General features: G+C 38.0%; 4 protein-coding genes and 2 pseudogenes across 4 annotated transcripts; 1 reads left to right on the forward strand and 5 right to left on the reverse strand.

The window, feature by feature from the left end:
• Positions 1 to 4,576: 4,576 nt before the first annotated feature.
• LOC138869609 (uncharacterized) lies at positions 4,577 to 5,265 on the forward strand. The gene is made up of 2 exons (XM_070147239.1): positions 4,577 to 4,651; positions 4,849 to 5,265. The coding sequence occupies exons 1-2, from the start codon at positions 4,577 to 4,579 to the stop codon at positions 5,263 to 5,265; spliced, it is 492 nt and encodes a 163-aa protein (XP_070003340.1).
• Positions 5,266 to 44,765: 39,500 nt separating this feature from the next.
• On the reverse strand, positions 44,766 to 71,154 carry LOC104212064 (5-epi-aristolochene synthase 3-like; annotated as a pseudogene).
• A 914-nt stretch (positions 71,155 to 72,068) lies between these two features.
• Positions 72,069 to 78,317, reverse strand: LOC104212075 (5-epi-aristolochene synthase 3-like; annotated as a pseudogene).
• Positions 78,318 to 98,058: 19,741 nt separating this feature from the next.
• On the reverse strand, positions 98,059 to 100,665 carry LOC138868200 (5-epi-aristolochene synthase 3-like). The gene is made up of 7 exons (XM_070145618.1): positions 100,461 to 100,665; positions 100,121 to 100,379; positions 99,642 to 100,017; positions 99,347 to 99,565; positions 99,070 to 99,208; positions 98,672 to 98,917; positions 98,059 to 98,553 (listed from the first exon to the last, which is right to left on the reverse strand). The coding sequence occupies exons 1-7, from the start codon at positions 100,569 to 100,571 to the stop codon at positions 98,257 to 98,259; spliced, it is 1,647 nt and encodes a 548-aa protein (XP_070001719.1). The 5' UTR covers positions 100,572 to 100,665; the 3' UTR covers positions 98,059 to 98,256.
• A 14,933-nt stretch (positions 100,666 to 115,598) lies between these two features.
• LOC138868201 (5-epi-aristolochene synthase 3-like) lies at positions 115,599 to 118,205 on the reverse strand. The gene is made up of 7 exons (XM_070145619.1): positions 118,001 to 118,205; positions 117,661 to 117,919; positions 117,182 to 117,557; positions 116,887 to 117,105; positions 116,610 to 116,748; positions 116,212 to 116,457; positions 115,599 to 116,093 (listed from the first exon to the last, which is right to left on the reverse strand). Exons 1-7 carry the CDS (start codon positions 118,109 to 118,111, stop codon positions 115,797 to 115,799), a joined length of 1,647 nt encoding a protein of 548 aa, XP_070001720.1. The 5' UTR covers positions 118,112 to 118,205; the 3' UTR covers positions 115,599 to 115,796.
• Positions 118,206 to 126,303: 8,098 nt separating this feature from the next.
• On the reverse strand, positions 126,304 to 128,910 carry LOC104232974 (5-epi-aristolochene synthase 3). Its single transcript, XM_009786253.2, has 7 exons — positions 128,706 to 128,910; positions 128,366 to 128,624; positions 127,887 to 128,262; positions 127,592 to 127,810; positions 127,315 to 127,453; positions 126,917 to 127,162; positions 126,304 to 126,798 (listed from the first exon to the last, which is right to left on the reverse strand). Exons 1-7 carry the CDS (start codon positions 128,814 to 128,816, stop codon positions 126,502 to 126,504), a joined length of 1,647 nt encoding a protein of 548 aa, XP_009784555.1. The 5' UTR covers positions 128,817 to 128,910; the 3' UTR covers positions 126,304 to 126,501.
• Positions 128,911 to 144,179: the final 15,269 nt, after the last annotated feature.

The raw sequence follows: 144,179 nt of genomic DNA on the forward strand, positions 1-144,179 counted from the left end.
ACTTGCTTGATGGATAATTTTATATTATTAATAGTTTCATTTTATGATGTATTTAAATTTTAGTGTTATTATAATTTATTATATGTATAAATTTAATTTATAACAGGTGCTATATTTTGGTTTTAATTGAACTTATACAATAGCCTACCTGAACCGTTGCAATAGGATACAAATGGTGTTCCAGTAGACAATGTAAACCGTTGCAATAGGTCCCATAAACTGTTCCAAAATGATCTACAAAATCGTTCCAAATACAAATATAACCGTTACGATAGCTTAAAGAAACCGTTGCTATATCCAACATATATGTAGCAATGGCTTACATAAGTATTGCTTTAAATAATATGGCAATGGTTAAGAACCGGTGTATAAACAATATAGTAACGGTTTTAAACCGTTCCAATTGAAAAAAATAATCATTCCAACAGAGAAGGGGAAAACCATTGCGATAGACATATCTATTGTCACGGCGATGCAAACCATTGCAAGAATTGTTCCAGTAGACTTATGGGTACGCCGGCTGATGTAACGGACGGTAAACCATTCAAAAATCCCTACAGCAACGGTTTGGCAGTCTATGGGGACGGTTTTCCAACTGTTACCGTAGACCAATTTTTTAGTAATGTGGGATTGGGTTGCATGCCTGCAACGGTATTACATATGTACTTGTTCTTCTTATTTCCTTATCTTTTGCTGGAAATTGATTTATGGCGTTCCTTACATTTGTCTACTATTATTCTGTTGTTATCTGTTACTCCCCACAACATGTTTCCCCCGCCCAACTTTAATTGTAATTATCTAATTTTATTTCCGCTGTATATGATTTAACTGCACAGATTTATTTGGTAGTCTGGTCCTAGCCTCGTCACTACTTTGTCGAGGTTAGGCTAGACACTTACCAGCATATGGGGTCAGTTGTACTGATAATACACTCTGCACTGTGTGCAGATACTGATACCGAAGCGTTTGGACCGTAGTGAGGGTGTTGTCTTCAGTCCATTCAGGCGACCCGAGGTAGTCCTACAGACGTCCGCGGGCCTTGGAATCTCCTCATATCTTTTCTTTTTCTATTTTTACTTATTCAGAAACAGACTTATGTATTTCCATTCAGACCTTATTTGTAGTATTCTTAGATAATCTGTGACTTGTGACACCAAATTCTGAGTAGTATTGTACTTCAGATTATGTAGCAGTATTTGGTTGAATTATTAAGTTTTTCGTCTTCCGCATTCTGGTTACCTAATTTATTCCGCTGTTTAATCACTTATTATTTTAAATTGTTGAACATGTTTAAAAAAAGGAAGGTAATGATTTTACAATATTTGGCTTGCCTAACTTCCACGAGTAGGTGCCATCATGACTCCCGAGGGTGGAAAATCCGGTCATGACAAGTTGGTATAAGAGCTCTAGGTTACATAGGTCTCACAATTCACGGACAAGCTTAGTAGAGTCTGAGGGATCGGTACGGAGATGTTTGTATTTATCCCCCAGAGGCTACAGAGTTAAGAAAAATATCACATTTATTCTTTTCTATCTTGCGGTTTGGTTTCTCAATGCTAATTGAATTTCTACTCTGTTCTTTCGCAGATGGCAAGAACACGTGCTTCCTCATCCACCGATCAGCAGCCCGAGCCCCTAGTAGCAGCTCTCACGATGGGGAGAGGGCGAGGCCGAGGCCGTGCTAGAGGCCGAGGCAGGGGCAGAGCTCAGCCCAGAGTAGCAGCACCAGCGGTAGAGCCTCAAGTTGAGTATGATGATGAGGTTCCAGCCCAGGTAGTTCCGGTGGGCCCAACTCAGCTCCTAGAGGGGTTCATTGCTTCCCTAGTACTCCAGGATGCTCTGGTCCATCTAGTGGGTTTTATGGAGAGTGTCACTCGGGCATGCTTGCTTCCTGTAGCACCACCAGTCTCTCAGGCTGGAGGAGGAGCTCAAACTCCTGCTACTCGCACTCCGGAGCAGATGGCTCCCTAGTTTCAGACACCAGCAGCTCAGCCAGTTGGAGCAGTTCAGCCGGGTATGGTAGCTCAGACCGATGATAGAGCAGCTATGTCTGTTGATGCCTTGTGGAGATTGGACAAGTTCACCAAGCTCTTCACTACCACTTTCAGCGGTGCATCTTCTGAAGATCCCCAGGATTATTTAGACAGCTGTCCTGAGGTTCTTAGGAACATGGGGATAGTGGAGACCAATGGGGTCGACTTTGCTACTTTTCACTTATTTGGATCCGCCAAGACTTGATGGAGGGACTATTGTTTGGCTAGACCAGTTAGGTCACCAGCTTTGACTTGGGACTAGTTTTCTCAGCTATTTATGGAGAAGTTTCTTCCTATCACTCAGAAAGAGATCTATCTGAGGTAGTTTAAGCGTCTCCAGCAGGGTTCTATGACTGTTACTCAGTACGAGACCAGATTTATTGACTTGGCCCATCTTGATTTTCTTATACTTCCCACTAAGAGAGAGAGAGAGAGGAGGTTCATTGAGGGACTCATTCAGACTATTCGACTTCAGATGGCTAAGGAGACGGGGAGTGAGATTTTCTTTTAGGATGCGGCCAATGTGGCCAGGAGGGTTGTGATGGTTCTATCACAAGGAGGTGGTTAGGAGTCTGACAAGAGGCCTCATCATTCAGGCAAATTCAGTGGTGCCTCGTCTGAAGGTAGGGATTCTTTTAGTAGAGGCCATCCTCCTAGGCCTTTTCAGTCAGCACTTCAAGATTCTCACAGTGCCCCAGGTGGCCGTAGTTCTCATATGCAGTATTTCGATCATCAGTCCTACAGTGCATCACCAGCTCCTATAAGTGCACCTCCACTTCAGAGTTTTCAGGGTCGTCAGCCCCAGCAGGCAAGGGCTTGTTTTACTTGTGGCGACACGAGGCACATTGCTAAATATTGCCCTCGAGCACCTAGCAGTTCTCAGCACCAGGGTTCTCGTGCCATGGTTCAGGCACCGACTGTTCCACCTCCTGCTTAGCTAGCTAGATGTAGAGGTAGAGGTATTAGAGGTGGAACTTAGGCCGCTAGAGGTAGAGGCCAGCCAGCAGCAGGTCATCCCACAAATATAGTTCAGAGTGGTGAGGCCCAGCCCCGATGTTATGCTCTTCCAGCTAGGCCTGAGGTTGATGCTTCCAATTAAGTTATCATAGGTATTGTTCTGGTTTGTAGTAGGGATGCTTCAATTCTATTTGATCCAGGGTCTGCATACTCCTATGTGTCATCTTATTTTGCACCGTATTTGATCATGCCTAGTGATTTTTTGAGTGCTCATGTATATATGTCTACACTGGTGCGTGATTCTATTATGGTAGATCGTGTCCATTGTTCTTGTATAGTTGTGATTGGGGGTCTTGATACCCGAGTAAACTTGTTATTTCTGGACATGGTTGATTTTGATGTCATATTGGGGATGATTTGGTTATCACCTTACCACGCGATTTTAGACTGTCATGCCAAGACTGTGACCTTAGACTTGTCGGGGTTTCCTCATTTATAGTAGATAGGGACTCCTGGTAATTATACCCGTAATGTTATCTCATATATGAAGGCTCGGCGTATGGTCGAAAAGGGGTGTTTGGCCTATTTGGCATATGTTCGTGATTCTAGTGCTGAGGTTCCTTCTATTGATTCTGTGCATGTTGTTCTTGAGTTTCCTGAGGTATTTCCTTCAGACCTGCCGGGTATGCCACCCGGTAGGGATATTGACTTCTGCATTGATTTGGCTCCGGGAACTCAACCCATTTTTATCCCGCTATATCATATGCCCCACCTGAGTTGAAAGAGTTGAAGGAGTAGTTGCAAGACTTTCTTGAGAAAGACTTCATTAGACCTAGTGTCTCGCCTTGGGGTATGCCGGTGTTGTTTGTTAAGAAGAAGGACGGATCGATGCGAATGTGTATAGATTATCGGCAGTTGAACAAGGTTATAATCAAGAATAAGTATCCATTACCGAGAATTGATGATTTGTTTGATCAGCTTCAAGGTGCCAAGGTATTTTCGAAGATTGACTTGATATCTGGCTACCATCAGTTTAGGATTAGGGCATCCGATGTCCCTAAGACAAATTTCTACACTCGGTACGGGCATTATGAGTTCTTGGTGATGTCATTTGGGTTGACCAATATCCCAGCAACTTTTATGGATTTGATGAACCGAGTGTTCAGGCCTTACTTGGATTTATTCGTGATAGTCTTCCTTGATGATATTTTGATTTATTCGCGCAGCCTGGAGGAGCATAAGCAGCATCTGAGAGTTGTTCTTCGGACTTTGAGAGATAGTCAGTTGTATGCTAAGTTTTCGAAGTGCGAGTTTTGGTTGGGGTTAGTTCCTTTCTTGGGTCATGTTGTTTCAGTAGAGGGTATTCATGTAGATCCAAATAAAATAGAGGCAGTCAAGGACTGGTCCAGACCCGCAACAGCTACAAAGATCCGGAGTTTTTTGGGTTTGGCAAGCTATTATCGTCAGTTGTGGAGGGGTTTTCATCTATTGCAGCCCCGATGACCAGGTTGACCTAGAAGGGTGCCCAGTTCAGGTGGCCGGACGAGTGCGAGGCGAGCTTTCAGAAGCTCAAGACAGCTTTGACGATGGCGTCGGTGTTGGTTTTACTCATAGATTCAGGGTCATATACAGTTTATTGTGATGCATCTAGTATTGGACTTGTGCAGTGTTGATGTAGGATGACAAGGTCATTCCTTATGCTTCGCGTCAGTTAAAGATTCATGAGAAGAACTATCCGGTCCATGATTTGGAGTTAGCAGCCATTGTTCACGCGTTGAAGATTTGGAGGCATTATCTGTATGGCATAGCATGTGAGGTGTTCACGGATCACAAGAGTTTGCAATACTTGTTCAAGCAGAAGAAGTTGAATTTGAGGCAGAGGAGGTGGTTGGAGCAATTGAAAGAATATGATATCACCATCTTATATCATCCGGGGAAGTCCAATGTGGTGGCCAATGCTTTGAGTAGGAAGTCAGTCAGTATGGGCAGTCTTGCGTATATTCTGGTTGGTGAGAGGCTGCTTGCTTTGGATGTTCAGGCTTTGGCCAATCAGTTCATGAGATTGGATGTTTCTCAGCCCAGCCGTGTATTAGCTTGCACAACCGCTCATTCTTCTTTATTGGAGCGCATCCGAGATCGGCAGTATGATGATCCTCATTTGTGTGTTCTCAAAGACATGGTGCAACACGTTGGTGCCAAGCAGGTTATATTAGGAGATGATGGAGTTTTGAGGCTTCAGGGTCGAGTTTCTGTGCCTAATGTGGATGGACTCTAAGAATTGATTTTAGAGGAGGCCTATAGTTCCCGGTATTCTATTCATCTGGGCGCAACTAAATTGTATCAGGATTTGCGGTAGCACTATTGGTGGAGGAGGATGAAGAAGGATATTGTTGCGTATGTGACTCGGTGTTTGAATTGTCAGCAGGTAAAGTACGAACATTAGAGACCTGGTGGTTTGTTTCAGAGGATTGAGCTTCCCGAGTGGAAGTGGGCGCGTATCACTATGGACTTTGTTGTTGGACTCTCACGGACTCAAAAGAAGTTTGATGCAGTGTGGGTTATTGTTGATAGGCTGACTAAGTCAATGCATTTCATTCCTGTGGCATTCTCATATTCTTCCGAGAGGTTAGCTGAGATCTATATCCGGGAGATTATTTGTCTTCATGGTGTGCCCGTGTCTATCATTTCTGATTGAGGTACGCAGTTTACCTCGCATTTCTGGAGAGTAGTTCAGCGAGAATTGGGCACACGGGTCGAGTTAAGCACAGTATTTCATCCTCAGATGGATGGGTAGTCCGAGCGTACCATTCAGATTTGGAGGATATGCTCTGAGCTTGTGTCATTGACTTTGGAGGCTCGTGGGATCAGTTTTTGCCTTTAGCGGAGTTTGCCTATAACAGTTACTAGTCAAGTATCCAGATGGCTCCTTATGAGGCTTTGCATGGTAGACGGTGTCGGTCGCCGTTTGAATGGTTTGAGCTGGGAGAGGCTCAGTTGTTGGGTACGGATCTAGTACAGGATGCCTTGGACAAGGTCAGGATCATTCAGGATAGGCTTCGTACAACTCAGTCCAGGCAAAAGAGTTATGCCGACCATAAGGTTTGTGATATGGCATTCATGGTTGGCGAACGGGTGTTGCTTCGAGTGTCGCCTATGAAGGGCGTGATGAAATTTTGAAAGAAGGGCAAGCTTAGCCCTAGGTTCATTGGCCCGTTTGAGATTCTTGATTGAGTGGGAGAGGTGGCTTACAGACTTGCGTTACCGCCGAGTTTATCATCCGTGCATCCAGTGTTTCATGTATCCATGCTTCGGAAGTATCACGGTGATCCAACCTATGTGTTAGACTTCAGCACTCTCCAGTTAGACAAGGACTTGTCCTATGAGGAGGAGCCAGTAGCTATCCTAGACCAGCAGATTCGTCAGTTGAGATCGAAGAGTTTTCCTTCTGTTCGTGTTCAGTGGAGAGGCCAGCCTGCTGAGGCATCGACCTGGGAGTCTTAGTCCGATATGCGGAGCCATTATCCCCATCTTTTCCCCGACTCAGGTACTTCCTTCTTATGTCCGTTCGAGGACGAACGGTTGTTTTAGAGGTGGAAGATGTAATGACCCAAAAGGTCATAACTTGATTTACGAGTAAATTGTATGTTCTGAAGCCTTAGAAGCCTCCTTTTTCCTCACCTCGATTTTTGTGTGCAGTCCGGGCGCATATTCGGAATACATTTTTTTGGAAATGTGATGAAAATGTTAATTTGGCCTTTAAAATTAAATTTAAGTTGACTTCCGTCAACATTTTGGGTAAACGGACCCGGACTTGTGAGTTAACAGTCCCGGATGGTCCGTAGGAAAATATGGGACTTGGCCGTATGCCCGGAATCGAATTCCGAGGTCCCAATCTCGAGAAATGAATTTTTGAAAGAAATTGTTTTACTAAAAACATAAGAGTTTTTGGAAATTTGATTATATTTGAAATTTATGGTATCGGGACGGTATTTTTGTTCCGGAGCCCGGTACAGGTTCAATATGACATTTAAGATGCATATGTGAAATTTGGTAAGAAACGAAAGTCGTTTGATGTGATTCGGACCCGTAGTTATGAAATTTGATACTTTGAAAATTTTGAGATTTTTCTTAGATTTCTAGGCCTAAATCATGATTCTTTATGGTAGAAATTAGGGATTTGGGTAGAGTTAGGGCGTTTTGAATAATTGGAGTTTAGACCTCTTTTTGGGGTCGGATTCCAAAACTAATTGCATATTCGGGCTCGTGGGTGAATGGGTGATCGGGTTTTGGTCTGAACCTCATGTTTTGACCAAGGGGGCCCGGGGTCCATTTTTTACTTTTTGGGAAAAATGATAGAAAACCTATAATTAAGTGTTGGGTATGAATTCTTTAGTATATATTGATGTTGCTAAATTAATTTGGACTAGATACAAGTAATTTGGAGGCAAATTCTAAAGGAAAAGCGGTGTTTGAGGCTTGAGTTGGCCGTGGAAGTTGGAGGTAAGTGTTTGGTCTAACCTTAGCTTGAGGGATTAGGATTCGTGTCTTATTTGCTACGTATTAACTGTGGAGTACGACGTATAGGCATGGAGACGAGTATCTATACGTCGGTGTCAAGCATGCCCGTGAGTCTTGTATTGTAATTTTTATGACTCCGTTGTGGTTTATTCGTGCTTCATATGAGAATTTTATTATTGTTCCCTTGCCTGGATGTTGTTGTGATATTGTTGTTCCCTTGCCGGGATGTTGTTGTGATATTATTGTTCCCTTGCCGAGATGTTGTTGTAATATTATTGTTCCCTTGCCGGGATGTTGTTATTATGCTATTGTTCCCTTGCCGGGATTCTTTTATGATTGGTGTTGATAAATGAAATGGGAGCGAGTTACACGCCTACAACGGTAATAAATAAAATGGGAGCGGGTTGCACGCCTGCAACGGTAATACATGAAATGGGAGCGGGTTGCATGCCTACAACGGTAATATATGAAATGGGAACGGGTTACACGTCTGCAACGGTACTATATGAAATGGGATCGGGTTGCATGCCTGCAATGGTATTGCATGTGTACTTGTTCTTCTTATTTCCTTATCTTTTGCTGGAAATTGATTTATGGCATTCCTTACATTTCTCTATTGTTATTCTGTTGTTATGTGTTTCTCCCCGCAGCATGTTTCCCCCACCCAACTTTAGTTGTAATTATCTGCTTCTATTTCCGCTGTATATGATTTAACTGCACATGTTTATTGGTAGTCTGGTCCTAGCCTCGTCACTACTTTGCCGAGGTTAGGTTATGCACTTACCAACACATGGGGTCGGTTGTGCTGATACTACACTCTACACTGTGTGCAGATACTGATACCGGAGCGTTTGGACTGCACTGAGGTTGTTGTCATCAGTCCATTCAGGCGACCCGAGGTAGTCCTGCAGACGTCCGCGGGCCTTGGCGTCTCCTCCTATCTTTCCTCTTTCTGTTTTTTTACTTATTCAGAGACAGACTTATGTATTTCCATTCAGACCTTATTAGTAGTATTCTTAGATAGTCTGTGACTTATGACACCAAATTCTGGGTAGTATTGTACTTCAGATTATGTAGCAGTGTTTGGTTGAATTATTAAGTTTTTCGTCTTCCGCATTCTGGTTACTTAATTTATTCCGTTGTTTAATCACTTATTATTTTAAATTGTTGAACATGTTTAAAAAAAGGAAGGTAATGATTTTATAATATTTGGCTTGCCTAGCTTACACGAGTAGGCACCATCATGACTCCCGAGGGTGGAAAATCCGGGTCGTGACACGGAGTTTACCTACAACAAAAGCTATCAATCCAGCATTCAGATGGCACCGTATGAGGCTTTATATGGTAGGCGGTGTAGATCCCCGGTGGGTTGGTTTGAGCCGGGTAAGGCTAAATTATTGGGCACACTCTTGGTTCAGGATGCTTTGGAGAAGGTTAAGGTGATTCAGAATAGACTCCATATAGTCACTCCAGACATAAGAGTTATGCGGACCGGAAGGTTCGTGATGTTTCCTGTGTGATTGGAGAGCGAGTTCTGCTTTGGGTTTCGCCTATAAATGGCGTTATGAGATTCGGGAAGAAAGGGAAGTTGAGTCCGAGGTTTATTGGCCCTTTTGAGATATTGAGACGTGTTGGGGAGGTTGCTTATGAGCTTGCCTTACCTCCCAGCTTGGCAGGAGTTCATTCGATATTTCATGTTTCGATGCTCTGGAGCTATCACGGGGATCCGTCGCACGTGTTGGATTTCAGTTCAGTTCAGTTGGACACGGATCTATCTTATGGTAGGAGCCAGTGGCAATATTGGACAAGCAGGTTCGAAAGTTGAGATCAAAGGACATTACATCAGTGAAGGTTCAGTGGCAGGGTCAGCCGGTCGAGGAGGCAACTTGGGAGACCGAGCAGGATATGCGCAGTCGTTACCCTCATCTTTTCACCACTTCAGGTATGTCTCTATGCTCATTCGAGGACGAACTAATGTTTAAGTGTGGGAGGATGTAACGACCCGGCCCGTCGTTTTAAGAATTTACGACCCGATCCCCTATTAACTGCATTCCCCGTGTTTGTTTCAACTATTGTGAGTTGTCGGGAGGATTTATTTGGAGTTTCGGAGAGTTTTGGGACACTTAGTCCCTAAATGAGAGCTTAGGTTTTAGAATTTGGACCGTAGTCGGAGCAGTGTTAAGATGGTCTCGGAATGGAATTCCATTGGTTCTGTTAGCTCAATTGAGTGATTTCGAGCTTAGGGGCCTGTTCGGATTGTTTTTTGGAGGTCCGTAGCTAATTTAGGCTTGAAATACCGAAAGTTGAAATTTTGATGTTTCCGATTAGATAGTGAGATTTTGATCTAAGGGTCAGAATTGGAGTAGCTCCGTAGAGTTGAATGTGACGTGTGTGCAAAATTTCAGGTCATTCGGACGAGGTTTGATAGACTTTTTGATCGAAAGCGTATTTTGAGAGTTTTTGAAGTTCTTAGGTTTGAATCCGATGCTAATTTATTGATTCGATGTTGTTTGAGGTATTTTGGAGATTTGTATAAGTTTGGATAGTGGTATATGACTTGTTTGTGCTTTTGGTTGAGGTCCCGGGAGCCTCGAGATGATTTCGGATGGTTAACGAGAAGTTGGAAATTTGGAATTTACAGCTGAAGTTCTTTAGGCTGTTGTCATAATCGCATCTGCGGTAGAGAGGTTGCAGATACGACTCCCTCAGATACGGAGTCAAGCCGCAAAAGCGGCCAAGAGGAAATAGAGCAGGGACCGCAGAAGCGATGGATTACCGCACCGGTGGGACCGCAGATGTGGCATCTGGGTCGCAGGTGCGGAGATGGAATTTTAAGTGAGAACCGCAGAAGCAGTATCATAGAAGTTGAGTACTCATGGAAGGTTTAGTTTAAAAGGTTAGAAATTGATTTGGAGCTCGGGGAGGGCGATTTTGGAAGGATTTTGAAGAAGAAATCAGTGGATTTGGGCCATTTGGAGTCGAGTACTCGTGGCAAGAACGTGATTTCGAGTTAATTATTGAGCCGGTTCGAGGTAAGTGGATTGTCTAACCTTGTGTGGGGGATCTCCCCTTAGGATTTGGTATTGTTGATATTTGAAATGCCTTGTACTCGGTGACGAGTGCGTACTTGTGCTAATCGTTGAAAATTCTGGTTTTCATTAATTAATTACAATTATGTTTTTTTCCTGTTTATGCTACTTGCAATTTAAGCCTGTTATTAGCTTAGGGAGGCATGTCTAAATTGACTTAATTGCCTTACTTGCTCAAACTGCCTTTTTTGGATTTCGTGTAGCATGCTAGGCTAGAAATACTTGTTTTACCTTGGTATGGAATTTGAATTGAACTGTGTATTCTTCTTGTTATTTCTGTGTATTTACTTTGGGACTACAGAACGGTATCCCGAGAGATCCCTCCTGTATGTTTACTTTGGGACTACGAAATAGTATTCCGGGAAATCTCCCTGCACATTTACATTGGAACTACGGGACTGCACCCGGTAGATTCCCCCTTGTACTGAGTATTTACATTTGGGACTACGGATCGGTATATCGGGAGATCCCCTCGCATTATGAGTTGGACTATGGGACGGTATCCCGGGAGATTCATTGGATATTTATATTTGGGACTACAGGACGGTATCCTGGGAGATCCCCGGTTGTTATTTCTGTGTTGAGTTGTATTTCTCTCGGTGTTTACTTTGCCTATGTAGTAGTTGTTGTTGTTCTTTCTATTCGGTGTTACTCGTTACTGTTGCACTTATTATACTGTCTTATTTTTACACTGTTATATCTTGCATTTTATTTAACCTCAGTAGGTCCCTGACTTTCCTCTTCACTACCCGACCGAGGTTAGGCTTGGCACTTACTGAGTACCGTTGTGGTGTACTCATGCCCTTTCTGTGCATGTTTTTCATGTGCAGATCCAGGTACTTCAACTCAGTCCTATCACCCTTGAGACGAGGCGACTATCCCAGAGATTTTGAGGTATATTTGTCGTGTCCACAGACCGAGGAGTCCCTTTCTGTTCTCTCTTTAGGTATTAGCCCTTCTGTACTTTCTTTTGTTAGACATTCTGGAGTGAGATACTTGTAGACATTCAAAGGCTTGTGGTTTCATGAGATTCCGGGTTTTGGAAAATGTTGTTAGTTTGAGAGTTGTATTGTATATGCCGAGCGACATCTTAAATGCTGTTTCATCTGGTTATTTTGGTTTTTAATTATTTCTTCCGCAAATTATTTATTTTCCGCATTTCCGCATTTGTTATGCATTCGCGAGAAGAACTCTATTTAAAACATGTTTTACATTAAGTACTTATTCAAATATCATTTGGTGATTGAGTCAGGCATATTATCAAACATCTTGGGTGCATAGTCCACTTCAATGATTATCATTAAGACTACTCAATAAACACACGATTAAAAGAAAGAGGGAGAGAAAGTAGGGAACTTAACTGAAAAAATAGGTGCATCTTCGTTCATTTTCTGCTTTCTCTTCTGAAGAAAAAAGATTGTCACACAAGCAGTTGTGCATATCATCTATCCTCATCTTTCCTTGTTTGTCTCTTCCTTTTTGGAACTGAATCTATAGATAAAGTTATTCTTATAGGAACAAATAATAATAGAGCACAAATTAAAAGACCTAATCTTACATCAACAATTTTGATACCCTGCAATTAGGTACGATCACTCAAGAACTTATTCAAAACAATCGTGATACCTTGCAATTAGATATGATCACTCAAGAACTAATTCAAAACAATTGAAAACTAACACCTAAGAAATTACCAACAGAAGAAGTTCAAGTTTTGCATATCAACAAACATCTTGGGTGCATCGTCCACTTCAATAAGAATGTAGAAATTACCAACAGAAGAAGTTTGAGTTTGGCATGTAAAGCAGACTACATTGAGAATAAATGAAGTGCTCCATAAATAGAAAATTCCATTATACTTTGAAATCTATGTTGGTAGAACGGTTAGAATTATATAAAAAGTTATGGAAATGTTACAACTGCAAAAATAATTTCACAACCGATACATAATGGATCGATGCTTCCGATATTGAGTCCACGTTTCCAGAGGTTCTCCCTAAAACTTCTTGACGGTTCTGATAAGTTAGGATTTTAACGTGATATTGCCCCAACTTGCCTATGCTTTTAATATAAATTGCTACAAATTAGTTCTTAAATCCTCACAAGTTGTGCTTGATTGCAGGTTTGATCGATAAAGTGACGAAATTGTCAAAGATTCGCTCAAAAAGGAGTGAAACCTGCTCAAGTACCAAAGACCAAGAGAATTGAAGAAGAAAGGGCATAGTGCGGACTGCACAACAGTGACCGCGGCCGCACTAGGAGGTTCAGAGACTTGACATATTCAGGCTCAAAGGCACGCGGCCGCGATAGGTTCTTCGCGGTGGAGCTTTGCGGCCGCACTCCTGCACTGTGTGGTCCGCGTTCATAAGGTTCAGGGAAGGGCATTTTTTATCACGCGATCTGCGGTCACGACTGCGCGGACCGCGCCAGTTGCCATCGCGGCCGCGGTACACTTCCACGCGGTCCGCGTCCCCCAGCTCAAGTCATCAAACAGTTGAAGTTCAAGAGCCAGTGCGGTCGCGGTCTATTTTGTGCGGCCCGAACTGACCCCACAGGGGTATTTTTGTCCAGTTTTTCCAACCTAGTATAAATAGAACATTTTACTATTTTTTTAGGGATCGATTTATCTGGGAACTAGAGACAAAAGCTGCGCTTGGTGTTGTAGCCATTTTTGGCATATTTTGCTTTCCATTAAATATAGATTACTGTAGTTTCTTCTTAGTAATTAATTAATATGTTTAGTTCTTCATCTATTTCTTCAATTTCTGTATCTAGCATGAGTAGCTAAACCCATTAGCTAGGGTTGTGGTTCAACCCTAGTGTGGGTAATTGATGGGTGTTGTCATCTAAGGTTAGATTGACTATTGGTGTTTGTTATTTGGGTTGAATTTATTATTTAATTTAGAATTGGTAGTTGCAAACACTGATTCAAGCTTTGTGGGTTTAACTCTTCTTGAGAAAGAGAGTCTATGACCCCAAAATTTACCCAACAAGGAATTGGGATGGACTCATGAGAAATGATAGTCCCAATTAACGGGTTAAATCTCGAGACAGTAATCACTCTACTTGAACCCCAGTTGCTTGGTCTAATTTGCCTACCCATTTGGTCTCGAGAGTGTCAATTGGGCAAAAATCACTCTCTCTACCGAGAGGTGTGAGAGTGGGTAAGATTGTGCAACGGTTATAGCATAAGCCCCAAATATGTCAATCGAACCTAAGTAACATCTACCCGTCAATTAGCCACCTAGGTAGTGTCACGACCCTAGTGCCCTTCTTCCCATTAGATACAACTTAGCAATATTCTTGTAGTATAATTTAGTGTTAATCAATAGTCTTATAAAAATAGTTATAAATCAAAAACCCAAAAATGTTTGAAGTGACATTAGAAGCACAACCGCAACTCTAGGCTAAACAGAAAATACAACTCCATGACTAGCTCCCTGTGAAAATTCAATCCCGGACCTCTATTCGGGTAAAAACTATTGCGACCCGCTCTTCCTACCACAGTGTAGTGTCGAGTCGGCAGCGATCAGGTTCCACCGGCTTTGTTACAGTTTCTTTTTAACATATCTCAACCACAATGCACAAGAAAGGCTATATCTATATATTATTAATTAAACTAAATATTTAATTTAATTATTTTAAATAAAATGTGCTCTATGAAGACCAATAATTAAAAACTAATTGTTCAGTTTTATTATTGCGTAAACACTACAACCACTTACCAAAAAATGTGATTTTTAATTTGCAAGCGGTAAGGACACCACTACTTATAAACTGTTAAATTTTAAACATTAACTAATAACTACTTTTTGTCCTAAAAACTAACACGTGTCATTTTCTTATTTCGCCACTTGTCACAATTTTATGTCAAACTTCCTTCCTTTTAATAATATATAGATGTATCCTTTTTTCATGTAAGGGGAATGGACGATAAAATTTAGGATAATCTCATTATTGGAAAATGGCAGAATTTCGACCGCCAAACGGTCGGAATTCGGTCGGAAATCACAAAATTTGTACTACTTTCCGACCAAATCCGTCGAAGATTTCCGACCAAAGTGGTCGCAAAGTTCAAAAGGTCAGACGACCAAATATTTCACATTTCCGACCAAAGTGGTCGGAATTTACCGACTGAATCAGTCGTAATAATACAAATAAAATAATAATTTATTTAAAATTAAATGATATAATTATATCACCGACCGAATCGATTGGAATTAATAACTAAAAATTAAATTTTATTTAACTTCCGACGTAATCCGTCGAAACTATTAAATATTAATTTTTTTCTAAAAATTTCCGACCGAATCGGTCGGAAATCTGGGAATTTATAGGTAAATCTTGGTTTTTTTTCAACTGTTTCCGTCGGAGTTTTCTTGCCCAATTTTGAGCTATACCACGTGTCAAACTATTACAATATAATAATACCAACCAACAATACATTAACAGAATCTAAACCAACAATACATTAACACAATCTAAACAAACAATATATTAACACAATCTAAACCAACAATGTCAACTATTAACACAACTTGAACCAACACTACCAACCATTAAATCTAACAATTTTGGGCATAAAAACATCCAAATAGTAGCCCACATTCAAGTTTAAAAACAAAACACAAAGTTGTCTCTCACAATCAAGTTCACCAGTCAACCAAAATATCACAACTATACTACTACACATCAGATTCAGTTTGTTCATCCTCATCATCAAATAAATTATGCCCATATTTTCTTATGAATTTCTGTATCTTAACAAATATTCTGTATTGGGAGTCCAATTGTTGCTTCAAATCACGAATTTCATTTCTCATATCTTCCATTTGTTCTTGATTTTGAGAAGACAAATTGGCAAAGAGTAGGTTTGGATGACCTGTAGGTTAACGTACTCCTAGTCCGTGGACTCTGCCTTTGTTTACTCCATCCACTTTCTCTATCGACAATGAAGTCATATCATCGGGTGTTGGTTGAGTTGAAGGAGGCTGAGTTTGTTTCCATTCTTCCACCCTTTTATGATATCATCCTGAAATGAAAACATAACTATTATGTAAATAAACTAATATTAATAAACCATAAATAATTATGAAGTTAGTATTTTACATATGTGTCTGACGCACGTGTCTCCACCCTTTGTTCTCTGGTACCATCCTTCTTGTTCTTATGCATCTCCTCGAAGATCTCAACATGACTCATATCTCACTCTCTTTCCTTTTCCTTCATAACAAAAAGTATGAGTTAGACATTACAAATGTAAAATTCTATATGTAAAAGTAAGAAAAATTTTATAAGTAATTACCAATCTTAGTTTATGGGTCGTTAAAGTAATTGAACCTCCTGTGTGCAATGAGCCACCTTTACTGGAGGCACGGTTTGCCTTTTCTTGTTCACTCTTCGCCTTCCATTCTGTGATATTCCGTTTCTCAAGAAGTTTATCCCAAATATTTTTTCTTAACCAGTCCGGCATTTTAGCGGAATTTTGAGAAGCGAACATAGTATCTTTAATCCTTATAGCAGCTTTCTTCTGGAAAATACTATTTATTTTATTTTGATGTTGAGGATGCCATGTACACTTTGTTTGCAATATAAAAAAGTAACATTATATGAAGACGATAATTATTAATTAAATATAATTAAGTTTTACCCTAAATTGATTCCACATTTGCTCTCTAATGTTGTACGGTATCTGTCTCCAAGAAGTCCACGACTCATGATAAAATGGCTTCATAGAATCCACAACCAAATACGTAGACTGAAAGGATGGCAAAAACTTGCATTAAAGTTAACATATATATAATTACTAAATGTAACGACTCGGTCAGTCGTCTCATGAGTTACAGCTCTGTTTTCCCCCATTTCAGCTTCTTTACGCTTTGTTATCCGTATTTTATGTGATCGGGTTGATTAGTTTGAGTTCGAAGAGGATTTGGTAAGAAATGAGACACTTAGTCTCTTTTAAGAAGGCTTAAGTTGGAAAAGTCAACCGGATGTTGACTTATGTGTTAGAGGGGTCGAATGTGAGTTCCAATGGTTCGTTTAGCTTCGGTAGGTGATTTGTGACTTAGGAGCGCGATCGGAATGGGTTTTAGAGTTGTAGAGAAGATTTAGGCTTGAATTGGCGAAGTTGATAGTTTGGAGATTTTCGATTGATAGACGAGATTTTGATATAGGGATCGGAAAGGAATTCCGAGAGTTGCAGTAGCTTTGTTGTGTTATTTGGGATGTGTGTACAAAATTTCAGGTCATTTGGGTGAGATTTGATAGACTTTTGATCGAAAACATAATTTAAGAGTTCTTGGAGTTCTTAGGCTTGAATCCCATGTTAAATTGGTGATTTTATGTTGTTATGAGCGTTTTGAGGTTTTGAACAAGTTTGAACGATGTCATGGTATGTGTTGGTACAATTGGTTTGTAGTCCCGGGGATTCGGGCGAGTTCCGGGAAGGTTCCGGGATGTTTTAGGCCAAAAATCATAGTTGTAGCAGGTCCAGAAGGGTTGCAGGCCTCGGAACTCACCAGCGCGGTCTGCACAAAATGAAGTGCGTCCGCGTGAGTGTGGTTGCGGTAGGTGTCGTGCGGACCGCACAAAATGGTGTGCGGCCGCGGTGAAGAACATTCCACTGGTCCTACTTCAGAAGCTCATATCTTTTGATCTACAAAGAATTTTGAGATGATTTAAAAACGAAAGTTGTAGCCCTTCGTGTCTAGTTTCCAGAAAGGTAAAGATATTGCAATTTGGACATATGTACAGAAAGTTATTGCCAAAATATTAAAGTCTATCACTGCAGAGAAAAGCTTGTGCGACCGCGGTCGATTTTGTACGGCCCGCGGAGGTGGAAATCTGTGGGGAACTATAAATATGAGGTTTTGGGTTTTATTGATATTTTGACCTAGAGAGCTCGGATTTTGGTGATTTTTCAAAGGTTTTTCAAGAAATTCATCGGGGTAAGTGATTCTAACTCAGATTTGGCTAGAGTACATGAATCTATCATTGAATTCATCATTTAATTCGTGATTTGTGATGGAACTTGGGAGAAAAATTGTGAAATCTTTCAAAAATGTAAAATGATGATTTGAAGGACCAAAGGGTATCAGAATTGGATAATTTTCGTATGGATAGACTCGTGAGAGTATAAGGATTCTAGTTTTGTGAATTTTGTCAAATTTCGAGATGTGGGCTCGGGGGTCGGGTTTGACCAATTTCTGAAATTTTGTGGTAATTCGATTGTTTTCGCTTGGGATTTGTTCCCTTAGCATATTGTGACATATTCGTTCTGATTTTGGATAGATTTGGCGCGCGTGGAGGCCAATTCAAGGGGCAAAGGCATTGCGAGCTAGAGAATTAGCCGGTTCGAGGTGAGTAATGATTGTAAATGATGTCCTGAGGGTTTGAAACCCCGGATTGCACATCGTAGTGCTATATTGATGTGAGACACGCGCTTGATGATGAGCGTAGGGTTGTTTACTATTGGGGATTGTGATTTGGTCCGCCCCAATTGATGTTTTTACCGCGTATTTGACTGAAACTTGTTTCTTATCATAATGGTTTGGGTTGATTGCCATATTTGGGCTTTGTGCCAACTATTTGAATCCTCCAGGGATTTTTAACATTATTTCCTCACTATTTTGATTTATTACTTGAACTTAGTCCTGTGGTTTCCTACTGTTTTACAACTCAACTACTTTTACTCAGTTTTGAGACTTAAATGATATTATTAAATGATGTTTTGGGCTGAGAACTACTATTTTACAACTGCCCGAGGGGCTTGTGATGATTTTTGGACTGAGTGCGGCCGAGGGCCAGATGTGAGGATTCACTGAGTGATATGAGGCCGAGGGCCTGAGATACATTTACACGCCACGAGATGGCTTGAGTGATGTGAGGCCGAGAGCTGAGAGATGATGCCATGAGATGGCTTGATATTGCGCTTGGGACATAAGGGGCTCCTCTGGAGTCTGCACACCCCCAGTGAGCGCGGGTACCCATTGTGATCTGAGAGTGAGCCCAAGGGGCTGATACTGTTCTGAGAGTGAGCCCGAGGGGCTGATATTGTTCTGAGAGTGAGCCCGAGGGGCTAGTACTGTTCTGAATTGTTGCCCGAGGGGCGGATTTCTATTTGTTAATTACCTACCAAATTACTTGTTTACTGGTTGAAAAAGGAAGTTTACTTGATATTTCACTGATTTACTGTTTTAAGTGATTTTACTGCTTCGGTATAGATTGCTTTGTGTTTTCACGTATTTTCTTGCTTTCAGCCATTATTTATATTTATTACTCACTGAGTTGGAGTACTCACTTTACTCCCTGCACCCCTGTGTGCAGATTCAAGCGCAGCAGGTCCCACTCCTGAGTGTTGATCCCTCCAGTCCAGCGGTGTTTCGGAGACTACGAGGTAGTTGTTGGCATCCACAGACCCCGTGTCTCCCTTATCTTATTACTTTTATGTTCTTCAAACAGTTGTACCAGATATTGTATTTAGTAGACTCGTATCAGGATCCTTAGTTGCTCATGACTTGTGACACCCCGATTAGGGCTGTGTCGGGTTGAATTTCCGCTTTGTTATCTCTATTTCCGCTAATTGTGCTATTAAATCATGTTTGAATTATTCTTATGTTGTTTAACTGCTTAAAAGGACGAATTGGGTTAGACTGGCTGGCCTTGTCTTCACGAGAGGCGCCATCACGATCGGGTTCGGGGTTAGGGTCGTGACAATAAACATCTTAAAATGGTCAAAGTAGTCAACCCTCATTTTACTAAAAAATTCCGACCGAATCGGTCGCTGCTTTTTTATTTTTTTATTTTTTTAATTGTTTCCGATGGAATTGGTTGTTAACAGTGACGCGGAATTTTTCGCCAAAATTTACGACGGATATAGACAGAATATTAGTCATAACTATTATTACAAATTGAAAAATATATTTTTATGCATTTTCCGACCGATTTCGTCGGAAATTTCCGACTACTTTCTTCCGTTGGAATATTTCGGTCAGAAATGGGCCGTTTTTAGTAGTGTCTACGCAGTATGTCCGTTGAAATATCAGTTAATATTATATACAATTAAAATATTTATGTTATTTTGTATACCTACTTCATAAATTTATTTTACCATGTATACCTACTTCATAAATTTATTTTACCATGTATACCTACTGCATTCCAAAATAGAATACTATATATTCCAAATTAGAATATTGTGGATATTTATTGTATTCCAAATTAAAATATTATGACATGTTTGGTTTGAATACTATTTTATAAATTAGAATATTATGGTATATTCTGTTAGGATACTGTACTCCAAATTAGAATATTGTGAATGTTTAATTTGAATAATATATTCCAAATTAGAATAGTTTAGTATATTTTATTTAAATATGATATTCTTCATTACAATAATGTGGTATGTTTGGTTTGGATATTATATTGTTCATTACAATATTGTGGTAAGATACGTTTGGATAGTTGTCACGACCCTAAATCCGGACCCTATCGTGATGGTGCCTCTCGTGAAGACAAGGCCAGCCAACACTTCCCATTTCAATTTTTAGCAATTAAACCACAAGAAATAAGTCTAAAGCATAATAAATAGAATCTCAAAGTAGCAGATAATAACATAATTTGCAGAATACAACCCCACACATCCCGATACCGGGGTGTCACTAGTCATGAGCATCTATCAATCCTAATACAATTCTGAAAAGTCTATAAGCTATTATAAAATGTCTGATAAAGAGATAGAAATGATAAAGGGGAAGAAATACGGGACTGTGAACGCCAAACAGCTACTTCGTGGTCTCCGAAATTTGCCGGGAGCTCTCAACTCGCACTGACAGGATCAGCAACGCCTGAATCTGCATACGAGGTACAAGGAGTAAAGTGAGTACTCTAACTCAGTGAGTAATAATCATAAATAAAGACTGAAAGCATGAAATCACGTAAGGCACATTATAGTCTATAATGAAGCAGTAAAACAGGTAAGAACAGTGATTCAGTAGAGGTATATAAATCATATAAGTTCAGTTTAAACTTCGAGAAATGTCTATTTAACAATTAAACAGGTAAATGACAGGCAAATATGACAGATAAGCATATAGAGAATTGCCCCTCGGGCACAACGTCAACAATACTAGCCCCTCGGGCTATATCTCACATCACAATGGGTACCCGCGCTCACTGGGGGCGTGCAAACCCCTGGAGGGGTCCCTTTCGGCCCAAGCGCAATAGCAAGTCATCTCGTGGCATCATCATTAGGCCATCAGCCTCATATCAACAAGCTACCTTGTGGCGTACTTATCTCAGGTCGTTGGCCTCATAGTCATAATCAGTGTTTTCTCACAACATAGGCCTTCGGCCTTACTCAGTCAGAATCTCATAGCCACTCGGGCAACAGTAAAACATAGTGCTCAGCCCAAAATATCATTTAAAAATATCATTTAAGTGTTAAAGCAGAGTAAACATGGCTGAGTTATGAAAACAGTAGAATATAGCATGGCTGAGTTCAAGTATAAAGACAAATAGTGAAAAAATATCAATAAAAATCCCCTAAGGGTTCAAATAGTTGGCACGAAGCCTAAATATGGCATTCAGCCCAAAACATGATGATAGCAAATAGTTTTCAGTTAAATACGCGGTAAAACAGTCATTCGGGACGGACTAAGTCACAATCCCCAATAGTGCACGACCCCACGCTCATCATCTAACGTGTGTGTCACCTCAATATGGCACTACGATGTGCAATCTGGGGTTTCATACCCTCAAGACATCATTTACAATCATTACTCACCTCAATCCGGTCAAATCTCTAGCCCGCGATGCATTTCCCCTCGAATCGTCCTCCAGTCGTGTCGAATCTATCCAAAAATCAGAATCACGGCGTCAAAATATGCTAAAGGAACGAAGCCCAATCGAAAATATGCAATTTACAACATAAATCCCGAAATTACCAAAACCCGACCCCCGAGCTCACGTCTTGGAATTCGATAATTTTTACATCAATAGATCCCTTATCTTCCCACGAGTTCATACATATCAAAATTTCCGAAATCCGATCTCAAATGGTCTTTCAAATCCTCAATCAAAGGTCTAAGTTTCCAAGTCCTAGTTTCCCCAAACTTTGATCCTTAAATTCCATAAATTACAAGCCTAATCCGTGAAATAATACCATAGAAATAAATTTTTTGGTCCAAAATCCTTACCTCAATGAAGTTCTCTTGAAATCCCTCTTCAAAATCGTCCAAAGATTTCCAAAGCCGACTCAAAAATGGTGAAATGGCTCAAAATCGCGAAGGACACAATTTATACCATCTCGCCCAGGCATTTTCGCATCTGCGGCCATATACCTGCTTCTGCGCTACCGTATTTGCGGTCCTTGAACCACTTCTGCGAAAATCACTTAAAATGCCCACTCCGCATCTGCGATAAAATATCCGCACCTGCGCCATCGCAGGTGCGTTTTCTAGACCGCTTCTGCGGTTCCTGCTTTCCTAGCCCTTTTCCGCTTCTGCGACCAATCGTCTGCATATGCGGTGTCGCGCCTGCGATCCCTAATCCGCAGGTGCGGAAATACTAGAAGTAGAAAATCTGCAACTTCTTCAAAAATCCCAAACTCTCTGTCAACCATCCGAAATCACCCCGAGGCCTCCGGGACCTCAACCAAAAGCACAAACATATTCCAAAACTTTATTCAAACTTGTACCAATTCCGATCACGCTCCTAAGTCCCAAATCACCTCCCGAAGCTATCCAAACCATCGGAACTCACATCCGAGCCCTCTAACACATAAGTCAACATCCCGTTGACTTTTCCAACTTAAACTTTCTCAAAAGAGACTAAGTGTCTCAAACCTTACCAAATCATTTTCGAACCCGAGCCAACCAACCCGATCACATATAGAACCGATAAACAAAGCAATAAGAAGAAGAAATGGGGGAAACGAAGAGGTAACTCATGAGACGACTGGTCGGGTCGTCACAATAGTATTCTGAAGTAGAATATTGTGATATGTTTCTGAATGCATGGAAAAATTTAGAGGTATAGTGTATAATATTTTAGGATATTTGATGTAATTTAAAACTTAAATATTTTATGAAAGTGAGTTTTACAAATAGGTATATTATGTAACTTCCCGGGATATTTTCACGGTATACCTATCTCTCAAAATAATACCTAAAAATTATATATATATGTATGTATATGTATGTATGTATTTTGTTTATATTAATATTTAATATTTATTTTAAACATAGTTTTTTTGGTAATTAAACTTTTATGTATATCAGAGAAAATATTTACAATCAAGGCAGAACCTTTATAAAGTTTCCTATATTTTCCTCCCTCCCCTATACACTCTTTTTACTATTCTTCTACTATTCTAGCTATTACTATGGATAGTAGTCCAATCTACTTAGAATTTTCTCTATTTTTCTGTTGCTTCGACAATGCACTTCTTGTACAATTAGTTTGCTAAGTATCTCGCGGTTCCTCGATTTGGCTTGAAATAGTCTTGCATTTCTTTCCTGCCACACAAAATATACACAGTCTGCTAACACAATCTTGAACAGCTCTGCTTTTGCACTTCTGTTTCTCACCTGGTTTTTTGCCAAAGTAGTTCCTCATACCAGCCATAAATATTTCTGTTGATACCTTGCCAGTTGAGCATCCTTTTCCATAGCTCAGCAGCATATTGACATTCAAAGAATATATGTTGTATAGATTCATTTGCATGTGAACATAAAGGACATATTTGATCATTATGAATACCTCATTTTAGCAATCCATCCTTTGTGTATAACCTGCCATTAGCCGCCAATGTTAGCGTGAATATCCACCTAGGACATCTTGCATTGTTGCATACCAATTTCCTCCGGTTCACTTTGAAAAATTCTCCTCGCAGTATATATATATATATATATTTGACTAGGGTCTTTAATAATTTTGGCCAACATCGAATGTGTTAAAAGCACAAATGATTGTGCGTGAGAAGCTTGGGCCCGATTTTCAAAAAAGAATCCAAGTTGATGCAGGAAAAGGATTGAAAAGCTTGCGTCTTTAGGAAAACCTATTTTAACTTTCCTAAACCTTCTCAAACTATAACTATAGGTAGGTAGGAAAAAATAGGAAACAGGAAATCCAAGTCCAACTAGGTTTATGTTAAATAAATAAACAATAAATAACCTACTTCCCATCATTTAAAATTTATCAAAGCTTCTCTAAACTGCTTTTGATTTCCTTTTCCTAGTTTTCGTTTCTTTTCATTTCCATCTTAGTTTTAGTAGCCCAAGTCCGATTAGTCTCTGAATAGCCATGGCACTTTACTTGCCTTATTCTCAAGAACAAAGCATTCGTTTTCCTTTTATCGAAAACACTGCTCGAATTAGTCATGTACAATCATCAGTCAAACAACACAGTGCACCTATCTACATTAGTTGGTCTTTTCCTCCTCAGGGATATATCAAGATTAATACAGAAGGCAGTTTTATGCCTAATTCAGGACTAGCAGGGTTCGGAGGTATTGCACGAGATGACAAAGGAAGATGGATAGGCGGATTCTACGGCCGACTTAGCATGAAAGCGACATCAAGTATCACACCGGAGTTATGGGCCATACATGGCGGGCTGACTCTAGCAAAAAACTACAACTTGAAGAAGGTTCTGATCGAGGCCGACTCAAGCGATGCCTTAATGTTGCTAACCGTAGCGGATAATGTTACTGAAAGTCACCCCGATCGTGTTCTGATGGAAGAATGCAGGAATCTCATATCCAAACTTGGAATTACTCTAATCCATACTCTGAGACAAGGAAATAATTGTGCTGATCATTTGGCGAAGTTGGGAAGGACGCAGAATGAAGATTTGGTAATATTGCATCGCCCACCACATTCTATGCAGCAATTGCTACTTGCAGACATGGCTCACGTAGCATATGCTAGGTATCCGAAGCATGTAACCTAACGAGAGGGCTAGGGCAAAAATATTGTGAAGTTGTAACATTTGTAAAAATAAAAAAAATATAATAATTTGAAAGATAATTTTTTTGAATGTCTAAGATCACTACGAGTAATATTTATCTTCTCTATTTTTTTCTTATAGTTTGTTGCTATCGTTTTTGGTATCATTTCATTTATTTAGACTTCAAAAACAGTAAAACCTATTAACCAGCATTGCCTTGGATGTTAAAAAAGAGACATCGGTCTAAAGTGACACGGGTCTAAAAATGAATTTAAACTACTTTCTCTCATTAAAAGAATTTAATAAAGGAGAAAAAGATTTTATTACTTTTTTTGAGAAAAGAGGATAAAGGGAAAAATTGAAGATACGAAAAGGATGAACTTACGAAGTATCAAAAGATAAAACCAACGCAATATGGTAATAATGGTTCACATTCTCTTTGTTCTTTATATACACACATTGCAAATTCCATTTTTCATTTACCATTGTTCTTTTTTTTTTAGGCAAAAGGATAATATTATTATAAAACTAAGTACTGATATAGTTATTACAAGCCATATTGGCAGAACCAGAGATGCTTAACATTGCATCGATATTGCCTAGAGCTGCTAGTTTGCTACAAACGCCAAAAGACATATTACGAACTGTTCCATCACCACTTTTGTCCCCAGCATCCTGGAGTTGACAAAGTTGGGTGGATTATGATAACACACTAGATTATTCCTGATGAGTTGCTTTGATCCTTCTTTTGCTAGCAGATGTGCTGTTCCATTGCCTTCTCTGCAACTATGGCGGAGAGTTACTTGTCCCAGCTTGTCCATCAACCATCTGCAGTCATAGATAATGTTATTGTAGATTAGTGACCCCTGACCCCTTGTCAAGAGAATGTAAAACATCAGTGGAATCAATTTCCACTTCGAATGGAGTTAAGTTATTTGAAGCTGCATAGAGAGAAATTCTTGGTGTAAATTCTCTGTAATTCTATTCTTGTGAAATAGAGTTGTTTTTCCTCCCAAATAATCTTCATATTGATCCGAGAATCACAACAATAGATCAGTCCTTGGTGGAGGGCTAGGAGTTCAGCATGAATAGGGCAGTTTGCATGTAATGTACTGACTGTTTAACCAAAAATCTGAGTCTTTGGTCAAAGGTAAAAAGAAATTCGGGTTACTGATAATCAGGAGACAAAAATAAAATACTTTTGAGAACGATGGTAAAGAAGCAAATAGATGTGTATTTCAATAAATTCTCAATAGTATCCCGTGTCCTTACAAATGATGATACTTCTTCCTTTTATAGATCATTCTAGGTAAAGGAATAAAGCATTAGCTTTAATGATATAATCATGAGCAATAAATGACATTAAATAAGCCGTTATACAATCATTCCTATTAAATACCAACTTTATAACGTATCAGACATTTAATAATGAATTTGGACTCCTTTCTGTCATCTGATCCTTGCTTTCAATGCCTTCTAATCCGTTGGCTGTAAATAATTTAAATTGGTACGAGACTCGTATCTATACATCGTCTCGTGCCTATTTAAATTCTTCTTCCCGTGGCTGTTTTCACCGTGCCTCTTAGTCAATTGCTGTTCTTTGACCATTCAACTAATCCACGTGTCATGCCACATCATTTTTAATATAAATTTAGTTTTTTTCCAATACAGATAGTCCCCCCACTTTTCATTTTTTTTATCAATTAAATAATTGGGAAGTGGATCTTCATGTAAAAAGAACTTTTGCCACAATTAATGCTCATGACAGTACTAACGTCTCAGCAGTCTTTTCCATTTAATGTTCTGTCCATGTGTCATTTTATAATTGATTCCGCTATTCATACCCTTCTTCGAGACTTCTTCATTCTCACTATTTACGAAGTGATAGCTGCCTTTATTATAGGCTTTTCATCATTATACTTTAAAAGTTGACGGTTCCCATTTTACACATAACTTTGTCTTCCTTTGTCTTCTTCACAAATTTTCAGCACATACTTTCTTCTTAACAATGTCTTCTTCAAACCCTAACCGTAAAAAAGTTCCAACTCTAGATCAGTTTCCCAACGCCCCTGTTAGACACAGAAGAGGCGGAGGAAGTAGGCTTCGAACAGGGTTAGAATCTACGCGAGGCGGCTCCTCTGGTTCTTCTTCAAGGAGTTTTATCCCAAAAGCCCCTTCTTCTAAAAGTAGGGAAATTCTTGATACTTCTCAAGAACCCTCAGTTGATGATATAGTTCCCGGCGATTTGTCTTTTGAAAGTGACAAAACGTCTCTTCAAAAACAAATTAAAAATTTAGAAAGAGCCGATACTTACCCAACATTAGTAACCGAGCTTACAATCCCCACCATAAGAAGAGATTGTAACTGGAAGGATAGTCTCCGAATGTCAATTCCTTCCCCAAATCAAAGAATTTCCTCTTTTAGAAATGGGTATTCTTCTGTTTACACTTACCCCTTCACTTTAGGTTTTAATCCTCCGATTGACCCAGTTATTCTCGATTTTTGTCGTTTCTTTACAATTTGTTTGGCCCAAATTGGTCCATTGGTGTGGAGAACAGTGGCTTGTTTGAGATATTTATCATCCAAGGCCAATGTCAATTTCACCTTTTCTCATCTCATTCATCTATACCATCCCAACTTAATACGCCATGGGGTTTTCACCTTAACTGCAAGGAGCAAAAAAGTTTTGGTAAACCCTGAGGATGACAAAGATCGTGGATGGTATATCCGTTACGTTGCTGTCCGTACAGTGGATTTGATTGGCGAAACAAATATTCCCTTTCCTGAGAAGTGGAATTTTGAACGTAAGTTTCCTCTTATTTACCGTACCTACTTTTGAGAATTTCAAAAGAATGTTGTTTTTAACCTCGTCCCTTCTTGGTTTTTTGTAGCAACCATGGGAGATGTGGAACCTATTCCCAACTTTCGTGGTTGGGTAGACTCACTTTTGAAGATTGCTACTAGGGAGCAGAGAACTTGGAAATCAATTTCTTCTTTACATGGCTGGAAAGTCAAAACACATGGTATCCACCCTTTTTTTAAAAAAAAAAATTGTTTTACATGTTAAGCACTTTTTCCTCAACTTTAATCATGTATATCCATTCTTTAATCAGGATTTGGCATTAGAGGAATGACAACTGAAGTAGCTATGGCCATTCGCATGTCTGCGAAAGCTGCTCTGGATTTAGATAAGGCTCGAGCCTTGATGCCTAAAAGAAAAGCTACAAAGGAAAGTTCTGAAGAAGAAGAGGAGGGTACCTCCCTAATTACCAGGCCAAGGGCCAGGAGATGAATAATCATTGATAATGAAATTGAAAACATTCCTGCTCGTACCTCCGCCACCGAGCCTGTTTTGATTCAATCTGATGAGGATGCCGAACCAAGAGATAATAATGAGTCAATTCAGCACCTTTTTTACAGTGGTTTCGGGAGTGGCGAGCTCGGACCTGTTTTTGATGAAGCTCCTCTTTCCTCATTTGTTCCTATTTCCTCCATTCCTCTGCCAGCCGTAAGTGTTTCTTTACCAGCTTTAACAACTTCCGTTTGTTTGCCAATTTCTACTGCTCCTATATTTGTTCCCTTGGCTGCTTCAACCGCACCTGCTTCTGCTCCGGTGTTGGTTTCTACATCTTTTCCCTCCATTCCTTCCGCTGCTCCTCTTCCCTCTGTTCATCATACAGAGACAGGTTCTAGCAGCGGAAATATAACAATGAGAAGTGTTACTTTGGAGGTTCCTGCCAATCATAGCCTCCTGAGGAAAACCGGCAGAGCCGATGTTTGGCTCGAACCTCTTATTGGAGATATCGAGAAGAAGAAGATGGAGAGCCATAGCTGCTTAACTTTGATGAACGACGTAGTTCATTCTACTTTGAAGGTATTTCAACCAACAAGTTTTTTTTTTAAAATTATCTTCAATTTCTCATTTCCATGACTTACCTCTGTAGGCTAACCTTATTAGCACGGAATTAATGAGAAGAATTTCCTTACTGGAAAGAAAAGCTCGTGAGTCTGAAAAGTCTGTCCACGAGGCTGAGGAAATAGCTAGGGGAGCCCAACTTGAAGCAACCAACTGGAAGGAGCAGTTCGAAAATGCTCAAGGGACTATAGAAGAGTTGCAAGAAGATAAAAACCTCCTAGAGCAGCAAAACCGTGGTTTAACTTCTGAACTGGCAACAGTCAAAGCCTCTTCAAGCCAATTGAAAAGAGACAAAGAGCTTTTGGAATGCTCTTTGTCAGAACAATTATCCAGAGCTAGTGAAGAAGTTAGAGAGCTGAAGGCACTTTTGGCTAAAAAGGAAGAATATGCAGGAGAGTTAGTGCAAAGCTTGACTCAAGCTCAGGCTGACTTACAGACTTCTTCTGACGAGATTCAAGCCTTGAAGAGTTCTCATGCTTCTCTTGAAGCTTCCCTTGATTCCCATTTAGCTGAAAATCAAATTTTAAAAAACGATCTTGCTATGTGGGAAAAGGAATATGGACTTCTAGAGGAAAATTTTAACATAGAAGTGAGTTGGGCTTTTCTGAATTCTCGTCGTGATGCTTTGACGGAAGCTGCTCAAGAGGGTTTTGACTTGCAGTCTGAACTGGCCAAAGTCATAGATACCATCGAGAAAAGCCAACAGTCTACTGATACTCCTTCTCCTGCCCTTGAAGTTCCTGAAAATGTTGCTATTCCAGCTTCAGAGGGTGAAACTTCTACAACCCAGTCTGTGGAAGTTGAAGCTTCCGTGACAACCCCCTCAATTGAATGATGGTTTTATCCCTTAGTTTTTTTAAAAGGATTTTTTGGTGAAAGTCCCCAGTTATCATAATGGGGCAATTGTATAAACTTTTATTGACTAAGTTTCTACTTAGTCTTTTTAATTATATCAAGAAGTTTTATTAGTACTTCAATGTGTTCTACTCTTGCCTTTTCTTTACTTATTTAGGACTTATAGAATAGTTTAGCATTTTTATCCTTTGAAAATGCTTTATGATTCTTCCCATGACTTATTGACATGAGGCTTATAAAAGAGGGCCCTTTTATTTTATCGACACTTAATGAAGAAGACGTCTCAACTTCATAATGGTGTTAAAATACGATGAAAGTAATAGGAAAACACACGTTTTGTATGAAACAACTTTGGCAAGTTTTCATTCATAAACTTTTAACAAGTGTTTGACTGTTACATGTATTACAATACATCTACAACTTTTCTCGTAACTGTTTTTCTTGTAACAGATTTGTAAATAACATAAACTAAACAAGGTTTTTTTTATAACCTGTTTCAGTACATAGTCATGACCCTATCTTTACATGTTAAGAAGGGTTTGAGAGGTGACTTTGTTTATGAGTTTGAGAGATGACTCTGTTGTTCTCATGAATGCTGAAGACTTCGTAACTTCTTCTCAACACTTGCTTCTTTGTGGCCGATTTTTATTCGATACTCGTATCTGTTTCTTTGCACCTATCTGTGTATAATATGTAGTCCCCCAAGTGTTTGAGCGGTGAAGTATGAAGCCTCGAACACTTGTTTATTTCTTTTACTTTGGCCCTTTTCCTGAAACAGAAAGATATACGGGACTCGACGGTGTGATTATAGATGAAGACTGCCTAACTCGTGTGTATTTCCATCAGATTAATTGTAACCCTGGGCTAGGAATTTAAGCATACTCCATTTTGCCTTGCAGGTTGTGACTCATCATTTGGCACGAGTTAGGATATTTAGCCTAGCATCTAAAATCGTTAGTAAAATATTAATAAACCAAGAGAAGAATTTTTACATGATGATACCTGACCGTAGGTACGTTCTTAAAAGTAATATCTTTTTAAGTGGACAACATTCCAATGTGAGGGTAAAACTTTACCATCCATTGTTTCCAACTGGTATGCTCATTTTCCCGCAATGCCACGGACTTTGTATGGTCCTTCCCATGTTGGACTTAGCTTTCCTGAGTTAACAGCTTTTGTAGATTGGAACACCTTTTTAAGCACGAAGTCCCCAATTTTGAAAAATCTGAGGCGTGCTTTCCTGTTGTAATATCGTTCTATTACTTGCTTTTGTGCTGCCATCCTTATCAAAGCAGCTTCCCTTCTTCCTTCAAGTAAATCTAGGCTAACCCGCATCTCTTCATTATTGGATTCCTCCGTTGACTGATCGTATCGTGTGCTTGGCTCACCTATTTCAACTGGTATTAAGGCTTCCGTACCATAAACCATCGAAAATGGTGTTTCTCCAGTGCCCGTTTTGGTCGTTGTACGATAAGCCCATAGTACTCCGGGTAACACCTCAGGCCAATTACCTTTTGAATCTTGTAACCTCCTTTTCAAGTTATTGATAATAACTTTGTTAGTTGATTCCGCTTGTCCATTCCCCACTGGATGATATGGCGTAGAAGTTATTCTTTTGATCTGCCAACTTCGAAGAAATTCTGTAACTTGTGCTCCAATGAACTGTGGTCCATTGTCACATACGATCTCCTTTGGTACTCCAAAGCGGCATATTATATTTCGCCATATGAAGTCTTTAACTTCTTTTTCTCGTACCTGTTTAAATGCCCCTGATTCTACCCATTTAGTGAAATAATCTGTAAGTACAAGTAGAAATTTTACCTGACCTTTTGCTTGTTGAAGTGGACCTACGATATCCATTCCCCATTTCATAAAGGGCCAAGGAGCTAAAACAGGATGTAGTAACTCAGCTGGTCTGTGCATATTATTGCCGTACCTTTGACATTTATCATATTTGGACACGAAACTGGTTGCCTCTTCTTCCATCTTAGGCCAATAATATCCTGTGCAAATTAACGTTCTTACCAGTGACCGTCCTCCTGCGTGATTCCCACAATGTCCTTCATGTACTTCTCTCATGACATATTCGGTTTGAGAAGGGCCGAGACACCTTGCTAGTGGTCCGCCGAACATCTTTCGATAAAGATTACCTTGATATAAACAATATCGTGCAGCTTTTTTGCGAAGCGCGTAAGCCTTTCCTTTGTCATTAGGCACGGTTCCGTGCTGTAAAAAGGCAACAATTTCATTTCTCCAATCCCATGTTAGATGATTAAAATTTACCTCGTTTTTGTCAGGTTCAAGAACGGAATGAAATAGATGTATGACTGAAGCATCTGTATTGTTTGCCACGTCTGCTGCGGATGCAAGGTTTGCTAAAGCATCTGCCTCTACATTCTCATCTCTTGGGACTTGCACTACTTTCCAAGTTTGGAATTGCTTTATTAACTCCCGTACCTTTGCGAGGTATTCTTGCATTCGTGACTCTCTGGCTGTGTAAGTCCCCAGCATCTGATTAACCACGAGTTGTGAATCACTCTTGATTATAATCTGTGTTATGCCGAGTTCTCGTGCCAATTCTAAACCTGCAATTACAGCTTCATATTCTGCTTCATTGTTAGTTATAGAATGACATTTTATAGCCTGTCTAATGGTCTCACCCGCAGGTGGTACGAGGACTATTCCTAAGCCTGCCCCTTTTACATTAGATGAACCGTCAGTGTATAAAACCCAAGTCCCCGGGTTCGCACCATTAAAAACTAATAATTCTTTTTCTGCTTCTAAATGCATCCCCTGGCTAAAATCAGCCACGAAATCAGCTAGTACTTGAGACTTTATAGCGGTCCTGGGTTGATAAATAACTTCATATTCACTTAGTTCTATAGCCCATTTTGCTAATCTTCCTGAAAGTTCATGTTTATGCAAAATATTTCGAAGCGGAAAAGCAGTAACTACAACAATGGGATGACATTGAAAATAAGGTCTTAACTTTCTAGATGCCATGACCAAAGCTAATGCTAATTTTTCTAGCTGTGGGTATCGTGTCTCAGCTTCCAATAAGGACTTACTTACGTAATAAATAGGAGATTGTTTACCTTGGTCCTCGCGGACTAAAACAGCACTTACCGCGACTTCAGATACGGCCAGATAAATGAGAAGTTTTTCCCCTACCTTCGGTTTTGCCAACAACGGTGGTTTTGACAAATAAGTTTTCAAATTTCTAAGGGCTTGCTGACAATCTTCATTCCATTCAAAATGATCTTGCTTTTTAAGTGCAGAGAAAAACTTAAAACACCTTTCTGAGGATTTGGAAATAAATCTCCCCAAAGCTGCAATTCTTCCCGTTAATCGTTGTACTTCCTTTTTATTAGTAAGGATATCCGGGATTTCTTCTATTGCTTTGATCTGAGAAGGATTCACTTCAATACCACGGTTAGAAACAAGAAAACCCAAAAACTTACCTGATGCAACTCCAAATGCACATTTTTCTGGGTTGAGTTTCATATTAAATTTTCGCAAAATTTCAAAAGTAATAGATAGATGAGAAATATGATCATGAGATTGCTGGGTTTTGACGAGCATATCGTCTATATATACCTCCATTGTTTTCCCTAAATGTTCTTGGAACATTTTGGTGACCAACCTTTGATAGGTTGCCCCAGCATTTTTGAGACCAAAGGGCATTACTTTATAACAATAAGTCCCCCTGTCTGTGATGAAAGAAGTTTTTTCTTCATCACCAGGATCCATTTTGATTTGATTATATCCTGAGTATGCATCTAAAAAACTTAAAAGTTCATGACCTGCGGTCGCATCAATTAGTTGATCTATATGTGGTAAGGGAAAGGAATCTTTTGGACATGCTTTATTTAAATCAGTATAATCTACACAAACACGCCACTTACCATTTTTCTTGGGTACAACCACCGTATTAGCTAACCAAGTTGGATATTTTACCTCACGGATTGATCCGATTTTTAATAATTTTTGGACTTCATCCTGAATCACCTGGTTCTTGAAAGCACCTTGTTTCCGTTTCTTTTGCTTTATTGGTGTGAAAGAAGGGTCCTCGTTGAGTTTGTGAGTCATCACATTTGGTGGTATCCCTGTCATATCAGCGTGGGACCAAGCAAAGCAATCTAAGTTAGCTTTTAAAAATTCGATTATCATACCTCGCATGTTCGTGTTTAAATTAGCCCCGATATAAACCTTCCGTTCAGGCTGTTGATCAAATAACATCACTGCATCAAGCTCTTCAATCGTCGTTTTGATGCTTTCATTCTCTTCAGGTTCTTGAATTGTGTCAGGCCTTGAGTCCAAATCTGTTTTCTCTTGTTCAGTTGAAGTTTGATCTTTTTTACTTTCAACTGTTTCCTGTAATTGCTATTTTGCTTTATTTGCGGCGCTCGTACTTGTTACAGCGTTGACATTTCTGGCCATTTGCTGATCCCCACGAATTTGAAAAATTCCCCATGGTGATGGGAATTTGATAACCTGATGCAGGGTTGATGGGACAGTATCCATATCGTGTATCCATGGCCTTCCCATGATCATATTGTAGGCCATTTCCATATCAACTACCTGAAATTTAGTTTCCTTCACACCACCCATAGCAAAAGTTGTTAGTATTACCTCACCTTTTGTTACTACACTTGAATTGTCGAAGCCTGACAAGGTGTGCACCTTGGGTAACATTTTTTCTTCAGCTTGCATTTCCCGCAGTACCCTTAGTAATATAATATTTACAGAACTTCCTGGATCAATCAAAACTCGCTTTACATTAGTATCATATACAAGTAATGATATTACCAGTGCATCATTATGTGGAGTTGTCACTCCTTCGTTATCTGCGTCATCGAACGAAATGCTTTCATTGTCAAGGACCTGCCGCACCCGTTTCCCGTGTATAATCGTTACCTTAGAAACCTTGTTGGAAGATGTGTAAGTTATGCCATGAATATCTTCTCCCCCGCTTATGACATTCACTGTCCTCTTGGGTGAAGGAGGTTGTGGTGGTTCTTGTCTGTTTTTCATATAAGCTTGTTTTCCTTTCTCACTAAATAACTCAGTGAGGTATCCTTGCTTCAATAAATGATCTACTTCACTTTGCAGGAATCTGCATTCTGAAGTTTTGTGCCCGTGATCGTTGTGAAATTCGCACCAATGATCCGGATTGCGTCTACTTGGATTTGACCGCATTTCTTTCGGCCACCGTACCTTATCTCCCATGCTTCTTAAAACAGCTACGAGCTCGGAGGTAGAGACGTTAAAATTATATCCACCGAATCGTGCCTTTAAACTCCTGTCATCATCACGTGATTCTTGTCTATTCCGATCATTCCTGAACTTTGAAGAAGAGCCAGAATCCCGGTTCCTTGACTTTTGATCGTATTGCTGGTTATCTTGCTTCGATCGTGGGTCCTTTCCTGCGGGTCCCATATATGGATCGTACCTGTTTTTACCTGATCTTTTTTCGGAATCTGACCTTCGGGTACTGCCCCTTTCTTCATGATGGAGCTTAGGTACGGTATCTTCTTCGATTCGCAGCTTCGTGCTATACCTGTTGTAAACATCATTCCATGTGGTTGCAGGAAATTCTCGAAAACTTTCTTTGAGTCGTCTCGTGGCTTCAGAACTTTTGTCATTTAAATTACTTGCAAAAGCTATAGCAGCCCAATTGTCTGGCACACGAGGTAGAGTCATTCTTTCACGTTGGAATCTATCAACGAAGTTTCTAAGCAACTCCGAATCCCCTTGTTTGATTTTGAAAATATCTTCCATCCTTTTCTCAACTTTTTGTGCTCCCGAATGTGCTTTAATAAAAGAATCTGCAAGCTCAGCAAAAGAATTAATAGAATTTTCAGATAAAAGAGAATACCAGGTTAATGCACCCTTGGTGAGTGTTTCTCCAAATTTCTTGACCAATACTGATTCAATTTCTTGTTTGGTCAAGTCGTTGCCTTTCACGCCGGTTGTAAATGCAGTCACGTGGTCACGTGGGTCTGTAGTACCATCATATTTCGGGATGTCAGGCATTTTGAATTTTTTCGGAATTGGAAGGGGAGCAGCACTAGGCTTCCATGGTTGTTGTGAGTATTTGTCCATGTCTACTCCTTTTATTACAGGTGGAACTCCAGGGATTTGTTCTATTCGCTCATTTTGTTCCTTCAGCTGTTTCTGCAAGGTTAGTACTAAATTTTGCAAATATGAATTATTTAAATTACCTGGTCCCCCTTCTTGTGGTTCACTGGGGGTTGCTCCGTTTCCAGAATTATCAAGACCAGAACGGGGGTTCTCCAATGTATTATTATTAGGAGTCGGTGTAGGTGGCGCAGCAGGCAATCGACTAACAAGTGCCTGAAGAGCTTTGCCGACTTGTGCATCGATTAGCTTTTGCAAAGCTTCAGTTGTAACTCCTTCAAAATGTTCAGATTGCTCTTGTTGATCAGCACGGGATTCAGTAACAGGAGTGCCTTCACGAGATTGACGTGGTGAATTTAAAGGAGAGGGAACCACGGTATCTTGATTTTGATGTATTTGATTCTCATGGTTTCCCAATGTGTTGTTACTGTTGTTGTCGGCGTTATTGTTTGACATGGTGACGATAATAGATAAGATATAGCTTAAAAAGGAAAGATTATCAGATTCCCGGTAACGGAACCAATTTGTTTAACCAAAAATCTGAGTTTTTGGTCAAAGCTAAAAGGAAATTCGGGTTACTGATAATCAGGAGACAAAAATAAAATACTTTTGAGAACGATGGTAAAGAAGCAAATAGATGTGTATTTCAATAAATTCTCAATAGTATTCTGTGTCCTTACAAATGATGATACTTCTTCCTTTTATAGATCATTCTAGGTAAAGGAATAAAGCATCAGCTTTAATGATATAATCATGAGCAATAAATGACGTTAAATAAGCCGTTATACAATCATTCCTATTAAATACCAACTTTATAACGTATCAGACATTTAATAATGAATTTGGACTCCTTTCAGTCATCTGATCCTTGCTTTCAATGTCTTCTAATCCGTTGGCTGTAAATAATTTAAATTGGTACGAGACTCGTATCTATACATCGTCTCGTGCCTATTTAAATTCTTTTTCCCGTGGCTGTTTTCACCGTGCCTCTTAGTCAATTGGTGTTCTTTGACCATTCAACTAATCCACGTGTCATGCCACATTATTTTTAATATAAATTCAGTTTTTTCCCAATACACTGACTTCATGAATCTAAGGATCCAAGTTGAATCAGCATTCCTGAACAGTCCTCCAATACCTGGAGATGTAGCAGTACTATGAAAGGAGCCATCAGTATTTAGCTTATACCAACCTATTGGGGGTGCATGCCAAGAAATTCTAACCGGAAGAGTTCTAGTGATGTTTGAAGTTTTTTCTGTAAGGAACCTATAGAGTGTTGAAGCCTACAAGATCTACATCTTTAAGGTGCTCAAGCAAGTTCATCCAGATATCGGGATCTCAAGCAAGGCTATGGGAATTATATTATGAACAGTTTTATCAATGATATTTTTGAGAAATTGGCTTAGACTTGCGAGGTATAATAAGAAACCGACTATTACTTCCAGGGAAATTCAGACCGCGGTCAGATTGGTGCTACCCGGTGAATTGGCTAAGCATGCTGTTTCTGAAGGAACCAAGGCTGTGACTAAGTTTACCACTTCTTAAGTTTTTAGGTCATGTGGGAAATTTGGGAATTTAGGGTTATTAGGCTTATCTGGGAAATTTGGGAAACTAGTTTTCCTTCTTTCTTTGATTTCTGATTTTCTATATTGTAACTAAATTGCTGAACGAACAAATCATTTACCATTGTTCATTATCCGAAAAATACATATATTGCATGCAAGTTTTAGAAAACCTCCACCAACGGAAACTTAAACAATATGACATTTCATTTATTTTAATTTTTTAAGAATAAAAAGTAGTGTATTTAATTCCTGAATTATTATTTATTCAGTTCTAGTTCATGTTTTATTTGCCCTACAAAAATGGGCGATTAAAGAAAAAATTGCTGAAGTATGTCTCATTATTGATGCCTAAGTTATTTTACTATTGTGCCCAAACAAGTTCAATCATCAATTCATTCTGTAGAATACTTATCAAGCACACATGAAAATCAAAATACTCATTACAAGCATTGGAATATAATAAAAAGTAAGGTAATAAAAATTATAAGTGAACCCTATCGATTATTCTAAAAATTAAAAAATGAAATTTATGTATTTACTAGTACGTAACACGGGCTAAAGAAAACATGCTTAACCTATTCACCGATCTAGAAGAAACCTGGGTACATAGTGGAGGGGAAATATCAAAATCCCAATATTAGTTAAAATGCGTTATTTTAATTTCCTTTTTACACTAATGGTGTGTTTGGTACGAAGGAAAATATTTAGAAAATGAGTGATTTTATCACTTATTTTTCCTTATTTGGTAGGTGAGTAAAATATAAGTTATAGAACCACTCATTTTCCATAAAAATATTTTCTAGAAAAATATTTTCCTTCCTACCAAACACACTCTAAGTGGCTAACTAAAATCTAACGAGAATTCAGATAAAAATCTTCTTTTAGTTTCCTGCCTTTTTTCTTTTTACTATCTTAAATGGCTATATAGAATCCCACATTAATTAGGGTTAAACTCTTCGGTTAGTTCGGATTTGGATAAGGGTGTATTTGGAAGAGAATGCTTTCAGGCAGCCTAGAACAGGCCATGGGTGTGACCAGACAAGAGAGAAACACTACTTGTTGATATGACGGGTGATTATGAGTTTCTATAACCTTTTTTTTACCATTAGCATGAAAAAATTTATTTTGTGCCTCACACAACTGACGCTAGTCGTGTGAGGCTTCCTTTTTATCTCACAACTTTGTGGTCCCAGAATTTTGTGAGCCCAAATGTGTAAGATATGGGTCCACAAATGTGTGAGATAAAAAGAGATCCCACACAACTAATGTCAGTTATGTAAGGCACATCATAAAATCACTCTTAATGGTAAATAATATATTTGGGCAAAGGAACGCTTCTGTTGCTTACATGTAATCTCCAAAGAGGAGATGCTTAGTTGAAACTTGCCGATTTATAAAATTGTGCAGTACCATGATCGATGATACGAAGATCTGCACCGATGAAAGAAATGTTATTTTAGATTATTCAAGTAACCAACTGAATGATTAAGGGAATCCTCAAGTCCATAAGTGTTTGGCATAATTTAGATGTTACAATATGAGGGAAAATAAAAGATGCCATACTAATACTTCAACCCTTGCCTAAGTTTTAATAAAGTTATCCCGATAAATCTTGAAGTAGGGGGCATTTGTTGGCATGCAAAATTTATTGAATTTAAATGAAATAAAATATTTTGGACTATATTTTAAATTCAAGATATATTGGTCCAAATAACTATTATGGGCTAATATAATTGAACTAATTATATAAGTCCAATATATATGGATTAATATCTTTTACTGTTTATAGCAAAATATCTATTTTTGGTACCTCCTACCCGTAAGCCACTAAATATGCTATTCAGTTACACTATTTTCTTTCTCTCTCTAATTTGATACATATTATTCTCTCTTCCAAATAATACCGGATTCATTGACCGACCACCACTTCTCTTGGCTGGGATTTGGGAACCTCCTCCTCTCCGGCGAAATCCAGTTGTTCGGCTCTCTTTCTGTCTCATTTCATCTCCTAGATTTTCCGTCAGATTTGAACTTGGTTATCTCAATTCTCAAATTCAAAAATGGGGGAAAACAATTTCTTAACCCCAAAGGCTCAATTGTAAGTACTAAACAGTGAATTTGACCCTGGACAGTGAAGTAGCTGCTGAGGACGGAGATGAACGTCGATGTTAGAAGGGAAACGAGTCATGGCTTCCTGTTGTTGTTGCTGCTTCTGACGTTATTGTTGCATCTGCTGCAATAGGAGTAGCTGGAAATTAGGGTTTGTTCTTTGTTTTGAACAAAGACAATAGATTTTGGGGCTGAGCAATTTGATTTTCTGTTAATATATTTCAATGTATTTTCAACGTATCGCGCTGTATTTTTTATGTATTTCATTGTATTCATTGTCTTTTTTTCATTGTAATTCAATGTATCTCGTTGTATTCCATGTATTTCATTGTATTCACTGTCTTTTTTCTCATTGTATTTCAATGTATCCCGCTGTATTCAATGTATTTCATTGTATTCACTGTCTCGCTATAGGCCATGAATGTATTCATATGTATTTTTTTAATTAATATAATTTATGTATTCAGGTGTATTATATAATTTCTCTGAAGATTGCTATGTTTTTCGGGTATTTTTCGATTGAGAATCTTTTTTATAACTAAAAATACAAAATTTGTGTGTTATAATTGAGTTTGTTGAGTTATATTAGGCGTCTATTATGTTAATTGATTCACTTTCCGTTTTAAAAAAGTGTAATCCCCTATTTCACGTCGTGAATACAGTCGAATACAATAATCTATCTAGTTGTAATCCCCTATTTCACGTCGTGAATACAGTCGAATACAATAATCTATCTAGTTGTAATCCCATGTTTCACTCTATGAATACAGTCGAATACACTCGAATACAACAACTGATTAGCTGGACTTCCCTGATTCACGCTTATTTTTGCTATTGTATTCATGAATACAATAGCTTAAATACATCAAATACATCTTATAACTACAGAAAAGGTATCTATATTCCGTAATATAGAAAATGATATCTATAGATAGCTAATTACTACTAAAAGATAGTGCTTTATGAAAATTTCTCTTAAATAAGTAAGTCTTAATCCATTGGGCTACAAACGATGAGCCCACTTCATTAGGCCCAAGATATCATCTTTCTAGAGGCCCAGTTTGGTGTCACGCGTGAAATGACGTGGCACGCCAAGTCAAATAAAAGATCCAATAAGATCATGCCACGTGTCAAAATGACAAGGCATGCCAGGTCAAATTAAAGGGCCAATGAAATCGCGCCACGCGTGCAAGTGACATGTTCTGGCAATCAAATGTGGTCATGTCACACTTCAATTTGATTGGTCGGAAAGAGTTTGTTTTTATCATAACTCTTCCCTTCTACAATTATAAATAGGGGTCTTCATAACCTAGAAAAGATGCCACAAGTTATAACAAGAAGCAAGAGAGAGCTCGTGGATCAAACGCCGCAAATTTCTCTCCAAGTTTCAAGCTTCAAGCAATCAAGTTCAAGTTCAAGAAATCAAGTTCAAGCTCAAGAACGAAGAACAAATCAAGGTCTAGTTCAAGCAACCAAGCTCAAGCTCAAGAACAAGATCATCATTCGTGGCAACAAACATAGATTCAAGATCAAGCTCAAATGCCCTTGAATTTATTTAATATTGAAAAGAAGAATCAGAGGATTCATAGAGATTGTAACACTCAAATATTCGAAATGAAATACTACGATTGTTGCGATATTCATTGGCTTGATTTTATTTTCTTGACGCAATTTATTGTCTACAACACGATTATCTGATTTTTTTATTTTTAAATTATATGCAGGACAATTTTGAAAAAAAAAAGGATATGGAGGCTGAAATGGTAGATTCTTTCACAAATCCCACAAGGAACTATCAAGACAGCTTTGAGTACAATTGGCAAAGCCTTCAAAGCAATCTACAAGTATTAAATGGCATAGCATCAAAATATGAAGAACAGGTGAAGGAAGCAGAAAAAAAGAAAAGAAAAAGAGATGTTGAAAGCTGCTATGAAGAAGTTGGGAAATTAAAAATGAATTTCTGAAATTGCAGAAGATTTATTTATTAGCAGAAACACCACAAAAGTGTATATCAGAAATTGGAGATTATTTGCGTGTGATTAATGAAGGAGTAAGAGGACTTATTGAGCAAAGTCAAAATTTTAGCCAGCTTTTTGTTGATGTTCAGAAAACAGTTTTGGATAATGATCAGTCATTAACAGTGAACTCAAATAACTTGGTTGATCAAGAATTGCAAAGATATTGGGCTTGCTTATCGGTTGATTGCTAAGGGAAGTCATTTTATTTTCTTTCTTATGGTTTCTATACTACTAAAATTGCCTTGAATCTTGGTTGTTGGATCAAGTTGAAAACTTCTTCTTAGTCTTGGTTTTAAGATTTTTTGATAGTACAATTAGATGCATGTAGTCTTGAGCCGAGGGTCTATCGGAAACAATCTCTCTATTCTTTCGGAGTAGGGTAAGATCTGCGTACACACTATTCTCCTCAGACCCCACTAATGAAATTTTACGGGATTGTTGTTGTTGTACAATTAGATGCATGTACTTTTCTTGAACTGAGGATCTATCGGAAATAACCTCTATATTCTTTCGGAGTAGGGATAAGATCTGCGTACACACTATTCTCCTCAGACCCCACTTATGGGATTTTACGGGATTGTTGTTGTTGTTGTACAATTAGATGCATGTACTTTTCTTGAACTGAGGATCTATCGGAAACAACCTCTATATTCTTTCGGAGTAGGGGTAAGGCATGCGTACACACTATCCTCCTCAGACCCCACTTATGGAATTTTACGGGGTTATTATTGTTATTGTTGTTGTTGCTGTACAATTAGATGCATGTATGCCATGGCGGATTTAGATTGTATCCGGGTTACGTGAACCTAGTAACTACCTTCTACCCAAATCATATTTATATAATAAGAAACTTATAAAATATTTATCAATATTTGAATGGAAGTCTGATATCCTCGTAGGAACCTATAAATTTTAAATCTTAAATATACCTCTAGATGTACTTTCAACTTATGCATGTACTTGAACTTTCTCGAAGTATTGTTGTCATATGCTCCATGTCCTGTATCTCCATAATATTCTCAAGATATATATGCTGAAATCGATCGGGCAAGATGAATATGAAATTTTCTTGATTAATTACTTTTAGGGAGGTAAAATGTATAACTTGATACATTTTTAAAGAAATTATAATTTTTTAATTGCTTGACAGTTAAGACGTTATAGTTGTATCTCACAGTAACTTTAACACTATTGTATTATTTATACTTGTAAAAACATACAAGATATTTTATTTTTTATGAGTTTTTTTTTAATTTCTTAAACTCTAATATACTTTTTTTTGGTTTATTATGCGTCATTAATAAATTAAACAATTTAAAGGTATCGGGCTTACGCCTCGTCCCGTAGTAAAATAGCTTGCCTCACACCCTCCTTTAAAAATACTATTTGAACATAGAACACCTACTATAATAAAAATAAAGAAAATCTGCATGCTAATTCTTGCAATTATTTATATCCCTTTAAATTTTAAATTATCTCAAACAAAATAAAATAAAATCAAATGTTTTTGTAGATAATTACAACACTTGGATGTCTCTCCTGCATCTGTTGTTTATTGGATGTGCAGTCGTTACTTATGAATGCAGATATTATTTATGATTAATCTAAAGCATATTTTTCGTTTATATTAGACCTCGTCGACCATATTTGTTCAGTGAGATTCATTGAATACCTGATGCATTCAATTCTCTGTATTGTTGTCTTTTTCTTTGGAGACAAGTATCGCTTGTGACGGTGAGACCAAATTGAATCAACGGTCATTTCTTGCCTTTGTTGAGCCACATTTCAACTTTTGTGATGGCTCATTTTGCATTATTATTTTGTTACCTAATATTGTGGTCCAATGTTAGATAAATTTCTTTTTTTTTTGCACATAAAGATTCACGATACTCACGGGGTTATCAATTATATATGTTTCGTATTTATGGGTAGACATTTCGTATAAATCTAGAAATAAGAAACCTAAGAGGAAGAAATGAAATAGAAGTCATTGTTATTTTTTGCTAAATATAGAGAGATGAATTAAAGAAATTCACAAAGACAATCAAAGAAAAACTAGCGAGTAAGACATAGAGAAATAATGGAAACCTTTCTTTTTGTAGTTGAAGAAAATGTAGAGATAAAAATTACAAACTAGAAGGTATAGATATTGACGTAAATTGCATTAATTCGCAAAGTTTTAACTAAAATATGTATTTTGATTTAATTTTAAAGAAATAAGGTGGAAAAAATAACTGATTTTTTTTTAATAATAACAATTTCTCAAATACCTGGAATTGATATATTTGTGGAGGTTATCAAAACCTTCACAAAAAAACCGCCATAATAAGAAATTTTTTGAGGAGGTCGGAACAAACGCCACGAATTGAATGTATAGAGGGAGTCTTTTACGACCCCCACACTTAAACCGCCACAATAAGAATTATTTTGTGGGGGTTGGCTCAAACGCCACAAAACAAACGTATAGTGGGAGTTTTTTATGACCACCATAAATAAACCGCACAATTTACCAAATTTTTTGTAGTGTCACACATCCGGTGAATTGCATTTAATTTGCACCATGGCAAAACCACCCCATTGTCAAGAGTAATTTTTTCTTTCGTTTTGTTTATCTATCGAGTATTCAAATCTCACTTATTCGACTAAATAACTAATTCGATAAATTTGCGTTGTCATAAAGTTCACTAAGGGGGTAAATCCCTCTAATGCGCGACATGAAAATCTCTATGACCAGTGGAGGATCTAGAGACTAACATGCGACTTCCCGGGAATCCAGTAACAGCTTCAGCCCGAAATTTGATCATTGATAGAAGAAAGCTACAAAACTTAATTAGTAACCACTTTCTTGCGGACCTCATGTAAAAGAAAAGAAAAAAGCAGCGAAAAAAAACAAGATACTTAGTTTTTGTTCTAACTCGCTTGCTGCACTATGGCTTTTAGACGTCCTACAGGTCCGTTCATTCCCTCCAGCTTATATGGAATTAAAAGAGTGCTTAAGACGGACTAGTCGTTTATTTTCAAAAGGAAAATCAGTGATGACATTCACAGGATAACATAAATACAAAAATAGCTATTGTATGCCAACACATAGCACATAATGTAGCACTAGTGTTGATTCAATTATGCATGTCAACGCTTTCTTTCTTTTATATATATATATATATATAAGAAAGAAACGTTGACATGCATAATTGAATCAACAAAAGTGTTGATTCTTATATATATATATATAAAAGATTCACCCATACATGCGCTACAAGGAAAAACAAAGTGCCAAAAACCAATCTTCATGAGACCAAGTATGATTAAAAAAATACTAAAGCAATGACGGGGAAAAGGCTCAGATTTTTTCATACACTGAAAAATAGTTTCCAAGAGAATCTATTGTTATATGAAAAAAATTCTCAACAATGCAAGTGGCCATTCATGACACTTGTAGATTATTTCTTACAAAGATCTTAATTAAGGAGGTCTTAGTTAGGAAGTGTACTGCACAACCGCAGAAGCAGCTCCCTAACAACTTAATTATACAATAGATTAAAATAAAACAAATATGTAACTACTTTCTCAACATACGAGAATGAACCTTAAGATGAGCAACAAATGGCAGCTCAAATTTTGATGCAGTCCACAAGCAGGGCAATAATGTGAGGTTTCAAGACTTTCTTCCGATGAGTATATCCATCTAGATTGTGTATATCACTACTAGAAATCTGATAAAAAGTGATCACAAAAAGCGACCAAAGTTGGTCGCTTATAGGTTAAAAAGCGTCCAAACATGCCTGGTCGCTATATTGCTGGTCCCTTTATTTTAGGGACCAAAGTTGGTTGCTAATTAGCGACCAACTTTGGTCTCTAAGGTAAAAGGACCAAATATTCCGGGTAAAGACTATAGCGACCAACTTTGGTCGCTTTAATATTTTAATAATATAATTTTGGCGACCAAAGTTGATCTCTACATGTAAATTACGTTTTTTTTTATTTATTATTAATCAAAATATAGCGACCAACTTTGGTCTCTAATTGATTTTTTTTTTTAAATCTGGAAAATAGAGACCAAAGTTAGTCACTTTTTTATTAATTTTTTTAATTTTTTTTTTAAAAAAAGCGACCAAAGTTGGTCGTTAATTTCAAGAATTTTTTTTTTAAATATAAGCGACCAAAGTTAGTCGCTATATTTCCAGAAATTATTTTTTTTAATGGAATAACGACCAAAGTTGGTCGCTTTTGAGAAATCTGGTTAATTAGCGACCAACTTTGGTCTCTATTTCCCAGAAAATATTTTTTTTTAATAGAAAAGCGACCAAAGTTGATCTCTTTTCTGGGTATCATTTTGGCAGAAACTGCCTCTTTTGACAGCTACACCACCTGCTAGCATACCAAATCCCTATTACAAGCAACAACAACAACAATACCAACAATAACACAACAACAACAACAACAACAACAACAACACAAAAACAACATTAAAACCAACAAAGTATAAAGTTCAATAGAACCACCACATTAAGCTAACTAAACTAAGTTAACTCTTATTACAAGTCCATTCGAAAATCGATTGTATTGTCTAGTTCAAAGTGTATAAAAGTCAATGAGTGTTTTGTACATCATTATCATCACCGTTTGATGAACTTTCATCAGCAAGACGGTATCCAGAATGGTCTACTTGTCGAGGATGGGAAGAACGATCATAGGGAGGACAGGAGGAACGAGCACTTGGAGGACGGGAGGAACGAGCACGGGGAAGGCGAGCCTCTGGCGATGAGTCACGAGACCGGGGAATCGGAAAACCTCCAGAAGCTAGGAGAGATTTGAGCTGGTCTTGCATGCCCTGGCACTGAGCGACCACGCCAATGTACTGAGCATCTCTAAGCTTTTCTCTTTCCTTGGCCGCTTCTAGCTCGGATGTGAGCTTTGTCACAGTCTCCCGCATAGCGGAGAGGCTCTTGCCATAAAGTTGCTCGGCTTGCGAGGAAGTCCCTATTCCTTGCATTCCACACTTATAGCGATGGAATTTCTTAATAGGAAGCTTGTATACCTTCCCCCATTTTGGACCGCCAGCAGCCTCCGTCCACATTCTTTCAGCATCCTCGTCTGAAGGTTGGATTGACTCGCCCGACTCATTAGGTGGCTGACTGCGTATGAATTCCTCCACTTCAGCCGTGAAGCGATCCTATAAGAAAAATTACATTGAATTAGTATATCAAAATTTATATAAAAGTAAATCAAAATACTTAATGAAAAGTGTAAACTTACATGTACAGTCGAGGCTCGTCCCTCGACCCACCTTTCTTGATCCGTCTCTTTCTTCTTCTTCACAATATGAGTCTCCTTGAATAGCTCATCTTGGTTCATCAGACGCCCCAACTTCTTTTCCTGAAAACTCATAAATTTTAGTTAATAAATAGAATATATATACTTTGAAAATTAAAATAAATTAAGCAATTACGTACCATTCTTCTTTTTATTGTCCCTAGGCTGATCGCACCTCCAGTGTGCAAGGATCCTCCCTTCTCAGATGCGCGAGCTTTCTTTCCTTTTTCGCTCTTCTCTAAGAACTTTGCAGTAAGCCATTGCCTTTGCTAATCCTCCCATAAATAATGAAGCAACCAGTCAGGCTTCTAGTTCAATTTTCTAGCTTTGGAGAAAGTATGTGACAACTGCTTGCGAGATTTGAGATGAAAATTTGCAGCCACGTCCGTGCTATAGCGGTGTTCCCATACACACTTGCTCTATATTTCAAAAGTTAAATATTATATGGAAATATCATAAATATAAATAATTATACTGTTTAAAAGAACATTTATACCTTAAATTCATTGAAAATTTGCTCCTTCAGCGAGAATAAGAATTCACTCCAAGACGCATAAGGGCCATTATAAAGCTTTCTGGTTTCTTTTGTGATTATCCTCGTAGTAATATTACTCGGGATGAACCTACAATTTAATAAAAAAACACTTTAATATCTTAGTAAAAACTGTACAAAACAATAAACGTAAAAATAACAAATAACTCTTACCCATCACCCTTAGGGACTATGATGATCCTGCCATATTGATCATAATGCGCCTCCTCGTTAGCATCAGCATCACCGTCCGAAACATGTATATTAGAGGCATGTGTGGAAGGTGTAGGGGGGGGGGGTCAGAGCTAGTATCTTGCAGTCGAAGGCCTAGAATAGATGGAGTCCCTGATGAAGATGGATGCGATCCCCGTGACTGCGACATAGCAGTATGGACCGCTAGTGGATGTGATATTGATTGCTGTGACCCGAGTGGTTGTGATACTGATGGCTGTGATCTATGTGGATGTTATATGGATCGATGCGATCCATGTTATACTGATGGGTGTGATCCACGTGGTAGTGAGGCAGGTGGACTCTATGTCGTACGTATAGTCCTATGGCCCTATGACAAAAGACCTGGTGTCTGCTCGAAGGTGTGGGGAGTGTGATGTTGTGGCAACTCAGAATAGCCCTGGGATGGAGGCAAAGACATAGGCATAGGCATAGGTACATCAGAAGAGGGTGGAAAACATTGAGTATTATCTTCTACCCTCCTCTTTGGTTTCCTAGCCTTTTCTCGACCCCGAGAACCACTATGGCCATTGTTAGCTCGACCCTTTCCTGTCATCTACATAATATAATACATATTTAGATTGAAACATATAAAGAAACTAGCTATAAACGAGAGTTATTAAATAAACGAACTTTTTAAAGCTCATCGACGTATTGTTCCTCGTCAGAGAATTCTTCTTCCTCACTAGTTTGAGCTTCATCAGTTGATTCTTCTTCTTCGTTTTCTATAATTCTTACTTTATTTATATCAACTTCTTCCAATATGTGTTCAGGATGTTCCAAATTATTTTCTAAAAGTTGTCCACTATTTGGTGAACACTGGAGATATCATTTTGATATGCAACATCTAACACATTCTCGACTTCCACCCTACCTACAGGCTTAGTTTTGATTACAACCCACCAATCGGACTTATTGCGCCGCAATGGATAAGGAGCATAATACACTTGCCAAACATTATGTGTAACTACGAAAGAATCATAGCGATCATACTCCCTCGTATAGTTAACCTCAATTATGTTGTATTGATTGTGTACTCTTGTACCTCTTGTTGGTTTTGGGTCAAACCACTTGCATCTAAAGAGTATCAATTTCTTAAATGGCCAACTTGTATATTCTAGTTCTATTATTTCTTTGAGCACACCATAATAATCAATATCTCCAACTTGGTTGCCATCACCACCTTGAACCCACACCCCACTGTTGCTATTTTTATTTTTAGAGCATTCCTTTGTATGAAACTTATAACCATTCACAACGTACTTAGACATTGTTGTGACCTGAAGCCCAGGTCCCTAAGATATATCTTTCAAAAATTGATTTACACCATTATTTGGATCAGTTACCTACATATTGTTAAAAAAATTCATAAGTTGGCATAACTTCCAAACATTGTTTACCTACATAGTGTTAGAATATTTTAAAGATAAACTTACAAATTGTTTGAACCACGTATCAAATGTCGTATATACAACATTATGGCCAAATTGAGCCACAAAATGTCTGTGACACATCAAATTATTTTTTGTAGTTGTATTGAGATGTAATCACAGTAATTTTATATTTTGATAACTACTAAATCAATACTTACTTGAGAAATGGTACAATTTCGGGACAATTTAGCAACACATGAAGTGTAGCAGACTTGTACTCCATATCACTCAAACTTCTCTTTCTAACATCCTTAGAACATCGGCCTGGTTGATTGAGTATGGACATAGGTGGATATAATGGATCATTCACACATTCGACCGTGTGCCTATTCCTAGCACATGGCACATTACTCTCAAAATTAAGAACAAAAATGAGCAGTTTCCTTTGCAAGATAAGCTTCGCATATAGATCCTTCAATCCTATTCCTCTGCTTAACAAATTGTTTGCATTTGCCAATTGTCCTACATAATTTCAAGTTAGCCAAAAACATTCAAATAAAATAGAAAATCACATCAATCTTATAATATTACCTCTCAAAAGGATATATCTATCTGCATTAAACAGGCCCTCCAAGTCGTGCCTCGTGTACAAGGTGGATTGGAAGGTGTTCCATCACATAAAAAAAACCACATAGAAATATCTTTTCAATCTTACTAGAAGTTACACGAATGTTCTACTCCATCCGGAGCAGGTTTTCTTCCCTTAATGTGGAAGAACACAAGTCTTTGAAAAACAAACTAATCTCTGTTGTGGGTTTCCAGATTCTTTCAGGCAAACCACAAAATGCAATAGGCACTAAGGTCTCCATGAAAACATGATAGTCATGACTTTTCAAATGGCTCAACTTCCCTACCTCTATATCAACTTTTTCCCCAAGATTCGACGCATAACCCTCAAGCATCTTCAATTTTGTTACCCAATCACAAATTTGTCGTCTTTCCTCCAAAGTGAATGTGTAACTTGCTTTGGACTTGAATATCTTCCCATTGTTTGTTGTCTGCAAGTATAATTCACGCTGCCTGCAATATTCTTGTAAGTCCATTCTAGCCTTCGGGTTATCCTTTGTCTTACCTTTAATATCTATCACTGTGTTGAAAAAATTGTCAAAATAATTCTTCTCAATATGCATGACATCAAGGTTGTGACGGAGAAGATTATCCTTCCAATTAGGAAACTCCCAAAATATACTCTGTTTCGTCCAATTATGAGTAACACCGTATCCGGAGAATCTATAAGGTGGAGCTTCAGTAACTTTACTGAAGTTCTGGACCCTCTCCCAAATTACCTCACCTGAAAGTATCGGAGGTGGAGAATCATATTCCATTTTATTGTTTTTGAATGCATTTTTCATCCTTCTAAACTCATGATCAGGAGGCAAGAATTGACGATGACAATCAAACCATGATTGCTTTCGGCTATGTTTCAAAGTAAACGCTTTACTATTTTCCATGCAGTAAGGACAAGCTAGCTTCCCAGCAATCATCCACCAAGACAACATTCCATACGCAGGAAAATCGCTAATTTTCCACATTAAATTAGCACGCAAATTGAAATTCTTCTTGGTTGATATGTCATATGTTTCAACACCATCATACCACAATTGTTTCAGCTCATCAATCAAAGGTTTCAAATATACATCTATCAAACTTTTCAGATTACGTGGACTGGGGATAATACAATTTAAGAATATATATGGACTAGTCATGCACAACTCGGGTGGTAGATTATAATGTGTAAGAAAGACATGCTAACATGAATACGGTGTCACAGATACAGAAAAAGGCGTGAAACCATCCGCATACAAACCTAACCAAATGTTCCTTGGTTTTCTAGCAAAATCTGGATATGTCCTATCAAAGTGCTTCCAAGCTTCTCCATCTGAAGGATGACACATAACACCAGGTGGTCTTCTATTTTCAAAGTGCCATCTCATATGAGGAGCAGAACTCATCGATGCATATAACCTCTTTAACCTAGGTATAAGAGGTAAATACTGCATTGCCTTGATAGCGACCATCTTCCTGCTGGAAAGCCTCTTGAAACGAGGCTTTTCGCAAAATTTACAATTGCTTAAATTTGCATCATCTTTATACTATAACATGCAACCATCTTCACAACAATCAATTCTCATTGACGAAAGTCCTAACTTAGAAACTAATTTCTTTGCCTTATAGAAATCAGTAGATAATTTGATATTAGAGTCAACTAGTTCACTCATAAGGTTAATGGAAGAATCCATGGCTGCTTGAGAAATATTCCAATCAGATTTGATACTTAGTAATCTAACTGCAATAGACAACTCAGAGTGCGGACTTCCATTACGTAGTGGACGACTGGCTGCCTCTAACTGTTCATAAAAATATTTTGCGTCATCATTAAGAGTTTGTTCAACATTTTCATTGGGCTCACCCCCTAAGTGAATCCCAAAAGCATCCGCAACCATATCATGAATTCTAGAATCACGATTTGTATTCTCCACTGACCTACTACTTTCACCCACAATCATATTTTGAAATATCTCATGGCTACCATCGATCTATCCATGATTAGTCCACACAAAGTTATTTGCTATAAACCCCTTCATATAAAGATGATGCTTAACTTCCACTGGTTTTCTAAACTTCATACAGTCGCACCTAACACAATGGCACCTAATTACTCCTTCACTTAGGTATGGTGGACATGACATTGCATGTCTAATAAATTCATCCACCCCTTCTACAAAATTCTCCCGCAATCCCTTCCGATTAGGATAATTCCTATCGTACATCCTAGTACGATGTTCTATCTATACAAATAAAACAAGAACAAATTAATTTAGTTAATTCATATCCTAATTTTTTTTAGTTAACTAAAAGTCCAATTGAACTCAATATAAATTAATACAAGAACTAAAAGTATTGCTAATGTTATCTTATGACTTTTTCTTGGGTAGTCTTTAATATAACCTTTTATTTCTATTTGTATAATATTGGTATAAAGTGAATGCATGGAGTGGTAGGATTCATCCTTGCTAAAGTTTTTTGGCTTAATTTATACAATTTTGATAAATATAGTGTTTATAGTGTACCTAAATAGTGTTTATAGCTCCTTATAGCCAACCATACGGGATTACACAATGGTATGCCAAGAGCAGAGTAAAATCCCAGTGGTATTACACAGTGGAATGCCAACCATACGGGATTACACAGTGAAGGCTTCGAACCAAAAACCCTAATATTTAGGTATTGCTAATGTTATCCCTAAATTAGTAGGTAAAACTAAATATTTTAGCTACTAACAGTTATCATAGATTTAATTTAGCTAAGAACAATTAAGTTTTACAAATCAAACTAGGAGGAATTAAAAATAATTAGTGTATTTCGAAAAAAACAAAGGAAGGAGAGGAAACCTACCTGGGAAGTGGAAGTCGCCGGCGGTGGAGCTGCTGCCATCGGTGGGCGTCGGTGGCACCGCTGTTGCTGGGAGTCGGGGGGGATTTGAGTGTGAGAGAGAAAAGAGAGAGTTTGGGGAAATATTTTGAAGAAAATAAGAGAATGGGAGGGGAAACCCGATTTTAACACTGGAATTATGTACATATGTAGTATAGTATAGTATAGTATATATATATATATATATATATATACACACATAAGTATATATATACGCACTAATACTTAGTGTATAATAGCTATAAGTAATATTAGTTAATGCACTAATACTTAGTGCATAGTATATATATATATATATATATAGTATAATATAGTATATAGTATATAAGCATAGTATATAGCATAAGTATATATATATATATATATATATATATATATATGTATATGTATATAATATTATGTATATATATATATATAGATATATATATGTATGTATATATATAGATATATATATGTATGTATATATATAAGCTATATTCGATATAATATTAGCTAATGCACTAATACTTAGTGCATATAATTGTGTGTGTGTGTGTCTATATATATATATATACAAAAGCTATATTCGATATATATATAGTATAATATAGTATATAGTATATAATATATATATATATATATATATATATATATATATATATATATATATATATATATATACACACACATAATGTAATTCATTAACTCTGTTACAATAAGTCGATGAATCAATTATAACATATTAATTGATATAAGTCAAGACGTTTTGTTTTTAATATTCTCGATATATATATAGTATAATATATTATATAGTATATAAGATATATATATATATATATATATATATATACATACATATACATAAGTATGTATATATATATACATAAGCTATAAGCTATATTCGATATATATATACACACACACATAAGTATAATACACTATACTATATATAGTATAGTGTATTATATATACTAAGTGTATAGTGTATTATATAATACACTATACTATATATATAGTATAGTGTATTATATATACTAAGTGCATAGTATACAAGGTATATTCGATATATCTAGTATAATATAGTATATAGTATATACGATATATATATAGTATATATATATAGAGTATTGATTAAAAACAAAACGTCTCGACTTATATCAATTAATATGTTTGTGATGACCCAAAATGTCATCTTTAATTTAAATAATTATCTCGATATTTTAAGACCTTGAAAAGCGCTATCAATAATTTCTCGACTTGCGTGCGCAGTCTGTATAATTTTTCGGAAGGTTCTTATGTAAAAAATGGATTAAATTGTGAACTAGAGCTTTAAAAACTCAATTGAGTTGACTTCGGTCAACATTCTAAGCAAACGAACCCGGATAAAAGTTTTGACCATTTTAGTAGTTCTGTATTGTGAAATGGGACTTGGTCATATGCCTGAAAGGTATTTGGAAGTCCCTAGATCAAATTATCGCCATTTAACGAAATCTAGAAATCTAAGGCTAAAGATTTCTTAAGTTTGACCGGAGAGTTGACTTTTTGATATCGAGATCGGAATCCAGTTCTTAAAATTTTTATAGCTTCGTTATGCCATTTGTGACTGGTGTGCAAAATTTGAAGTCAATCGGACTTGATTTGATAGTTTTTTGCATCGAATATAGAAGTTGGACGTTCTTAGTTTCATTAGGCTTGAATTGGGGTGTGATTCATGGTTTTAGCATTATTTGATGCGATTTGAGGTTTCGACTAAGTTTGAATCATGTTTTAGGACTTGGGTGTATTTTGTTGAAGTCCCGAGGGCCTCGGGTGGATTTCGGAAGGTTAACGGATATAAAAAAGGTTGCTGAATTTTCTCTTTGGATAGCTGTTGATTTTTTCCACAGCATGGGAACAATATTCGTGAACAGTACCCGCGAACAGTACCCGAACGTTTTCTGGACATAATGTTTTCTCCCATTTTCCATTTTTATCAACTTGGAGCTCAGGGAGAGGCGATTTTCGGTAGATTTTCAGAGAAAAAAATGGGGTAAGTGTTCTTAACTTAATTTTGGTTAGATTACCCGAATCTATTACTAGTTTTGGCATTAAATCTGTGAATTTAGTTGGAAGAGTTTGAAAACCCTCTCAGATAGATTTGAGGATTTGATGGTCGAAATATTATCGAAATTTAGTAATTTTGGTATGGTTAGACTCGGAGTTGGATGAGGTTTCATATTTCGCAACTTTCGTTGAATTCCGAGTTGTGGGCCCCACAGGCGAATTTTTTTAGTGCAATTTCGGATTTTTAATGGAAAATGTAGAATTTCATATGGAATTAATTCCTATATTTTTTATTGACTGAATCAAATTATTTATGACTAGATTTGAGAATTTCGGGCACGAATTCGCGAGGCAAAGGCTTGTTGGAATTTCGAATTGGTTGTAAAGCGAGGTAAGTGTTTGGTCTAACCTTAGCTTGAGGGATTAGGAGTTGTGTCTTATTTGCTACATGTTAATTATGGAGTACGACGTATAGGCATGTTGACGAGTATTACGTTGGTGTCAAGCATGCCAGTGAGTCTCGTATTATAATTATTATGACTCCGTTGTGGTTTATTGCTCTTCATATGTTATTATCACCATTGTTCCCTTGTCGGGATGTTTGTTTGATATTATTGTTCCCTTGCCGGGATGTTTGTTTTGAACGTATTGTTCCCTTGCTGAGATGTTGTTGAAATATCATTGTTCCCTTGTCGGGAAGTTGTTATATTGCTCTTGTTCCCTTGCCGGGATTCCTTGTGATTATTGATGGCTTGTAAATTGGAGCGAGTGGTACGCCTACCACCAGATATAATGAAATGGGAGCGGGTGGTACGCCTACCACAAGATATAATGAAATAGGAGCGGGTGGTACGCCTACCACGAGATACATGAAATGGGAGCGGGTGGCACACCTACCACAAGATACATGAAATGGGATCGGGTTGCAAGCCTGCAACAAGATGTGAAATGGGATCGGGTTGCAAGCCTGCAACAAGATGTGAAAAGAAAGTGAAATCTTCCTTTGTTTTCCTTATTCTTGTTAGTGGTTGGATTTGATTCCTTTATAATTCTCTTGATATTCTGTTTATACCCTTTTTTTATATGTTCAATACTCCAAATTTCAAAAATTGTTACATTTGTAACTCAATTGATTTCTCAACTAAATTTTCCTTAAACCGTTTGAGGTTGTACTTTACTTAAATAGGAATTTCTACTATGTTTTGATTTATTGATTTCTCGTATTAAAGGTAATGATTCATTCGATATTGTACTTTAATTGAAAAGGGTATCTTATTTATCAAATGATTTCTAAAAATAACTTCATCTTTTCTTGTTGATTTCCTAATTGGGTTGGAAGCTGCACTTTACTTTATGTTAAGTAAATGAGGCGTCACAAGGTGACCTTTACTCGAAAGAATTATATTCGAAAGATGCTTATTTGAAAGATATTTATTTAAAGGAAATATATTCGAAATATATTCATTGAAAAGCATATTATCTTAGAGATTATTACTTGAAGGATTTATAGGCGAAACATTTATATTTGAAGGACTTGATAAATTGATTGCACTTGTATCTATTATTTGTTGAGAAACATTTATGGTGTTCTTGTTACCTGCTATTTATATCACTGGTTGATCATTGTTGCCATCATTGTTATCTGCTTCCTATTATTTTTGTACGCTATATTGCACAAGCTTCCTATTATTTTTGTACGCTATATTGCACAAGACGTGGAATGTATTCCCTTGACTAGGCACTTACCAGCACATGGGGTCGGTTGTGCTGATACTACACTCCGCACTGTGTGCAGATACTGATACCGGAGTGCTTGGACCATAGTGAGGGTGTTGTCTTCAGCCCACACCGGTGACACGAGGTAGTCCTGCAAACGTCCGCGGGCCTTGGCGTCACCTCCTATATTTAACTTTATCTTGTTTCCTTTACTCATTTCAGAAACAATGTTTGTTTTATCTTTCAGACTTTGTATGTAGTATTCTTAGACCGTCTGTGAAGCTATGACACCAAATTCTGGGTAGAGTTGTATTTAGACTTCCGCAGTTTTGTATTAAGATAAATTGTCAGATTTTGTCTTCCGCTTAATTATTTTTTGTCATGACCCGGTATTCCCACCATCGGGAGTCGTTATGGCGCCTACTCGTAGAAGCTAGGCAAGTCATGAACTTAGAAATTTTTAACTCTTCTGTGTTAATCCTTTTTACAACTCATTTTAACAAGTGATAAACATCTAAATGACAGCGGAATATGATATTTAAGCGGAAGTCTTATATAAATATTAAAACCAAAATGTTTCAAAAGTCAACACATGCCTCTATCCATAAACTGGTGTCACAATATCCACGAACTACTAAGAGTACTACATACAACAGTTTGAAGGAAAAATAACACTGTTTTTCTCGGATACATGAGATAACAGAACATAATAAAGGATAGAGGAGAAGGCGGGCCTGCAAGGCTACCTCGGTGTCTCGGTGGATTGAAGGCTGGCTCTCCTACTGCTACTGATCAAGTGCCGCTCTGATATCTACACAGAGTGCATAGTGTAGTATCAGCACAACCAACCCCATGTGCTGGTAAGTGTCTGGCCTAACCCCGACGAGGTAGTGACGAGGCTAGGACCAGACTCCAGATAAACCTGTGCAGTTATATAATATACAACCTAAATATAAACAGGTAATAACAGTTTAAAAGGGAGGGGAAACATGCTTGGGGGAAACATATCAATTCTATCATAAACTTAATAAAGTATGAAAGAACACTCGATGTCTACAATCAATACAATAACAATACCGTTGCGGTGCGCAACCCGATCCCTTATCATTTAACATTGTTGCAGCGTGCAACCCGATCCACATATATAATTATTGCGACATGCAACCCGATCCAATATAATTTCTGTTGCGGCGTGCAACCCGATCCATATATATAGTTGTTGCGGCGTGTAACCCGATCCAATATAATATCCGTTGTGGCATGCAACCCTATCCAATATAATATCTAATAATGTTGCAGCGTGCAACCTGTTCCAAATATACAGTCAACAATAATCATATTAACTGTCCTAGCAAGGGATCAACAATATACTACACTATCCCGGCAAGGAAACTCAACAGTACAAGTATATATGTCCTGGCAAGGGAGAAACAGCCATAACCAAACTTGTTCCAACACCTAACTATCTCAACTATAACTCAACTAGTTTTAACATCTAACTATCTCAGATATAACTAAAACACCTAACTACCCTGCTATAACCAAACTTGTTACAACACCTAACACGAAGAATCATCAACCTAAGCGTCCGTAATATCGATTAAGAACACAATGTAAGGGAACCTTAACTCAACAATAGCCCGGCAAGGGGCAACATAATGATCTCTTCTCTTTCTCACTTTTACTTTACAATTCACTTCACAACTTGAGCCAATACTCTAGAGTTTCGATTATCACTTATACTTTCACAATTCGTTATACAACTAGAGCCAACGCTCATCAATGTTCATAGGTCACAATTCTTTCCACAACTTTGCACTACAATTAGAAATCTTCTCCAAGGCATGGATAATACAACGAGATCATGAAAATCACAAGATAAGACTCACGGTCATGCTTGACACCAACGCATAGATACTAGTCACCATGCCTATACGTCGTACTCGACAAGAAACAAATAGCAAATAGGACGCAACTCCTAATCCCTCAAGCTAAGGTTAGACCAAACACTTACCTCGATGTCTCGAACACAACTCAATTTTCACCAGAAGTTACTTAATTACATCAATAAACGCTAAATGAATCAATTTGAATGCATGAAAATGAGTTTTCCAAAGTTTTACCCAAAAAGTCAGAAATCGCCCCTGGGCCCACATTGTCAAAACCCGAGGTTCGAATCTAAACCCGATTACCCATTCCCCCATGAACCCAAATATATAATTTGTTTTGAAATCGGACCTCAAATCGAGATCTAAATCCCCAATTTTTGAGAAACCTAGGTTCTACCCAAAACACCCAATTTCCCCCATGAAAATAATTGATTTGCAGTTGAAATCGTGTTAAAAGATGTTAATGATTGAAGAAAACTAATTAAAAATGACTTACAATTGATTGGAGAAGAAAGGTTGTTTGAAAAAAATCGCCTCTTATGTTTTAGGGTTTTTAAAATTGTAAAATAACTGAAAAGTCCATTTAATATACTCCTCTCAGACCCTCTCCGCGGACCGCATAAAAAAGACTGCGACCGTGGAGCTCCACCGCGGACCGCAAGAAATCGAGCACGACCGCGAAGGCTTGGCCTTGCGCACCGCGGACCGCACAAATCCCACTGCGGTTGTGGAGTCCCCACCGTGGCCGCGAAGCTTCCACTGCGGACCGCGAGACCTGGCTTCAGAGACCTGCAACTTCTCTGAATCTGCAACTTTTTTTTCCTAAGTGTAAAAACATCCCGAAACTCACTCGAGCCCTCGGGGCTCCAAACCAAATGTCATACTAACTCAAAAACATCATATGGACCTACTTGTGCGATCACATCATCAAAATAACATGTAAAATCATGAATTAAACCTCAAAACTCAACATTCTCATCAAGCATGACAGTGAGTCTTGTATTATAATTATTATGACTCCGTTGTGGTTTATTGCGCTTCATATGTTATTATCACCATTGTTCCCTTGTCGGGATGTTTGTTTGATATTATTGTTTCCTTGCCGGGATGTTTGTTTTGAACGTATTGTTCCTTTGCCGAGATGTTGTTGAAATATCATTGTTCCCTTGTCGGGAAGTTGTTATATTGCTCTTGTTCCCTTGCCGGGATTCCTTGTGATTATTGTTGGCTTGTAAATGGGAGCGAGTGGTACGCCTACCACCAGATATAATGAAATGGGAGCGGGTGGTACGCCTACCACAAGATATAATGAAATAGGAGCGGGTGGTACGCCTACCACAAGATATAATGAAATGGGAGCGGGTGGTACGCCTACCACGAGATATAATGAAATAGGAGCGGGTGGTACACCTACCACAAGATATAATGAAATGGGAGCGGGTGGTACGCCTACCACGAGATACATGAAATGGGAGAGGGTTGCACGACTGCAACAAGATGTGAAAAGAAAGTGAAATCTTCCTTTGTTTTCCTTATTCTTGTTAGTGGTTGGATTTGATTCCTTTATAATTCTCTTGATATTCTGTTTTTACCTTTTTTTTTATATGTTCAATACTCCAAATTTCAACAATTGTTACATTTTAACTCAATTGATTTCTCAACTAAATTTTCCTTAAACCGTTTGAGGTTATACTTTACTTAAAAAGGAATTTCTACTATGTTTTGATTTATTGATTTCTCGTATTAAAGATAATGATTCATTCGATATTGTACTTTAATTGAAAAGGGTATCTTCTTTATAAAATGATTTCTAAAAAATAACTTCATCTTTTCTTGTTGATTTCTTGATTGGGTTGGAAGCTGTACTCTACTTTATGTTAAGTGAATTAGGCGTCACAAGGTGACCTTTACTCGAAAGAATTATATTTGAAAGATGCTTATTTGAAAGATATTTATTTATAGGAAATATATTCGAAATGTATTCATTGAAAAGCATATTATCTTAGAGATTATTACTTGAAGGATTTATAGGCGAAAGATTTATATTTGAAGGACTTGATAAATTGATTGCACTTGTATCTATTATTTGTTGAGAAACATTTATGGTGTTCTTATTACCTGCTATTTATATCACTGGTTGATCATTGTTGTCATCATTGTTATCTGCTTCCTATTATTTTTGTACGCTATATTGCACAGGTTTATTTGGTAGTCTGGTCCTAGCCTCGGCTAGGCACTTACCAGCACATGGGGTCGGTTGTGCTGATACTACACTCCACACTGTGTGCAGATACTGATACCGGAGTGCTTGGACCGCAGTGAGGGTGTTGTCTTCAGCCCACACCGGCGACACGAGGTAGTCCTGCAAATGTCCGCGGGCCTTTGCGTCACCTTCTATGTTTTCTTTTATCCTGTTTCCTTTACTCATTTCAGAAACAATGTATATTTTATCTTTCAGACTTTGTATGTAGTATTCTTAGATCGTCTGTGAAGCCGTGACACCAAATTCTGGGTAGAGTTGTATTTAGACTTCTGCAGTTTTGTATTAAGATAAATTGTTAGATTTTGTTTTCCGATTAATTATTTTCTCTATTTGCATGATATCTACTCATCACTGATAATAGTTTAAAACTGGAAAAGGTTAAGTAATGAGGATAATTTGGCTTGCCTAGCATTCACTAGTAGGCTCCATCATAGATCTCGAGGGTGTTAAGTCCGGGTCATGACATTGTTTGATATTATTGTTCCCTTGCCGGGATGTTGTTGAAATATCATTATTCCCTTGCCGGAAAGTTGTTATATTGATCTTGTCCCCTTGTCGGGATTCCTTGTGATTATTGTTGGCTTGTTACTGGGAGCGGGTGGTACGCCTACCACAAGATATAATAAAATGGGAGCGGGTGGTACGCCTACCACAAGATATAATGAAATGGGAGCAGGTAGTACGCCTACCATGAGATAAATGAAATGGGAGCGGGTGGAACGCCTGCCACGAGATACATGAAATGGGAGCGGGTGGCACGCCTGCCACGAGATACAGGAAATGGGATCGGGTTGCACGCCTGCACCAAGATGTGAAAAGAAAGTGAAATCTGCCTTTGTTTTCCTTATTCTTGTTAGTGGTTGGATTTTGATTCCTTTATAATTCTCTTGATATTCTGTTTTCACCTTTTTTTTTATGTTCAATACTCCAAATTTCAACAATTGTTACATTTTTAACTTAATTGATTTCTCAACTAAATTTTCCTTAAACCGTTTGAGGTTGTACTTTACTTAAAAAGGAATTTCTACTATGTTTTGATTTATTGATTTCTCGTATTAAAGGTAATGATTCATTCGATATTTGTACTTTAATTGAAAAGGGTATCTTATTTATCAAATAATTTCTAAAAATAACTTCATCTTTTCTTGTTGATTTCCTAATTGGGTTGGAAGCTGTACTTTACTTTATGTTAAGTAAATGAGGCGTCACAAGGTGACCTTTACTCGAAAGAATTATATTCGAAAGATGCCTTTTTGAAAGATATTTATTTAAAGGAAATATATTCATTGAAAAGCATATTATCTTAGAGATTATTACTTGAAGGATTTATAGGCGGAAGATTTATATTTGAAGGACTTGATAAATTGATTGCACTTGTATCTATTATTTGTTGAGAAACATTTATGGTGTTCTTGTTACCTGCTATTTATATCACTGGTTGATCATTGTTGCCATCATTGTTATCTGCTTCCTATTATTTTTGTACGCTATATTGCACAAGTTTATTTGGTAGTCTGGTCCTAGCTTCGTCACTACTTCGCCGAGGTTAGACTAGGCACTTACCAGCACATGGGGTCGGTTGTGCTGATACTACACTCCGCACTGTGTGCAGATACTGATACCGGAGTGCTTGGACCGTAGTGAGGGTGCTGTCTTCATCCCACACAGGTGACACGAGGTAGTCCTGCAGACGTTCGCGGGCCTTGGCGTCACCTCCTATCTTTTCCTTTATCTTGTTTCCTTTAGTCATTTCAGAAACAGTGTTTGTTTTATCTTTCAGACTTTGTATGTAGTATTCTTAGACCGTCTGTGAAGTTGTGACACAAAATTCTGGGTAGAGTTGTATTTAGACTTCCGCAGTTTTGTATTAAGGTAAATTGTCAGATTTTGTCTTTCGCTTAATTATTTTTTGTCATGACCCGAAATTCCTACCCTCGGGAGTCGTGATGGCACCTACTCGTAGAAGCTAGGCAAGCCATGAACTTAGAAATTTTTAACTCTTCTGTGTTAATCCTTTTTACAACTCATTTTAACAAGTGATAAACATCTAAATGACAGCAGAATATGATATTTAAGCGGAAGTCTTAAATAAATATTAAAACAAAATGTTTCGAAAGTCAACACATGCCTCTATCCATAAACTGGTGTCACAATATCCACGAACAACTAAGAGTACTACATACAATAGTTTGAAGGAAAAATAACACTGTTTGTCTCGGATACATGAGATAACAGAACATAATAAATGATAGAGGAGAAGGCGGGCCTGCGGACGCCTGCAAGGCTACCTCGGTATCTCGGTGGATTGAAGGCTGGCTCCCCTACTGCTATTGATCAAGTGCCGCTCCGGTATCTGCACAGAATGCAGAGTGTAGTATCAGTACAACCGACCCCATGTGCTGGTAAGTGTCTGGCCTAACCCCGGCGAGGTAGTGACGAGGTTAGGACCAGACTCCAGATAAACCTGTGCAGTTATATAATATACAGCCTAAATATAAACAGTTAATAACAGTTTAAAGGGGAAGGGGAAACATGCTTGGGGGAAACATATCAATTCTATCATAAACTTAATAAAGTATGAAAGAACACTCGATGTCTACAATCAATACAATAACAATACTGTTGCGGAGCGCAACCCGATCCCTTATCATTTAACATTGTTGCAGCGTGCAACCCGAACCACATATATAATTATTGCGGCGTGCAACCCGAGCCAATATAATTTCTGTTGCGGCGTGCAACCCGATCCATATATATAGTTGTTGCGGCGTATAACCCAATTCAATATAATATCCCTTGTGGCGTGCAATCCTATCCAATATAATATCTAATAATGTTGCGGCGCGCAACCTACTCCAAATATATAGTCAACAATAATCATAATTAACTGTCCCAACAAGGGATCAGCAATAGACTATACTATCCCAGCAAGGAAACTCAACAGTACAAGTATATATGTCCTGGCAAGGGAGAAACAACCATAACCAAACTTGTTCCAACACCTAACTATCTCAACTATAACTCAACTAGTTTTAGCATCTAACTATCTCAGATATAACTAAAACACCTAACTACCCAGCTGTAACCAAACTTGTTACAACACCTAACACGAAGAATCATCAACCTAAGCGTCCGTAATATCGATTAAGAACACAATGTAAGGGAACCTTAACTCAACAATAGCCCAGCAAGGGACAACATAATAATCTCTTCTCTTTCTCACTTTTACTTTACAATTCACTTCACAACTCGAGCCAATACTCTAGAGTTTCGATTATCACTTATACTTTCACAATTCGTTATACAACTGGAGCCAACGCACCTCAATGTTCATAGGTCACAATTCTTTCCACAACTTTGCACTACAATTAGAAATCTTCTCCAAGGCATGACACGAGATCATGAAAATCACAAGATAAGACTCACAGTCATGCTTGACACCAACGCATAGATACTAGTCACCATGCCTATACGTCGTACTCGACAAGAAACAAATAGCAAATAGGACGCAACTCCTAATCCCTCAAGCTAAGGTTAGACCAAACACTTACCTCGATGCCTCGAACACAACTCAAGTTTCAATTATAGCTTTACCCCTTGATTACTCCGCCAATTCGTTCGTATCTAGCCACAAGTTACTTAATTACATCAATAAACGCTAAATGAATCAATTTGAATGCATGAAAATGAGTTTTCCAAAGTTTTACCCAAAAAGTCAGAAATCGCCCCCCGGGCCCACATGGTCAAAACCCGAGGTTCGAATCTAAACCCGATTACCCATTCCCCCATGAACCCAAATATATAATTTGTTTTGAAATCGGACCTCAAATCGAGGTCTAAATCCCCAATTTTTGAGAAACCTAGGTTCTACCCAAAACACCCAATTTCCCCCATGAAAATAATTGATTTGCAGTTGAAATCATGTTAAAAGATGTTAATGATTGAAGAAAACTAATTAAAAACGACTTACAATTGATTTGGAGAAGAAAGGTTGTTTGAAAAAAATCGCCTCTTATGTTTTAGGGTTTTAAAAAGTGAAAAATAACTGAAAAGTCCGTTTAATATACTCCTCTCAGACCCTCTCCACGGACCGCATAAAAAAGACTGCGACCGTGGAGCTCCACCGCGGCCCGCAAGAAATCGAGCGCGGTCGTGAAGGCTTGGCCTTGCTCACCGCGGACCGCACAAATCCCACCGCGGTTGCGGAGTCCCCACCGTGGCCGCGAAGCTTCTACCGCGAACCGCGAGACCTGGCTTCAGAGACCTGCAACTTCTCTGAATCTGCAACTTTTCTTTCCTAAGTGTAAAAACACCCCGAAACTCACTCGAGCCCTCGGGGCTCCAAACCAAATGTCATACTAACTCAAAAACATCATATGGACCTACTCGTGCGATCACATCATCAAAATAACATGTAAAATCATGAATTAAACCTCAAAACTCAACATTTTCATCAAGAACTCTCAAAGTTCATAACTCTTCAACCGGAAGTCCAACTCACGTCAAATAAACTCCGTTTTCCACCAAATTTCACAGTTATATTTCAAATACTATAACATGTTTGTACCGGGCTTCGGAACCAAAATATGGCCCTGATAACAATGGTTTCAAACATTAATTCTTTTCTTTATTCCTTAGATAATTCAGTAAAACAATTTGTTTCAAAAATTGATTTCTAAGGCTTGGGACCTCGGAATTCATTTCCGGGCATATGCCCAAGTCCCATATTTTACTGCGGACCTCCCGGGATTGTCGGAACATGGATCCGGGTCCGTTTGTTAAGAATGTTGACTAAAGTCAACCATAATCAAAGTTTTAACTCTAAAATTTCTATTTCTCATATTTTTACATAGAAGGCTTTCCGAATATAGGTCCGGAGCACGCACATAAATCAAGGTGGGGCAAAAAAAGGAGGTTTTTAGGCTTCGGAACACTGAATGCACTTGCAACACAAGTGATGACGTCATCACATTCTCCACCTCTAAAATAACCGTTCGTCCTCGAACGGACAGAAGAATGAAGTACCTAAGTCGAGGAAAAGATGGGGATAACGGCTCCGCATATTGGACTCAGACTCCCAAGTCGATGCCTCGGGAGGCTGACCTCTCCACTGAACACGAATAGAAGGAAAACTCTTCGACCTCAACTGACGAACCTGCCGGTTTAGAATAACTATCGGCTCCTCCTCATAAGACAAGTCCTTGTCCAACTGGACAGTGCTGAAATCTAACACGTGGGATGGATCGCCATCATATTTCCGAAGCATAGACACATGAAACACTAGATGCACGACTGATAAGCTTGGCGGTAATGCAAGTATATAAGCCACCTCTCCCACTTGATCAAGAATCTCAAACGGAATGATGAACCTAGGGCTAAGCTTGCCCTTCTTCCCAAATCTCATCACGCCCTTCATAGGCGACACTCGGAGCAATACCCACTCTCCAACCATAAAAGCCACATCTCGAACCTTGCGGTCTGCATAACTCTTTTGCCCGGACTGAGCTGTACGAAGCCTATCCTGAATAATCCTGACCTTGTCCAAAGCCTCATGAACCAGATCCGTACCCAACAATCGAGCCTCTCCCGGCTCAAATCATCCAACCGGAGATCGACACCACCTACCATATAAAGCCTCATAAGGAGCCATCTGGATACTCGACTAGTAACTGTTGTTGTAGGCAAACTCCGCTAAAGGCAAAAACTGATCCCACAAGCCTCCAAAGTCAATGACACAAGCTCAGAGCATATCCTCCAAAATCTGAATAGTCCGCTCGGACTGCCCATCCGTCTGAGAATGAAATGTTGTACTCAACTCAACCTGGGTGCCATACTCTCGCTGAACTTCTCTCCAGAAACGCGAGTTAAACTACGTACCTCGGTCTGAAATGATAGATACAGGCATACCATGAAGACGAACAATCTCCCGGATATAGATCTCAGCTAACCTCTCGGATGAATAGGAGACCGCCACAAGAATGAAATGCGCTGACTTGGTCAGCCTATCAATAATGACCCATACTGCGTCGAACTTCCTTCGAGTCTGCGGGAGTCCAACAACGAAATCCATAGTGATCCACTCCCACTTCCACTTGGGAAGCTCAATCCTCTAAAATAAACCACCATGCCTCTGATGCTCGTACTTAACCTGCTGACAATTCAAACACCGAGCTACATATGCAACGATATCCTTCTTCATTCTCCGCCACCAATAATGCTGCTGCAAATCCTGATACATCTTTGCGGCACCCGGATGAATAGAGTACCGGGAGCTATGGGCCTCCACTAAAATCAACTCTCGGAGCCCGTCCATATTTGGCACACAAACTCGACCCTGCAATCTCAAAACTCCATCATCGTCTAAGGTAACCTGCTTGACACCTCCGCGCTGCACCGTGTCTCTAAGGACACACAAATGAGGATCATCATACTGCCGATCAAGGATACATTCCAATAAAGAAGACCGAGCGACCGTGCAAGCCAATACACGACTAGGCTCAGAAATATCCAACCTCACAAACCGATTGGCCATAGCCTGATCATCCAAAGCAAGCAGCCTCTCACCGACCGGAATATAAGCAAGGCTGCCCATACTGGCTGACTTCCTACTCAAGGCATCGGCCACCACATTGGCCTTTCTCGGGTGGTATAAGATAGTGATATCTTAATCCTTTAACAACTCCAACCACCTCCTCTACCTCAAATTCAACTCTTTTTGTTTGAACAAATACTGAAGACTTTTGTGATCCGTGAACACCTCACATGCCACGCCATACAGATAATGCCTCCAAATCTTCAATGCGTGAACTATGGCTGCCAACTCTAATCATGAACTGGATAGTTCTTCTCATGAATCTTCAATTGCCGTGAAGCATAATCATGAACTGGATAGTTCTTCTCATGAATCTTCAACTACCGTGAAACATAGGCAATGACCTTGCCATCCTGCATCAATACTGCACCAAGCCCAATACGAGAAACATCACAATAAACTGTATAAGGCCCTGAACCTGTGGGAAAAACCAACATCGGTGCTGTAGTCAGAGCTGTGTTGAGCTTCTGAAAGCTCGCCTCACACTCGCCCAACCATCTGAACTGGGAACCCTTATGGGTCAACCTGGTCATCGGGGCTACGATAGATGAAAACCCCTCCACGAACCGGCGATAGTAGCCTGCCAATCCCAAGAAACTCTGAATCTCTGTAGCTGATGTTGGTCTAGGCCAGTTCTTGACTGCCTCAATCTTCTTCGGATCAACCTGAATACCCTCTGCAGACACAACATGACCCAGGAATGCAACTGAACTCAACCAGAACTCACACTTCGAGAATTTAGCATATAACTGACTATCCCTCAAGGTCTGAAGAACCACTCTAAGATGTTGCTCATGCTCCTCCCAGCTACGGGAATATATCAAAATATCATCAATAAAGACTATCACGAACAAATCCAAATAAGGCCTGAACACTCAGTTCAACAAATCCATAAAAGCTACGGGAGCATTTGTCAACCCGAATGACATAACCAAGAACTCATAATGCCCGTACCGAGTGCGGAAAGCTGTCTTAGGGACATCAGATGCCCTAATCCTCAACTGATGGTAGCCGGATCTCAAGTCAATCTTCGAAAATACCCTGGCACCCTGAAGCTGATCAAACAAATCATCAATCCTCTGCAATGGATACTTATTCTTGATTGTAACCTTGTTCAACTGCCGGTAATGAATACACATTCTCATTGATCCGTCCTTATTCTTAACAAACAACACCAACATACCCCAAGGCGAAACACTCGGCCTAATGAAACCCTTCTCAAGCAAGTCTTGCAACTATCCCGGCAAGGGATCAACAACAATGATATCTACTCATCACTGATAATGGTTTAAAATTGGAAAAGGTTAAGTAATTAGGATAATTTGGCTTGCCTAACTTTCACCAGTAGGCGTCATCACGGCTCTCGAGGGTGTGAAATCCGGGTCGTGACAATGTTATAATTGATTCATCGACTTATTGTAACAGAGTTAATGAATTACATTGATTCTTCACTAGGTTATAAGTCGATGAATCAATTATAACATACTAATTGATATAAGTCGAGACGTTTTGTTTTTAATATATATACATGCATCGTTGTACTACTTAAATCCATATATAGCATGTTAAGAATCCGGCCCTGTTATCCGAGCGCTTCATATATATATATATATATATATATATATATATATATATATATATATATATATATATATATATATATATATATATGACACACACGCACGCTTCGTTGTACTACTTAACTGCATATATAGCATGTTAAAGTATATTTTAGTATATTCATCCCTTGTATTACAAAAGTGTTAACGGCTTACATTTATATTATTTAGATAGTAAATACAAGAGTGATTTTTAATTTTGACCAATGTTGACCTGAAAAGAGACCAACTTTGGTCACTACTTTTCCAGAAATTATATTTAGCGACCAAAGTTGGTCGCTAAATTTAAATCAGATTTATTTATATTTTATATAATATTTAAAACAATAATATAATTGTCAAACGTTTAAAATATATTTATTTATATTTTATAATTTTTTTAAATAAATAATATAATTATTAAAATTTTATAACTGAGACCCATATTAGCGGCCAAAGTTGGTCTCTATCTGCTTATCCTTTAATGAGCAACCAACTTTGGTCGCTAATTTTAAATTATATTTATTTAAATTTTATAATTTTTTTAAAATAATATTATAATTATTAAAATTTTACATGTGGGTCCCACTTTAGCGATCAACGTTGGTCGCTAATCTCAGTATTTCTTTGACCAAGCAAGTCTGACCAGTCCGGTTAATATTTTGACGAAATTATCAACCAAAAAGCGACCAACCTTGGTCGCTAATGTATTTAGAATAATTATTTAATTATTTTCTCCAATTTAGCGACCAACTTTGGTCGCTTTTCTTGATAGACCAATTTTGGTCGCTTTTTTCCGGATTTCTAGTAGTGTATATGTAACCTCAACAATACGAGCAAGATTGAGAATGCGAAGTAAAATCTTCGTAGATACAGGAGTGGGCCCAAGAAATCCTTCATTAAGATACTTCCATGCTGCTTCAGTCATTCCTTGAAATTTAGCCATTGCTTCTTTCGTTGATATGCCATAATCTCTCATGCAACACTCAATTCCTGTTGCAATTTGACCCCTACTTTCTCAACCTGAAAGGTAGATAGATTAGGGGTTAGCTTTGCCTCAATTGTCGTCTCAACATTTTGTTTGTCTAAATCTCATATAAGGATATACTATCGTGAGATACAACTCATACCCCATATGTTACTGTGTCATCAATAACTCGACATATAATCACACTAGCTTCAAGAATTTTAGGGTTCTTTGACAACCACTCAAAATCCTGCTCTGTAGCAGACTTCATACCCAAATATGATGTTATTGCAAGATAGTAATATATAGTAGTTGCTAGTGCATTGCTTAGGTATTCAGAAACAGGTGGCATATATCCTTCAATAAACCATGTTGACTCGACATTATAATTTCTTACTACTTCTTTCATCTGTGAATACAAAACATATATGTTCAAGTGTTAGAAAATTCTGATTGAATTATAACAAGTTTCTAATCACTAAAAGACTTACACAAGGTAAAATAAAGATAGTTAAGTTGCTCAAACATACTCTTTCTATTGCATGACAGACAATATGAGATCTTCCAACACTAGACAATTCCTTTTCATAATCCTTGTAAAGATCTAGAATAGCTTTATAACTGATTTTCATGTAATAAGGAAGCCGATCAATTTTGTTTATATCCCATCTGCAGGATGACAAAATTAAGGTGAATTAATGCATTTTGAAAGAGCGCAACGATAATGAGTAGATGTTCGTCTTAATCTTTTCACGACAACATTCACTATCAAGGAATATCAGAATAAGTGAATTGATGAAGTTCATACCTTTGTATGGCATCTGTGTATGCCTCAAGTTCTTTAACTGTACCATAAGCATCAAAGGTGTTATCGACAATCGAAATCATTGATATAGTCTTAACGAGCATGACGCGAGCTTGAGTGTATTGAGGCTTAAAATAACTCATAATGCCCAAAAGTAGCATTCAACTACTCGATCTCTAGCATATGGAAGTGTTGTTACGAAATCCAAATCTTTCCACCACATGCGGCATAATAAATTAACATCAGTACTTGAGATATGATCAATCAAAAAGGTTCATCTTTTTTATTTTATCGCACCTTGATACTTCAGCAAGTTCTTGTTTGTGCAACATCTGGAGCAAGTTGAAATCTAGTTTGGCAAATCGAAGTAACACAGTATTCTTCGATTGTTCCTTCTCGTAGATTGATGAGATGAAGAATCGAGTCTCAACTCTAGGAACGCCCTTGTGCAAACATTGCTCAAGGGCATGTGTCACTTGCTCCCTAAGTGGAGATTTCAAATGTGGAGTTGCAGATTTAAGATGGATAGTGGAGAAAGCAAGTGCGTCTTCTAAGATATAGTCTGCATGAGTACTTACATGTGAATCTTCATACAAGTTCAATAATCCTAAGACATCACTAGCAAGAGATTCCTTGAAATTGTCATTTTCGTCTTGCAATTTGCTGAAAATTTCTGGTATTTCAAGATAGAATGCTCAAGATTAATTAACCTTCGTTCAATAAATGGAAAATCGAAGTAACATGTCATTCTTTGATTCCTCCTTCTCGTAGATTGATGAGATGAAGAATTAAGTCTCGACTCTAGGAACGCCATTGTGCAAACATTGCTCAAGGGCTTGTGTCACTTGCTCCCTAAGTGGAGATTTCAAATGTGTAGCTGCAGACTCATCTGAGTTGTGATCAAGTGGTGATAGCAGTTAAACCCTATGGTCTCCATTTTTTATTTATAGTGAGATAATAAATTTACATGTTAACTTTAGTCTTCCTCCATATCGGATAAATTTAATTTATTATGTACTCACTCGGTAAAGTTACTAGTTATTGATAACCTATATTGACTCTCTATCTGAATTTAAAGGTTGAATTCTTATTTTGTAATTAAAAGGAAATCATGATTAAGTGGTGATAGAAATATATTTCTATGATCTTCCACTATTAATTTTAAGTGAGTAATAAATTTACCCGTTAACTTTAGGTCTTCCTCCATATCGGATAAATTTATTGTTAGGTAATTAGGTGAAATACTAGTGAGTGATAGCATGTACTTACTCTCCATCTGAGTATACATGTTGGATCAATAGAACTAGAGATATTAATTATGGCGTTCACTTGACATAAATTAATGGTATACTCTTCATCTGAGTTGGGTCTTTTTTAATTTATTTTAGTGAATAGTTTGGCATTACATGTGTATGCTGCATGAGTAGTTCTTTTTCCATCAAAATTTTCTATTCAAGTTGCATGAACACATATATGTGTAGTGTGTTTGAAATTTAATTAGTATTAAATGGTTATATATAATTGACTGAAAATAACAGTATGCTCTCCATTTGAGCTGGTTCGGTTCCTTTATAGATTGTATAATTCTTGTATTATATAATATATTTTACATGAATAATTCTTTTCCCATCGAAAATTGTTATTCAAGATATATATATATATATATATATATATATATATATATATATTGAATGCAATCTTAATTTTATTATTCAGTGTTTTGACTTATTATGATCTATTTAATGTTTTGTACCTCAACTCCACAATGACTTTATGTAATTTGTCGTATTATCTGTTAAAATTTTCTTTTGATAGTGGTAAGACATTAATTTAAAAGATGCATTATATGTACGTTTTGTGAGATCAAGTATGATAAAAAGAAATACTAAAGGAAGGACGAGCAAAAGGCTCAGATTACTTCATACACTGAAAATTAGGTCACAAGAGAATTCATAACACTTGAAGATTACTTCTTACAAGGAGGTCCTAGTTAAGAAGTGCACTGCACAATCGCAAAACCAGCTTCCTAACAACTTAATTATACAATTAAAAAAAACATATATAACTACTTTCTCAACACAGAAGAATGAAGTTTCTTTAATATGAGAAACAATTGGCAGCTCAAACTTTGATGGAGTCCACAAGTAGGACAATATTGTGAGGTTTCAAGACTTTCTTCGGACGAGTATATCCATCTAGATTGTGTATATATGTAACCTCAACAATACGAGCAAGATTGAGAATACGAGATAAAATCTCCGTAGATATAGGATTGGGCCTAAGAAATCCTTCATTAATATCCTTCCATGCTGCTTCAGCCATTCCTTGAAATTTAACCATTGCATCTTTTGTTGATATGCTATAATCTCTCATGCAACACTCAATTCCTGTTGCAATTTGTTCCCTAGTTTTCTCAACCTGAAAGGTAGATAGATTAGGGGTCGGGTTAGCTTTTATATTGCCTCAATTGTTGTCACAACATTTTGTTTGTCTAAATCTCATATAATTATATAATTTCTTGAGATACATTTCATACCTCGTACGTGGCTGTATCATTAATGACTTGGCATATTATCACACTAGCTTCAAGAATTTTAGGATTCTTTGACAACCACTCAAAATCCTGCTCCGTAACGGACTTCATGCCCAAATACGATGTTGTCGTGAGGTAGTAATATGTAGTAGTTGCTAGTGCATTGCTTAGGTATTCAGAAACAGGTGGCATATATCCTTCAATAAACCATGTTGACTCGACATTATAATTTCTTACTACTTCTTTCATCTACGAATACAAAATATATATGTTCAAGTGTTAGAAAATTTAATTGAATTGTATCAAGTTTTTGATCACTAAACGACGTACACAAGGTAAAACAAAGTGAGAAATAGATTAAGGAAAAAACATATTTCAATAGTTAAATTGCACAAACATACCTTTTCTATTGCATGGCAGACAATATGAGATCTTCCACCACTAGACAATTACTTTTTATAATCCTTGTAAAGATCTAGAATTGCTTTGTAACTGATTTTTATGTAATCAGGAAGCCGATCAATTTCGTTAATATCGCATCTGTAGGATGACAAAATTAAGGTGAACTCATGCATTTTGAAAGAGCACAACTATAATGAGTAGAAGTTCGTCTTATTCTTTTCACAACGACATTCACTATCAAAGAATAAGTGAACTGATGAAGTTCATACCTTTGTATGGCATCTGTGTATGCCTCAAGTTCTTTAACTGTACCATAAGCATCAAAGGTGTCATCGACAATCGAAATCATTGATATGGTCTTAACGAGTATGACGCGAGCTTGAGAGTATTGACGCTCAAAATAAACTCCTAATGCCCAAAAGTAGCATTCAACTACTCGATCTCTAGCATATGGAAGTGTTGTTACGAAATCCAAATCTTTCCACCACCTACATCATAACAAATTACCATCAATACTTGAGATATGATCAATCAAAAAAGGGTCCATCGTTTTTATATATCGTACCTTGATACTTCAGCAAGTTCTTGTTTGTGCAACATTTGGAGCAAGTTGTAATACAATTTGGCAAATCGAAGTAACACATCATTTTTTGATTTTTCCTTCTCATAGATTGATGAGATGAAAAATCGGGTCTCGACTCTAGGAACACCCTTGTGCAAACATTGCTCAAGGGCATGTGTCACTTGCTCTCTAAGCGGAGATTTCAAATGTGGAACTGTAGATTCAAGATGAATAGTGGAGAAAGCAAGTGCGTCTTCTAAGATATCGTCAGCATGAGTCCTTATGTGTGAAGCTTCATACAAGTTCAATAATCCTAAGACATCACTAGCAAGAGACTCCTTGAATTTGCCATTTTCATCTTGGAATTTGCTGAAAATTTCTGGTTTTCAAGGAAGAATACACAATATTAACCTTTTTTAAAATTTCTGGTATTTCAAGATAGAAAGCTCAAGATTAATTAACCTTCTTTCAACATCCGAGCCCTCTAACTCATAAGTCAATATCCGGTTGACTTTTCCAACTTAAACCTTCTTAAAAGAGACTAAGTGTCTCATTTCTTACCAAAACCACACCAAACGCAAACCAATCAACTCGACCACATAAAGCATGGATAACGAAGCATAAAGAAGCAGAAATGGGGGAAACAGAGCGGTAACTCATGAGACGACTGGCCGGGTCGTCACAGCCATACACCTAGGTGCTAAATTGACTTATACATACATATAAGTGATGGAAGTATTTATAAAAAAAATGGCTTGAAAGTGAGTGTGATAGGAAAAACATACCAAAGTTTTAAACTTTAATTTGAATAGTTTAATGAACTTGAATTCTTGAAAGTTATGAAAATTGTATATAACAATAAAATGGTGTCAAACATTTAGAACGTGCTAATGAAAGCGAAGGGGTGGGGACGAACACTCTACCGCATAGTGGAGTGGATAGCTAGGACTACTAAAATGGAGATCGATCGTGTACAACAACAATCCTATATTTGATGTGTACTCATCCACACTTCCGTTCCTTGTAGAGGAAGGCTAACTGCTTTTTGACTGGGAGCCCAGGTTATAAGATCGGCTCAGGATCATGGATCCTTTTCTATCAGATAGGAAGGTTGTAGCACAAAGCGTACTTCTAAGTAATTGCCTCATAAATCCTATGTCTATCTACATGAAGAAGAAATCATGTAAAGCAGAGAATTCTTATTTGTACAAATGGTACTTCGAGCTTAGAACGAGCATGAAGATTGTCATATAAATTGGAACAGAGAAAATATTCTTTAGAGTTATTATTGCATCCTAGATGTCATATACAGCTCTCTATCAATACACAGGTATCTAGTGATTAGTTCTTAAATTTTTCTTGTAAACAGACAAGACTGAAGTAGATTTTCAGATTAAGGTCAAGAATGAAAACATAAAATTAGTATATAAGGACAAATGGATGAAAACATAAAATTAGTATATAAGGACAAATGGTTGACGACTACAAAAGAATTTGATTCTCATCGATACAAAATATTGTGATTACAAGGATCTAAAGGAGATCCTAGTTAGGGAAATGCACTGCACAACACACAAAAGCAGCCCCCTAACAACTTACTTATACAACAGAATAAAAATAAAAAATATATATTTTCTTTCTAAAAAACGAAGAATTAAGTTTCCTTTAAATCTGTTAAGTATAAATTTTACAGAGTACTACGTCTATTCGAATTATATTAAATATCTTGTTTTGCTTTTCAAGAATCGTTTAAAAACATTTACTTGAGAACAATATTGGAAATTTGTGATACTTCTCGTTAGAGTTCTAAGTTAATTAACGAGTAAAACTTAGATGTTGTTACCCTTCTCCGATTATCCAGTTTGTAATGTGGTTAAATGGCAATTTAAAAGTAGAATTAGATAATTTGGATATGAAAGCCGTAATAAATTGAATGAGAGGGTGTTTGGCTAAGCTTATAAGCTAGTCAAACTACACATTTTAGCTGGGAGCGTGCTAGAAGTCGTGCGTTGCACCAACTCTAGCACGCGACTCAGCGTATCCTTTTCGAATTAAGAGATATCAAGGACACCCCACATCAACCCTAATTCATATAAATACATCATAAAACGTCCTTTTAAAGGGGACACTACTTTAGGGTGAGAAAACACCCAAGGAGGCGAACCAAGTCCATCCCAGTGGAGCACAGATACGAATAGACTTAAGCATGTGGGATGCACATGAAGGAGATAAACCTTACTTGACAGAAGTGATATCTCTTGATCCTAATCGAAAAGGTTGCATATTCGATAAGGAGAAGGACTCCTTACTCAAAGAGAACACGGGTTAAGAAAGGGAAGGAGTTAGAAGTTAAGATCAACTAGAACTCTTCCACCAAGGGAGAGTAGCATCAGAATTCTTGTCAATCTCTATTTACTAACTCTATAAATATCAGTGTTGTTCTCTTTTACAGGTAACGCACATAAGCAGAAGTTAAACGTGAATTGAGAGAAAAATAGCAAGGCAATTTTGCAAGCAGTTCGTGTGTGATTCAAGTGTGCAAAACTGAAGCTACTTGAACCAAATAGAAGAACCAGTTCCAAATGTCTGTCTTTTATTCTAGTTCAATTGTAGTAGACGGTTTTATATTGTACCTTTCAGCTTTATCTAGAGGCAATTATAATAGGTACTCAGAGTATTCAAGTTAGAGTTAACTTGAAGTTGTCGCAACAGTTATAGGCTGTGTGCTACAACGGGATTAGAGTTAGTCTTAGGTTTACAAAAGAGTTTTTGTTAATGTAATTTTTGGCGCAGTGATTTTAGTGGAGAGTTTGAAAAAATCCTACTGGAAAGTAGGCCGAATTATATTTGCACCAATCGCTTATCCTTTTTAGGACTAGAGTTGGGCGTGATCAAATTTTGGCGTTGTTGCCGGGGAATTAGTGGTATAGCTGTAGCTGTAAATATTGCTCGGTGTTCAGTTTGAACTTTTATTTTATTTTATATGTATTTTTTTTAATTTTTATTTGAGAGACATGGAATCTTGGGAATTATGTGAGGTTTGATGTTAGTAATTCTACTTTTGTTCCTTTTTGTGCATATTGTGGAAGAAACCAAACATGGCAAAATTATCAAAATATTTCAGAGAGTGAGTTATGGGCGCCAACTCAATCTTATGTGTGGAATGTATGTGATATGTTTGGTAGTCAAGATGGTCACTTTTATGGTTCTATTATATTTCTTATCCTCCCCCCATCCCTTATTATGATGGTTTTACTTTTACTTGTGATGTTAATAGGAACAAGCAACCTGGGGATGCTGACCTAAAAGAGATCAAGAATATGCTAAGGTGCCTTGTGGAATAAAATAATGACACTCAATTACGGATACAAAGGCAAGAGGCAACTATTCACAACTTGAAGGCTCAAGTGAGTCGAATGGTAGAAGCTTTGAATGTTCCAAAACTCAATATTGTGGATAGAAGCCGAAAACAATATGAATTAGAGTCAGCAGTTGATACTCTGGTGGAGGAGGTTGGAGTGTAATACCAACAAACTTGCCAACTAGAACTTGAGGATGTCGATGTTGAAGACGTGATACTTGAGTCAGCCAAGGATAGTAAAGATACAAATTTTCTTGATTTTAGTGTCATTGATATTGAGGATGTTGAAAGTCCTGGAGTGCACATTGGTCCTTACTCCAAGCATTTTTTCACATTAGGTTTCGATGATGACATGAAAATAGAGTTATCCGAACCATACATTGGAAGGGCACTAAGTGATGACTGACCCTTCTGAGTACCGTGATAACCATGACCCGAAGATGCCCCACGATAACCTTGGTGGGCTAACTGAGCAGGCCTGAAAGAACGATCTCTACTATGCCGGAACTGGCCCCTCGAAAGAGCACCACTGTAACTGCCAAATCCTCGAGGCCTCTTGGCCTCCCTCTCCTCCCGATCCTGACGGCGAACCGTCTCAATCTCGCGAACGATATCAACCACCTCCTCGAATCGTAGCACCCAACACTCTCTCTCTCTAGACATCAAAATACGGAGATGGTAGTTAATACCATCAACAAATCTCCTAATCCTCTCATGATCTATCGGAACCATCCAGACGGCATGACGAGCCAACTCAAAAAACCTCGACTCATACTGTGACATAGTCATATCCACCTATCGCAACCACTCAAACTGTCTACGCAACTCCTTTCTGTAGGACTGCGGTACATACTTCTCTAAGAAGAGAGTGGAGAACTCATGCCAAGTAAGGGGCGCTGCTCCAATCGGCCTACGCCTCTCATATGCCTCCCACCAAGTGAAGGCAGCCCCAGTAAACTTAAAGGTGGTTAATGCCACACCACTAGTCTCAAGAATCCCTACTGTATGAAGCATCCGCTGACACTTATCAAGAAGACCCTGGGCATCCTCTCCCTCAGCACCACTGAATGACGGAGGCTAGAATCTACCAAACCTCTCAAGACGACGTTGCTCATCATCCGGCATAACTGGCTCAACAAACTCCTGATCTGGTGCAACCAACTAAGCTGGAGGTGCCCCCGGTGTCTGTAATCCCTGCACTACCTGCTCAGGTATGCGAGCAGCGGGGGTCTGATTGCCTCCCCCGGCTTGTGACATAGTTGTTGCTGTAGTGGCTGAAACTGCCTGATCTAGGCCAGTGCAAACTGATAAGATTTGTGCCAAGGCCTCCTGAAGACCCGGAATCACGATGGGCACAACTGGTGCCTGAACTGGTGCTACTGGAGCATCCATAGCTAGAGCCTGACCCGTAGCTAGGGAAGCTGGTGGATCTACAGGTGCTGCCCTCATTGATCTGCCTTTGCCACGACCACGACCGCGTCCACGACCTCTGGTGGCCTCCGCTGGTGGCATTGGTGGTTATCCACCTCGTCTGGTAGCTCGCATCCTCACCATCTATGAGAGAATAGGATAACATAAGTTTAGTACTCGGACCAACAAGTTCGCACGACAAGAGTTTCAAGAATATGAAGTTTTTCCTAAAAAGGTTCTGCAGCCTCTCGAGGATAATAAATACAGACATCTCCGTACCGATCCGCGAGACTCTACTAAACCCGCTCATGACTCATGAGACCTATGTAACCTAGACTCTGATACCAACGTGTTACAACCCAATTCGCGAACCCGATCATGATGGCACCTCTCGTGAAGACAAGGGCAGCCAGACCAAAACGGAACACCTCTTTAAGTAGTTAATTATCATAAACAGTAATAAACATAATATAATATCCATAGATTGAGAAAATTTAACGATAACAACAGGGGAAACCATCCCGACACAACCCAAATTGGGGTGTTACAAGTCATGAGCAACTAAGGAATCCTGATACAAGTCTACTGAACACTAAATCCGATACGATAGTTCTATAAACATGAAAATGATAAGATAAGGGAGGCACGTGGATGCAGACGCCAACAACTACCTCGTAGTCTCCGAATCACTGCATGGACTAGGAGAATCAGCACTCAGGAGCGGACTTTGCGATGCCTGAATCTGCACACATGGTGCAGGGAGTAATGTGAGTACTTCGACTCAGTGAGCAATAATTATAAATAATGGCTGAACGTATGAAAACATGTAATGGCATAAAACAATTCCGTATCAAGCAGTAAATCACTTAAGGCAGTAAATCAGTGAAGAAGTAAAATGAAATCCCTTTTTAAAACAAGTAAAACGGGAAATCTTAAAAGGTAAATATCAAGTAGAATTCCGCCCCTCGGGCACAGTATCAATCACTTAGAACAGTATCAGCCCCTAGGGCTCACTCTTAGATCATAATGGGTACCCGCACTTACTTTGGGTGTGTAGACTCCGGAAGGGCCTCTTACGGCCCAAGCACTAAATCAAGACACCTCATGGCATCATCACTCGGCACTCGGCCTCACATCACTTGGCACTCTGCCTCACATCACTCAAGCCACCTCATGGCATATAAAGTATCTCAGGCCCTCGGCCTCATATCACTCCGCATATCCTCACATATGGCTTTCGGTCTCAATCAGTCCAAAAATCATCACAAGCCCCTTGGGCATTAGTAAAACAGTAGTTCTCAACCCAAAACATGATGTAGAAATATCATTTAAGTTTCAAATCTGAGTAAAAGTGGCTGAGTTTTTAAAACAATAGATATCAACATGACTGAGTTCAAATAATAAGTCAAGTAGTGAAGAAGTGATAAAAATCCCCGAAGGGTTCAAATAGTTGGCACGAAGCCCAAATATGGCAATCAACCCAAATCATGATGATAACAAATGAATTTCAGTCAAATACGCGGTAAAATCATCAATCAGGACGGACCAAGTCACAATCCCCAGTAGTAAAAAAACCCCACGTTAATCATCCAGCGCGTATCTTGCCTCAATATAGCACTACGATGTGCAATCTGGGGTTTCAAACCCTCAGGACATCATTGACAATTATTACTCACCTCGAACCGGCTAAATCTCTAGCTCGCGACGCCGTTGCCCCTCAAATCGGCCTCCACGAGCGTCAAATCTATCCAAAATCAGAACGAAAACGTCACAATATGCTATGGGAACAAAGCCCAAGCGAAAACAATCAACAAAGGACACGATTCCCAAAATTACCAAAAGCCGAGCCCCGAGCTCACGTCTTGGAATCGGGTAAAATTTACATTTTCAAAATCCTCATACCCGCACGAGTCTAACCATACCAAAATTATCCAATTCCGATACCATTTGGTCCTTCAAATCATCATTTTATATATTTGAAAGGTTTCACAATTTTCTTCCCAAATTCCATCCCAAATCACGAATTAAATGATGAATTCAATGGTAGATTCCTATATTCTAGCCAAATCTGAGTTAAAATCACTTAGCCCGATGAATTTCTTGAAAAACCTTCGAATATTTGCAAAAATCCGAGCTCTCTAGGTCAAAATAATAAAAGAAAACCCAAAACCTCGTATTTATAGAGTACCCCTCAAATTTCAGCCTCCGCGTGCCGCACCAAATCGACTGCGGTCCGCACAAGCCAGTACGGTCCGCGCAAAAACAACCGCGGCCGCACAAACCTTTCTTTGCTGTGACATGCTTTAGTATTTTGGCCGTAACGTTTTCTACAAATGTCCAAATTAATCTATCTTTACCTTTCTGGAAACTAGACACGAAGGGCTACAACTTTCGTTTTTGAATCATCTTACACTTTCTTGTAGATCAAAAGATATGAGCTTCCGAAGTAGGACCAGTAAATCGTTCCCCACTGCGGCCGCACACAATTTTGTGCGGTCCGCATGACACCTACCGCAGCCACACTTCTTTTTGTGCGGTCCACACAGCACATACCGCGGCCGCACTTCTTTTTGTGCGGATTGCGCGGGTGGTTTCCAAGGCCTGCAACCCTCCTGGACCTGCTACAACTATGATTTTCGGCCTAAAACATCCCAGAACCTGCTCGGGACCCCCGAAACTTCAAACTAATTGTACCAACACATCCCATGACATTGTTCAAACTTGTTCAACACTTCGGAACGCTTACAACAGCATCAAATCACCAATTTAACATAGGATTCAAGCCTAAGAACTCCAAGAACTCTTAAATTATGCTTTCGCTCAAAAAGTCTATCAAATCTCGTCTGAATGACCTAAAATTTTGCACACACATCCCAAATGACACAACGAAGTTATTGCCAAAATATCAATTCCGCCAATTCGAGCCTAAATCTTCTCTACAACTTTAAAACCCATTCTGATAGAGCCTAAGTCACAAATCACCTCCCGAAGCTAACCAAACCATCGGAACTCACATTCGATCCCTCTAACTCTTAAGTCAACATCTGGTTGACTTTTCCAACTTAAGCCTTCTTAAAAGAGACTAAGTGTCTCATTTCTTACCAAAACCACACCAAACACAAACCAATCAACTCGACCACATAAAACATGGATAACGAAGCATAAAGAATTAGAAATGGGGGAAACGGAGCAGTAACTCATGAGACGACTGGCCGGGTCGTCACATCCTCCCCAACTAAAACAAACATTCGTCCTTGAACGAGTCAAGAAACATACCTGAAGCCTCAAACAGATGAGGATATCTGCTCTGTATCTCACGCTCGGTCTCCCAAGTAGCCTCCTCTAAGGGTCGACCTCTCCACTGCACTTTCACTAAAGCTATATCCTTTGACCTCAACTTCCGAACCTGGCGACCCAAAATAGCTATTGGATCCACATCAAATGTCAAATCATCATCCAACTGAACTGTGCTGAAGTCCAAAACATGAGACGGATCCCTAATATACTTTCGGAGCATAGAAACATGAAATACTGGATGCACACTCGACAAGCTAGGTGGCAAGGCAAGCTCATAAGCCACCTCCCCCATCCTCCGAAGCACCTCAAAAGGCCCAATGAACCGCGGACTCAACTTCCCTTTCTTCCCAAACCTCATAACACCCTTCATGGGCGAAACCTTCAGCAAGACCTTCTCACCGACCATGTAGGACACATCTCGAACCTTCCAGTCCGCATAACTCTTCTGAAGCGACTGCTATGAAGCCTCTCATGAATCACCTTCACCTTCTCTAAGGCATCCTGAACCAAATCTGTCCCCAATAGTCTAGCCTCGCCGGGCTCGAACCAACCAACTGGAGATCTATACCACCTCTTGTACAAAGCCTCATACGGAGACATCTGAATACTCGACTGGTAGCTGTTGTTGTAAGCAAACTCTGCAAGCGGTAGAAACTCATCCCATGAACCTCCAAAGTCAATAACACAAGCATGCAACATGTCCTCCAATATCTGAATCGTACGCTCAGACTGTCCGTCCGTTTGAGGATGAAAAGTTGTGCTCAACTCCACCTGAGTACCCAACTCTCGCTTAACAGATTTCTAAAACTGGGAAATAAACTGAGTACCTCTATCTGAGATGATGGAAACTGGAACACCATGCAACCGAACAATCTCCCGGATATAAATCCCTGCCAACCGCTCTGAAGAATATGTAGTACACACAGGGATGAAGTGCACGGACTTGGTCAGCCGATCCACAATCACCCAAATAGCATCAAACCTTTTCAAAGTCCGAGGAAGTCCAACCACAAAGTCTATAGTGATCCTCTCCCACTTCCACTCGGGAATTACCATCTGCTGAAGCAAGCCACCCGGTCTCTTATGCTCATATTTTACCTGTTGACAGTTGAGACACCGAGCTACAAATCCCATAATATCTTTCTTCATTCTTCTCCACCAATAGTGCTGCCTCAAATCCTGGTACATCTTCGCGGCACCCGGATGGATAGAATACCGCGAGCTATGGGCCTCCTCCAGAATCAACTCTCTAAGACCATCCACATTGGGCACACAAATCCGGCCATGCATCCTCAACACACCATCATCACCGATGGTCACATCTATGGCATCATCATGCTAAACCCTGTCCTTAAGGACAAGTTAATGCGGATCATCATACTGGCGCTCTTTGATGCGATCATATAAGGAAGGCTGAGAAACCGCACATGCCAACACCTGACTGGGCTCAGAAATATCCAACCTCACAATCCGATTGACCAAGGACTGAACATCAACTGCAAGGGGTCTCTCCCCAACTGGAATATATGCCAAACTCTCCATACTCACTGCCTTTCGGCTCAACGCATCGGCCACCACATTGACCTTTCCCGGATGGTATGATATACTGATATCATAATCCTTAAGCAACTCTAACCATCTCTGCTGCCTCAAATTAAGATCTTTCTGCTTGAACAAGTGTTGAAGACTGCGATGATCAGTAAATACCTCACAAGATATTCCATACAAGTAGTGCCTCCAAATCTTCAATGCATGAACTATGGCAGCCAACTCCAAATCATGAACAGGGTAGTCCTTCCCATGGGGCTTCAACTGACGAGAAGCATAAGCAATAACTCTACTCTCCTGCATCAATACACAACCAATCCCAACTCTCGAAGCATCACAATACACGGTATATGAACCTAAAGCTGATGGCAAAACCAACATTGGAGCTGTGGTCAAAGCTGTCTTAAGCTTCTGAAAGCTCTCCTCACACTCGTCCGACCATATAAATGGAGCACCTTTCTGAGTCAACTTGGTCAAGGGAGATAAGATAGACGAGAATCCCTGAACAAACCGGCGATAATAACCTGCCAACCCAAGAAAGCTAGGAATCTTTGTGGCTGAAGATGGTCTGGACCAACTCTGAACCGCCTCTATCTTCTTCGGATCAACCTAAATACCCTTGTTGGACACCACGTGCCCCAAGAAAGCCACTGAACTGAGCCAAAACTCACACTTGGAGAATTTTGCATAAAACTTCTCCACCCTCAATCTCTGCAATACAACTCTCAAATGCTCCGCATGCTCCTCCTGACTATGCGAGTACACCAGAATATCATCAGTCAATACAATAACGAACGAATCCAGATAAGGTCGAAATACATTGTTCATCAAATGCATGAACATTGTTGGGGCATTGGTCAGCCCGAAAGACATGACAAGAAACTCATAGTGATCATATCTAGTCCTGAAAGCAGTCTTAAGAATATCTGCATCCCTAATCTTCAACTGGTGATAGCCCGAACGGATATCAATCTTAGAGAACACCCTCACTCCCTGAAGCTGGTCAAATAAATCATCAATGCGAGGCAAAGGATACTTGTTCTTAATTGTTACCTTGTGCAATTACCTGTAATCAATGCACATTCTCATTGTGCCATCCTTCTTCTTCACAAACAGAACCAGCGCACCCCGCGGTGACACACTAGACCGAATGAACTCCTTATCTAGGAGTTTCTAAAGCTGCTCTTTCAATTCTTTCAACTCTACTGGTGCCATACGATATGGTGGAATAGAAATGGGCTAAGTGCCCGGCACCAGGTCAATACCAAAATCAATATCCCTGTCTGGTGGCATGCCCGGCAGGTCTGTAGGAAACACATCGGGAAAATCCTTCACAACTAGGACATAATCGATACTAGGAGTCTCAGCTTCAACATCTCTCACAAACGCTAGATTTGAAAGACAACCCTTCCCAACCATACGTTGGGCCTTCAAGAAAGATATCACTCTACTAGGAACATAATTAGTCATACAACGCCACTCAATCCGCGGTACACCCGGCATAGCCAAAGTGATTGTCTTAGCATGACAGTCTAGAATAGCACGACACGGAGATAGCCAGTCCATGCCCAAAATGACATCAAAATCCACCATGCTCAATAGCAATATATCTACTTAGGTCTCCAGACCCGCAATAGTCACCACACATGACCAGTACACACGGTCTACAACAACAGTATCGCCCACCGGGGTAGATACATAAGCAGGTAAAGCAAGAACCTCACGGAGCGTACCCAAATAACGAGCAAAGTATGATGACACAAAAGAAAAGGTGGAACTGGGATCAAATAATACAGAGGCATCTATGTGGTAGACTGAAACAATACCTATAATAACAACATCTGAAGTAATAACATCGGGTCTAGCTGGAAGTGCATAGAAATGAGCTTAGCTACCGCTTGATTGACCTCCCCCTCGGGGGCGACCCCTAGTTGCCTGACCTCCACACCTAGCTGGCTGAGCGGGTGGTGAAGTAACTGGAGCAGAAGTCGAGGGATGACCCCTCTGCTGAGATGAGCTAGCAACACGATGAGGACACTGTCTCCACACATGTCCAAACTCTGCATACTCAAAACAACTCCCAGGGGCTGGAGAAGGGGACTAAAGGGAACCCCTCGCACTGGAGTGACCCGCTGATGCACTCGGCATAGAAGAACCCTGATCTGATGGGGCACGAGATGAACTCTGGGCTAGAAGGGCACTGAGTGATGACTGGCCCTGCTGAGTACCGTGATAACCATGACCCAAAGATGCCCCACGATAACCTGGGTGGGCTGACAAAGCAGGCCTGAAAGAACGACCTCTACCATGCTGGAACTGGCCCCTCAAAGGAGCACCACTGTAACTGCCAAATCCTCGAGGCCTCTTGGCCTCCCTCTCCTCCCGATCTTGACGGCAAATCGTCACAATCTCGCGAGCGATATCAACCACCTCCTCGAACGTAGCACCCAACACTCTCTCTCAAGTCATCAGAATATGGAGATGGTAGTTAAGGCCATTTACAAATCTTCTGATCCTCTCACGATCTGTCGGAACTATCCAGACGGCATGACGAGCCAACTCATAAAACCTCGACTCATACTGTGACACAGTCATATCCCCCTATCGCAACCAGTCAAACTATCTACGCAACTCCTCTCTGCGGGACTGTGGTACATACTCCTCCAAGAAGAGAGTGGAGAACTCATGCCAACTAAGGGGCGTTGCTCCAACCGTCCTACGCCTCTCATACACCTCCCACCAAGTGAAGGCATCCCCAGTAAACTGAAAGGTGGTAAATGCCACACCACTAGTCTTAAGAATCCCTGCTATACGAAGCATCCGCTGATACTTATCAATAAAACCCTGGGCATCCTCGCCCTCAACACCACTGAATGACGGAGGCTGGAGTCTACCAAACCTCTCAGGATGACGTTACTCATCATCCGGCATAACTGGCACAACAAACTCCTGAGCTGGTGCAACCGACTGAGCTGGAGGTGCCCCCAGTGTCTGTAGTCCCTGCACTACCTTCTCAGGTGTGCGAGCAGCGGGGGTCTAATTGCATCCCCTATCCTGTGAAGTAGCTGCTGCTGTAATGGCTGAAACTGCCTGAGACAGGCCGGTGCAAACTGATAAGATCTGTACCAAGGTCTCCTGAAGACCCGGAATCACGATGGGCACAACTGGTGTTGCTGAAGCATCCATAACTGGAGCCTGATCCGGAGCTAGGGCAGCTGGTGGATCTACAGGTGCTGCCCTGGCTGCTCTGCCTCTGCCACGACCACGACCGTGTCCACGACCTTTGGTGGCCTCCACTAGTGGCATTGGTGGTCGTCCGCCTCGTCCGGTAGCTCGTGTCCTCACCATCTGTGAGAGAATAGGATTACAGAAGTTTAGTACTCGGACCAACAATTTCGCACGACAAAAGTTTCAAGAATATGAAGTTTTTCCTAAAAAGGTTCTGCAGCCTCTCGAGGATAATAAATACAGACGTCTCCGTACCGATCCGCGAGACTCTACTAAACCCGCTCATGACTCGTGAGATCTATGTAACCTAGGATCTAATACCAACTTGTCACGACCGAATTCCCGAACCCGGTCGTAATGGCACCTCTCGTGAAGACAAGGCCAGCCAGACCAAAACGAAACACCTCTTTAAGTAGTTAATTATCATAAACAGTAATAAACATAATATAATATCCATAGATTGCAAAAATTTAATGATAACAACAGTGGAAACCATACCGACACAGCCCAAACCGGGGTGTCACAAGTCATGAGCAACTAAGGAATCCGGATATAAGTCTACTGAACACTAAATCCGATACGATAGTTCTATAAACATGAAAATGATAAGATAAGGGAGGCACAGGGCTGCGAACGCCAACAACTACCTCGTAGTCTCCGAATCACTGCCTGGACTGGGTGAATCAACACTCAGGAGCGGACTCTGCGATGCTTGAATCTGCACACATGGTGTAGGGAGTAATGTGAGTACTCCGACTCAGTGAGTAATAATTATAAATAATGGCTGAAAGTATGAAAACACGTAAAGGTACAAAGGAATTCCATATCAAGCAGTAAATCACTTAAGGTAGTAAATCAGTGAAGAAGTCAAATGAAATCCCTTTTTAAAACAAGTAAAATAGGAAATCTTAACAGGTAAATATCAAGTAGAAATCCGCCCCTTGGGCACAGTATCAATCACTCAAAACAGTATCAGCCCCTCGGGCTCACTCTAAGATCATTATGGAAACCCACGCTCACTATGGGTGTGCAGACTCCGGAGGGGCCCTTTACAGCTCAAGCGCTATATCAAGCAACCTCGTGGCATCATCACTCGGTACTCGGCCTCACATCACTCAAGCTACCTCGTGGCATATAAAGTATCTCAGGCCCTTGGCCTCATATCACTCAGCATATCCTCACATATGGCCCTCGGCCTCACTCAGTCCAAAAATCATCACAAACCCCTTGGGAATTAGAAAAACAGTAGTTCTCAGCCCAAAACATGATGTAGAAATATCATTTAAGTTTCAAATCTGAGTAAAAGTAGCTGAATTTGTAAAACAATAGATATCAACAGGACTGAGTTCAAATAATAAGTCAAGCAGTGAGGAAACAGTGATAAAAATCACCGAATGGTTCAAATAGTAGGCACGCAACCCAAATATGGCAATCGGCCCAAATCATGATGATAACAAATGAATTTCATTCAAATACGCGGTAAAATCATCAATCAGGACTGATCAAGTCACAATCCCCAGTAGTAAAAAAACCCACGCTCATCATCCAACGCGTATCTTGCCTCAATATAGCACTACGATGTGCAATCCGGGGTTTGTAATCATTACTCACCACGAATCGGATAAATCTCTAGCTCGCGATGCCTTTGCCCCTTAAATTGGCCTCCACGAGCGTCGAATTTATCCGAAATCAGAACGAATACGTCGCAATATGCTAAGGGAACAAAGCCCAAGCGAAAACAATAAACAAAGGGCATGATTCCCGAAATTACCAAAACCCGAGCCCCGGGCCCACATCTCGGAATCGGGTAAATTTTACATTTTCAGAATCCTCATACCCTCACGAGTCTAACCATACCAAAATTATTCAATTCCGATACCATTTGGTCCTTCAAATCATCATTTTACATTTTTGAAAGGTTTCACAATTTTCTTCCCAAATTCTATCCCAAATCACGAATTAAATGATGAATTCAGTGATAGATTCATGTATTCTAGCCAAATCTGAGTTAAAATCACTTACCCCAATGAATTTCTTGAAAAACCTTCGAAAAATCGCCAAAATCCGAGCTCTCTAGGTCAAAATATTAAATAAAACCCAAAAGCTCATATTTATAGAGTACCCCTCAGATTTCAGCCTCCGCGCTCCACACCAAATCGACCGCGGTCCGCACAAGCCAGTGCGGTCCGCGTAAAACAACCGCGGCCGCACAGGCCTTCCTCTGCAGTGACATACTTTAGTATTTTAGCCATAACTTTTTCTACAGATGTCTAAATTGCAATATCTTTATCTTTCTAGAAACTAGACACGAAGGGCTACAATTTTTGTTTTTTGAATCATCTCACAATTCCTTATAGATCAAAGATATGAGCTTCTGAAGTAGGACCAGCGAATCGTTCCCCACCGGCCGCACACTATTTTGTGTGGTCCGCATGACACCTACCGCGGCCGCACTTCTTTTTGTCCGGTCCGCACAGCACATACCGCGGCCGCACTTCTTTTTGTGCGGACTGCGCGGGTGGTTTTCGAGGCCTGCAACCCTCCTGGACCTGCTACAACTATAATTTTTGACCTAAAACATCCCGGAACCTGCCCGGGACCCCCAAAACTTCAAACTAATTGTACCAACACATCCCATGACATCGTTCAAACTTGTTCAACACTTCGGAACCTTACAACAACATCAAATCACCAATTTAACATAGGATTCAAGCCTAAGAACTCCAAGAACACTTAAATTATGCTTTCGCTCAAAAAGTCTATAAAATTTCGTCCGAATGACCAGAAATTTTGCACACAAAATGAAGCTACTGCAACTCTCGGAATTCCATTCCGACCCTTATATCAAAATCTCGCCTATCAACCAGAAATTGCCAAAATATCAATTCCGCCAATTCAAGCCTAAATCTTCTCTACAACTCCAAAACACATTCCGATCGCGCTCCTAAGTCACAAATCACCTCCCGAAGCTAACCAAACCATCGGAACTCACATTAGAGCCCTCTAACTCATAAGTCAACATCCGGTTGACTTTTTCAATTTAAGCCTTCTTAAAAGAGACTAAGTGTCTTATTTCTTACCAAAACCATACCAAACGCAAACCAATCAACTCGACCACACAAAGCACGGATAACAAAGCATAAAGAAGCAGAAATGGGGAAAACGGAGCGATAACTCATGAGACGACTGGCCGGGTCGTCACAGCCATACACCTAGGTGCTAAATTGACTTATACATACATATAAGTGACAGAAGTATTTATGAAAATAATGGTTTGAAAGTGAGTGTGATAGGAAAAACATACCAAAGTTTTAAACTTTAATTTGAATAGTTTAATGAACTTGAATTCTTGAAAGTTATGAAAATTGTATATAACAATAAAATGGTGTCAAACATTTAAAACGTGCAAAGGGGTGGGGACGAACACTCTAGCACATAGTGGAGTGGATAGGTAGGACTACTAAAATGGAGATCGATCGTGTACAACAACAATCCTATATTTGATGTGTACTCATCCACACTTCCGTTCCTTGTAGAGGAAGGCTAACTGCTTTCTGACTGGGAGCCCAGGTTATAAGATCGGCTCAGGATCATGGATCCTTTTCTATCAGATAGGAAGGTTGTAGCACAAAGCATACTTCTAAGTAATTGCCTCATAAATCCTATGTCTATTTACATGAAGAAGAAATCATGTAAAGCAGGGAATTTTTATTTGTACAAATAGTACTTCGAGCTTAGAACGAACATGAAGGTTATCATATAAATTGGAACGGAGAAAATATTATTTAGAGTTATTATTGCATCCTAGATGTCATATACAGCTCCCTATCAATACACAGGTATCTAGTGAGTAGATCTTAAATTTTTCTTGTAAACAGACAAGACAGAAGTAGATTTTCAGATTAAGGTCAAGAATGAAAACATAAAATTAGTATATAAGGACAAATGGATGAAAACATAAAATTAGTATATAAGGACAAATGGTTGACGACTACAAAAGAATTTGATTCTCATCGATACAAAATATTGTGATTACAAGGATCTAAATGAGATCCTAGATAGGGAAATGCACTGCACAACACACAAAAGCAGCCCCCTAACAACTTACTTATACAACAGAATAAAAATAAAAAAATATATATTTTCTTTCTAAAAAACGAAGAATTAAGTTTCCTTTAAAACAGTTAAGTATAAATTTTACAGAGTACTACGTCTATTCGAATTATATTAAATATCTTGTTTTGCTTTTCAAGAATCATTTAAAAACATTCACTTGAGAACAATATTGGAAATTTGTGATACTTCTCGTTAGAGTTCTAAGTTAATTAACGAGTAAAACTTAGATGTTGTTACCCTTCTCCGATTCTCCAATTTGTAATGTGGTTAAATGGCAATTTAAAAGTAGAATTAGATAATTTGGATATGAAAGCCGTAATAAATTGAATGAGAGGGTGTTTGGCTAAGCATATAAACTAGTCAAACTACACAATTTAGCTGGGAGTGTGCTAGAAGTTGCGCGTTGCACCAACTCTAGCACGCGACTCAGCGTATCCTTTTCGAATTACGAGATATCAAGGACACCCCACATCAACCCTAATTGATATAGATACATCATAAAACGTCCTTTTAAAGGGGACACTACTTTAGGGTAAGAAAACACCCGAGGAGGCGAACCAAGTCCATCCCAGTGGAGCACATATACGGATAGACTTAAGCATGTGGGATGCACATGAAGGAGATAAACCTAACTTGACAGAAGTGATATCTCCTGATCCTAATCGAAAAGGTTGCATATTGGATAAGGAGAAGGACTCCTTACTCAAAGAGAACACGAGTTAAGAAAGGGAAGGAGTTAGATGTTAAGATTAACTAGAACTCTTCCACCAAGGGAGAGTTGCATCAGAATTCTTGTCAATCTCTATTTACTAACTCTATAAATATCAGTGTTGTTCTCTTTTACAGATAACGTACATAAGCAGAATTTAAACGTGAATTGAGAGCAAAATAGCAAGGCAATTTTGCAAGCAGTTCGTGTGTGATTCAAATGTGCAAACCTGAAGCTACTTGAACCAAATAGAAGAACCAGTTCCAAGTGTCTATCTTTTATTCTAGTTCAATTGTAGTAGATGGTTTTATATTGTACCTTTCAGCTTTATCTAGAGTCAATTGTAATAGATACTCAGAGTATTCAAGTTTGAGTTAACTTGAAGTTGTCGCAACAGTTATATGCTATATGCTACAGCGGGATTAGAGTTAGTCCTAGGTTTACAAAAGAGTTTTTTTTAATGCAGTTTTTGGCTCAGTGATTTTAGTGCAGAGTTTGGGAAAATCCTACTGGAAAGTAGGTCGTAATTTTTTCACCTTTTGATCCAGGTATTTTCCACATAAAATATTTGTGTTCTTTACTTTTCACATTTACTATTTCTGCAATAGTAGGTTAAGGAACACTTAAAAGAACTAGGTCCTTCCATAATCGGTTTAAGCGAAAAATTTGTCACCTCCCCCCTCCCTCTTGTGTGGTATTGAAGTATAAAACATCAACAACTTAAGAATTGTTCGAGCTTGTATTGTTGGTGATAATAAACAGTTGTAGCTAAACCTTAGTTCTCTGTGGGATTCAACTCCGGACTCTTAGACCGAATAATATTTGCATCGATCGCATATCCTTTTTAGGACTAGAGTTCGGCGTTGTAAATATTGTCGGGGACAAATTTTGGCCTTGTTGTCGGGGAACTAGTGGTGTAGCTGTAGCTGTAAATATTGCTTGGTGTCAAGTTTGAACTTTTATTTTGTTTTATTTGTATTTTTTTTTAATTTTTATTTGAGAGACATGGAATCTTGCGAATTATGTGAGGTTTGATGTTAGTAATTCTACTTTTGATCCTTCTTGTGCATATTGTGGAGGAAACCAAACATGACAAAATTATCAAAATATTTCAGAGAGTGAGTTATGGGCGCCAACTCAATCTTATGTGTGGAATGTATGTGATATGTTTGGTAGTCAAGATGGTCACTTTTATGGTTGTATTATATTTCTTATCCTCCCCCTATCCCTTATTTTGATGGTTTTACTTTTACTTGTGAGGTTAATAAGAACAAGGAACCTGGGGATGCTGACCTAAAAGAGATCAAGGATATGCTAAGGTGCCTTGTGCAACAAAATAATGACACTCAATTATGAAAACAAAGGCAAGAGGCAACTATTCACAACTTGAAGGCTCAAGTGAGTCAAATGGTAGAAGCTTTGAATGTTCCAAAAGTAGATATTGTGGATAGAATCTGAAAACAATATGAATTAGAGCCAGCAGTTGACACTCAGGTGGAGGAGGTTAGAGTAGAATACCAACAACCTAGCCAACTAACTTGAGGATGTCGATGTTGAAGATGTGATATTTGAGTCAGCCAAGGATAGTAAAGATACAAATTTTGTTGATTCTAGTGTCATTGATATTGAGGATGTTGAAAGTCCTGGAGTGCACATTGGTCCTTACTCCAAGTATTTTTTCACATTAGGTTTTGATGATGATATGAAAATAGAGTTATCCGAACCATACATTGGAAGGCACTAAGTGATGATTGGCCCTGCTGAGTACCGTGATAACCATGACCTGAAGATGTCCCACGATAACCTGGGCGGGCTGACTGAGCAGGCCTTTAAGAACAACCTCTACCATGCTGGAACTGGCCCCTCGAAGGAGCACCATTGTAACTGCCAAATCCTCGAGGCCTATTGGCCTCCCTCTCCTCCCGATCCTGACGGCGAACCGTCTCAATCTCGTGAGTGATATTAACCACCTCCTCGAACGTAGCACCCAACACTCTCTCTCTCTAGTCATCAGAATACAGAGATGGTAGTTAAGGCCATCAACAAATCTCCTGATCCTCTCATGATCTGTCGGAACCATCCAGACGGCATGACGAGCCAACTCAGAAAACCTCGACTCATACTGTGACACAGTCATATCCCCCTGTCATAACCACTCAAACTGTCTACGCAGCTCCTCTCTGTGGGACTGTGGTACATACTCCTCCAAGAAGAGAGTGGAGAACTCATGCCAACTAAGGGGCGTTGCTCCAACCGTCCTACGCCTCTCATACGCCTCCCACCAAGTGAAGGCATCCCCAGTAAACTGAAAGGTGGTAAATGCCACACCACTAGTCTTAAGAATCCCTGCTATACGAAGCATCCGCTGATACTTATCAATAAAACCCTAGGCATCCTCGCCCTCAACACCACTGAATGACGGAGGCTGGAGTCTACCAAACCTCTCAGGACGACGTTACTCATCATCCGGCATAACTGGCACAACAAACTCCTGAGCTGGTGCAACCGACTGAGCTGGAGGTGCCCCCGTTGTCTGTAGTCCCTACACTACCTGCTCAGGTGTGCGAGCAGCGAGGGTCTGATTGCCTCCCCCGGCCTGTGAAGTAGCTACTGCTGTAGTGGATGAAACTGCCTAAGCCAGGCCAATGCAAACTGATAAGATCTGTGCCAAGTCCTCTTGAAGACCCGAAATCACGATGGGCACAGCTGGTGCCTGAACTAGTGCTGCTGGAGCATCCACTAGTTCCAAGTGTCTGTCTTTTATTCTAGTTCAATTGTAGTAGATGGTTTTATATTGTACCTTTAAGCTTTATCTAGAGGCAATTGTAATAGGTACTCAGAGTATTCAAGTTAGAGTTAACTTGAAGTTGTCGCAACAGTTATAGGCCGTGTGCTACAAAGGGATTAAAGTTAGTCCTAGGTTTACAAAAGAGTTTTTTTAATGCAGTTTTTGGCTCCGTGATTTTAGTGGAGAGTTTGGAAAAGTTCTACTGGAAAGTAGGTCGTGGCTTTTTCACCTTTTGAGCCAGGTGTTTTCCACATAAAATACTTGTGTTCTTTACTTTCCACATTTACTATTTCTGCAATAGTATGTTAAGGAACACTTAAAAGAACCAGGTCCTTCCATAATCAGTTTAAGCGAAAAATTGGTCACCTCCCCCCCCCCTCCTGTGTGGTATTGAAGTATAAAACATCAATAACTTAGGAATTGTTCGAGCTTGTATTCTTGGTGATAATAAAAAATTGTAGCTAAACCTTAGTTCTCTGTGGGATTCAACTCCGGACTCTTAGAATGAATAATATTTGCAGCGATCGCTTATCCTTTCTAGGACTAGAGTTGGGCGTAATCAAATTTTGGCATTGTTGTCGGGAAACTAGTGGTGTAGTTGTAGTTATAAATATTGCTTGGTGTCAAGTTTGAACTTTTATTTTGTTTTATTTGTATTTTTTTTAATTTTATTTGAGAGACATGGAATCTTGGGAATTATGTGAGGTTTGATGTTAGTAATTCTACTTTTGATCCTTCTTTTGCATATTATGGAGGAAACCAAACATGACAAAATTATCAAAATATTTCAGAGAGTGAGTTATGGGCGCCAACTCAATATTATATGTGGAATGTATGTGATATGTTTGGTAGTCAAGATAGTCACTTTTATGGTGGTATTATATTTCTTATCCTTCATCCCTTATTATGATGGTTCTACTTTTACTTCTAAGGTTAATAGGAACAAAGAACCTGGGAATGCTGACCTAAAAGAGACCAAGAATATGCTAAGGTACCATGTGGAAAAAAATAATGACACTCAATTACGGATACAAAGGCAAGAGGCAACTATTCACAACTTGAAGACTCAAGTGAGTCGAATGGTAGAAGCTTTGAATGTTCCAAAAGTCAATATTGTGGATAGAAGCCGAAAACAATATGAATTAGAGTCAACAGTTGACACTCTGGTGGAGGAGGTTAAAGTAGAATACCAACAACCTATCCAACTATAACTTGAGGAAGCCGGTGTTGAAGACATGATACTTGAGTTAGCCGAGGATAGTAAAGATACAAATTTTGTTGATTCTAGTGTCATTGATATTGAGGATGTTGAAAGTCCTGGAGTGCACATTGGTCCTCACTCCAAGCATTTTTTCACATTAGGTTTTAATGATGATATGAAAATAGAGTTATCCGAACCATACATTCTAGAACTTTTCATGAGAGAAAGACAAGATTACGTACCTCATCTAAAGGCAAAAAAGTGTAGAATAGTACAGTGGTTATTTGGGCCAACAAGATTTATTCCACCACCCCTGGTGAATAAATGCAAACTTGAAGCCAAATTGGGGGTCCAATTTATAAGCTCGAGGTGGAGGCAAAACGTGGTTCATATCGTGCCACGACGTTAAATCAAGACCTTATTGGGAGGCAATCCAACTTTACCGCTTTCTTTTATTTTTAATCTTTTTATTTGTATTTTTTTTTTGTAGTGTCGCTTTTTTTGGAGAATGGGAAGCAAAAGCTATTGGAAGGATGCCACAACAAGCTAGATGGTTAGAACTAAGTGTGGGGTACCCGCACAAGAGTCATGTCTGGGAGAAGTCTGGGTACCCACTGAGCTGCTAATGCTTCGGCCTTTGGCCTACTAGGGAGTTTCTTTTACCCTCTTGTATTTTTGGGTGTGCATTAGGGACAATGCACAATTTTAAGTGTGGGGTGAAGAGACTGTTTGTGTAATTTTCTATGCTATTTTAGTTGTATTATTTTATGTGTGTAGAAAATAATAAAAATAAATATCAAAATAATAATTAGCTAGATATAATCCCTCTTGATTTTTCTTATGGCCACGGTTCTTTTCCAAGGGTTGACTCTTTGAACCACGTAGTATTAATTTTGGTAGGTAGAATTTTTAAACGGTTTTGGACTTTTCCCTACGATTGACTAGACAGTTTTCTTGAGGGTTTAAAGTCTAAAGAAAAATACAAAAAGATTTTTTTTTTCAACTGATAATGGAATGGGGAGAACTTGAGTATCTATGCCTTTTGACATGTTTTATGTTGGGGCTTAGAGGTGGAGCATTTGTGATGCGTATCTTCTTCTTGATTTTTGCGACTATATGCCTCGAGAATATGTGTGACTTTCTTTTGACGCTTGGACTCGTTTATTGAATCCTATTGTTACTTTCTAGTGTTTGGATTATATAATGACTGTGCTAGTTGCTTTAACTTGAGAGTCAGGTCTTAGCTATCCTAAGTAAATCATGTGCATTGTGTGAGGTGAGATTTTGGTTGTACTCTGTATCATCCTTTGTTAGTCTAGAACTTTCCCTGTGTGTGAGTCGAAGCAAAAAGATTAAGTCTTGTGAGTTGAGGAAATGATATAGGCATTTCTTTGATTGACCCTTGAACCTATTTGCCTACCAGTGATAACATTATCCGTAGTCAGTCCTTTTGAGCCTATAGACCTTTTTCTTTGGCACTAACATTACAAGCCAACCTCTATTTTGTTCTAAATTTTATCTTGTTTACCTTTTACTTCCGAAAGCACTTAAGTCGCTGAAAGAGTAAAGAAATAAATTTGGTAGCTTTTTAGTGGAACCATAGAAAGGACGAAAAGGTGCACTTCTATTTAAGAGATGTACTCGCCACAAATACCAAATTAAGGAGAGTGAAAAAGAAAGAAAAAAATAGAAAATAAAAAATGAATGACACCTCCCATATCTTTATTTGGGCTAGTGTGTATCTATATTTTGATGTGCTTAATGAAGAATGGCTTAATTGTGTATAGTTCATAGCAAGATTTTGAATTGGTCATGACAAGAAAATGTGCTTAAAAGTGAAGTGTGATATACTAAAGTGCTTAGGAGGGTTAGTCACTGTTTTTCTCTATATATATCCTACTTGTTCTTTAGCCTACATTACAACCTACAAAGTCCTACTTGATCCTAAATTTTTCAAGCTTAAATTAGTCAAGTTTTATACTATGGGCAAGACTATGGTACGGACTTGTGAGGCATACGAGTTTTATTGTGAGAGCTAGTGAAGTTTTTCAATATTTGAGTCCTTAGATTATACTTGAACTTATATATATTTAAGTCTGTGGACTATTTCTCCCTGTAGTTTGGTGGTGAGTGCACATGATTTGCAAAGGATTGGAGAAGTTCTTGGTTTTTGAGTTGGCACAAGAAGCAAGTTATAGAATGGAACGTAGAGGAGTCAATTTTTGAGGTTAAGATATTAGAAGAGTCACATAAATATTTTAAATAGTCTTGGCACTGGTCTAAAAATGAGGAAAGATGTCAATAGCCCTTATGTTGGATTCTAAGCGTTGATACAAACCATTGTCATTGCTATGATGCTTGAGTTTGTTTTGGAATTGGGTTACTTGCCATGTGCTTAATTTTAAGTTGCTCGAGAACGAGCAAGAGTTTAAATATGGGGTAGTGAAGAGACTGTTTGTGTGATTTCCTATGCTATTTTAGTTGTATTATTTTATGTGTGTTGAAAAATAATAAAAATAATAATAATTGGGTAGAAATAGTCCCTCTTAATCTTTCTTATGATTGAAAAGCATTAAGTTTAATTTCTAAGCATAGAAAAATTAACTTACATTCATAAAAATATAACTAATTTTTATTAACTTTCTATCTTATATATGTCATTTTTCCACATGTATATTATAATATAAATTTTAATTATAATATGTAAAAAATGATATTGTTTGAGATTGTCAGAATTGAAACTTAATATCGAGTGATCTTATGATTCAACTTTCTATCATCATCTCTTGATTAAACCCGATCATTATTAAAATAACTTAATCATGTATAATTTATTATGATTAGCGAAACAATTCTTACTAAAGCAAGAACGAGAAAAAGGCTCAAATTTTTATATACACTGAAAAATAGTTTCCAAGAGAATCTATTTATAAGAATCTATTGTTATATAAAAAGATTTCTCAACAATGCAAGTGGATTCATAATACTTGTAGATTATTTCGTACAAGGATCTTAAGGAGGTCCTAATTAGGAAGTGTACTGCCAACCGTAACTCCCTAACAGCTTAATATACAATTGAGTTAAAATGAAACAAATATGTAACTACTTTCTCAACATAGAAGAATGAACCTTAAGGTGAGCAACAAATGGCAGCTCAAATTTCGATGGAGTCCACAAGTAGGGCATTAATGTGAGGTTTTAAGACCTTTTCCGGATGAGTGTATCCATCTAAATTGTGTATATATGTAACCTCAACAATACGAGCAAGATTTAGAATACGACATAAAATCTCCGTAGATACAGGGGTGGGCCTAAGAAATCCTTCATTAAGATCCTTCCATGCTGCTTCAGCCATTCCTTGAAATTTAGCCATTGCCTCTTTTGTTGATATGCCATAATCTCTCATGCAGCACTCAATTCCTGTTGCAATTTGTCCCCTACTTTTCTCAACCTGAAAGGCAGATAGATTAGGGGTTAGCTTTTATATTGCCTCAATTGTCGTCACAAACATTTTGTTTGTCTAAATCTCATATAAGTATCGATATACTATCGTGAGATATAACTCATACCTCGTATGTTGCTGTGTCATCAATAACTCGGCATATAATCACACTAGCTTCAAGAATTTTAGGGTTCTTTGACAACCACTCAAAATCCTGCTCCGTAGCAGACTTCATACCCAAATATGATGTTGTCGCAAGGTAGTAATATGTAGTAGTTGCTAGTGCATTGCTTAGGTATTCAGAAACAGGTGGCATATATCCTTCAATAAACCATGTTGACTCGACATTATAATTTCTTACTACTTCTTTCATCTGTGAATACAAAACATACATGTTCAAATGTTAGAAATTTTTGATTAACTGTATCAAGTTTATGATCACTAAAAGACGTATACAAGGTAAAATAAAGTGAGAAATGGAATAAGGAAAAAACATATTTCGATAGTTAAGTTGATCAAGCATACTCTTTCTATTGCGTGGCTGACAATATGAGATTTTCCAGCACTAGACAATTCCTTTTCATAATCTTTGTAAAGATCTAGAATAGCTTTGTAACTGATTTTCATGTAATCAGGAAGCCGATCAATTTCGTTGATATCCCATCTGCAGGATGACAAAATTAAGACGAACTCATGCATTTTGAAAGACCACAAATATAATGAGTAGATGTTCATCTTAATGTTTTCACGACGACGTTTATATCAAGAAATATCTCAATAAGCGAATTGATGAAGTTCATACCTTTGTATGGCATCTGTGTATGTCTCAAGTTCTTTAACTGTACCATAAGCATCAAAAGTGTCGTCGACAATCGAAATCATTGATATGGTCTTAACGAGTATGACGCGAGCTTGAGAGTATTGAGGCTCAAAATAAACTCCTAATGCCCAAAAGTAGCATTCAACTACTCGATCTCTAGCATATGGAAGTGTTGTTACGAAATCCAAATCTTTCCACCACCTACATCATAACAAATTAACATCAGTACTTGAGATATGATCAATCAAAAAGGATCCATTGTTTTTATATATCGCACCTTGATACTTCAGCAAGTTCTTGTTTGTGCAACATTTGGAGCAAGTTGAAATCCAATTTGGAAAATCGAAGTAACATGTCATTCTTTGATTCCTCCTTCTCGTAGATTGATGAGATGAAGAATCGAGTCTCAACTCTAGGAACGCCCTTGTGCAAACATTGCTCAAGGGCACGTGTCACTTGCTCCCTAAGTGGAGAATTCAAATGTGGAGCTGCAGATTCAAGATGGATAGTGGAGAAAGCAAGTGCGTCTTCTAAGATATCGTCAGCATGAGTCCTTACATGTGAAGCTTCATACAAGTTCAATAATCCTAAGACATCACTAGCAAGAGATTCCTTGAAATTGCCATTTTCGTCTTGGAATTTGCTGAAAATTTCTGGTATTTCAAGATAGAAAGCTCAAGATTAGTTAACCTTCTTTCAATAAATGGATAATAATTTTAACAACAATATTAAAGGTGTGTTTCATGATGAACTTACCAGGAGAGATGTTGAAACCATGTTGCCTGAGCAATCGAAATTGAAGTGCAGAAGTGCACAAATCGTTGCAGTTTGAGTTTTGGTTGTAAATCTGATCCAAAATATCATCAATTTCTTTCTCAAAGTGGTAGGATATGCCAAGGCGTTCAATAGTGTCTATCAAATTCAATGTGTCAGCCAATTTTCTTCCTGTTGCTAACAACATACTCCTTGTCTGTTCCTTCAATGCTTCAATCTCTTGAGCATACTTTTCAGCAACCTATTTATAATGTATTTTAAAAAATGAAATTAGAAAAACTAATGTTGTTCAATAAAATTAACCTTGCTTACAAGAACAAACCTGATTGTCAATGGAGAATGAAAGGAACTGATCACCCCACAAACTAGGGGAGAAGTCGGCGACTGGGCGAACAATCTCTTCTTCATAGTTGGCTACTGCTGCTGAGGCCATTGCTAATAAAAGATGAGAGTATTGTTTTTGTTATTTTAAGGAAGAAGGAAAGGAACTCTCAGTTGTTGACTTAATTAAATGGAAGAGAATTAAGGGACAAGTATATATAGTGGTGAGAGATGCGCAGCCAACTCTAAAATATAATTTAATCATTTCTGGTTGCCTTACTTGACTTTATTCTACCTAGTCGTCAGTCACCAGGCAGCAGCCCTTTTTGTCCCAACTGTGGACTTCCGTAAAGTTTTTCCATGTTTTTTATATTCTATGACGTAAAAGACTTTTACATGCAACTTTTATAAAAAAATTTGAGACTATCAGATTAAATGTAAACTTTCTTATTAGGGCAGATTTATCAGCCAAAAATAGATTACAAAAAAGTCTAACGCAGGATTTACTTGACTGTATACTAATTAGCTAGTAAGCCAACCAGTAGCCTTTTTGTTCATTATTGGCGTCTATATATGTGGGGTTTATTTAATTTTATTCTATTCAAATTAAGTGTCTTGTTTCGCTTTTCAAGCATCGTTTAAAAACACTTTAGTTGGGAAATATTAAAAGTAGAATTAGATAATCAAAATAATTAACCAGTAATAGTAACCGGGGGTTAAAATGTAAATGAGTGAAAGGTAGTGTTATTGAATACTACTCTATTCAAATTAAGTGTCTTGTTTCGGTTTTCAAGAATCGTTTAAAAACACTTTATCTAGGAACAATATTAAAAAATTTGATACTCTAACTAGTAAAACTTAGATGTTATTACACTTCTCTCTGGTTCTCCAGTTTGGAATTTGGTTAAATGGCCAACTTAAAAGTAGAATTAGATAATTGAAACAATTAGCCAGTAAATTGATTTGTTTGCACAGGTCTGAATCTTAATCATTTAGATCTCAGACATTAAGTGCATTTGTTTTTAAATTCTGAATCTTCATCATTCAGATCTTAATCATTAAATATATTTTTTTTACTTCACAGCCACTTAATGAGTCTGAATAGGTCTGTATGATTAAGATCTATAATAGAGACTTAATTTCATTAAGATTCTATCACATATTCATTATTAACTGTCGCCATCTCCTACCATTATCAACTACCACCATGTCGCCGCCACCACCATACTCAACCACCCCACCACCACCACCACCACAACGCCACCATCATCTTCACTCATAGCCGCCACCATTATCGACCATCACCACCTACTATCCCAACCACTCCGACCACCATCATTCTCACCCACAATCAACACTCATCCACCTCAACTACCACAACTGACCATCCTATCACCTTCAACAATCATAGCCGGCACTGCCCATCATTTTAACCTACCACCACCCACCCACCACCTTTCTCAGTTACAACTACTACCACCACCCACCATTATTAACTATCGCCACCACTATCAATCACTACTAGCTACTAGCGCAACCATCACCATCAACCAAAACTACCACCAACCACCGCCTCTAGTCGGCAGTCACTTGTTAGCCATCACAACCAACAACTATCATATTTTAAAAAACTATATATTTTATTGATAGAATATTAGATTAGTTAGTATTTCAATTGAATTTTATTTTTATTAATTTTCAAATAAAGATAAATTTTATATATTCAGATGTTAAAAATCAAACAATCTTAGTTATTTAGTATTCATATCTTAATACACATCTTAATATATTCAGATGTGTATTCAGATTCAGATGTCTTAACCTTAATACACATCTTGAAATCAGATGTGTATTCAGATTTAAACGTCTTAATCTTAAAAATAAATAAATGAGGCACCCGGGGGTTAAAGTGTAAATGAGTGAAAGGTAGCTTCAAACTGGTAAGAAACTGTTATTGCAGTTATAATAAAAATGAGGTAACTATGACACACTGAGAAACAATGAATTTGCTACAATAAAAATTGCGCGATTGCAAAATGCGAGTGCCACAGATGACCTAAAGAAAGCAAGTGTATCGGCGAGCTTTTGTGCACCTGATTGTTCCATCAGGTACATGCTATCTCCCGCCAACACGGGTATCAAACAACTCTAGCCACTAAGGCCTAGATAGGAAAAAATCACCTAAAATTTTTTGTCACTAGTGAAATTTGAAATTTGGCCTCTAAGATTTGCACTCACTTTATTGACCACCATGCCATACACCCAGGTGCTAAATTGACTTATACATACATATAAGTGACGGAAGTATTTATGAAAATAATGGTTTGAAAGTGAGTGTGATAGGAAAAACATACCAAAGTTTTAAACTTTAATTTGAATAGTTTAATGAACTTGAATTCTTGAAAGTTATGAAAATTGTATATAAAATAAAATGGTGTCAAACATTTAGAACGTGCCAATGAAAGCGAAGGGGTGGGGACGAACACTCTACCACATAGTGGAGTGGATAGCTAGGACTACTAAAATGGAGATCGACCGTGTACAACAACAATCCTATATTTGATGTGTACTCATCCACACTTCCGTTCTTTGTAGAGGAAGGCTAACTGCTTTCTGACTGGGAGCCCAGGTTATAAGATCGGCTCAGGATCATGGATCCTTTTCTATCAGATAGGAAGGTTGTAGCACAAAGCGTACTTCTAAGTAATTGCCTCATAAATCCTATGTCTATCTACATGAAGAAGAAATCATGTAAAGCAGGGAATTTTTATTTGTACAAATAGTACTTCGAGCTTAGAACGAGCATGAAGATTGTCATATAAATTGGAAAAGAGAAAATATTATTTAGAGTTATTATTGCATCCTAGATGTCATATACAGCTCCCTATCAATACACAGGTATCTAGTGATTAGATCTTAAATTTTTCTTGTAAACGGACAAGACTGAAGTAGATTTTCAGATTAAGGTCAAGAATGAAAACATAAAATTAGTATATAAGGACAAATGGAAGAAAACATAAAATTAGTATATAAGGACAAATGGTTGACGACTACAAAAGAATTTGATTCTCATCGATACAAAATATTGTGATTTCAAGGATCTAAAGGAGATCCTAGTTAGGGAAATGCACTGCGCAACACACAAAAGCAGCCCCCTAGCAACTTACTTATACAACAGAATAAAAAATAATATATATATATTTTCTTTCTAACAAACGAAGAATTAAGTTTCCTTTAAATCAGTGATATCTCCTGATCCTAATCGAAAAGGTTGCATATTGGATAAGGAGAAGGACTCCTTACTTAAAGAGAACACGGGTTAAGAAAGGGAAGGAGTTAGAAGTTAAGATCAACTAGAACTCTTCCACCAAGGGAGAGTAGCATCAGAATTCTTGTTAATCTCTATTTACTAACTCTATAAATATCAGTGTTGTTCTCTTTTACAGGTAACGCACATAAGCAGAAGTTAAACGTGAATTGAGAGCAAAATAGCAAGGCAATTTTACAAGCAGTTCGTGTGTGATTCAAGTGTGCAAATCTGAAGCTACTTGAACCAAATAGAAGAACCAGTTCCAAGTGTCTGTCTTTTATTCTAGTTCAATTGTAGTAGATGGTTTTATATTGTACCTTTCAGCTTTATCTAGAGGCAATTGTAATAGGTACTCAGAATATTCAAGTTAGAGTTAACTTGACGTTGTCGCAACAGTTATAGGCTGTGTGCTACAACGGGATTAGAGTTAGTCCAAGGTTTACAAAAGAGTTTTTCTTAATGCAGTTTTTGGCTCAGTGATTTTAGTGCAGAGTTTGGGAAAATCCTACTAGAAAGTAGGTCGTGATTTTTTCACCTTTTGAGCCAGATGTTTTCCACATAATGTACTTGTGTTCTTTACTTTCCACATTTACTATTTCTGCAATAGTAGGTAAAGGAACACTTAAAAAAACCAGGTCCTTCCATAATCAGTTTAAGCGAAAAATTGGTCACCTCCCCCCCCTCTTGTGTGGTTTTGAAAATTAAAACATCAATAACTTAGGAATTGTTCAAGCTTGTATTCTTGGTGATAATAAACAGTTGTAGCTAAACCTTAGTTCTCTATGGGATTCAAATCCGGACTCTTAGACCGAATTATATTTGCAGCGATTACTTATCCTTTTTAGGACTAGAGTTGGGTGTGATCAAATTTTGGCGTTGTTGCCGGGGAACTAGTGGTGTAGCTGTAGCTGTAAATATTGCTTGGTGTCAAGTTTGAACTTTTATTTTGTTTTATTAGTATTTTTTTTAATTTTTATTTGAGAGACATGGAATCTTGGGAATTATGGGAGGTTTGATGTTAGTAATTCTACTTTTGATCCTTCTTGTGCATATTGTGGAGGAAACCAAACATGGCAAAATTATCAAAATATTTCAGAGAGTGAGTTATGGGCACCAACTCAATCTTATGTGTGGAATGTATGTGATATGTTTGGTAGTCAAGATGGTCACTTTTATGGTTGTATTATATTTTTTATCCTCCCCCATCCCTTATTATGATGGTTTTACTTTTACTTGTGAGGTTAATAGGAACAAGGAACCTGGAGATGGTGACCTAAAAGAGATCAAGGATATGCTAAGGTCCCTTGTGGAACAAAATAATGATACTCAATTATGGGTACAAAGGCAAGAGGCAACTATTCACAACTAGAAGGCTCAAGTGAGTCGAATGGTAGAAGCTTTGAATGTTCCAAAAGTCAATATTGTGGATAGAAGCCGAAAACAATATTAATTATAGTCAGCAGTTGACACTCTGGTGGGGAAGGTTAGAGTAAAATACCAACAACCTAGCCAACTAGAACTTGAGGATGCCGATGTTGAAGACGTGATAATTGAGTCAGCCAAGGATAGTAAAGATACAAATTTTGTTTATTCTAGTGTCATTGATATTGAGGATGTTGAAAGTCCTGGAGTGCACATTGGTTCTTACTCCAAGCATTTTTTCACATTAGGTTTCGATGATGATATGAAAATAGAGTTATCCGAACCATACATTGGAAGGGAACTAAGTGATGACTGACCCTGCTGAGTACCGTGATAACCATGACTCGAAGATGCCCCACGATAACCTGGGCGGGCTGACTGAGCAGGCCTAAAAGAACGACTTCTACCGTGCTGGAACTGGCCCCTCGAAGGAGCACCACTGTAACTGCCAAATCCTCGAGGCCTCTTGGCCTCCCTCTCCTCCCGATCCTGACTGCGAACCGTCTCAATCTCGCGAGCGATATCAACCACCTCCTCGAATGTAGCACCCAACACTCTCTCTCTAATCATCAGAATACGGAGATGGTAGTTAAGGCCATCAACAAATCTCCTGATCCTCTCACGATCTGTCGGAACCATCCAGACGGCATGATGAGCCAACTCAGAAAACCTCAACTCATACTGTGACACAGTCGTATCCCCCTATCGCAACCACTTAAACTATCTACGCAGCTCCTCTCTGCGAGACTGCGGTACATACTTCTCCAAGAAGAGAGTGGAGAACGCATGCCATGTAAGGGGCGCTGCTCCAACCGGCCTACGCCTCTCATATGCTTCCCACCAAGTGAAGGCTGCCCCAGTAAATGGAAAGGTGGTAAATGCCACACCACTAGTCTCAAGAATCCATGCTGTACGGAGCATCTGCTGACACTTATCAAGAAAACCTTGGGCATCCTCGCCCTCAGCATCACTGAATGACGGAGGCTGTAGTCTACCAAACCTCTCAAGACGACGCTGCTCATCATCCGGCATAACTGGCATAACAAACTCCTGAGCTGGTGCAACCGGCTGAGCTAGAGGTTCCCCCAATGTCTGTAGTCCCTGCACTACCTGCTCAGGTGTGCGAGCAGCGGGGTCTGATTGCCTCCCCCGGCCTGTGAAGTAGCTGCTGTTGTAGTGGCTGAAACTACCTGAGCCAGGCTAGTGCAAACTAATAAGATCTGTGCCAAGGCCTCCTGAAGACTCGGAATCACAATGGGCAGAGCTGGTTCCTGAACTGGTGCTGCTGGAGCATCCAAAGCTAGAGCCTGATCTGGAGCTAGGGCAGCTGGTGGATCTACAGGTGCTGCCCACGCTGCTCTACCTCTGCCACGACCACGACCGTGTCCACTGCCTCTGGTGGCCTCCGCTGGTGGCACTGATGGTCGTCCACCTCGTCCGGTAGCTCGCGTCCTCACCATCTGTGAGAGAATAGGATAACAAAAGTTTAGTACTCGGACCAACAAGTTCGCACGACAAGAGTTTCAAGAATATGAAGTTTTTCCTAAAAAGGTTCTATAGCCTCTCGAAGATAAATACAGACGTCTTCATACCGATCAGCGATTCTCTACTATACCCACTCATGACTCGTGAGACCTATGTATCCTAGGTTCTGATACCAACTTGTCACGACCCAATTCCCGAACCAGGTCGTGATGGCACCTCTCATGAAGACAAGGCCAGCCACACCAAAACGGAACACCTCTTTAAGCAGTTAGTTATCATAAACAGTAATAAACATAATATAATATCCATAAATTGCGAAAAGTTAACGATAACAATAGTGGAAACCATCCCGACACAGCCCAAACCGGGGTGTCACAAGTCATGAGCAACTAAGGAATCCGGATACAAGTCTACTAAACACTAAATCTGATATGATAGTTCTATAAACATGAAAATGATAAGATAAGGGAGGCATGGGGCTGCGGACACCAACAGCTACCTCGTAGTTTCCGAATCACTGCCTGGACTGGGAGAATCAGCACTCAGGAGCGGACTCTGCGATGCCTGAATCTGCACAAATGGTGTAGGGAGTAATGTGAGTATTCCCACTCAATGAGTAATAATTATAAATAATGGCTGAAAGTATGAAAACACGTAAAGGCACAAAGAAATTCCATAACAAGTAGTAAATCAGTGAGAAGTCAAATGAAATCCCTTTTTAAAACAAGTAAAACAGGAAATCTTAACAGGTAAATATCAAGTAGAAATCCGCCCCTCGAGCACAGTATCAATCACTCAGAACAGTATCAGCCCCTCGGGCTCACTCTCAGATCATAATGGGTACCTGCGCTCACTGTGGGTGTGCAGACTCCGGAGGGACCCCTTATGGCCCAAGCGCTATACCAAGCCACCTTATGGCATCATCACTCGGCACTCGACCTCATATCACTCAAGCCATCTCGTGGCATATAAAATATCTCAGGCCCTCGACCTCATATCACTCAGCATATCCTCACATATGTCCCTCGGCCTCACTCAGTCCAAAAATCATCACAAGCCCCTTGGGCATTAGTAAAACAGTAGTTCTCAGCCCAAAACATGATGTAGAAATATCATTTAAGTTTTAAATCTGAGTAAAAGTGGCTGAGTTTGTAAAACAGTAGATATCAACAGGACTGAGTTCAAATAACAAGTCAAGCAGTGAGAAAATAGTGATAAAAATCCCCGAAGGGTTCAAATAGTTGGCATGAAGCCCAAATATGGAAATCAGCCCAAATCATGATGATAACAAATGAATTTCAGTCAAATAGGCGGTAAAATCATCAATCAGGACGGACCAAGTCACAATCCCCAGTAGTAAAAAACCCCACACTCATCATCCAGCGCGTATCTTGCCTCAATATAGCACTACGATGTGCAAACCGGGGTTTCAAACCCTCAGGACATCATTTACAATCATTACTCACCACGAACCGGCTAAATCTCTAGCTCGCGACGCCTTTGCCCCTCAAATCGGCCTCCACGAGCGTCGAATCTATCCAAAATCAGAACGAATACGTCACAATATTCTAAGGGAACAAAGCCCAAGTGAAAACAATCAACAAAAGGCACGATTCCCGAAATCACCAAAACCCGAACCTCGGGCCCACGTCTCGGAATCGGGTAAAATTTACATTTTTAGAATCCTCATATCCTCACGAGTCTAACCATACCAAAATTATCCAATTCCGATACCATTTGGTCCTTCAAATCATCATTTTACATTTTTGAAAGGTTTCACAATTTTCTTCCTAAATTCCATCCCAAATCACGAATTAAATGATAGAATTCAGTGATAGATTCATGTATTCTAGCCAAATCTGAGTTAAAATCACTTATCCTGATGAATTTTTTGAAAAACCTTCGAAAAATCGCCAAAGTTTGAGCTCTCTAGGTCAAAATATTAAATAAAACCCAAAACCTCGCATTTTGTTTTTGAATCATCTCAAAATTTCTTGTAGATCAAAAGATATGAGCTTCCGAAGTAGGACCAGCGAATCGTTCCCCATCGCGGCCGCACACTATTTTGTGCGGTCTGCATGACACCTACTGTGGCCGCACTTCTTTTTGTGCGGTCCACACAGCACATACCGCGGCCGCACTTCTTTTTGTGTGGACCGCGCGGGTGGTTTCCGCGGCCTGCAACCCTCCTGGTCCTTCAACAACTATGATTTTCGGCCTAAAACATCCCGGAACCTGCCCGAGATCCCCGAAACTTCAAACTAATTGTACCAACACATCCCATGACATCGTTCAACCTTGTTCAATACTTCAGAATGCTTACAACAACATCAAATCACCAATTTAACATAGGATTCAAGCCTAAGAACTTCAAGAACTCTTAAATTATACTTTCGCTCAAAAAGTCTACCAAATCTCGTCTGAATGACCTGAAATTTTGCACACGCATCCCAAATGACACAAAGAAGCTACTGCAACTCTCAAAATTCCATTCCGACCCTTATATCAAAATCTCGTCTATCAACCAGAAATTGGCAAAATATCAATTCCGCCAATTCAAGCCTAAATCTTTTCTACAACTCCAAAACCCATTCTGATCGCGCTCCTAAGTCACAAATCACCTCCCAAAGCTAACCGAACCATCAGAACTCACATCCGAGCCCTCTAACTCATAAGTCAATATCCGGTTGACTTTTCCAACTTAAGCCTTCTTAAAAGAGACTAAATGTCTTATTTCTTACCAAAACCATACCAAACGCAAACCAATCAACTTGACCACACAAAGCACGGATAATGAAGCATAATAAAAGCAGAAATGAGGAAAACGGAGCGATAACTCATGAGACGACTGCCGGGTCGTCACAGCCATACACCTAGGTGCTAAATTGACTTATACATACATATAAGTGACGGAAGTATTTATGAAAATAATGGTTTGAAAGTGAGTGTGATAGGAAAAACATACCAAAGTTTTAAACTTTAATTTGAATAGTTTAATGAACTTGAATTCTTGAAAGTTATGAAAATTGTATATAACAATAAAATGGTGTCAAACATTTAGAACGTGCTAATGAAAGCGAAGGGGTAGGACGAACACTCTACCACATACTGGAGTGGATAACTAGGACTACTAAAATAGAGATCGATCGTGTACAACAACAATCCTATATTTGATGTGTACTCATCCACACTTCCGTTCTTTGTAGAGGAAGGCTAACTGCTTTCTGACTGGGAGCCCAGGTTTTAAGATCGGCTCAGGATCATGGATCCTTTTCTATCAGATAGGACGATTGTAGCACAAAGCGTACTTCTAAGTAATTGCCTCATAAATCCTATGTCTATCTACATGAAGAAGAAATCATGTAAAGCAGGGAATTCTTATTTGTACAAATGGTACTTCGAGCTTAGAACAAGCATGAAGATTATCATATAATTGGAACAGAGAAAATATTATTTAGAGTTATTATTGCATCCTAGATGTCATATACAACTCTCTATCAATACACAGGTATCTAGTGATTAGTTCTTAAATTTTTCTTGTAAACAGACAAGACTGAAGTAGATTTTCAGATTAAGGTCAAGAATGAAAACATAAAATTAGTATATAAGGACAAATGGATGAAAACATAAAATTAGTATATAAGGACAAATGGTTGACGACTACAAAAGAATTTGATTCTCATCGATACAAAATATTGTGATTACAAGGATCTAAAGGAGATCCTAGTTAGGGAAATGCACTGCACAACACACAAAAGCAGCCCCCTAACAACTTACTTATACAACAGAATAAAAATAAAAAAATATATATTTTCTTTCTAAAAAACGAAGAATTAAGTTTCCTTTAAATCTGTTAAGTATAAATTTTACAGAGTACCACGTCTATTCGAATTATATTAAATATCTTGTTTTGCTTTTCAAGAATCGTCTAAAAACATTTACTTGAGAACAATATTGGAAATTTGTGATACTTCTCGTTAGAGTTCTGAGTTAATTAACGAGTAAAACTTAGATGTTGTTACCCTTCGCCGATTCTCCAGTTTGTAATTTGGTTAAATGGCAATTTAAAAGTAGAATTAGATAATTTGGGTATGAAAGCCGTAATAAATTGAATGAGAGGGTGTTTGGCTAAGCTTATAAGTTAGTCAAACTACACATTTTAGCTGGGAGCGTGCTAGAAGTCGCACGTTGCACCAACTCTAGCACGCGACTCAGAGTATCCTTTTCGAATTATGAGATATCAAGGACACCCCACATCAACCCTAATTGATATAAATACATCATAAAATGTACTTTTAAAGGGGACACTACTTTAGGGTAAGAAAACACCCGAGGAGGCGAACCAAGTCCATCGCAGTGGAGCACAAATACGGATAGACTTAAGCATGTGGGATGCACATGAAGGAGATAAACCTAACTTGACAGAAGTGATATCTCCTGATCCTAATCGTAGAGGTTGCATATTAGATAAGGAGAAGGACTCCTTACTCAAAGAGAACACGGGTTAAGAAAGGGAAGTAGTTAGAAGTTAAGATCAACTAGAACTCTTCCACCAAGGGAGAGTAGCATCAGAATTCTTGTCAATCTCTATTTACTAACTCTATAAATATCCGTGTTGTTCTCTTTTACAGGTAACGTACATAAGCAGAATTTAAACGTGCATTGAGAGCAAAATAGCAAGGCAATTTTGCAAGCAGTTCGTGTGTGATTCAAGTGTGCAAACCTGAAGCTACTTGAACCAAATAGAAGAACCAACTCCAAGTGTCTGTCTTTTATTCTAGTTCTATTGTAGTAGATGGTTTTATATTGTATCTTTCAGCTTTATCTAGAGGCAATTGTAATAGGTACTTAGAGTATTCAAGTTAGAGTTAACTTGAAGTTGTCGCAACAGTTATTGGTTGTGTGCTACAACGGGATTAGAGTTAATCCGAGGTTTACAAAAGAGTTTTTTTTAATGCAGTTTTTGGCTCAGTGATTTTAGTGGAGAGTTTGGGAAAATCCAACTGGAAAGTAGGTCGTGGATTTTTCAACTTTTGAGCCAGGTGTTTTCCACATAAAATACTTGTGTTCTTTACTTTCCACATTTACTATTTTTGCAATAGTAGGTTAAGGAACTGTTAAAAGAACCAGGTCCTTCCATAATCAGTTTAAGCGAAGAATTGGTCACCTTCCCCCTCCCTCTTGTGTGGTATTGAAGTATAAAACATCAATAACTTAGGAATTGTTCGAGCTTGTATTCTTGGTGATAATAAACAGTTGTAGCTAAACCTTAGTTCTCTATGGGATTCAACTCCGGACTCTTAGACCTAATTATATTTGCAGCGATCGCTTATCCTTTTTAGGACTAGAGTTGGGCGTGATCAAATTTTGGCGTTGTTGACGGGGAATTAGTGGTGTAGCTGTTGCTGTAAATATTGCTTGGTGTCAAGTTTGAACTTTTAGTTTGTTTTATTTGTATTTTTTTAAATTTTTATATGAGAGACATGGAATCTTGGGAATTATGGGAGGTTTGATATTAGTAATTCTACTTTTGATCCTTCTTGTGCATATTGTGGAGGAAACCAAACATGGCAAAAATTATCAAAATATTTTAGAGAGTGAGTTAGGGGCGCCAACTCAATATTATGTGTGGAATGTATGTGATATGTTTGGTAGTCAAGATGGTCACTTTTATGGTTGTATTATATTTATTATCCTCCCTCATCCCTTATTATGATGGTTTTACTTTTACTTGTGAGGTTAATAGGAACAAGGAACCTGGAGATGCTGACCTAAAAGAGATCAAGGATATGCTAAGGTGCCTTGTGGAACAAAATAATGACGCTTAATTATGGATACAAAGGCAAGAGGCAACTATTCACAACTTGAAGGCTCAAGTGAGTCGAATGGTAGAAGCTTTGAATGTTCCAAAAGTCAATATTGTGGATAGAAGCCGAAAACAATATGAATTAGAGTCAGTAGTTGACACTCTGGTGGAGGAGGTTAGAGTAGAATACCAACAACCTAGCAAACTAGAACTTGAGGATGCCGATGTTGAAGACGTGATACTTGAGTCAGCCAAGGATAGTAAAGATAAAATTTTTGTTAATTCTAGTGTGATTGATATTGAGGATGTTGAAAGTCCTGGAATGCACATTGGTCCTCACTCCAAGTATTTTTTCACAATAGGTTTCGATGATGATATGAAAATAGAGTTATCCGAACCGTACATTCTAGAACTTTTCATGAGAGAAAGACAGGATTATGTACTTCATCTAAAGGCAAAGAAATGTAGAATAGTACAGTGGTTATTTGGGCCAACAAGATTTATTCCACCACCCCTGGTGAATAAATGCATACTTGAAGCCAAATTAGGGGTCAAATTTATAAGCTCGAGGTGAAGGCAAAAGGTGGTTCACATCGTGCCACGACGTTAAATCAGGCCCTTGTTGGGAGGCAATCCAACTTTACCGCTTTCTTTTATTTTTAGTCTTTTTATTTGTATTTTTTTTGTAGTGTCGCTTTTTTTGGAGCATGGGAAGCAAAAGCTATTGGAAGGATGCCACAACAAGCTAGATGGTTAGAACTAAGTGTGGGGTACTCGCACAACGGTCATGTCTAGGAGAAGTTTGAGTACCCACTGAGCTGCTAATGCTTCGGCCTTTGGCCTACTAGGGAGTTTCTTTTACCCTCTTGTATTTTTGGGGTGAAGAGACTGTTTGTGTGATTTTCTATGCTATTTTAGTTGTATTATTTTATGTGTGTTGAAAATAATAAAAATAAATATCAAAATAATAATTAGCTAGAAATAATCCCTCTTAGTGTTTCTTATGGCCACGGTTCTTTTCCAAGGGATGACTCTTTGAACTGCGTAGTAGTTTTTGTTTTGTAGGTAGAATTTTTAAAAGGTTTTGGACTTTTCCCTACGATTGACTTCCTAGACAGTTTTCTTCGTAGACACTTTTCCCTAAAGTCTAAAGAAAAATACAAAAAAAAAAAAAAAATTAACAGATAATGGAATGGGGAGAACTTGAGTATCTATGCCTTTTGACATGTTTTATGTTGGGGCTTAGAGGTGGAGCATTTGTGATGCGTATCTTCTTCTTGATTATTGCGACTATACGCCTCGAGAATATGTGTAACTTTCTTTTGACGCTTGGACTCGTTTATTGACTCCTATTGTTACTTTCTAGTGTTTGTATTATATAATGACTGTGCTAGTTGCTTTAACTTGAGAGTCGGGTCTGAGCTGTCCTAAGTAAATCATGTGCATTGTGTGAGGTGAGATTTTGGTTGTACTCTGTATCATCCTTTGTTATTCTAGAACTTTCCCCGTGTGTGAGTCGAAGCAAAAAGATTAAGTCTTGTGAGTTGAGGAAATGATATTGGCATTTCTTTTATTGACCCTTGAGCCTATTTGCCTACCAGTGATAACATTATCCGTAGTAAGTCCTTTTGAGCCTATAGACCTTTTTCTTTGGCACTAACATTACAAGCCAACCTCTATTTTGTTCTAAATTTTATCTTGTTTACCTTTTACTTCCGAAAGCACTTAAGTCGCTGAAAGAGTAAAGAAATATATTTGGTAGCTTTTTAGTGGAACCATAGAAAGGACGAAAAGGTGCACTTCTATTTAAGAGATGTACTCGCCACAAATACCAAATTAAGGAGAGTGAAAAAGAAAGAAAAAAATAAAAAATAAAAAATGAATGACACCTCCCATATCTTTATTTGGGCTAGTGTGTATCTATATTTTGATGTGCTTAATGAGGAATGGCTTAATTGTGTATAGTTCATAGCAAGATTTTGAATTGGTCATGACAAGAAAATGTGCTTAAAAGTGAAGTGTGATATACTAAAGTGCTTAGGAGGGTTAGTCACTGTTTTTCTCTATATATATCCTACTTGTTCTTTAGCCTACATTACAACCTACAAAGTCCTACTTGATCCTAAATTTTTCAAGCTTAAATTAGTCAAGTTTTATACTATGGGCAAGACTATGGTACGGACTTGTGAGGCATACGAGTTTTATTGTGAGAGCTAGTGAAGTTTTTCAATATTTGAGTCCTTAGATTATACTTGAACTTATATATATTTAAGTCTGTGGACTATTTCTCCCTGTAGTTTGGTGGTGAGTGCACATGATTTGCAAAGGATTGGAGAAGTTCTTGGTTTTTGAGTTGGCACAAGAAGCAAGTTATAGAATGGAACGTAGAGGAGTCATTAGAAGAGTCACATAAATATTTTAAATAGTCTTGGCACTGGTCTAAAAATGAGGAAAGATGTCAATAGCCCTTATGTTGGATTCTAAGCGTTGATACAAACCATTGTCATTGCTATGATGCTTGAGTTTGTTTTGGAATTGGGTTACTTGCCATGTGCTTAATTTTAAGTTGCTCGAGAACGAGCAAGAGTTTAAATATGGGGTAGTGAAGAGACTGTTTGTGTGATTTCCTATGCTATTTTAGTTGTATTATTTTATGTGTGTTGAAAAATAATAAAAATAATAATAATTGGGTAGAAATAGTCCCTCTTAATCTTTCTTATGATTGAAAAGCATTAAGTTTAATTTCTAAGCATAGAAAAATTAACTTACATTCATAAAAATATAACTAATTTTTATTAACTTTCTATCTTATATATGTCATTTTTCCACATGTATATTATAATATAAATTTTAATTATAATATGTAAAAAATGATATTGTTTGAGATTGTCAGAATTGAAACTTAATATCGAGTGATCTTATGATTCAACTTTCTATCATCATCTCTTGATTAAACCCGATCATTATTAAAATAACTTAATCATGTATAATTTATTATGATTAGCGAAACAATTCTTACTAAAGCAAGAACGAGAAAAAGGCTCAAATTTTTTCATACACTGAAAAATAGTTTCCAAGAGAATCTATTTATAAGAATCTATTGTTATATAAAAAGATTTCTCAACAATGCAAGTGGATTCATAATACTTGTAGATTATTTCGTACAAGGATCTTAAGGAGGTCCTAATTAGGAAGTGTACTGCCAACCGTAACTCCCTAACAGCTTAATATACAATTGAGTTAAAATGAAACAAATATGTAACTACTTTCTCAACATAGAAGAATGAACCTTAAGGTGAGCAACAAATGGCAGCTCAAATTTCGATGGAGTCCACAAGTAGGGCATTAATGTGAGGTTTTAAGACCTTTTCCGGATGAGTGTATCCATCTAAATTGTGTATATATGTAACCTCAACAATACGAGCAAGATTTAGAATACGACATAAAATCTCCGTAGATACAGGGGTGGGCCTAAGAAATCCTTCATTAAGATCCTTCCATGCTGCTTCAGCCATTCCTTGAAATTTAGCCATTGCCTCTTTTGTTGATATGCCATAATCTCTCATGCAGCACTCAATTCCTGTTGCAATTTGTCCCCTACTTTTCTCAACCTGAAAGGCAGATAGATTAGGGGTTAGCTTTTATATTGCCTCAATTGTCGTCACAAACATTTTGTTTGTCTAAATCTCATATAAGTATCGATATACTATCGTGAGATATAACTCATACCTCGTATGTTGCTGTGTCATCAATAACTCGGCATATAATCACACTAGCTTCAAGAATTTTAGGGTTCTTTGACAACCACTCAAAATCCTGCTCCGTAGCAGACTTCATACCCAAATATGATGTTGTCGCAAGGTAGTAATATGTAGTAGTTGCTAGTGCATTGCTTAGGTATTCAGAAACAGGTGGCATATATCCTTCAATAAACCATGTTGACTCGACATTATAATTTCTTACTACTTCTTTCATCTGTGAATACAAAACATACATGTTCAAATGTTAGAAATTTTTGATTAACTGTATCAAGTTTATGATCACTAAAAGACGTATACAAGGTAAAATAAAGTGAGAAATGGAATAAGGAAAAAACATATTTCGATAGTTAAGTTGATCAAGCATACTCTTTCTATTGCGTGGCTGACAATATGAGATTTTCCAGCACTAGACAATTCCTTTTCATAATCTTTGTAAAGATCTAGAATAGCTTTGTAACTGATTTTCATGTAATCAGGAAGCCGATCAATTTCGTTGATATCCCATCTGCAGGATGACAAAATTAAGACGAACTCATGCATTTTGAAAGACCACAAATATAATGAGTAGATGTTCATCTTAATGTTTTCACGACGACGTTTATATCAAGAAATATCTCAATAAGCGAATTGATGAAGTTCATACCTTCGTATGGCATCTGTGTATGTCTCAAGTTCTTTAACTGTACCATAAGCATCAAAAGTGTCGTCGACAATCGAAATCATTGATATGGTCTTAACGAGTATGACGCGAGCTTGAGAGTATTGAGGCTCAAAATAAACTCCTAATGCCCAAAAGTAGCATTCAACTACTCGATCTCTAGCATATGGAAGTGTTGTTACGAAATCCAAATCTTTCCACCACCTACATCATAACAAATTAACATCAGTACTTGAGATATGATCAATCAAAAAGGATCCATTGTTTTTATATATCGCACCTTGATACTTCAGCAAGTTCTTGTTTGTGCAACATTTGGAGCAAGTTGAAATCCAATTTGGAAAATCGAAGTAACATGTCATTCTTTGATTCCTCCTTCTCGTAGATTGATGAGATGAAGAATCGAGTCTCAACTCTAGGAACGCCCTTGTGCAAACATTGCTCAAGGGCACGTGTCACTTGCTCCCTAAGTGGAGAATTCAAATGTGGAGCTGCAGATTCAAGATGGATAGTGGAGAAAGCAAGTGCGTCTTCTAAGATATCGTCAGCATGAGTCCTTACATGTGAAGCTTCATACAAGTTCAATAATCCTAAGACATCACTAGCAAGAGATTCCTTGAAATTGCCATTTTCGTCTTGGAATTTGCTGAAAATTTCTGGTATTTCAAGATAGAAAGCTCAAGATTAGTTAACCTTCTTTCAATAAATGGATAATAATTTTAACAACAATATTAAAGGTGTGTTTCATGATGAACTTACCAGGAGAGATGTTGAAACCATGTTGCCTGAGCAATCGAAATTGAAGTGCAGAAGTGCACAAATCGTTGCAGTTTGAGTTTTGGTTGTAAATCTGATCCAAAATATCATCAATTTCTTTCTCAAAGTGGTAGGATATGCCAAGGCGTTCAATAGTGTCTATCAAATTCAATGTGTCAGCCAATTTTCTTCCTGTTGCTAACAACATACTCCTTGTCTGTTCCTTCAATGCTTCAATCTCTTGAGCATACTTTTCAGCAACCTATTTATAATGTATTTTAAAAAATGAAATTAGAAAAACTAATGTTGTTCAATAAAATTAACCTTGCTTACAAGAACAAACCTGATTGTCAATGGAGAATGAAAGGAACTGATCACCCCACAAACTAGGGGAGAAGTCGGCGACTGGGCGAACAATCTCTTCTTCATAGTTGGCTACTGCTGCTGAGGCCATTGCTAATAAAAGATGAGAGTATTGTTTTTGTTATTTTAAGGAAGAAGGAAAGGAACTCTCAGTTGTTGACTTAATTAAATGGAAGAGAATTAAGGGACAAGTATATATAGTGGTGAGAGACTAGTTAATGTAATTGATAATTTAATCATTTCTGGTTGCCTTACTTGACTTTATTCTACCTAGTCGTCAGTCACCAGGCAGCAGCCCTTTTTGTCCCAACTGTGGACTTCCGTAAAGTTTTTCCATGTTTTTTATATTCTATGACGTAAAAAACTTTTACATGCAACTTTTATAAAAAAATTTGAGACTATCAGATTAAATGTAAACTTTCTTATTAGGGCAGATTTATCAGCCAAAAATAGATTACAAAAAAGTCTAACGCAGGATTTACTTGACTGTATACTAATTAGCTAGTAAGCCAACCAGTAGCCTTTTTGTTCATTATTGGCGTCTATATATGTGGGGTTTATTTAATTTTATTCTATTCAAATTAAGTGTCTTGTTTCGCTTTTCAAGCATCGTTTAAAAACACTTTAGTTGGGAAATATTAAAAGTAGAATTAGATAATCAAAATAATTAACCAGTAATAGTAACCGGGGGTTAAAATGTAAATGAGTGAAAGGTAGTGTTATTGAATACTACTCTATTCAAATTAAGTGTCTTGTTTCGGTTTTCAAGAATCGTTTAAAAACACTTTATCTAGGAACAATATTAAAAAATTTGATACTCTAACTAGTAAAACTTAGATGTTATTACACTTCTCTCTGGTTCTCCAGTTTGGAATTTGGTTAAATGGCCAACTTAAAAGTAGAATTAGATAATTGAAACAATTAGCCAGTAAATTGATTTGTTTGCACAGGTCTGAATCTTAATCATTTAGATCTCAGACATTAAGTGCATTTGTTTTTAAATTCTGAATCTTCATCATTCAGATCTTAATCATTAAATATATTTTTTTTACTTCACAGCCACTTAATGAGTCTGAATAGGTCTGTATGATTAAGATCTATAATAGAGACTTAATTTCATTAAGATTCTATCACATATTCATTATTAACTGTCGCCATCGCCTACCATTATCAACTACCACCATGTCGCCGCCACCACCATACTCAACCACCCCACCACCACCACCACCACAACGCCACCATCATCTTCACTCATAGCCGCCACCATTATCGACCATCACCACCTACTATCCCAACCACTCCGACCACCATCATTCTCACCCACAATCAACACTCATCCACCTCAACTACCACAACTGACCATCCTATCACCTTCAACAATCATAGTCGGCACTGCCCATCATTTTAACCTACCACCACCCACCCACCACCTTTCTCAGTTACAACTACTACCACCACCCACCATTATTAACTATCGCCACCACTATCAATCACTACTAGCTACTAGCGCAACCATCACCATCAACCAAAACTACCACCAACCACCGCCTCTAGTCGGCAGTCACTTGTTAGCCATCACAACCAACAACTATCATATTTTAAAAAACTATATATTTTATTGATAGAATATTAGATTAGTTAGTATTTCAATTGAATTTTATTTTTATTAATTTTTAAATAAAGATAAATTTTATATATTCAGATGTTAAAAATCAAACAGTCTTAGTTATTTAGTATTCATATCTTAATACACATCTTAATATATTCAGATGTGTATTCAGATTCAGATGTCTTAACCTTAATACACATCTTGAAATTCAGATGTGTATTCAGATTTAAACGTCTTAATCTTAAAAATAAATAAATGAGGCACCCGGGGGTTAAAGTGTAAATGAGTGAAAGGTAGCTTCAAACTGGTAAGAAACTGTTATTGCAGTTATAATAAAAATGAGGTAACTATGACACACTGAGAAACAATGAATTTGCTACAATAAAAATTGCGCGATTGCAAAATGCGAGTGCCACAGATGACCTAAAGAAAGCAAGTGTATCGGCGAGCTTTTGTGCACCTGATTGTTCCATCAGGTACATGCTATCTCCCGCCAACACGGGTATCAAACAACTCTAGCCACTAAGGCCTAGATAGGAAAAAATCACCTAAAATTTTTTGTCACTAGTGAAATTTGAAATTTGGCCTCTAAGATTTGCACTCACTTTATTGACCACCATGCCATACACCCAGGTGCTAAATTGACTTATACATACATATAAGTGACGGAAGTATTTATGAAAATAATGGTTTGAAAGTGAGTGTGATAGGAAAAACATACCAAAGTTTTAAACTTTAATTTGAATAGTTTAATGAACTTGAATTCTTGAAAGTTATGAAAATTGTATATAAAATAAAATGGTGTCAAACATTTAGAACGTGCCAATGAAAGCGAAGGGGTGGGGACGAACACTCTACCACATAGTGGAGTGGATAGCTAGGACTACTAAAATGGAGATCGACCGTGTACAACAACAATCCTATATTTGATGTGTACTCATCCACACTTCCGTTCTTTGTAGAGGAAGGCTAACTGCTTTCTGACTGGGAGCCCAGGTTTTAAGATCGGCTCAGGATCATGGATCCTTTTCTATCAGATAGGACGATTGTAGCACAAAGCGTACTTCTAAGTAATTGCCTCATAAATCCTATGTCTATCTACATGAAGAAGAAATCATGTAAAGCAGGGAATTCTTATTTGTACAAATGGTACTTCGAGCTTAGAACAAGCATGAAGATTATCATATAATTGGAACAGAGAAAATATTATTTAGAGTTATTATTGCATCCTAGATGTCATATACAACTCTCTATCAATACACAGGTATCTAGTGATTAGTTCTTAAATTTTTCTTGTAAACAGACAAGACTGAAGTAGATTTTCAGATTAAGGTCAAGAATGAAAACATAAAATTAGTATATAAGGACAAATGGATGAAAACATAAAATTAGTATATAAGGACAAATGGTTGACGACTACAAAAGAATTTGATTCTCATCGATACAAAATATTGTGATTACAAGGATCTAAAGGAGATCCTAGTTAGGGAAATGCACTGCACAACACACAAAAGCAGCCCCCTAACAACTTACTTATACAACAGAATAAAAATAAAAAAATATATATTTTCTTTCTAAAAAACGAAGAATTAAGTTTCCTTTAAATCTGTTAAGTATAAATTTTACAGAGTACCACGTCTATTCGAATTATATTAAATATCTTGTTTTGCTTTTCAAGAATCGTCTAAAAACATTTACTTGAGAACAATATTGGAAATTTGTGATACTTCTCGTTAGAGTTCTGAGTTAATTAACGAGTAAAACTTAGATGTTGTTACCCTTCGCCGATTCTCCAGTTTGTAATTTGGTTAAATGGCAATTTAAAAGTAGAATTAGATAATTTGGGTATGAAAGCCGTAATAAATTGAATGAGAGGGTGTTTGGCTAAGCTTATAAGTTAGTCAAACTACACATTTTAGCTGGGAGCGTGCTAGAAGTCGCACGTTGCACCAACTCTAGCACGCGACTCAGAGTATCCTTTTCGAATTATGAGATATCAAGGACACCCCACATCAACCCTAATTGATATAAATACATCATAAAATGTACTTTTAAAGGGGACACTACTTTAGGGTAAGAAAACACCCGAGGAGGCGAACCAAGTCCATCGCAGTGGAGCACAAATACGGATAGACTTAAGCATGTGGGATGCACATGAAGGAGATAAACCTAACTTGACAGAAGTGATATCTCCTGATCCTAATCGTAGAGGTTGCATATTAGATAAGGAGAAGGACTCCTTACTCAAAGAGAACACGGGTTAAGAAAGGGAAGGAGTTAGAAGTTAAGATCAACTAGAACTCTTCCACCAAGGGAGAGTAGCATCAGAATTCTTGTCAATCTCTATTTACTAACTCTATAAATATCCGTGTTGTTCTCTTTTACAGGTAACGTACATAAGCAGAATTTAAACGTGCATTGAGAGCAAAATAGCAAGGCAATTTTGCAAGCAGTTCGTGTGTGATTCAAGTGTGCAAACCTGAAGCTACTTGAACCAAATAGAAGAACCAACTCCAAGTGTCTGTCTTTTATTCTAGTTCTATTGTAGTAGATGGTTTTATATTGTATCTTTCAGCTTTATCTAGAGGCAATTGTAATAGGTACTTAGAGTATTCAAGTTAGAGTTAACTTGAAGTTGTCGCAACAGTTATTGGTTGTGTGCTACAACGGGATTAGAGTTAATCCGAGGTTTACAAAAGAGTTTTTTTTAATGCAGTTTTTGGCTCAGTGATTTTAGTGGAGAGTTTGGGAAAATCCAACTGGAAAGTAGGTCGTGGATTTTTCAACTTTTGAGCCAGGTGTTTTCCACATAAAATACTTGTGTTCTTTACTTTCCACATTTACTATTTTTGCAATAGTAGGTTAAGGAACTGTTAAAAGAACCAGGTCCTTCCATAATCAGTTTAAGCGAAGAATTGGTCACCTTCCCCCTCCCTCTTGTGTGGTATTGAAGTATAAAACATCAATAACTTAGGAATTGTTCGAGCTTGTATTCTTGGTGATAATAAACAGTTGTAGCTAAACCTTAGTTCTCTATGGGATTCAACTCCGGACTCTTAGACCTAATTATATTTGCAGCGATCGCTTATCCTTTTTAGGACTAGAGTTGGGCGTGATCAAATTTTGGCGTTGTTGACGGGGAATTAGTGGTGTAGCTGTTGCTGTAAATATTGCTTGGTGTCAAGTTTGAACTTTTAGTTTGTTTTATTTGTATTTTTTTAAATTTTTATATGAGAGACATGGAATCTTGGGAATTATGGGAGGTTTGATATTAGTAATTCTACTTTTGATCCTTCTTGTGCATATTGTGGAGGAAACCAAACATGGCAAAAATTATCAAAATATTTTAGAGAGTGAGTTAGGGGCGCCAACTCAATATTATGTGTGGAATGTATGTGATATGTTTGGTAGTCAAGATGGTCACTTTTATGGTTGTATTATATTTATTATCCTCCCTCATCCCTTATTATGATGGTTTTACTTTTACTTGTGAGGTTAATAGGAACAAGGAACCTGGAGATGCTGACCTAAAAGAGATCAAGGATATGCTAAGGTGCCTTGTGGAACAAAATAATGACGCTTAATTATGGATACAAAGGCAAGAGGCAACTATTCACAACTTGAAGGCTCAAGTGAGTCGAATGGTAGAAGCTTTGAATGTTCCAAAAGTCAATATTGTGGATAGAAGCCGAAAACAATATGAATTAGAGTCAGTAGTTGACACTCTGGTGGAGGAGGTTAGAGTAGAATACCAACAACCTAGCAAACTAGAACTTGAGGATGCCGATGTTGAAGACGTGATACTTGAGTCAGCCAAGGATAGTAAAGATAAAATTTTTGTTAATTCTAGTGTGATTGATATTGAGGATGTTGAAAGTCCTGGAATGCACATTGGTCCTCACTCCAAGTATTTTTTCACAATAGGTTTCGATGATGATATGAAAATAGAGTTATCCGAACCGTACATTCTAGAACTTTTCATGAGAGAAAGACAGGATTATGTACTTCATCTAAAGGCAAAGAAATGTAGAATAGTACAGTGGTTATTTGGGCCAACAAGATTTATTCCACCACCCCTGGTGAATAAATGCATACTTGAAGCCAAATTAGGGGTCAAATTTATAAGCTCGAGGTGAAGGCAAAAGGTGGTTCACATCGTGCCACGACGTTAAATCAGGCCCTTGTTGGGAGGCAATCCAACTTTACCGCTTTCTTTTATTTTTAGTCTTTTTATTTGTATTTTTTTTGTAGTGTCGCTTTTTTTGGAGCATGGGAAGCAAAAGCTATTGGAAGGATGCCACAACAAGCTAGATGGTTAGAACTAAGTGTGGGGTACTCGCACAACGGTCATGTCTAGGAGAAGTTTGAGTACCCACTGAGCTGCTAATGCTTCGGCCTTTGGCCTACTAGGGAGTTTCTTTTACCCTCTTGTATTTTTGGGGTGAAGAGACTGTTTGTGTGATTTTCTATGCTATTTTAGTTGTATTATTTTATGTGTGTTGAAAATAATAAAAATAAATATCAAAATAATAATTAGCTAGAAATAATCCCTCTTAGTGTTTCTTATGGCCACGGTTCTTTTCCAAGGGATGACTCTTTGAACTGCGTAGTAGTTTTTGTTTTGTAGGTAGAATTTTTAAAAGGTTTTGGACTTTTCCCTACGATTGACTTCCTAGACAGTTTTCTTCGTAGACACTTTTCCCTAAAGTCTAAAGAAAAATACAAAAAAAAAAAATTAACAGATAATGGAATGGGGAGAACTTGAGTATCTATGCCTTTTGACATGTTTTATGTTGGGGCTTAGAGGTGGAGCATTTGTGATGCGTATCTTCTTCTTGATTATTGCGACTATACGCCTCGAGAATATGTGTAACTTTCTTTTGACGCTTGGACTCGTTTATTGACTCCTATTGTTACTTTCTAGTGTTTGTATTATATAATGACTGTGCTAGTTGCTTTAACTTGAGAGTCGGGTCTGAGCTGTCCTAAGTAAATCATGTGCATTGTGTGAGGTGAGATTTTGGTTGTACTCTGTATCATCCTTTGTTATTCTAGAACTTTCCCCGTGTGTGAGTCGAAGCAAAAAGATTAAGTCTTGTGAGTTGAGGAAATGATATTGGCATTTCTTTTATTGACCCTTGAGCCTATTTGCCTACCAGTGATAACATTATCCGTAGTAAGTCCTTTTGAGCCTATAGACCTTTTTCTTTGGCACTAACATTACAAGCCAACCTCTATTTTGTTCTAAATTTTATCTTGTTTACCTTTTACTTCCGAAAGCACTTAAGTCGCTGAAAGAGTAAAGAAATAAATTTGGTAGCTTTTTAGTGGAACCATAGAAAGGACGAAAAGGTGCACTTCTATTTAAGAGATGTACTCGCCACAAATACCAAATTAAGGAGAGTGAAAAAGAAAGAAAAAAATAAAAAATAAAAAATGAATGACACCTCCCATATCTTTATTTGGGCTAGTGTGTATCTATATTTTGATGTGCTTAATGAAGAATGGCTTAATTGTGTATAGTTCATAGCAAGATTTTGAATTGGTCATGACAAGAAAATGTGCTTAAAAGTGAAGTGTGATATACTAAAGTGCTTAGGAGGGTTAGTCACTGTTTTTCTCTATATATATCCGACTTGTTCTTTAGCCTACATTACAACCTACAAAGTCCTACTTGATCCTAAATTTTTCAAGCTTAAATTAGTCAAGTTTTATACTATGGGCAAGACTATGGTACGGACTTGTGAGGCATACGAGTTTTATTGTGAGAGCTAGTGAAGTTTTTCAATATTTGAGTCCTTAGATTATACTTGAACTTATATATATTTAAGTCTGTGGACTATTTCTCCCTGTAGTTTGGTGGTGAGTGCACATGATTTGCAAAGGATTGGAGAAGTTCTTGGTTTTTGAGTTGGCACAAGAAGCAAGTTATAGAATGGAACGTAGAGGAGTCATTAGAAGAGTCACATAAATATTTTAAATAGTCTTGGCACTGGTCTAAAAATGAGGAAAGATGTCAATAGCCCTTATGTTGGATTCTAAGCGTTGATACAAACCATTGTCATTGCTATGATGCTTGAGTTTGTTTTGGAATTGGGTTACTTGCCATGTGCTTAATTTTAAGTTGCTCGAGAACGAGCAAGAGTTTAAATATGGGGTAGTGAAGAGACTGTTTGTGTGATTTCCTATGCTATTTTAGTTGTATTATTTTATGTGTGTTGAAAAATAATAAAAATAATAATAATTGGGTAGAAATAGTCCCTCTTAATCTTTCTTATGATTGAAAAGCATTAAGTTTAATTTCTAAGCATAGAAAAATTAACTTACATTCATAAAAATATAACTAATTTTTATTAACTTTCTATCTTATATATGTCATTTTTCCACATGTATATTATAATATAAATTTTAATTATAATATGTAAAAAATGATATTGTTTGAGATTGTCAGAATTGAAACTTAATATCGAGTGATCTTATGATTCAACTTTCTATCATCATCTCTTGATTAAACCCGATCATTATTAAAATAACTTAATCATGTATAATTTATTATGATTAGCGAAACAATTCTTACTAAAGCAAGAACGAGAAAAAGGCTCAAATTTTTATATACACTGAAAAATAGTTTCCAAGAGAATCTATTTATAAGAATCTATTGTTATATAAAAAGATTTCTCAACAATGCAAGTGGATTCATAATACTTGTAGATTATTTCGTACAAGGATCTTAAGGAGGTCCTAATTAGGAAGTGTACTGCCAACCGTAACTCCCTAACAGCTTAATATACAATTGAGTTAAAATGAAACAAATATGTAACTACTTTCTCAACATAGAAGAATGAACCTTAAGGTGAGCAACAAATGGCAGCTCAAATTTCGATGGAGTCCACAAGTAGGGCATTAATGTGAGGTTTTAAGACCTTTTCCGGATGAGTGTATCCATCTAAATTGTGTATATATGTAACCTCAACAATACGAGCAAGATTTAGAATACGACATAAAATCTCCGTAGATACAGGGGTGGGCCTAAGAAATCCTTCATTAAGATCCTTCCATGCTGCTTCAGCCATTCCTTGAAATTTAGCCATTGCCTCTTTTGTTGATATGCCATAATCTCTCATGCAGCACTCAATTCCTGTTGCAATTTGTCCCCTACTTTTCTCAACCTGAAAGGCAGATAGATTAGGGGTTAGCTTTTATATTGCCTCAATTGTCGTCACAAACATTTTGTTTGTCTAAATCTCATATAAGTATCGATATACTATCGTGAGATATAACTCATACCTCGTATGTTGCTGTGTCATCAATAACTCGGCATATAATCACACTAGCTTCAAGAATTTTAGGGTTCTTTGACAACCACTCAAAATCCTGCTCCGTAGCAGACTTCATACCCAAATATGATGTTGTCGCAAGGTAGTAATATGTAGTAGTTGCTAGTGCATTGCTTAGGTATTCAGAAACAGGTGGCATATATCCTTCAATAAACCATGTTGACTCGACATTATAATTTCTTACTACTTCTTTCATCTGTGAATACAAAACATACATGTTCAAATGTTAGAAATTTTTGATTAACTGTATCAAGTTTATGATCACTAAAAGACGTATACAAGGTAAAATAAAGTGAGAAATGGAATAAGGAAAAAACATATTTCGATAGTTAAGTTGATCAAGCATACTCTTTCTATTGCGTGGCTGACAATATGAGATTTTCCAGCACTAGACAATTCCTTTTCATAATCTTTGTAAAGATCTAGAATAGCTTTGTAACTGATTTTCATGTAATCAGGAAGCCGATCAATTTCGTTGATATCCCATCTGCAGGATGACAAAATTAAGACGAACTCATGCATTTTGAAAGACCACAAATATAATGAGTAGATGTTCATCTTAATGTTTTCACGACGACGTTTATATCAAGAAATATCTCAATAAGCGAATTGATGAAGTTCATACCTTCGTATGGCATCTGTGTATGTCTCAAGTTCTTTAACTGTACCATAAGCATCAAAAGTGTCGTCGACAATCGAAATCATTGATATGGTCTTAACGAGTATGACGCGAGCTTGAGAGTATTGAGGCTCAAAATAAACTCCTAATGCCCAAAAGTAGCATTCAACTACTCGATCTCTAGCATATGGAAGTGTTGTTACGAAATCCAAATCTTTCCACCACCTACATCATAACAAATTAACATCAGTACTTGAGATATGATCAATCAAAAAGGATCCATTGTTTTTATATATCGCACCTTGATACTTCAGCAAGTTCTTGTTTGTGCAACATTTGGAGCAAGTTGAAATCCAATTTGGAAAATCGAAGTAACATGTCATTCTTTGATTCCTCCTTCTCGTAGATTGATGAGATGAAGAATCGAGTCTCAACTCTAGGAACGCCCTTGTGCAAACATTGCTCAAGGGCACGTGTCACTTGCTCCCTAAGTGGAGAATTCAAATGTGGAGCTGCAGATTCAAGATGGATAGTGGAGAAAGCAAGTGCGTCTTCTAAGATATCGTCAGCATGAGTCCTTACATGTGAAGCTTCATACAAGTTCAATAATCCTAAGACATCACTAGCAAGAGATTCCTTGAAATTGCCATTTTCGTCTTGGAATTTGCTGAAAATTTCTGGTATTTCAAGATAGAAAGCTCAAGATTAGTTAACCTTCTTTCAATAAATGGATAATAATTTTAACAACAATATTAAAGGTGTGTTTCATGATGAACTTACCAGGAGAGATGTTGAAACCATGTTGCCTGAGCAATCGAAATTGAAGTGCAGAAGTGCACAAATCGTTGCAGTTTGAGTTTTGGTTGTAAATCTGATCCAAAATATCATCAATTTCTTTCTCAAAGTGGTAGGATATGCCAAGGCGTTCAATAGTGTCTATCAAATTCAATGTGTCAGCCAATTTTCTTCCTGTTGCTAACAACATACTCCTTGTCTGTTCCTTCAATGCTTCAATCTCTTGAGCATACTTTTCAGCAACCTATTTATAATGTATTTTAAAAAATGAAATTAGAAAAACTAATGTTGTTCAATAAAATTAACCTTGCTTACAAGAACAAACCTGATTGTCAATGGAGAATGAAAGGAACTGATCACCCCACAAACTAGGGGAGAAGTCGGCGACTGGGCGAACAATCTCTTCTTCATAGTTGGCTACTGCTGCTGAGGCCATTGCTAATAAAAGATGAGAGTATTGTTTTTGTTATTTTAAGGAAGAAGGAAAGGAACTCTCAGTTGTTGACTTAATTAAATGGAAGAGAATTAAGGGACAAGTATATATAGTGGTGAGAGACTAGTTAATGTAATTGATAATTTAATCATTTCTGGTTGCCTTACTTGACTTTATTCTACCTAGTCGTCAGTCACCAGGCAGCAGCCCTTTTTGTCCCAACTGTGGACTTCCGTAAAGTTTTTCCATGTTTTTTATATTCTATGACGTAAAAAACTTTTACATGCAACTTTTATAAAAAAATTTGAGACTATCAGATTAAATGTAAACTTTCTTATTAGGGCAGATTTATCAGCCAAAAATAGATTACAAAAAAGTCTAACGCAGGATTTACTTGACTGTATACTAATTAGCTAGTAAGCCAACCAGTAGCCTTTTTGTTCATTATTGGCGTCTATATATGTGGGGTTTATTTAATTTTATTCTATTCAAATTAAGTGTCTTGTTTCGCTTTTCAAGCATCGTTTAAAAACACTTTAGTTGGGAAATATTAAAAGTAGAATTAGATAATCAAAATAATTAACCAGTAATAGTAACCGGGGGTTAAAATGTAAATGAGTGAAAGGTAGTGTTATTGAATACTACTCTATTCAAATTAAGTGTCTTGTTTCGGTTTTCAAGAATCGTTTAAAAACACTTTATCTAGGAACAATATTAAAAAATTTGATACTCTAACTAGTAAAACTTAGATGTTATTACACTTCTCTCTGGTTCTCCAGTTTGGAATTTGGTTAAATGGCCAACTTAAAAGTAGAATTAGATAATTGAAACAATTAGCCAGTAAATTGATTTGTTTGCACAGGTCTGAATCTTAATCATTTAGATCTCAGACATTAAGTGCATTTGTTTTTAAATTCTGAATCTTCATCATTCAGATCTTAATCATTAAATATATTTTTTTTACTTCACAGCCACTTAATGAGTCTGAATAGGTCTGTATGATTAAGATCTATAATAGAGACTTAATTTCATTAAGATTCTATCACATATTCATTATTAACTGTCGCCATCGCCTACCATTATCAACTACCACCATGTCGCCGCCACCACCATACTCAACCACCCCACCACCACCACCACCACAACGCCACCATCATCTTCACTCATAGCCGCCACCATTATCGACCATCACCACCTACTATCCCAACCACTCCGACCACCATCATTCTCACCCACAATCAACACTCATCCACCTCAACTACCACAACTGACCATCCTATCACCTTCAACAATCATAGCCGGCACTGCCCATCATTTTAACCTACCACCACCCACCCACCACCTTTCTCAGTTACAACTACTACCACCACCCACCATTATTAACTATCGCCACCACTATCAATCACTACTAGCTACTAGCGCAACCATCACCATCAACCAAAACTACCACCAACCACCGCCTCTAGTCGGCAGTCACTTGTTAGCCATCACAACCAACAACTATCATATTTTAAAAAACTATATATTTTATTGATAGAATATTAGATTAGTTAGTATTTCAATTGAATTTTATTTTTATTAATTTTTAAATAAAGATAAATTTTATATATTCAGATGTTAAAAATCAAACAGTCTTAGTTATTTAGTATTCATATCTTAATACACATCTTAATATATTCAGATGTGTATTCAGATTCAGATGTCTTAACCTTAATACACATCTTGAAATTCAGATGTGTATTCAGATTTAAACGTCTTAATCTTAAAAATAAATAAATGAGGCACCCGGGGGTTAAAGTGTAAATGAGTGAAAGGTAGCTTCAAACTGGTAAGAAACTGTTATTGCAGTTATAATAAAAATGAGGTAACTATGACACACTGAGAAACAATGAATTTGCTACAATAAAAATTGCGCGATTGCAAAATGCGAGTGCCACAGATGACCTAAAGAAAGCAAGTGTATCGGCGAGCTTTTGTGCACCTGATTGTTCCATCAGGTACATGCTATCTCCCGCCAACACGGGTATCAAACAACTCTAGCCACTAAGGCCTAGATAGGAAAAAATCACCTAAAATTTTTTGTCACTAGTGAAATTTGAAATTTGGCCTCTAAGATTTGCACTCACTTTATTGACCACCATGCCATACACCCAGGTGCTAAATTGACTTATACATACATATAAGTGACGGAAGTATTTATGAAAATAATGGTTTGAAAGTGAGTGTGATAGGAAAAACATACCAAAGTTTTAAACTTTAATTTGAATAGTTTAATGAACTTGAATTCTTGAAAGTTATGAAAATTGTATATAAAATAAAATGGTGTCAAACATTTAGAACGTGCCAATGAAAGCGAAGGGGTGGGGACGAACACTCTACCACATAGTGGAGTGGATAGCTAGGACTACTAAAATGGAGATCGACCGTGTACAACAACAATCCTATATTTGATGTGTACTCATTTACACTTCCGTTCTTTGTAGAGGAAGGCTAACTGCTTTCTGACTGGGAGCCCAGGTTATAAGATCGGCTCAGGATCATGGATCCTTTTCTATCAGATAGGAAGGTTGTAGCATAAAGCGTACTTCTAAGTAATTGCCTCATAAATCCTATGTCTATCTACATGAAGAAGAAATCATGTAAAGCAGGGAATTTTTATTTGTACAAATAGTACTTCGAGCTTAGAACGAGCATGAAGATTGTCATATAAATTGGAAAAGAGAAAATATTATTTAGAGTTATTATTGCATCCTAGATGTCATATACAGCTCCCTATCAATACACAGGTATCTAGTGATTAGATCTTAAATTTTTCTTGTAAACGGACAAGACTGAAGTAGATTTTCAGATTAAGGTCAAGAATGAAAACATAAAATTAGTATATAAGGACAAATGGAAGAAAACATAAAATTAGTATATAAGGACAAATGGTTGACGACTACAAAAGAATTTGATTCTCATCTATACAAAATATTGTGATTACAAGGATCTAAAGGAGATCCTAGTTAGGGAAATGCACTGCACAACACACAAAAGCAGCCCCCTAACAACTTACTTATACAACAGAATAAAAATAATAAAAATATATATTTTCTTTCTAAAAAACGAAGAATTAAGTTTCCTTTAAATCAGTTAAGTATAAATTTTACAGAGTACTACGTCTATTCGAATTATATTAAATATCTTGTTTTGCTTTTCAAGAATCGTTTAAAATTTTTTACTTGAGAACAATATTGGAAATTTGTGATACTTCTCGTTAGAGTTCTAAGTTAATTAACGAGTAAAACTTAGATGTTGTTACCCTTCTCCGATTATCCAGTTTGTAATGTGGTTAAATGGCAATTTAAAAGTAGAATTAGATAATTTGGATATGAAAGCCGTAATAAATTGAATGAGAGGGTGTTTGGCTAAGCTTATAAGCTAGTCAAACTACACATTTTAGCTGGGAGCGTGCTAGAAGTCGTGCGTTGCACCAACTCTAGCACGCGACTCAGCGTATCCTTTTCGAATTAAGAGATATCAAGGATACCCCACATCAACCCTAATTGATATAAATACATCATAAAACGTCCTTTTAAAGGGGACACTACTTTAGGGTAAGAAAACACCCGAGGAGGCGAACCAAGTCCATCCCAGTGGAGCACAAATACGGATAGACTTAAGCATCTGGGATGCACATGAAGGAGATAAACCTAACTTGACAGAAGTAATATCTCTTGATCCTAATCGAAAAGGTTGCATATTGGATAAGTAGAAGGACTCTTTACTCAAAAAGAACACGAGTTAAGAAAGGGAAGGAGTTAGAAGTTAAGATTAACTAGAACTCTTCCACCAAGGGAGAGTAGCATCAGAATTCTTGTCAATCTCTATTTACTAACTCTATAAATATCAGTGTTGTTCTCTAACGTACATAAGCAGAATTTAAACGTGAATTGAGAGCAAAATAGCAAGGCAATTTTGCAAGCAGTTCGTGTGTGATTCAAGTGTGCAAACCTGAAGCTACTTGAACCAAATAGAAGAACCAGCTCCAAGTGTCTGTCTTTTATTCTAGTTCAATTGTAGTAGATGGTTTTATATTGTACCTTTCAGCTTTATCTAGAAGCAATTGTAATAGGTACTTAGAGTATTCAAGTTAGAGTTAACTTGAAGTTGTCGCAACAGTTATTGGTTGTGTGCTACAACGGGATTAGAGTTAGTCCGAGGTTTACAAAAGAGTTTTTTAATGCAGTTTTTAGCTCAGTGATTTTAGTGGAGAGTTTGGGAAAATCCTACTGGAAAGTAGGTCGTGGTTTTTTCACCTTTTGAGCCAGGTGTTTTCCACATAAAATACTTGTGTTCTTTACTTTCCACATTTACTATTTCTGCAATAGTAGGTTAAGGAACACTTAAAAGAACCAGGTCCTTCCATAATCAGTTTAAGCGAAGAATTGGTCACCTTCCCCCTCCCTCTTGTGTGGTATTGAAGTATAAAACATCAATAACTTAGGAATTGTTCGAGCTTGTATTCTTGGTGATAATAAACAGTTGTAGCTAAACCTTAGTTCTCTGTGGGATTCAACTCCGGACTCTTAGACCGAATTATATTTGCAGCGATCGCTTATCCTTTTTAGGACTAGAGTTGGGCGTGATCAAATTTTAACGTTGTTGCCGGGGAACTAGTGGTGTAGTTGTTGCTGTAAATATTGCTTGGTGTCAAGTTTGAGCTTTTAGTTTGTTTTATTTGTATTTTTTTTAATTTTTATTTGAGAGACATGGAATCTTGGGAATTATGGGAGGTTTGATGTTAGTAATTTTACTTTTGATCCTTCTTGTGCATATTGTGGAGGAAACCAAACATGGCAAAATTATCAAAATATTTTAGAGAGTGAGTTATGGGTGCCAACTCAATCTTATGTGTGGAATGTATGTGATATGTTTGGTAGTCAAGATGGTCACTTTTATGGTTGTATTATATTTCCTATCCTCCCTCATCCCTTATTATGATGGTTTTACTTTTTCTTGTGAGGTTAATAGGAACAAGGAACCCGGAGATGCTGACCTAAAAGAGATCAAGGATATGCTAAGGTGCCTTGTGGAACAAAATAATGACACTCAATTACGGATACAAAGGCAAGAGGCAACTATTCACAACTTGAAGGCTCAAGTGAGTCGAATGGTAGAAGCTTTGAATGTTCCAAAAGTCAATATTGTGGATAGAAGCCGAAAACAATATGAATTAGAGTCAGCAGTTGATACTCTGGTGGAAGAGGTTAGAGTAGAATACCAACAACCTAGCCAACTAGAACTTGAGGATGGCGATGTTGAAGACGTGATACTTGAGTCAGCCAAGGATAGTAAAGATAAATTTTTTGTTGATTCTAGTGTCATTGATATTGAGGATGTTGAAAGTTCTGGAATGCACATTGGTCCTCACTCCAAGCATTTTTTCACGTTAGGTTTCGATGATGATATGAAAATAGAGTTATCCAAACCGTACATTCTAGAACTTTTCATGAGAGAAAGACAGGATTACGTACTTCATCTAAAGGCAAAGAAATGTAGAATAGTACAGTGGTTATTTGGGCCAACAAGATTTATTCCACCACCCCTGGTGAATAAATGCAAACTTGAAGCCAAATTAGGGGTCCAATTTATAAGCTCGAGGTGGAGGCAAAAGGTGGTTCACATCGTGCCACGACGTTAAATCAGGCCCTTGTTGGGAGGCAATCCAACTTTACCGCTTTCTTTTATTTTTAGTCTTTTTATTTGTATTTTTTTTAGTGTCGCTTTTTTTGGAGCATGGGAAGCAAAGTTATCGGAAGGATGCCACAACAAGCTAGATGGTTAGAACTAAGTGTGGGGTACCCGCACAACGGTCATGTCTGGGAGAAGTTTGAGTACCCACTGAGCTGCAAATGCTTCGGCCTTTGGCCTACTAGGGAGTTTCTTTTACCCTCTTGTATTTTTGGGTGTGCATTAGGGACAATGCACAATTTTAAGTGTGGGGGTGAGGAGACTGTTTGTGTGATTTTCTATGCTATTTTAGTTGTATTATTTTATGTGTGTTGAAAAAAATAAAAATATATATCAAAATAATAATTAGCTAGAAATAATCCCTCTTGGCTTTTCTTATGGCCACGGTTCTTTTTCAAGGGATGACTCTTTGAACCGCGTAGTAATTTGTTTTTTGTAGGTAGAATTTTTAAAAGATTTTGGACTTTTCCCTACGATTGATTTCCTAGACAGTTTTCTTGAGGGTTTAAAGTCTAAAGAAAAATACAAAAAAATATTTTTTTCAACTGATAATGGAATGGGGAGAACTTGAGTATCTACGCCTTTTGACATGCTTTATGTTGGGGCTTAGAGGTGAGCATTTGTGATGCGTATCTTCTTCTTGATTATTGCGACTATACACCTCGAGAATATGTGTGACTTTCTTTTGACGCTTGGACTCGTTTATTGACTCCTATTGTTACTTTCTAGTGTTTGGATTATATAATAACTGTGCTAGTTTCTTTAACTTGAGAGTCGGGTCTGAGATGTCCTAAGTAAATCATGTGCATTGTGTGAGGTGAGATTTTGGTTGTACTTTGTATCATCCTTTGTTAGTCTAGAACTTTTCCCGTGTGTGAGTCGAAGCAAAAAGATTAAGTCTTGTGAGTTGAGGAAATGATATAGGCGTTTCTTTGATTGACCCTTGAGCCTATTTGCCTACCAGTGATAACATTATCTGTAGTCAGTCCTTTTGAGCCTATAGACCTTTATCTTTGGCACTACATTACAAGCCAACCTCTATTTTGTTCTAAATTGTATCTTGTTTACCTTTTACCTCCGAAAGCACTTAAGTCGCTGAAAGAGTAAAGAAAGAAATTGGGTAGCTTTTTAGTGGAACCATATAAAGGACGAAAAGGTGCACTTGTATTTAAGAGCTTTACTCGCCACAAATACCAAATTAAGGAGAGTGAAAAAGAAATAAAAAAATAAAAAATGAATGACACCTCCCATATCTTTGTTTGGGCTAGTGTGTATCTATATTTTGATGTGCTTAATGAAGAATGGCTTAATTGTGTATAGTTCATAGCAAGATTTTGAATTGGTCATGACAAGAAGATGTGCTTAAAAGTGAAGTGTGATATACTAAAGTGCTTAGGAAGGTTAGTCACTGTTTTTCTCTATATATATCCTATTTGTTCCTTAGCCTACATTACAACCTACAAAGTCCTACTTGATCCTAAATTTTTCAAGCTTAAATTAGTCAAGTCTTTCACTATGGGTAAGACTATGGTACGAACTTGTGAGGCATACGAGTTTTTATTATGAGAGCTAGTGAAGTTTTTCAATATTTGAGTCCTTAGATTATACTTGAACTTATATATATTTAAGTCTGTGGACTATTTCTCTCTGTGGTTTGGTGGTGAGGGCACGTGATTTGCAAAAGATTGGAGAAGTTCTTTGTTTTTGAGTTGGCACAAGAAGCAAGTTATAGTATGGAACGTAGAGGAGTCAATTTTTGAGGTTAAGATATTAGGAGAGTCACATAAATATTTTAAATAGTCTTGGCACTGGTCTAAAAATGAGGAAAGATGTCAATAGCCCTTATGTTGGGTTCTAAGCGTTGATACAAACCATTGTCATTGCTATGATGCTTGAGTTTGTTTTGGAATTGGGTAACTTGCCATGTGCTTAATTTTAAGTTGCTCGAGAACGAGCAAGAGTTTAAATATGGGGTAGTGAAGAGACTGTTTGTGTAATTTCCTATGCTATTTTAGTTGTATTATTTTATGTGTGTTGAAAATAATAAAAATAAAAATAATAATATTTGGGTAGAAATAGTCCCGCTTAGTCTTTCTTTTGATTGAAAAGCATTAAGTTTAATTTCTAAGCAGAGAAAAATTATCTTACATTCATAAAAATATAACTAATTTTTATTAACTTTCTATCTTATATATGTCATTTTTCCACATGTATGTTATAATTTAAATTTTAATTATAATATGTAAAAAATGATATTGTTTGAGATTATCGGTATTGAAACTTAATATCGAGTGATCTTATGATTCAACTTTCTATCATCATCTCTTAATTAAACCTGATCATTATTAAAATAACTTAATCATGTATAATTTATTATGATTAGCGAAACAATTCTTACTAATTAGCATGCAAAATGCATTTAATTCTTGTTAATTAACGTATTTTTTATATAATAAGAAATTAATATTTTATTCGAGAAATATAAATGTGCTCACGACCCGGAATTCCCACCTTCGGGATCGTGATGACACCTAACATTTCACTTGCGAGGCAAGCCAACGTTAGAACAATTTATCCATTTTCAACAGTTCAAATTAAATGACGAGAAACAAGCTGAAATAGCTGCCATAATCTAAAATATAGTGCAAAAACTCATAACAATTGAAATATCTAATACAACCCTGGACCCGGTGTCACAAGTGCACGAGCTACTAGAATAATATAAATAAAGGTCTAAATAAAACATGAAGTTGTCTGAGGGAAAATACATAGCTAATAAAAAGGAAAGGGGACTCTAGAGGCTGCGGACTCCGAGCAGTTGTACCTCAAGTTTCCACACAGCTAGCCAACCCGAGCACGCTAATTATTGCCGCTGGGACCGACTCCAAAATCTGCAGAAGAAGTGTAGAGTGTTGTATGAGTATAACCGACCTCATGTACCCTGTAAGTGTTGAGCCTAACCTCGACGAAGTACTGACGAGGCTAAGGCGGGTCACTTACACTATAACCTGTATGCAGTATAAAATAAAGACAAGAAAGAAAAATACGGAGCGAAACAAGGCAATTAACTCAAGAAAATAGCTAAATCCTCAAAGAAAACTAGTGAAGATCAGAATTACCAATCCTAAGAGTTTCGTATGAAAAATACCAAAGACCATCACAACACAAGGAAATAGAAACACATAGATTGTTGCGTCGCGCAACCCGATCCCATCATACAACACAATCCTCCCTTATTCCACCGTAACAATATAAACAATCATAAATAAATATGTGTTGCGACATGAAACCGGATCCCATCATATAACAAAATCAGTATCATAATTTACCCTTACTTCACTGTATCAATCCACCCTTATTTCACCTGTTGCGGGATGCAACCTGATCCCATCATAGCAGTTCAAATTCACTTTTATTTCACCATATCAATCCGCCCTTATTTCACTTGTTGCGGTGTGCAACCCGATCCCACCATATCATTATCAAATATTCAATGAGTACAATCAAATAAATAACTCAAATCACAAGAACCTCTATAATTGATGGATATGAAGCTGAATTAGAAAGGAAGCCTCGTACCAACTTGGGAATTCACATATGTGATATTACACGGCAGGACAAGTCCAGTAAATGGCAATTAAAAGTTGCAAGTAAGTTAATTAAGGCAAATAGCAGCGAGTCATGAAAGCATGAAAAGGTCTAACATTTTTAACACAAGAAACAATGATTAACAGGTAGCAAATAAATCATGGGAGGCATTTAAAGTATATGACAGTTAAGGCATGGAAGGAAATAATTAAGGAAAAGCGAAAAATCAGTGAAACAAGTAATTCGATGGTGTATAAGCACTCGTTACCTCGAATATACGCCGCAACACATGAATTTCACATAGCACATAGTCTGAGGGTTCCTAATTTCCTCAAATCAAGGTTAAACTCAACACTTACCTCGCTCCAAAATCGACTCTGTCACAACCCCAAACCAGCCCGGTCGTGATGGCGCCTCTCGTGAAGACAAGGCCAACCGACACAACACTCACCTTAACCCTTTAAGCATTAAGAGATATTTTTAAGTCTTTAAATTAAACAATGTTTCATAATAAAATCCTGGAATAACAGTTCAGAATAAAATACCAGCCTGACATCAGGGTGTCACTAGTCATGAGCAAATATCAAGGTCTGAATACAACAAAACTCTAAAAATGTACTAAACACAGTAACAACAATGAGGGGAAGGAAGCGGTGCTGCGAACGTCATGCAGCCACCTTGCTAACTCTGAGGACTCCGCGGTTGAGCTATCAACACCCGCTACCGGGTTTCGATATACCTGAATCTGCACACGAGGTGCAGGGAGTAATCTGAGTACTCCAACCAAGTAAGTAGTTAGAGTAAATAAAGGATGAGCAGTAGGAAACAATGAATCCACATTTACGCTGGGTTCAATAAACACAACAGGCTTTCAAATCATAATACAAGTCAATCTTCCTTTTTAAAATCCAACTTTTAGTAAAACTCATCTTTGAAATACCTTCCAACAGTTTCAGTAGGGGTTCAATACCATTTAAAATAATAATAGATATTAAAGTCATAATTGTCCCCTCGGGAAAAGCATAGTTCGTAAAACAGCCCTTCGGGCAAAACAGTAATCACAAACACTTCATAACTTGAAAATCTCAGTGGAAATAACCAATGTCAAATCAGTGATTAATTTCTGAACATCTCATAAACCCTAGTTTAAATAAAAGTTGTTTTAAAACATTTGTGCAACTTTCCGACAGAGGCTCAATATAAAGATGAGTGAAAACAGTCAATAAATCAACATATTCGATAGAAACTCATTTTAAGAGGAGTGAAATCAATAAGTCCATAAACAGGCCTCTCAGGCAAAACACCACTCATATGCATGTATATATCTATCGTCCCTCGGGATAGCCTCTCTGTCACTCATGACTCAACTCTTACCAATCAGTACTCGCACTCAGCATTCACGCTCAATTGGCACTATATAGTAACCGCTGCGGTGTGCAGTCCGATCCGTATATCTCTCACAATAACTAAAATCAAAGTAACCGCTGCGGCGTGCAGCCCGATCCATGCATTGCTGTGGCTCACAGCCCGATCCATGCATTGCTGTGGCTCACAGCCCGATTCATATAAATAGTCGACTGCGCTCACTGGGGGTGTGCAGACTCCGGAGGGGCTCCTACAGCCCAAGCGCTATATTGTTGCGGCACGCAACCCGATCTATATAAGTATCGTTGTGGCGTGTAGCCCGATCCATATACATACATATATATATATATATATATACATTGTTGCAGCGTGCAGCCCAATCCATAGATATATAATCCACACAACTAGGCCCTCGGCCTCTCTCAATCATTAAACACCATCAGACTTTCAGCCTATCTTAGTCATCAATCTCACAATCAGACCCTCGGTCTATCTCAGTAAAATAGGGAACTCAGCCCAAAACATTCCACATGTTAAGAATATAGTTATAAAGCCAGATTTGAGCAGTAAACAGGTAAAACATGACTGAGAATATGCTTTCAAACAAATAGAGTGAGGAAAGATAGTAAAAATACCCCTAAGGGTCTCAACAAGTCGGCACAAGGCCCCAAATACGGCATACAATCCAAAAATATAATAATGTCAAACAATTAACTATCAAATACACATTAAAAAAATTGTTCGGGATGGACTAGGTCCCAATCCCCAGCGGTGCTCTACCCCATGCTCGTCATCCAGCGTGCAAGTCACCTCAAAGTAACACAACGACGTATAATCCGGGGTTTGAAACCCTCAGGACGGTATTTACAATCATTACTTACCTTGATTCGGTCCAAAATCTAGCCCGCGATGCCTCGCCCACACGAATCGACCTCCGGATGCTCCAAATCTAGCCACAATTAGTACATAATCATTAAAATATACTAAGGGAGCGAAGTCCACTCGAAAATATCCAATTTAACATCAAAATCCCGAAATTGCTCAAACCCAGCCCTCGGGCCCACGCTTCGGAATTCGACGAAACTCACAAAATCCGACAACCCATTCAACCACGAGTCCAACCATACCAAAATTACTAAATTCCGATAACAATTCGGCCTCCAAATCTTCAAATATTAGTTTCAAATCCCTAGGTCCAAATCCCCAATTTACACCTCAAAAATATGTAATCTAGTCGGATTATTCGATGATAATTCAATATTATGGGGTAGAAATGATCACAACTGACTTACCTCAAGATTTCTCATGATTTCTTGCTCAAAAATCACCCCAAGCCGTGTTCTTTCACCAAAAAAAGGGCAAAATGAGCAGAAAAACGCAACAGCTTTAATAAACCTATTCTGGTCGCTAAAAGATCCATTCCCGTCGCTAAAATTGACAAATCTGGTCGCTAAAGGTGCGCACCAGATCCTGCTGCACTAGCAATGTTTAATTTCACTATAAAGGCTCTAACTCAATCATACAAACTCGGAATTCGATGATTCTTATTCCTATGAGTCACAAATAATGATACGAACATAGTCCTTCAATCGAAACTCAATTCGGAGCTCGTTTTCTCAGTGCGATATCCATTTCGCTCGTTAAACAATTAACTCATGATTCGCGTTAAAAACTCAATCGCGACTTGATGAAATTAGACCAAACTTTCCAGATCACTCCTATAATTCATTATTGAAATTTTGGAAGTCTCAAAATCAAATTTCGATCTCTAGAACTAAAAATGGACCTTTGGATCATTACATGCTTAAGCTCAAAACGACAAAAATCTTCCAAAAACTCTTCCAAAACTTATCCTAGCCTCATGGGACCCCAAACAAACTTGCCAACATAATTCATAACATCATTAAAACCTGTTCCAATCATCAAAATACCTCAAACAATATCAGAATACCCAAAACTCATCGAATTCAAGCCTAAGTTTCCAAAAACTTCTGAAATACTTTTTCGATAAAAAACCCGACCAAACGATGTCCGAATAACCTGAAATTTTTATCACACATCACAAATTACATAACGAAGCTACATAAACTCTCGGAATTCCATTCCGACCCTCGGATCAAAATCTCACCTATCAACCGGAATTCGTCAAAATACTAACTTTGCCAATTCGAGCCAAATCCTTCCACGGACTTCCAAATGCATTCCGATCGCGCTCCTAAGTCATAAATCACCTAACAGAGCTAACCAAATCATAAAAATTCCGATCCGAGATCATATACAAACAAGTCAACTCTTGGTCAAACCTTTCAAATTCAAAGCTTTCATCTAAGACTGTTCTTTCAAATTCCTTCCGATTTTCCTGAAAACCAAAACCATCGATCTACATCAGTCATAATACATCATACGGGGCAAGTCATGCCCGAGAACTGGCGATCAAAGTACAAAAGCTCAAAACGACTGGTCGGGTCGTTACATCCTCCCCCACTTAAACATACGTTCGTCCTCGAACGTACTCAGAGTTGTTCTAAAAGCCAACCAATAGCTGAATAACTTTACCATGCATAACCCGGGGGTGATCCCACGTCACCCTATCTCATATAGGTGTGATAACACATAGAAGCTGAAATTACACAACCCAATCTAGCCCATGAATCATAGAACCACATTTTCACTTCTGAAACCATCAATACGATCAAAACCTCACACACATACACTGAATAGGCCCGAACTAGCTGTAATAGCCCATGCTTGCAACCTCAGGTGCAATTATATGATATACCACATAACTCAAACACTCGTAGCGATAACTTCTATTCACAGCAGTTGCACATAACAACCGAATATCGACAGAAAACCTCTTATCAACTAAAGTCTCATTCCAACACTTCCATATACTGCCAATGATAAATGAAACACACAATAAACCATAAACATTTCTCAGATCAACCACTCATAAGGCCACTTCTCCTTTGGCAAGGACCGTAGCAAATTTCTCAGCCGAACCTCGATATTTATCCTCCCGACATGCTGAAATCGAATCTGTTTGTATTCATTAAAGATCCCAACGATCTCCTCTAATCCAACACACTACTCTAGGGATATGACACATCCGTACAGGCCTAAAGCACCACTTGCATAATACATGCAAAAATAAGCAACGATCCGAACATACTCAAATCATGAAAATGACTCAATTGAAAGAGTTGTACCTCAAGCTCACCAGTACCGCCACAACACAAGGCTGAGAACCTGTCTCACATTGTAGGAACATAACACACGAATCTAACCCGCAAGGACATACCTCCACATAACTTCGCTGTGATGCGCGATCCTATCCAACACTGTTCCATATGAAACACCTCAAGTCATTATGCTCGAAATCCACAACCACGCATAATTTGATGCCTGGAACCAAAGCAATCATTACACCCATGGTGAAACAAATAACATACACCACACACACCCGATAGGACATAACCAATACGCCGTTCACCGAGCAACACCAAATTACTCTTCCCGCTCGACTTCCACTATGAACCCTAATAGAATTGCACCATATGTGCCTATAACCAACAAATCATAACGCCTCGCAACACAGAAAGGTAACTCATAGGTCTCCCCAAATTACTAATAAGCTTAATAACAAACGAACCAACACACACCTCACCATTGGCAACTCGAAGTCAACCAAGTCATCGTGATACAGAACACACATCCATATAGGTCTACCAATGATGGAATCATAGTACATACTAATATCTGACTAACTTACCCACATCTTGCCATTCACAACCACAAGCTAACCTATATATGAGAACTCCTAGTCTCCTAATCCATAAAACACACGAATTACCATATCTGATCCCAATTCTGCCACTCTCATATATAACTCACCTCTAGTACCCAATCATCCCACGAGAGATACTCTAAGATTTTTCTGTGCTGCCAAGCATATTCGAATATCAGCAGCCGATCTGACGAAAAGTGCTACAATACTACCGAAGTACCATCAACTTAATCACATTGCCTTTTACGGGAACATATACCCTCGTCAATCACCTCAATTAGCATTACCGTTTCCTTAATCATCTTCAGATCATTTCTCAAATCATCTGAAGCTCATTTCTCTAATTATCTGAAATTGCCCGCAAAGCACCCTTAGAAACTCATTATCTCATAAGCATCCAAAGAGTTAATCATATCCTCACCATACCAACTCGGCCTACTACGAAGCTATCCCAGCTATCTGAATTCCCTTCTGATTTACCTTCAACTCGATACTCATTCTTGCTATAACATTACAATTCTTTCAACCCAGACTTACCACACGGAACCCAAGCGTAAAGCCACACCGTCTAAGGCTCATAAGCTGCCGAATACTTTCTCAGATATTCCTACGAGCACCACGATCAAAATACTTTATCCTGAAGAGACTTTATGCGAATCTAAATCCGCTACCTTTACCTTCATGACACTGATACATAGAATCCCATAATTACATAGAAGTTCCACAAGTCTTTAACCCTTCCAATGAAAACTCGATTTCTAGCCACATATACTACTTTGAGATACCCAATTGTTACATGTAGAATCTTGAACACATTAGAACCTTTCTCGAGAGTCATTCACACTATTCCAACTGCAATTAGCCTGATCAAATGAACAGACCACCCGCATCTC

This window comes from Nicotiana sylvestris, chromosome 5 (assembly GCF_000393655.2).
Source record: "Nicotiana sylvestris chromosome 5, ASM39365v2, whole genome shotgun sequence".
Taxonomy (NCBI): Eukaryota; Viridiplantae; Streptophyta; class Magnoliopsida; order Solanales; family Solanaceae; genus Nicotiana; species Nicotiana sylvestris.

Coding starts and splice junctions, on each gene's coding strand:
- LOC138869609 (XM_070147239.1), top strand. CDS start 4,577: ATGGCGTCGGTGTTGGTTTTACTCATAGATTCAGGGTCATATACAGTT. Junction 4,652..4,848: donor ATGCATCTAGTATTGGACTT/GTGCAGTGTTGA, acceptor TTGTTCAAGCAG/AAGAAGTTGAATTTGAGGCA.
- LOC138868200 (XM_070145618.1), bottom strand. CDS start 100,571: ATGGCCTCAGCAGCAGTAGCCAACTATGAAGAAGAGATTGTTCGCCCA. Junction 100,380..100,460: donor CATTCTCCATTGACAATCAG/GTTTGTTCTTGT, acceptor CATTATAAATAG/GTTGCTGAAAAGTATGCTCA. Junction 99,566..99,641: donor GAACTTGCTGAAGTATCAAG/GTGCGATATATA, acceptor GTTATGATGTAG/GTGGTGGAAAGATTTGGATT.
- LOC138868201 (XM_070145619.1), bottom strand. CDS start 118,111: ATGGCCTCAGCAGCAGTAGCCAACTATGAAGAAGAGATTGTTCGCCCA. Junction 117,558..117,660: donor TGGTTTCAACATCTCTCCTG/GTAAGTTCATCA, acceptor TTGAAATACCAG/AAATTTTCAGCAAATTCCAA. Junction 116,458..116,609: donor TCAGCCACGCAATAGAAAGA/GTATGCTTGATC, acceptor TTGTATTCACAG/ATGAAAGAAGTAGTAAGAAA.
- LOC104232974 (XM_009786253.2), bottom strand. CDS start 128,816: ATGGCCTCAGCAGCAGTAGCCAACTATGAAGAAGAGATTGTTCGCCCA. Junction 128,625..128,705: donor CATTCTCCATTGACAATCAG/GTTTGTTCTTGT, acceptor CATTATAAATAG/GTTGCTGAAAAGTATGCTCA. Junction 127,163..127,314: donor TCAGCCACGCAATAGAAAGA/GTATGCTTGATC, acceptor TTGTATTCACAG/ATGAAAGAAGTAGTAAGAAA.